This window comes from Pelodiscus sinensis, chromosome 19 (genome assembly GCF_049634645.1).
Source record: "Pelodiscus sinensis isolate JC-2024 chromosome 19, ASM4963464v1, whole genome shotgun sequence".
In the NCBI taxonomy this organism is placed as follows: Eukaryota; Metazoa; Chordata; order Testudines; family Trionychidae; genus Pelodiscus; species Pelodiscus sinensis.
In genome coordinates, this window is record NC_134729.1 from 9,679,040 (window position 1) to 9,821,840 (window position 142,801).

Here is a 142,801-nt window from a genome sequence, read left to right on the forward strand (position 1 = left end):
TCCTGCTGGGCAGTGCTACAGGTACCAGCCAGTAGGGGTCACCCCAGCCCACACAGCCACTAGTGGATGCCCAGAGGGTATGGCCCGCCCACTACATCACAGGGGGTTTAAGTGTTCGGTATTTTTGGTTAAATCATCTGGCAACCCTAGTTCTCCCTCCTACCATTCCTTAGAGTCAGGAACTCTCATTTCAGGATCACTCTCACCCAAGCTGCTTTCCACTTTCAAATTCTCAACCAGTTCCTGCCTATTTGTCAAAATCAGATTGAGAGCAGCCTCTCCTCAACCTTTTAGAAATACAAATTTGTCTCCAATACATTCCAAGAACCTGTTGGGCATTCTGTGCCCTGCTGTGCTACTTTCCCAGCAGATGTCTGGCTAGCTGGAGTCCCCCGTCATCCCCAAGTCCTGGGGCTTTGGATGATTTTTGTTACCTATTTAAAAAAAGCTTCATCCACCTCTTCGAGCTGGTCAGATGGTCTGTAATAGACCCCTGCCACGGCATCCCCCTTGTTTTTCACCCCTTTTATCGTTACCCAAAGACTTCCAACAAGGATTGTGTCAATTTATTTAAACAGGGCTTTCCTACTGATTTCGTGACATCAGTACAAACCAGTTTTCCTCCCTCTCCACACGTGTTCCTGTAAGTGGCTGGCTACTGCTCCGTGGAGTGTGGTTGTGGGGAGAGGGTGCTAGGAGCTGGAGGGTGGGGGATGGGTAGAGGTATCTCGCCTATGGCATGGCTTTGGGGCAGGAGGCTATCATTTGGCATTGGCCACAGTCTGAAGACTGGACCCTGGGCTAGTCCATAGGTCTGACCCAGGATGGTCCGTTCTGATGTTCTTACACCAGCTCAGCGCTGCTCCTAGTGACTCGGCTGGGTAGGAGGCTCCCGACTGAGCCTGCTGATGGCAGTGGGCTCACATCGCCCGTCCTGTTCACTGCGGAGTCCAGCTCCAAGCTGCCCACCTTGATTTTAAGATTTCCAGGCACTGGCTCCAGCCGGCTGCCCAGGCCCTATGTCTCCCTGCTCCCCTTTACCTGACAGAACCTTCTCGGCCTTGTCCCGCTATCTCGCTGCCATCGGCGCCAGCGTGTGCGGCTCAGCACCTGGTCCCTGCGTGCCCTAGGGCACTGACTCGCCAGCTCTCTCCAGACCTCTCTGGACAGCATCTCTCCAGGGCACCCTCAACCCCACTGGCCGCACTGGGCATCATTCCCCTCACAGGTATGGGGGCAGTCACATAGAACAGTCTCTGGGAGTGTCAGCCAAAGCACAGGCTCCATTCCAGTTCCGCCAGCCGCAGGAGCCCCAGGCCTCGGCAGAGGTATCAGCTAACGTCAGGTAAGCACGTTCCTGAGTGGAGAGGATGGGGTAAAATCCACAGTGCCCTCACCCCTTCCCCTGGGCGTGAGGCCTCTGAGAGCCAGGTGACAACCAAAAGGCCATTCTGCTGGGTGCTGCCTGGGCTCCCAGAGGGAGCTGACGCTCACAGCAGTGCAGAGACATTTGAAAGGAGCCTGTGAAGCAAGGAGGGCAGCCGGCCAGGCAGAAAGCGCAGGCGGCCTCAAGCAAGGGCCCGAGGGGAGCCATTTTCCACATGGTGCCCTGGAAGGGCCGACAGAAAAGATTCCTGCCCCTCTCTGGGCCTTGGACCATTCTGTCCTTCCAGTCAGGCAACCAGCTCCTCAGGGCACGGGCTGTTTCTCACCAGGGTGTTCTCTAGACTAGCTGCTGGTGGCCGGCGGACACGGGGCAGACAGCAACGTGCCCAACCAGCATGAGGGTTTGGACACATGCTAGGCGGCATGGTACCGCTGACCTCCCGCCAGGCCTCTCATTGCCCGAGCACCCAGGCACTCATGGGTTTGTGTCCTACAACGCAAGGGGGGCCCATCCTCGTGCCACAGAAGGGGGCCTGCATGAGGGAGCTGCAGTAACTGGCCAAAGGGCACAGGGCAAGCTTGAGGTGGGGCCCTCCTCCAGGCCGGCAAAATTTCCAGGCCATCCTTCCTACCTGGCCTTGCCCTGGGCAAGGCATGGGGGTCTGTGCAGAAGGAACCCCAACTGGGACCGAGGCCTCTGGGCACTGCCAGAGCCGTTGTGGGAGCAGAGCATTCCTGGGCACCCCACTGGGTCAGGGCCACACAACTGGACCCAGTCAGGGGCCAGTAGCCGCTGGGGCTGCCCCGCTGCAGCGATGTCAGGGAGCAGGCTCCAGGGGCTGCAGCAGCTCTTCCAAGTAGTGGCGGAAGGAGTCTGTGCATTTCTGGGGAAGAGCCTGATCACTCTGGTTTCACAACCGCTTTTGCAGCAACAACCGCAGATGCTTCCTGCAGGGCTAAGCAGAGATGATGCTTTCCCATGGTGGCTGACTCACCCGGTGCTCTTACTGATGCCAGTGGCAGCTATTTCCATGCAGACAGTGGATGAGGCCAGCAATGGTCCACCCTGGCGATGGTGGTGAGATGGTGGTCCCTAGCTATCTTGTTAGGGTCAGTGTCCCCATTGAGCCAGAGACTTGTAAAATGTGAATTGCAGATCAGGCTTGAATGGGGTTAGTGGTTTTCCAAACTCCTCCCACAAAACAAGCACCTCCCACATGAGACCCTGTGATGAATGTGTTACCCGCACAAATTTCTCTATCCCTTCCACAGTTTAGGGACACACACCTTTTCCCAGTTGCTAGGGCTCAAGGTGCAACCCTGTTAATTTGCACACCCACCCATACCCAATTCCTAGGACTCAGGGTGGAAGTCCCTATGGGTACGTCTACACTACAACGTTAATTCGAACTAAGCTAATTCGAACTAACGGATCCAGACTAAAAACCTAGTTCGAATTAGCATTTTGCTAATTCGAACTAGCTTGTCCACATTAAGTGGACCCTGAACCGGGCTTAAGGCTGGCCGGAAGTAGTGCCGGCAGGGCATCAGAGGAGGACTTAGAGCGTGGAGATGTTGTCTCAGGCTAGCCAAGGGCTGTGCTTAAAGGGTCCCAACCCCCACCCCGGACAGACAGTTCTCAGGGGTGCCCCGCTTGCAAAGCAGTCCTGGCTTGGAGTGCCCGGAGTACCCACACTGGGCACATCACACCACTCGGCCATCATCCCGGCTGCACTTGCCGCAGGCTGCCATCTGGGGAGAGGGGGCAATTGGGGGGCTGCAGGAGAGCTTCCACCCCCAGAAGCCCACAGAGCCAGCCCAGTCCTCCCCATCAGGGGCTCGTGACCCATTCCTCCCTCACCTCCTTCCACTTACCCTTCCCTAGCCCCCCTTCTTATTGATGTACAAAATAAAGATAACGTGTCTTCCAAAATGGAATCTATCTTTATTGAACAAAACTGGGGGAGACTGGGAAAAGGAGGTGGGAGAGGGCAAGGGAGAGGCTGGGAGAGGGGAGGGCAACTAAAATGATCAGGGGTTGGGAACAGGTCCCATATGAAGAGAGGCTAAAGCGACTGGGACTTTTCAGCTTAGAAAAGAGGAGACGGAGGGGGGACAGGATAGCGGTCTCTAAAAGCAGGAGTTGGGTGGAGAGGGTGCATACAGAAAAGTTCTTCATTAGTTCCCATAAAGAAGGACTAGAGGACACCAAAGGAAAGGAATGGGTAGCAGGCTTCAAAGTAGTAACAGAAAGTTGTTCTTCACAAAGCAAAGAGTCAACCTGTGGAACTCCTTGCTGCAGGAGGCTGTGAAGGCTAGAACTAGAACAGAGTTTAAAGGGAAGTGAGATAAAGTCATGGAGGTTGGGTCCATGGAGTACTATTAGCCAGGGGGTAGGAGTGGTGTCCCTGGCCAAGGTTTGTGGAAGGCTGGAGAGGGATGGCACGAGACAAATGGCTTGGTCACTGTTTTCGGTCCATCCCCTCCAGGGTCCCTAGGGTTGGCTGCTGTCGGCAGACAGGCTACTGGGCTAGATGGACCTTTGGTCTGACCCAGGACAGCCATTGTAAGCTCAGGGCTCAGGGTCGGGGGTCTCAGTGGACCCCCTTGATTCTCTTGCACACCTGCTCCTGGGTGGCCAGGCTGGCAGCTCTCCTGCCTTAAATGGCCACTTTCCTGTGCCTAGTGCGGAGATCGTGGACAAGGTCCACGATGTCTGCACTAGCCCAGGCCGCTGTTGCGGTCCCGGGCAAGCTCCCGGGAGCCGCCAGCCTGGTCCCGGGAAGAGGGGGAGGTCTGGGGGGCATCGGGTGGGTGGCTCGATCCGTGCCAGGTGCAGGGTCTGCTGGCTGGGTGCTGGCAGGCTTGCACCTGGCACGGGCACCGTAGCCAGCCCGTGCCCCTTTAAGGGGTCCGGGGCCGGGAGGGGGGCAGACGAGTTTCCCTGGTGTTGGCCAGAGTGGCCACCAGGGAAACGTGGGGAGAGCTAGCCTCCCACTAGTTCGAATTAAGGGGCTACACACCCCTTAATTCGAACTATCTAGTTCAAACTAGGCTTAATGCTCGTAAAATGAGGTTTTCCTAGTTAGAACTAAGCGCGCCGCTAGTTCTAATGTTCGAACTAGCGGAGCGCTAGTGTAGTACCTATCAAAGTTAATTCGAACTAACGTCCGTTAGTTCGAATTAACTTTGTAGTGTAGACATACCCTATGGGTTTGCAGGATCTTTAGCCACTGAAATGGCTAAGGATCAGACAGTAATATTTTGATCCTCTATGTAGTGACAATTCCCAAGCAAGCAGAATACACATGCTAAGCACACAGTGTCATGCTCACCAAACCTGATACAGGCAGGCAGACTTCCCCTGTTGGCCAGGCAAGGTCAGTCTCTCTGGATCTTAGCTGCTGCATGTCACGGTCATGCAGGAGAATCCGGGCAGCTCTGGTCCTAGGCTGTGTCCTGGAGATGAGTAGTTCTTCCAGGTCTTCCCCCTTCTTCTTGATGTTCCTGCCTGTTCTTGTTTCCCTGTTACTCTTCTAGACTTTTGCTTCTTTCCTTCTGCTTCTATTGCTTTTGGGCCCCAGTTTATATAGTGAAACCTGAGTCCTGCTTAGCTATACCTTAACCAATTATTTTAGTATAATTTTACTAACCAATGATAACATACTGTAACAGAATTACCTAACCAATCATACCCCATCACCTTAGTTGACTTATACCTAGCAAAATTAATTATACAGTACTGCAGACAGAAACAGTTAAAAATCAGACAGAGATCACACAGACAAACAATAGGAAAGTGTGAAGTCAATGAGGATTCCACAACCTCAATAGAATGAGGATTCCACAACCTCAATTATTGATGAGCAGTTTCTTGCCAGACAGAATGGTGTTACTTACGTTTTCTTTACCCATCTTGAGATCTGTTGCTTTATCTGGTGACAGTGTGGGGCCGGTAGGACAAAATCCCCTTCTCACAGCCTGGTGTGACACTATTTTAATGCAATTTAGATGGCATGTGATTATGTGACTCTAGGCCTTATAGCTAAGGCTGGCTGCAGGAGAAGGCTCTGGTTTAGGCCTTCCAACATGGTTACAGAAGAATCACATTGTTACAGTCCATTTCTTCCTCTTGCTCCTCCGCTACTCATTGCACCTCTCTGTCCCCTTCCTTTGCCGTGCCTCTGTGCACCAGGCCCCCTTTTCCCCAGCTTGCCCTGTAAAACTGGGGGCCTGTTGTTGGCAAAAGTTACTGCCTGTACATGCTCCATTCTCCTGTCCTTATTTCCTTTTCCTGCCTGTCCCTGTGTGTCTCCAAAAACTATTGCTGCTTGAAAAATATCCTGCTTTAACTCTGGGTGTCTCTTACCTGGATCTATGGGTCCTAAAATCACTTACATTTTTTAATTCAAACCATCCAGCAATGCAGTCGTAAAAGCCAATGTAACAAAATCAGGGGCAGTTCCTGGTACCACTGGCACAACCCCAGAGGCCATGGCCAATATATTCTTCTTAATCACCTATAGTTCTGGGGAGTCACCACAGCCTTGTTCTGTCAAATGGAACAATTTCCGCAGTTGTCTGGCTGACATCATCACCGTCATGACTTCCTTCACCCAATCCCAGCCAGTAAAGCAACACCATGTCCACCTAGCCGCCCCTCAGCACTGCCCAGGCAGAAGCACTAGTACAGGCCGGGGCCAGAACTTCACAGTCTGCCGGCCTACACCCAGTCTGGGACAACACCTTCACCATCCAATCCATGTGTCCTTCTCTAGGGGTCCTAATAACTGAACAGATGCCCAGACCCGGTCTGGGGTAAAATCAGAAACCTCCGACATGGTTGGCCTGGTTTGCCTTTGTGCATCATCTGGGTCAGGTTCTGTTCGTGTTACCACCCTTGTGATCACAGGATTGAGCTCTTGTGTCTTTAATTTCCAATCCTGCAATTCCCTTTGTGCAGGGGCATAGGGCCCCTCAGGAAGAGCATCCGGGGGGTCTGGGCATCCGGGATCCATCCAACTAGTCCTATTCCAAGTGTCCTCCCAGGTGTCTTGTGTCCCCAGTGCCCAGACTCACCTCTCCCCTTACTGCTGCTACTATAATGGGAGAGGTTTTACACTTTTCTGGACATCCCAGCCATTCGTTAACGGCCGTGTCTACAGGTGGAGGCAGCATGTGGAGCTAGGAGCTCAGCCTCCCAGTTAAACACTGCCCTGCCCCCCGGCCCTCAGTCCTGAGCCTCCCCACAACTCTTACTTCTTACTTCTGGAGAGCAGGGGGGTCTGAGACTGCCCTGGCAGCAGCCAGCACAGCAGGCCCAGGAGCTTCTCATGCTGTTCAGGAAGCTCCTGGGCCAGCTACGTGGGCCTCTGCAGAAGTCCTGGAGGTTACGGCAAGTCACAGACCCACGACCTCTGTGACATGCACGGAGCCTGACGTGTAGTTCTGTTTATAGCTGTCTTCTAGCCCGGGCCCTCACAACTTCCTGACAAGTTGCACCGGCTGACTGTGAAGAAATACTTCCGTTGGCTTGCTTTGAACACGCTAACCTAGTTGTTTCATGTGGTTCACCCTTGTTAGGGCCCTCCCTACCAATCCGCAAACCACACAGCTGCCTCAGGCATGCAATAGCCCAGGGGTGCCCCGTGCCAGGGCTGTAGCGAGGGCCAATGTATATCCTGTCTTATTCCCTGTCCCTTTCCTCAGCTCTTTGGCTGGCTCAGAACTGCCCCCAGTGCTTCAAGCTCCCTTCCATGAGTGGTAACAGCCAATTCAGTCCCCATCGTTTTATAAACCATCATGATTTTGCCTCCCAATGGGCGTGACACTAATTTATCAGTAGTACATTTCAGCTGCCATTTTGTTGCCTATTATAGGCCAAGTCCCTTCAGGGCCTCTCCTATCCCACACAGGCCCAAGCAGCAATGCTCCCCCTTTGCAGGGGGTTGGGGAAAAGCTGAAGCACAAAGGAGGTGACCTGGCCATCTTCATGCAGTAGCAGCTGTGGGACCAGAACTGACATGACCTGAGTCCCAGAGCAGGGGTTTTAACCAGCAGGCCAGCACCATGCTGCTAAAGGCCCTGGCTCCAGAGGTTGGCAGGGGAGGGTGTCATGTTAGCAGGGGTAGAGTCGGCCTCCTGATGGGCTACAGCAGCGCAAGCTTCCCCTTGCCACGGTGTCTGCAACCAGACGTGTCTTGGAGCGATGCCCCTGGGCCAGTGGTCCCCAACGTTTTGGGGTTGCCGGGCGCCTGGGGGCGGGGCCACTCACGTGCTGCGCATACGGGGGCGGGGCCGCTCACGGGCCACGGGCCTGGGGGTGGGGCCAAGCATGCGCCGCACGCCCGGGGCCGGCACCGGCATGCGCCGCGACCCCGGGGCAGGGGCCGCCCATGCACTCGGGGCTGGCACCTGCCGCACACCCAGGGTCGGGGCCAGCCCAGATTGCTCTGTGGGCACACATAAATGGCCCGGCGGGTGCCATGGTGCCCGCGGGCACCGTGTTGGGGACCACTGCCCTGGGCTGAGAGGGCGCACACTCAGTCCCCATTCAGTCTTCAGCTTTCCTGCTGTGACAGCCACCCAGTGTCCGAGGCACAGGGCACCCAGCAGCCCTCAAAGGGCAGGCCAGCACAAGGCCTACACCCCATTCATGTCCCAATCTAGCTCCAGGCACCCCTAATGCCCCCATCAGAGCACTGGGAGCCCCAGTGAGTCTGAGAGTATCTGGCTGCAGTGGAGACAAAAATGTCTCAGCGGACGCAGCAGAGCCTCCATGTGTAGCAGGCAGAGCCCCAGCTGGAGTGTGTGTGAACCCCCCCCCCCCCCGGTGTGTGTATGCACCCCCCGAGTGTGTACGTGCATCCCACTTGAGTGTGTACGAGCACCCTGCCTGAATGTGATCCCTCCAGTGTCCTTTGGCAAGCGTGCAGCAAGCAAGTCCCACTGACACACACTGCTCGCCAATAATCACAGAATGCGGATTCCACAACCTCAACTCTCGATAAGCAGTGTCTTGCCAGGCAGCATGGTGTTACTTACGTTTTCTTTACCCATCTTGAGATCTGTGTCTTTATCTGGTGACAGTGGGGGCCATTAGGACAAAGTGGCCTTCTCACAGCCTGGTGTGACACTAATTTAATGCAGTTTGGATGGAATGTGAGTATGCGACTCTAGGTCTAATAGCTTATGGCTGCTGCTCTGCAGTCTGGCTGCAGGAGAGGTCTTTGGTTCAGGCCCACCAATATGGCTACAGAGCTTCCAACATGGTTACAGAAACACCATATTGTTACAGATCCTTTCCTGCTTCCTTTCTTCACACAGGCTGGATTGAGCCCAGGAGGATGCAGGACTCAGTCCCACTCCCTGAAGCACCAGTTCCGCCCACGCCAAGTCTGTCTCACTAGGGGAACCCATTCGGACAGGGAGGCACAAGCCAGAAGCATGACCTCATCAGAACAACAGCTCATTGATCCTAACGGGCAGAGGACACTGCAGGCTCAGGGCTTCTGCGTGCTCCTCGGTGGCCTCCGTCTGAGCTGTGCCTCGGATCCCAGCTCGGGTAAGTCCAAAAAGCAACATCACTTGACTCCATTAGCCGGACGCGGCCTGCACGGCAGAGCTTCCCCCGGCATTAGAGCCTGCCAAGACTCTCCAAGTCCTCGGGGGAGTCCTGCAGATTTCACAGGTTGCTCTTGGAAATCGCTCAGATCTTATCACGCTCCAGCGGGGCTCCCACAGGCCCCTGGGTGCTGTAGTCATGGGACCTCTGGGTGCCCGAGCACAGGTCAGGTGCTGGGCTGGGCTGGAATGCGCACGTCAGACTTGTGTCCCAGTTGCCAGCCAAGCTCTCTGGCATCCGCGAGCCGTGAGTGCAGCGCCGTGAGTACTGAACGGTCCTAGCGCAGCGGAGTTACGCCCGGCTGCAGAGCCCCACTCAGGGTTGTGGATTGCAGCTGGAGGGCGCGGTGGGTCACAGAAGTGCGGGAAGTGAAAGGGTCACTCTCTCCGCATAGCCATGCAGGGCTCCTGCTGTGGCTAGAACCCGCGGGGTGCACGGTGTATTGTCTAGCACAGTGGTCCCCAACCATTTGGGGCTGCCAGGCGCCTGGGGGCGGGGCCGCTCATGCACCGCGCACCAGGGGCCGGCACCAGCATGTGCCGTGACCCCAGGCAGGGGCTGCCCATGCGCCCAGGGCCAGCACCGGCATGTGCCGCGATCGCGGAACAGGGGCCGCCCATGTGCCACGCGCCGAGGGCCAGCACAGCACATGTGCCATGCACCCGGGGCAGGGCCGGCCCAAATTGTTTGGTGGGCGCACATAAATGGCCCGGCAGGCACCATAGTGCCCACGGGCACCGCGTTGGAGACCACTGGTCTAGCACAATCTGTCCTTGGGCTACGGTGGAACCATGCCCGGGGCAATTGTGGCTACACCTGGGCCTGGCCCCTCTGCCTGGGCGCTCACTCTTAGATACCCCCTCTGTGTGGGGGTGGGGGGAGCCTCAACCAGCCAAGACACTGACCTTAGGTCCCCCTTTTGCACTGGGTCCACCCAGCTCACAGCTGGGGCCATTATGCACCACTGTACTGGCTCTAGGGGCGACTCTGCACCCTGCCTTGGTAGACCAGGGACACTAACACTGCCCCTCCCTTGGGCAGCGTCCGGAGATCTGCAGATGGAGAGCCAGGTAGGGTAGTTCCGCCTCAGGCCTCAGAACCACCCTGCGCATTACGAAAGTCCCCTCAGTCACGTTTTACAAGTGGGGAAGTGTCAGCCTGACCAACGGGGGGGGGGGGGGGAGGGGGGCTAGCAATTGCCCGGAGCTGCACTTCCTTTACCATAACGGATGCTGTGGTCAGTTGGGCTGTTTGCACAGAACTAGGACAGCAGCCAGGCTGGATGTGAAGACTTCAGTCACGGGCACGTTTCCCTCTTGGTCTTCATTTTGATGTGCTGCAGACCAAGCTCTTCGGGGCGCTCACTGTCAAGCATTTTTTTTTTCGAGTTCTTGAATTATTCTTGTAGCTTTTTTTCTGCACCTTTTCCAGTGGTTCAACATCCTTCACCAAATGCCGACCCCAGAACTGGCACCTGTACTCCAGCCGGTGTCTCTCCAATGCCACGTGGGAAGGAAAAAACACTTCCCTGCCCCTACTCGCTGTTGGGCTCGCTGCTCGGCCCTCCCCTGTTGGCTGGGAGTGAGCTCCTGTGGTGCTTACTCCTTGCAAGGTGAGGTGCAGGGGCTTCCCCCAAGGGCTCAGTCACCAGTTGCCCATGGAGGGGAGGGGAGGGGAGGGAAGGGCTGCACCATGTGGTGTTTGGGAGGTGGAGTTGGATGGGAACCTACACTGGGTGGAGTGAAAATGCCAAAGTCCATGCAGATTCCTCCCCCATCACAGGGACAGGGAGACCACTACAAGGCTGAACGTGGCAGGGAAGAGGCTGGAGAGAGATTCTGGAAACTGAATCAAATCCTGCTCTCAGTTTCCAGTGTAAACCCAGGACAATTTCTGACCCCACCAGCGACTAGAGAGGCTCCATATTGAACACTGAGCAGAATCTGGCCCCTGTGATCCCATTGGTCCATCTCAGCCCTGGTGTGCCATTGTCACCATGCATGGGGAGGGCCCAATGCTGCCAGGGCCCTTACAGAAGAGGCGATCACTGCCAGCAGCCCCAGTTCCTCGGAGTTCGGCTCGGCCCCCTGCGACCAGTCTCTGCCTTAGCTGTTCCCACAGATCTATGTGACGTTCTTTGCCCTCACCCTGTGGATCCACAGGGCCAGTCCCTCCTCCCACAGCGCGGCTGTATCCATCCTCAGAGACCACAGTGAGACGGCATCAGAGCGGCTGTGGAGGGTCAGATGCCTTGCTGTGGAGGGTGCTTGGCCCAGAGGGGAGTGCGGGACTGCAGGAGAGGGGCAGCAGATCAAAGCAGGATTCTTTCCTGGGACTGAAACCTTGTCGGTCCAGATGACTGTGCCCAGTGATCAGTCAGCACTTCAAGGACTCTCCTTTGGCTCTTCCGTTTATGGAGTAAGAGGACACAGGAGCTTCATTTGCTGCCACCGCTGTGTACATGACACTCTAGGTGCTATTGTCATTTTGCTGGTTTTCTTTCCAGGGATGAAGAACATGGAGGCAAAGGGAAGATTCTTGTGTCTGACAAACCTCCCGGCTCCAGTCCGGCCCAGACATGAAGCCTTTGCATGGCAGTCAAAGTTGCTGCTTTCTTGCAAACAGCTGATAGCTGCTACATGTTGGCCTATCTGTGAATGGAGGGAGGCGGAAGCAGGGGAAGAGAGAGCGCTTTGTCTTTCCAAAGCATGAGGAGAACCCCACCACCAGCTGGCCCAGTCCCTGTTCCCTGGAGCAGTAGCGGCCGGTAGAGGTGAAGCACATTCACCAAGAGCAGCAGCTAAAATGTCAGACCTCGTTAGTCATGTAAAAGGGGCAGGAGGACACTTTCACGCTGGGTAAAGCAGGACGCACAGCGCCCGAGCTTGGAGGGAATCCATGAACCCAGTAAGTTTGAAGCTGGGGAGGGGCTCTGATGAGGAGACAGAACCTGGATCTACCAAGCGGGTGAGGCATGGAGTCAGGAGCTCTCCTGCAACTGGGGAACCGCTTGTCCATCACATGCATTGATTGTGCAAACTCTTCACACCCAGAAAACATGCAGCCTCTGTGTATATTTCAATGTCATGCACAGCATACCCCTTCCACCCCTGCATATCTACCACCCTGTCCATTGTCTTACACAGATGATCATCCTGCCTCTCAAGCAGGGAGCTGAGTCCTACATTAAACACCAGCTCATTGGGCAGCGACATCTCAACCAACAAGGGCCAATGTCCAGGGGTAAGTTAAATCTGTTAGTAGAAATATGTGAACTGAATGAGGCCCCAAGTCTGTCTCCTTTTTGGAAGTTCACAGCCACTTTTTCTGCAGCTCTTCTAAAGTGAGCAAGATGGCAGCTCTCATGATAGCTCTCCACATTCCTTATCTAAGGCAAAACAATGCTGGTTTTCACCAGCTGAATAGCTGCAGTGTAAAGTGCAGCAGAGAAAATGAGTGGTTGGTGAAAGTCCAACTCTTAACCAAAGAAAAAAAAGAGGCAGTCGAACTAAATTCAGTTCCTGATTCTGCTACAGGCTTCCTATGTGATTTTAGCCATGCCATCTGATCCCGTTCTCCCTCTGTATATTAATCCTTCTGTCCTCCCACCTTGTGTCCATCTGCTCTACTAAGCTTGTAAGCTCTTTGGGTCAGGGTCTGCCTCTTATTCTGTGTATGTACAGCACCAAGTCCAGTGGGACTGTATGTGCCAGGAATCAGAGAATGTAACTAAATACCAACAAACAGAAGTGGCCTCACACAGTCACTGCACTCAGTTTGGAGAAGTTTCTCATGGAAAATGACATCACTGAATTTCATAGTGTTGTGGGAAACACACGGTTTGAGAACAAAGGTTCTTTTTAAAAAAATGGAGCATTGAATGGCCAATGTCAGTGCTGGCGCAGTGACAAGTCTACTATGGGCCAGGACCTCAGGTGGTTTAGACAAGCACGTTTCCAAGGATCTTTATGGGCCTTAGCAAGCAGACCATAGCCATGAAGCATTGTGCTTCTACCATGCCCTTAGCTTCACTTCCTCCCCACCAGTCACCACCCCGTGCCAGGTGTTGGGAGCAGGGCTAATGTAGAGATTTTATGCCAGTTCTACAGCAGCCAAGAAGGACCCCCCCCCTCCACCCATGGGAGGGCTAATCACAAGGCCATTTCTGCCCACTTTGAAGCCCCTTTGCACTGCCAGATTGGCATAAGGAGACATGAGGACTAGGTTTCTAGGACAGACAGAACATGATAGCAAAACTCAGACCAAAGAAGCAACCCAGGTCCATAAGCAGGTTATTTTATTGTTTACACATCACGGTGCAACAGCAGAATGAGCTCACACACATAGCGTACAAGGGCTCTGCAAGTCGCCTCCCACACCATGGGGTGCTTCTGCTACGAAACAACTACTGGATCTGCAAGCTGGCCCTTTAAATCTGGGAGAGACACCCAGCTACAGTAGCCTCTGAATTCAATAGGGATTGTGGATTTGAGAGAAGATTTGGTCCAATTCTGCTTGCCCCTCCAGGTTTTGTTGGTAGCTGTAATGAAGAATGGCAGCTGAAGCACCAACCCTACAGGCACAGCAAAGCCAGCTGCCTGATGAGCATGGTTTGTTGGAGATGTGATGGTTTCATGAAGGTAAGGTGGAGACGGGGTCTTCCCAACTCACCTGCCAGCAAAACAAGTACACAGTAAGTAGCTTACTTCGAGGGAAGGGGACAGCATAGATGCACACTCAGGGTTAGAATTTGCTAATTTATACCCTGCTGTCAGGGCTGACCACCAGTTACCCATGCACCTTATCACAGACAGCCTGGCTAGAGTCAGCGGTGATGAGCTGGCCCAAAGCCTCCTTAGTTGCGTAAACAAGTTGTGAGATAATTAGGCCCAAGGACATGATGTATGAGAATTAGATAGCGGTGGTGTTTCCTGTCAGAATCTGCTTGGGGAGGTTTATGCCCCTAAAACAGGAATAATTATAAGATGACCGAAAGGCACTGATTGGGCAAACAGTCTCACCTGTGGATCTAGGCTGTGTGAGTGCCCAAGGACTCCCCATGCTGGAGCAGCCCCCGCTACTAGCCCTCGAGAGCACGGATGGAGGGTCCGGGACTGTCTGTAGCAGAAGGGGCGTAAGCATTGGATTCTTGCTTGCCTGCTAGCTTGCTTGCTTAATTGCTTGCTTCTCCACAGTGAAAAGCACATATTTAGTAATGCGTGAAGGCTGTGAGGTGTAATATGCCCTGGCAATAAAACCTCTTATATTTATGCACCCTGTGTGGCTTTATTGAGTGTATCTGAGCCTTCTGTTAGAGCGACACCTGCCTATCTAGTGAGTTAAGCGCAGTTTGCTGTTTTTGTTTATTTACTAAAGTAATCTGCTTTGATCTGTTTGCTATCACTTAAAATCTACATTTGTAGTTAATTAACCTGTTTCGGCTTGTCTCTAAAGCCAGTGTGGAACTCTGGCTTGGGGCAGAAGGCTTTGCACGTCCCTGTGCACACTGAGTGAGAAGGAGGTCGTTACGAGCTTACGCAGGAGAGTTCTCTGTGCAGCTCAAGATGATACAATTTTGGGTTTACACTCCGGAGGGGTTGTGCACTTGCTCAACTCTCCCATGCAGAGCTGATCTCAGCATCGGTGTGAAGATAAAAGCAGCTGGGTGTGTTTCAACCTGTGCGTGTGGCTTTCCCAACCAGCACAGAGTAAGGGGAACCCCGGGTGGGATAGACAGGCTTAGTGGTATCCCAGTTCCAAGTGGCACCGGAGTGGGAGGATGGGGAGGGAAACCCATCACACTGGGATTCCCCCTTGATCTCAGATGGATTAAAAGAGGGATGGGGAATTTAGAGCCCACCGGCTGGATTTGGCCCAGGGCGAGGCGGCACTAGTGCTCTAGCCCCCTGCAAGTCTCCCTGCCTTGGCACCTCCCTGGAGCATTGGCTTGCCCTGCTGTGGGGGGAAGGGAAGCCCAGAGCCTCACTGCGGACCAGATTGTGGGATGCCGGGGGCCAAATCTGGCCCCACAGGTTTGGAACATGAGGGAGCCCTGGTGCCCAGAGTGTGTCTTTTGTTTTGTTTCTCAGGGGCCAGGCCAGTGAGGGGTTGTTTTGTTTTGCTTTGCTTTACTTTGAGAGGAGCTGCGTCTTATGGGTGTGTAGCTCCAGAAGGTTTTTTCTTTGGGTCAGTGGGCCCAGACCAAAAAGAGGACCCACAGCCCCAGATTAAAACGAACATGTCACCCGGGATGAGGCACCCCCAGAGCTACAACAGACCCAGACAGGTGCACCTTTGGATTCGGGTATTGGAACAGAACAGCAGCTCTCTTACCATCTTGGGGCTGGAAGAGACAGCGGGTGTGGAGAGACTAAAAGTCTGAGTTGTGGGGCTGGGTTTTCTTGTGCTTGAAATCCATCTCCTGTACTCCTCTCTCACCTGCAGAATAAGGGACATGGCCATCATGTAACTTACTGCCTCACGCCAGGCCACTGCTAAGCCCATGAAGTCACTAGGTGGCTGATGACACGTCGTGGGGTATTACCTGGCGGTTGAGGAGACAGTGCACTAGGAAGATGAAGACTCCCTGCAGGCTGTTGACGATGGTGAATAAATACGCCATGACCATTTTTGCTGAGCCGATTTGCAAGAGACCAAGACTCCAGGTGCAGCCCAGAATGAATACCTGGGCGACAGCTTTAAAAGTCAGTACTCTGGAGAAAAGCAGACAGAGAGATCCCATTATAACAGCCCGACGGTGAGCGACTGAGTCCGGGGGCTCTGAGCAGTGTGGGGTGAAACTGCTGGCACCTGCTTTACTGTGCCATAGGGTTACTGTCAAGATGAACACAATGGCAACTTATTCTTATGAATCCTAAATACAGTGTTATGGCCAAGCATCTCCCCACCCCCAGCTTCTCTCGGAGAGGAGGCTCTTCCACAGCAAATGGTTCAACCTCTTATTACTGCTTTGTTTTTAAACCCTTCACGTCAGGCGCTGCCAACGTGACAATCAAGTGGGATCAGGAGATTGGGCTCTTGGGAACCCATTTGTGTTGTTCCACAAATAGAGAAGTTGTTACAGAGCTGCAGGAAACCAGACTTGTCTGCTTCGATTGATGGCGCTTTACCCCTCCACAGCCCAGGGAAACTGAGGTGAATTTCCTCCATAAGTAGCACATGGCGTCCTTAGAGCCATGGATGCCAGGTCTGAATATCAGCACAGACTTGCATTTCTCCTTATACAGCACTAGGCACATGCACAAAGTGATTCTAGACACCATGGCTGCGTCTACACTGGTATGATTTTGCACAAATACTTTTAACGGAAGAGTTTTTCCATTAAAAGTATTTGTGAAAGAGAGCATCTATACTGGCATGTGCCTTTGTGCAACAGATTTGCTTTTGCGCAAAAGCATCCGTGCCAGTGTAGATGCTCTCTTGTGCAAGAAAGCTCCGATGGCCATTTTAGCCATCGGGCTTTCTTGCGCAAGAAATTGATGTTACCTGTCTACACTGGCCTCTTGCACAAGAACACTTGTGCAAGAGGACTTATCCCTGAGCGGGAGCATCAGTGTATTTGCGCAAGAAGCACAGATTTTGTACATTACAACATCAGTGTTCTTGCGCAAATACTTGCGGCCAATGTAGACAGGCGGCAAGATTTTGCGCAAAAGCGCCCGCTTTTGTGCAAAATCTTGCCAATGTAGACACAGCCCATGGCTTTTTGAAGCACCAACATTCTGGTCTGGCCCCAAAATCCTTTCCTCCTCTCATGTCTCCTTCCAGGACTCCCAGCTGGAGGCCCGGATCTTGTTCCTCTCTAACAAACAGATTCCATAATGAACTGCTTTGAAGACAGTTTGCATGCCCACAATCTGAACATGCCACGGGACTGACTGCAAGAGCTTCCCAGATCTAGCAGGCTCTTCCGTACCCTGGCTTCAGTGGGCTTTGGAACAGACTGCAACTCTCATCTCAATCCAGCCAGGGACCAACATGCTGCACATGGCAGAAAGATGTGTCCCATATGATCCTTTACTGGTGCAGACATCTCCTCTCCCCAAACTTGACTCTACCTTTGCCACCCTGGCTGTGCTGTGTCTATTTAAGGGCCGATACTGCATCCATGCAAATTGTCCTTAGTTTGGCAGATGGTCCCACCGACAACATCAGGACTCAGGAGTAAGGGACTGCTGGCATGAGTTAGGGCTTAGTGGTGAGACTGTTACCGTCTCATAGGCAGAAGGTCACCAAGATAACCTGGAAACCCTACAGGGGCAAGTCATCCGATGGTATGGTAGCAGCAGTATGTGGGGAATCCCACAGAAATTCCCATATGGCTTACTAGGCCCTTCTAGCAGATTAGTGCTCCTACCTGGTGTCTTTGAGAGTGGACACGTCTTCATTAAGGGAGGAGAGTTTGTCTCTCAGGATCCAGAGAATTACAATAAAAAAAGTTAAATTTATCTGTGGAGAAACATGAAATATCCCTTGTAAAACATGCTAGCCAAGGCCAGTCTCTCTGGCTGAGACACAGAACAATCCTATGGGATCAGACTGGTGCCGACCAGTGACTGCTCATCAAAGTGGGTTAGGTACCATTCCCTGTCAGATCCCATGCCATGCAGGGAACTGTTGGTACAGGCAGAGCTGCAGTGCCTCCCATGTGATCATACAGCCAGAGGGCCACATCCCGTTCCTATCTGAATCTGGAGTGACTCTATTGACTCCCCTGACGTCTACAGTTATTCCAGATTCAGAGCCCTGTGCTCACAGCTCCTAGATCTTGTCTGTAGAGTATTCCCTTCCATTCTGAGGCTGAAATTAATTCTTAGCCTGCTGCCTGAGATGGGGAGGAATCTCCAAGGACATTTGCTGCCTTTCAGTCATGCACCATGTGCACTCTTCCATCCTCAAACTCCCCATGTTGCAGCCACCTCCCCTTATCCCATCACTTGGGTTAGTTACCAGGCAGGCTGGACGAGGCAAGGGACAAAACTGTTCTCATTCCAGCGGAGGTGGCAGCATTGCAGGAGTACTGCCATAGTTATCATTAATCCTATTGCAGGAGCACCTAGGGACTGCAGTGGGTTCTGTACTCATGCCTAGAAATCTAGTATTCTAGAACAGGAAGGGACCATGAGAGGTCATCTAGATCAGTCTCCTGCACTCATGATAGGATCAGCCGCCATATAGATCATCCCTGACAGGTGTTTGTCTAACCTGCTCTTAAAAATCTCCAATGCTGGAGATTCCTCAACATCCCTAGGCAATTTATTCCAGTGTTTAACCACCCTGACAGTTAGGAACTTTTTCCTAATGTCCAACCTAAACCTCCCTTGCTGCAATTTAAGCCCATTGCTTCTTGTCCTATTATCAGAGGCCAAGGAGAACAATTTTTCTTCCTCCTCCTTGTAATACCCTTTGGCTGTGTCTACATTGGCACCCTTTTCCAGAAAAGGGATGCTAATGAGACACTTCGGAATTGCAAATGCCGTGGGGGATTTAAATATCCCCCGCAGCATTTGCATGAACATGGCTGCCGCTTTTTTCTGGCTTGGGGTTTTGCCGGAGAAAAGCGCCAGTCTAGATGGGATCTTGCGGAAAATAAGCCCTTTTCCGGAAGATCCCTTATTCCTACTTTCAAGGTAGGTAAATAACTGCCTGGTAAATAACTTTCAAGTAGGAATAAGGGATCTTCCGGAAAAGGGCTTATTTCCTGCAAGATCCCGTCTAGACTGGCGCTTTTCTCCGGCAAAACCCCGAGCCGGAAAAAAGCAGCAGCCATGTTCATGCAAATGCCGCAGGGGATATTTAAATCCCCCGCGGCATTTGCAATTCTGAAGTGTCTCATTAGCATCCCTTTTACAGAAAAGGGTGCCAATGTAGACACAGCCTTTAGGTATTGAAAGCTGCTATCATGTCCCCTCTCAGGCTATGTCTAAACTACAGTGATCTATCAGAAAAAGGTACGCAAATTGCAGAGTGCTCCGCAATTTGCATATTTTTTTCCGATAGTTTTTTCAGAAGAGACTTTTCTGAAATTTGGCCCGTCTACACTGGGACAAATTTCGGAAAAACCTCCTCTTTTGGAAGAGCCCTTCTTCCTCATTAAAGGAGGAAGACAGGGCTTCTGAAAGAGCATGTCTGCTCTGCTGCAAAAAAAAAAAAAAAAAGCAGAAGAGCAGACGCGGTCTCTGGACGTGGCCGAGTTTTTCCAGGATACCTCTGGTATCCCAGAAAAACCCCATAGTGTAGACATAGCCCCAGTCTTCTCTTTTCCAAACTAAAGAAACCCATTTCTTTCAATCTTCCCCCATGGGTCATGTTTGCTAGATCTTTAATAATTTTCTGCTCTTCTCCGGACCTTCTCCAATTTCTACTCATCTTTCCTGAAATGCAGTGCCCAGAACAGGACACGGTACTCCAGTTGAGGCCTAATCAGCTCAGAGTAGAGCAGAAGAATTACTTCTGGTGTCTTGCTCACAACATTCCTGCTAATGCATCCCAGAGTGATGTCTGCTTTTTTTGCAATGGTGCCACACTGTTGACTCAGGGTATGTCTACACTGCAAAGTTAATTTGAAATAACACCCATTATTTCGAATTAACTTTAATAGCGTCCATACATGCAAACCGCTAGTTCAAAATTAATTTGAAATAGCAGAGCGCTTAATTCAAATTTGGTAAACCTCATTCTACGAGGAGTAATGCCAAATTTGAAATAGCTATTTCGAATTAAGTGCTGTATAGATACTTAATTCGAAATAGGGGGCCTCCAGCCTTTTCCAGGGAGCCCTGGTGGCCACTCTGGGCACAACCAGGAAAACTTATTCTCCTCTCCCCAAGCTCTGGAGCCATTAAAGGGGTAGACCCTGGCCACAGTGCCTGTGCCAGCTCCAAGACTACCAGCCCAGAGCCAGCAGTGGCCACCGGGACCCCTGACCCAGTGGCCCCAAAACATGAGCCAGCAAGCCACTGGCAGCCAGCCCTCCACTGCTCCCCAGGAGCAGTCTGCCAGCTCCCAGGAGCCTGACAAGGGCTGGGGAAGGCAGGTACCTTCCTGGTCCAGGGTGGAGATCATGGACCTTATTCAGGTTTGGGGGGGATGCCCCCCAACATCCATGATCTCTGCACTAGACGGAAGAACGTGGCTGTCTATGGCAGGATAGCTGCCAGCCTGGCCACCAAAGGCCACATGCAAACCCAGGAGCAAGTTTTCCATGAAAATCAAGTAGGTCCGGCGAGACACCCAACCCTGGGCCCTGAGCTTCCCCTCCCCCTTCTTCCCCTTGCTTCCCCCTTCCAGCTCCCTCCTCCCAGGTTTTCCCCTCCCCTCTCCCACCCTCTCTTTTCCCCCTCCCACTTCCTTTCCCAAGTCTCCCCAGAGGTTCATCCCCCGCATCCAGTTTTGTTCAATAAACCCAGTTTCTATTTTTGAATATACGTGTCTTTTGTTTGACATCAGGAAGGGGGGCTAGGGAGGGGTAAGTGGAAGGACGTGCGGGAGGAATGGGGCACAAGCCCCTGGTGGGGAGGACCAGGGTGGCTCTGAGGGCTCCTCGGGGTGGACACTCTCCCACAGGGCCTCCTGGATCCTGACAGCCTCCCGATAAATACCCCGGATGGCAGCCTGCAGCAAGTGCAGCCAGGCTGATGGCAACGACCCCACGAGACACACCGGCGTGCCCAGGGGCAGCTCTGGCTCCATGTGGCTGAGTGCTGTGGTGTCCCGAGTGTGGGCACTCAGGGCACTCCAAGACAGGACTGCTTTTCTGTCTCTCATGGAAGTAGAGAAGCAAGCGGGGAACCCTGAGAACTGTCTGTCCGGGGTGGGGGTAGGGTCCCTTTAAGCATTGAGCTCAGTTAGCCTCAGGCAGCAGCCCTACACACTAAGTCCTAACCTGATGCCCTGCTGGCACTGGTTCTGGCCAGCCTTAACTTCGGTTCAGGGTCCACTCAGTGTGGACACGCTATTTCAAAATAGTAAAATGCTATTTCGAAATAGATTTTGTGTGTAGATGCGTTAATTCAAATTAGCTTAATTCGAATTAAGATCATTCGAAATAGCGCTGTAGTGTAGACATACCCTTATATTTAGCTTGTGGGGCAGCCCCTAGAATCATAGAATCATAGAATCATAGGACTGGAAGGGACCTCGAGAGGTCATCGAGTCCAGCCCCCCGCCCTCAAGGCAGGACCAAGCTCCGTCTATACCATCCCTGACAGATGTCTATCTAACCTGTTCTTAAATATCTCCAGAGAGGGAGATTCCACCACCTCCCTTGGCAATTTATTCCCTGTTAAGGAGCATTTGTTTGCAAAATAACTAGGCAAGACTATAGGAGCTGGCTTCCCCTGGGTCGCTCAGTCCCCTGCTCTGCCCCCAGCCATGTTCCACTGCACCTCTTTCTCCAAGTCCCCACCCCATCCACTTCTGCCCACTCCCCCCAGTGGCTCCTGCATGCCTTGGAACAGATGATCATGGCAGGCAGGAGATGCTGGAATGAAGGGAAGGAGCTGATTGGAGCTGAGCACACACTAATTATTTTCCATGCCTATGGGACACTGGATGGGAGAAGAAACAGAGGTACAGAGTGGGGAAGCTACTTCCCAAGTTAACATAGCAGGCCAGTGGCAGAGTAAGGAATAGCACCCAGATCTCCTAACTCACAACCTAGTTCCCTACCCATTAGTCCTCACTGCCTCCATATAAAGTAGATTACTGAATTAGGAGAAAATCCTGCACTGACCAAAGAGGGACGCATGAGATGGGAGCTAACAGAACTTTTTCATCTTAAATTCAGTGGGAGACATTTTTCTCTTGGTTCCACTGGAGTCCTCAGAATTCAAGGGGTGAGAAGAATTCAGCTCTGTGGTTCAGTGAGGTACCCACCAGAATTATGGCACACACTGGTCCCAGGAAGCTCCAGTGAAAGCCTTTCTTCAGGTTGAGCCAGCAGCTAGAGGGAGAAGAGATGTAGAGGGACAGTGACATTAGCAAGAATTCTCACTAATTTTGGCTGCCAGGATAGAGAAGCAGATTCACAAGGGAATTGCTCAAAAGCTCTGGAGTGTTCCAGAACCAGATTCTGATTAGAAAGGGAATATATGGAAAGCAGTGTGGTTACTCCTGATTTACACCAGTGTAAAAACTCTAGCACTCAGATACTACAGCACCTGGCATGGACTAAGCATCTATATGGAGAAAGAGAGTAAAGACCGGAGTCTGGACAGCTATGTCCCATGTTGCTCTGAGATGATGCATCCCATTGTACGGAAGTTCAGGATCGTGGCTAATGGGGGCACTGAGGGGGTTGGCAGATTTGAGGGGGATCCTCAGGACTTTGTACAAAGCATTGAGGTCATTTTCCTATACCACAAAAAACAGCCAGGGATCTGGAGTCAAGCTGGTTTATGCCTTCACCCTCATCATCACAGTGACTCTGAGGACTGGGAGGCGAATTACCAGTGTGTACTTTAACTGCACTTCTTGGAAACTCAGTGATACTGATGATGGGGGAAAGGTCCCAGCTTTGGCAGTTAAAATTGCAGGTGGGGTTACTAGTGAATCAGCCAAACTCAAACTTGGTGTTACCCAGTATGGGGGGGTGGGGGTCACATCCTGATTCCTCTTTGGGGTAGACCCAGCACTTACTGTTTAGTACTTCCATAGCCATCAGAATTCACTGCAGCAGAAATAGCCACGATAAGGGCTGGGAATCCATAGCCGAACGGGTACATGTATCTCTTCTTGAACCGGCTGGCGCTGGTGTAATTCACCACTTTCAGGTTCCTGACAGTGAGGAAGAGGTGCAGCCCCTCCAGGAACATCCAGGTGAAGCAGGCCAGGAAGAGGTAGTGTAGGAGGCCAGCAGTGACCGCACAAGCCACCTGGGGGAAGGAAATACTGTATTTGGAGGGATGGGGAGCTTTTGTGAGGCTCACTTAGGGCTTTTGGTTAACACATCCCTCTGGTTACAGAGGTCTCCCAGAGACAATATGTTCTTCAGTCTACAGGGGACTTGTTGAAAGGTAGGTTGGCTGTCCCTTTCAATCGTAAGAGTCCAGACCCATCCTGATCTCCACCCAGAAAAGATGGATTCTGGGAGTGGTCATTCCCAAATGAACCACGGACATTGTTGGATACTGTCAGGAATTTTAGGAAAGGGAGCAGGAAGTTAAAAAAAGTTCCCAATGCTCATAATAGGGAGAGACCTGAAGGGTGTAGCTTCTCTTCTCTATACCTCTATTCAGGGTACAGGTGTCTTGCATCTGCCCATCCATGTGGGGACAGAGCACCCAGGCAGGGGACTGACTCTGGCAATAGGGGTTCTTTTGTCTGAATGCTGAAGGATTGAGCCCACCAGGAAAAGGGAAAAACTGGTTTCACCCACAGAAATTTCTTTTGCAGGGAAGTAAATAATTATTTCGGAGTGACTAGACAGCATGGAAAATATGGTTATTTACCATCGTGTAACTATGTTCTTTGAGATGTGTTGCTCATGCCCATTCCATGTAGGTGTGTGCACGCTGCATGCATGGATTGCCGGAAGGTTTTTCCCTCAACGGTACCCATTGGGCTGGCGGAGAAGCCCCCAGGAGTGGTGCCTGCATATACACACATATATACCTCTGCCCGCCTGCCACCCCCTCAGTTCCTTCTTGCCATAAATCTCTGATGAAGGGGAGGTGGGTGGGATTTGGAATGGACGTGAGCAACACATCTCGAAGAACAACAGTTACGAGAGAAGGTAAGTAACCGTTTCTTCTTCAAGTAATTGCTCATGTCCATTCCATGAAGGTGATTCCAAAGCTGAACGTTTGGAGGTGCGGTCGGAGCCTGCCTAGAGATCAGTTGCAATACGGTTCTTCCAAAAGTTGCATCATCTCTGGCCTGCTGTGCTATGGCGTAGTGGTTAGCACAAGCATGAACTGAAGACCAGGTGGCTGCCCTGCAAATATCCAGGATGGCGGCTGTAATGGCTACCAAAAGGAGACCTTCCATGAGAGGTGTAATAATGAGCCCATTGCCAGTGGCTCAAAGGTGGGAACTGTGAGCTTCGCAAGGAGCAGGCTGAGGTCCCAGGGCAGAAGAGGTTGGTGCACATGCAGGTATAGTCTGTCCATCCCCTTCAGAAAACAGTGAACCAGGGGATTTGCAAAAACCGACTCCCTGGAAATTGGAGTGGAATGTGGAGATGGCTGCTAGGTGCACCCTGACTGATGATGAAGACAGCCCCTGAGTCCTATGGTCTAAAAGATAGTCAAGGACATAAGGAATAGGGGGGACGCCCCACTGGCCCACCCACATGGAGCATCATTCCCATTTAGTCATGTATGCAGCTCTGGTAGAGGGTTTTCTACTTCCCAATGGAACCCTCTGAACCTGCTCCGAGTGCTGCCATTCTAAACCTGTCAACCAGGGGGCTTCCAGGCCAGGCATCTACGAAGCACGCCACGGTCTTGCGTTGTCAGGTCTGGGTACAAGGGCAGAGCTATTTGTCGATCTACTGACAGACTGAGGAGGGACGCAAACCAACCTTGCCAGGGCCAAGCCGGCGCTTCTAGAATCAAGGAGGACCTGAACGCCCTCGCTCTCAGGATCACCCTCTGGATCAGGGGAAGGGAGGGAAAGTACACAGGAGGACAGAGGGCCAGGGAATGAGGAGAGGGTGCCCCAGAGGCCCCAAGATGTGGTTCATGAAGGAGCAAAACTGGGGACACTTCCTGTTGCTGCGGGTTGCGAAAAGGCCTACGTGAGGAAAGCCTCACCTGTGGAAAATGCTTAAGGCCACATCCACTCTGTGAGACCACTCAAGCTCCATGTCCGATCTGCTGAGCTGGTCTGCGAGGGAACCCTGAGACCCCAGAAGGTAAGACACCATGAGGGGAATGGCGTGCACTATGCAGAAGTCCCCTCGGAGGAGGCCTTCCTGGCACAGGGGAAAGGAACGAGCTCCACCCTGTCTGTTGATATAAAATATGGCTGCAGTGTTGTTGGACAGGACCAGAACTCGCTTGTTTCACCACTGGGGCAGGAACATCCAACAAACCAGACAAATCACCTCAGCTCCCTGACATTTATGTGCAGGAAAAGTTCCAAGGGGGGCCACGTACCTTGCACCCTCAGGTCCCTGATGTGGGTTCCCCATCTTATGTTGGAGGCATCCGTCACGGATCGGACCAACAGCAGGGGCCTGGTGAATGGGACTCTGGCGCAGACCGCCTCCTCCTGGAGCTGCCAGTTGACAGAGCTCACTCATGACATCCACAGGGACAGTCACCACTATGTCCATGGGCTGGCAGGCTGGTTTGTGCACTCAGTCCAGTCACAGCTGCAGAGGGAGAAGTCTGAGTCTGGCAGGCTGCACTAAGTATATGCACACTGCCATGAAGCCTAGAAGCCTCATGAAGTTTCTGGTGGTGGTAACTGGTGACAGGCGAAGACGTAGAGTGGTTTCTCATATGGAGTCAGTGGAATCAAGGTGAAGGTTTGCTACAAAGACATGGTGATCTTGCCATCAGCTTACTGAGGGGCAGTGCTACCCCGAATAGGGCCTCAACATTAAGGATGTCCACTGTAGGGTCAGATTACTTGGAGACCTGTTCTGCCTTAACCCCCAGACTCTGGCCCAAGTGCTTCAAGAGCTTCTGGTGGGTCCAGAAGTCCATGGAGGGCATGGATGGTGTCGTCCCAGCCAATGCCTCCCCAGGGGATGAGGAGGAGGATTCTTGAAGCGTCTACTCCTCCAGCTCCTGGCACTCCAAGTCCTGAGAGGCCAATGTCCTGACTCTTCTGAGGGGTTGGGTCCATTACACCATGTCTCCAGTCCGAAGATAGGTTGCAAATGGGGGTCCTGAGGACCTGAATAGGCAGAGATCAGACAAGAGGGTCCCTGGACCTGGTGATCCACCCAGGGGGGCCAGAAAGGCCTCTGGACTGGGGGCTATCACTGGGGAGGCCAGGATGGCTGGAAAGGCTGGGCTGAAGTGCTCTGGTGCCAGGAGCAGTGCCAGGAGAAGGAGCGGTGCCAGGAGTGACCCTGCAGATGGCTGACTCGGCGTCCGAGTTAGAGGAGTACTCTGAGATGGACCACGGTGGTGTGGAGGTGGTCAGAGCTGGAAAGGGGTACCAGAGAGCCTGCCTGTCCGTAGCCTTGAGCTTGCCTTGGGCCAGGGAGGAGGCCTAATGTGCCCTGGAGTGACCTTTGATGACTGCACGGTGGAAGTAATTGGTATGGCATTCAGCAGCAGCAGTCACTGCCATGAAACGTGGCAACAGAAATGGTGCTGGTGCCACTGCTGGAGGAGTCGGTGCCAAAGTCCCCTCAGGGCCCGACTGGCTTCTGTCCACCAGGGCCTTGGTACAGGGAGGCACACAAGGGTCCTGATGGTGCCCCAGGCTTGAAGAAGAGGCTGGGAAGGAAGTCAGTTCAAAGAGCTCCCCAGCCACCTTGAATGTATCCGAGGTCAAAGGCCAGCTCATCCTCTGGGCTTGGGTCCCACGTGGGGCTCAACTGGTGCCGGGAGGGCACAGGAGCTGAGGATCTGGGGACACACTCTAGGTGCATGCTGCAATGGAGACCTACCCCTGCAGGACCTCCATTTCTTCTGTGGCACTGGGGATTATGAACGGTGCCGAGCAGCAGAGCATCGTGGCACTGGAGAGGCCCTGGACAGCCCTGGGATCTCCCGTATCGCTGCTGGCACACTCTGAGTAGCCGGTGCCGAGTCACAGCCGGTGCCGGGTGAAGCGCTGACTCCATCGGGAGAATCTTATGTCGCTAGTCCCTCTCCTTCTGGGCACAGGGTTTGAAACTGCAACAGATCTTGCAGTTGACTGACAGGGACCCTTCTCCCAGGCACTTGAGACACACGTCATGCAGGTCACCCCAGGGCCTGGGCTTAAGGCACTTAGAGCAAAGCTTAAAACCTTGGTGCCTGGGCACGCGAGGGACAGGGGAATGTGAAAGCGAACCCCTAACTATCTGCACTACTAGTGACTAACCAACAACTGAAACTGAAACTACAGCTACAACTATTTAAACTACGAAGACCACTAAGGTGCACTTGCAGAGCAAGCAAAGCACGTCCAACAACCGTCATGGGCAGTAAGAAGGAACTGAGAGGGTGGCGGGCCGACAGGGGTATATATGCTTGCATATTCTGGCGCCACTCCAGGGGGCTCCCCTGCGAGCCCAACAGGTACTGCTGAGGAAAATCTTTTGCTAATCCGTGTATGCGGTGTGTGCACACCTACGTGGAATGGACAATCACTCAAAGAAGAATAAATGTTACCCTCCGGCTGAGGGTAGAGAAAGGTGCTCAGACGAGGGGAACTTTAGCAATGATGGCAGAGGATCCGTACACAGCTTGATTCCACGCTAAGAACAAAAGTGGATAACGCACCTGATTACTGGTGTGGGTTACAAAGGTGAGGAAGAGGAGGTCGGCCAGGAAGAGGCAAAGGCAGAGCTGCAGGTGGATGGAGGTGCTGACATTGCGGATGGAACGACACAGGACGAAGGTGAGGATGGTGAGGAGGAGACACAGCAGGGAGAGGGTCAGGCCCACGTAGGTGATGATGGTCAGTGGGAGACTGTCCTGTAACACAGCAAAAGAGAATCACCTGTGACCCCTTAAGGCTAAATGGAATGTGGGTTACAGTTATAATATGGATACCAATATTACAAAATTGCAATGAATTTTACGAGATATGCCATGGAACATATTAGTGGAAAAGATACGATTTGCTGAGTGTGATAATCTTGTCTATATCTATAACTCACAATACAAAGATGATATATAAACGTGATATTTCTACATCTCACACCTGTGCTGTGTTTCTGGCTGATAGATTGGTAACAGCACTATCCCATCTGCTTGATGGCCCATCAAGGGCAATCTACTATCCAATGAATTCATTGGGAGAAGCCAGGGGCTGTGCCTATGAGTCAGCAGGACATGTAGGGTCATGCCTATCAGTAGGAGATTCCAAATGCTTTTCCATGCCCATGAGCTTGTGTTTGGTACAGAGAAAGTACATACAAGCCACATGGCAAATGGTATTAAAAGGCAGTGGCATCACTCCCATTTTGTCTTCAGTCCTACTTCCCACCGCTAGAGTAACTTCTCTACAAACTGAAACTTTGAACAAAGGTCTGATAGACCCATCTAAGATTTTGGGCGTGTTGCAGAGGGATTTTACAAGCCAAGAAACTCACCGATGCCACTATCAGGGTTGGGAATCAGCTGATAATGGTCTCTGAAGGCAGATGGACGAATCTGATGGCTTTGACTATTTAGCAACTCTCTTTTCTTCTCGAATAAACCCTTTAGTTTTAGATACTCAAGGAAAGATCCAAACTAATATTGACCTGACAATATGGCTGTTCTTTTGGGGCCAGAAGAACATTCTGTTAAATGAGTAGAGTTTTAAGTAACTTCTCACTTTGCTCAACCCATCTGCTGATTAGGAGCCAGAGACAGGAATGCAATAGAGGGAGCTATGGGATTTCTTTTACCAGCTTCTTATAACCAGTGGAGGGATGAGAATCATAGAAGCCCAGGGCGATCATCGAGTCCAATCCCCTGCCCAAAGCAGGACCAACCCTAACTAAATTAGGAGCACAATTTGTGACTGTTGGTGCCCGGGGTGGGCAAAAGGGCCTCCACGAACTGAATCTGGCCCACCAAGCGGGTGGATCCAGCCTGCGGAGGCCCTGCTGCTCCCCCGCCCCCAGGGCAATTAACTCCTGGGGGTGGGGGAGCGCCCAAAGCCTCCCACCCCGCCAGGAGCACATGGCACTTTGAAGTGCCGTGCGCTGCTTGCAGGGCGAGAGGGGAGCGGGGGGAGAATGGAGGAGGCTTCGTGTGCTCCCCTGTCCCTAGGCCAATCAGGGCCTGGGGGCGGGGGAGCTGCGTAAAGCTTCCTTCGCCCTGCCCCGGCCCTGCAAGGAGCCCAGGGCACTTCAAAGTGCCACATGCTCCTCACAAGGTGGGAGGAGGCTTCCCGCGCTCCCCGTCCCTAGGCCCTGATTGGCTTGGGGGTGAGGGACCATGCCAAGCCTCTTCCAGGGCATGGGAGCCTAGTGGGAAGGGGGAGGGGCTAAAGGGGCTCCCCCACCCCCAAACCAATCATGGTCTGGGGTAGCCCCGCCCCTTCCTGTTTAGGCCCCACCCCTTCCAGGGTGGCCCGTGGCTACTTCAAACATTTTTTAAATGGCCTCCAGACAAAAATTATTGCCCACCCCAGGATTACACTGTTAACCCTCAGTTTGGGGAGAATCTACTTTCCTTTTTGCAACCTGACCTGACTTTGGCATTTTCAGTGTGGGCTACTTTATTCACCTCAGGTTACAACCCCAGCCCACCATTTGACCCTGTCCCATGGTGGCCACAAGGGATGCCCTGAGGTTCCTGTTCAGCATTCATTCAGGCAAAATTCCCATTGACTTTGCCTGAGTAAGGAGCTCAAAGTGCCGCCCCTTGAGCTGAGTCTGAAAGTGACATACCTCCACTCCCATGGGACCGATTAGGAGGGCAAAGCTGGAGAGATGGTTACAGCTGCAGACGGTGTGAGTATTGTTCATGTGCACAACGGTGCAGTCATTATGAGCCCAGATGTCTTTCCCAGTGATGGCTTTCAAGTGAACACAGTGAACTTTTTCTTCCTCTTTCTTCACCTGGAGACAAAAATACCATCCTCATCCTCACTGGATCACTGGGAGAATATGGTTTCTTTTGTGATACATCTCTAATAGACTGTAAGACGCCTAAATTCACCAAGGGCTTCTTGGCTCTCATTGTGCTGCCCGTAACAGCAATTTTACACTACCCATTGGCAGTGGAAATACAAGCGAGGGTTGGAAGAGACCACAGGAATCGAGTCCAGCCCCCTGCCCAAAGCAAAACCAACCCCAATTAAATCATCCTAGCCAGGGCTTTGTCAAGCCGGAATTTAAAAGCCTCTAGGGACGGAGATTCTACCCCCTCCCTAGGGAACCCATCCCAGTGCTTCCCCACCCTCCTAGGGAAATAGTTTTTCCCAATATCCAACCTAGATCTCCCCCACAGCAACTTGAGACCATTGCTCCTTGTTCTGTCATCTGTCACCACTGAGAACAGCCTCTCTCCGTCCTCTTTGGAACCCTCCCTTGAGGTAATTGAAGGCTGCTATCAAATCCCCCCTCACTCTTCTCTTTTGTAAACGAAATAAGCCCAAATCCCTCAGTCTCTCCTCATATGTCATGTGCTCCAATACATGCACGCCCTTTCTATAACGAGGGGGCCAGAAGTGGACACAATAGTCCAGGGCTACGTCTACACTGGCACCCTTTTCCGGAAATGCTTAAAACAGAACAGTTTTCCGTTATAAGTATTTCCGGAAAAAGAGCGTCTACATTGGCAGGATGCTTTTCTGGAAAAGCTTCTTTTCCGGAAAAGTGTCCGTGGCCAATGTAGACGCGCTTTTCCGGAAAAGAGCCCCGACAGTCATTTTCGCGATCGGGGCTTTTTTCCGGAAAAGACTACTGGGCTGTCTACACTGGCCCTTTTCCGGAACAGTTTTCCAGAAAAAGGACTTTTGCCCGAGCGGGAGCAGCATAGTTTTTCCGGAAAAACACTGACAATTTTACAGTAGATCGTCAGTGCTTTTCCGCAAATTCAAGGGGCCAGTGTAGACAGCTCGCAGCTTATTCCGGAAAAGCAGCTGCTTTTCCGGAATAAGTGGCCCAGTGTAGACACAGCCCAGATGTGCCCTCACCAGAGCCGAATAAAGGAGAATAATCTCCTCTCTGGATCTGCTGGCAATGCTTTTACTAACGTGCTCTAATATTCCATTAGCCTTCTTGGCTACAAGGGCACACTGTTGACTCATAGCCAGCTTCTCAGCTACTGTAATGCCCAGGTCCTTTTCTGCAGGGTGCGCTACTGTAGGTGTCTAGGCACCCCTGCGCTTATAATCAAAACTTTTTAGCAGCAGTATTTCCCCTAGGTACCGGCGTGTACTCACGGCACCGGTCACAACGCAGCAAACATGCCGACACACGCACCCCATCAACCGTCCCCTCAGTTCCTTCTCTACCACGGAGGCATGTTAAAGCTCTGAAGGAGAGGGGAGGAGAGCGGGTTGTGGAGCACCCACAGGGACACCCATCTTGAAGAACACCATATATTGCACAAGATGAGTAACCTCTCTTTTCTTCCTCAAGGAGTGTCCCAGGGGGCACTCCATTGTAGGTTACTGTGGAGCAGTACCCTGAGCTTTTGAAAGAAGGGATTCCGGGCCTCATCAGCGGTCAGCCATTCCAAATGTGGTATGTTGTAATGCTAAGTATCTATCCAATAATGTTTTGTACAAGTATCCGTGGAAGCCCATCTTGCTGCCCTGCAAATATCCCTGATAGGCACGTTGTGTAGGAAGGCCGTAGATGTGGCCATCGCTCTAGTGGAATGTGCCCGAAGGTGGCACTTTATTAATGTCATAGCACTCTCAGATGCAGTTTGTCATCCATTTGGACAGTCTTTCTTTGGAAACCGCATGACCCTTCGCACAGTCTGCTACTGAAATGAACAGTCTGTGACATTGCCTACATTGTTTGGTTCTGTCTAGGTAAAAGGCAATGGAACACCTAGGCTGTGTCTACACTGGCATGAATTTCCGGAACTGCTTAAAATGGAATACTATTCCGTTTTCAGTTTTTCTGGAAAAGGAGCGTCTACATTAGCAGGCTGCTTTTCCAGAAAAGCCCTTTTTCCAGAAAAGCGTCTGTGGCCAATGTAGACACGCTTTTCCGGAAAAGAGCCCCGATCGCCATTTTCGCCCAGAAAAAGACTACTGGGCTGTGTACACTGGCCCTTTTCCGGAACAGTGTTCCAGAATAAGGACTTATGCCCGAGCGGGAGCAGAATAGTTTTTCCGGAATAGCGGCTGATTTTGTACAGTGTTCCCACCCTGAGTGCTCCAGTCGAATGCCCTATCGCCTCAGCCACTCCAGGCCCCACCCCACCTCCTTACCTTTAGGGTGCCCCTTATCCTCCCCCCCACTCCAGTGGAGCATCCGTCATTATGTGAATAGACAGGGCTGGCTGATGGGAAGGAACCCCCACGCAGAGATTGATGACATGTGGCCACCATGTGAGGGATTACCTGACCTTGTTTGTAGGGCTGAGCGTCCTGTGTAACGGATGCCTGAAAGGGCGGAAGCACGTGTGTAGCCACACTTGTGTAACCTCGCGTGAGGGTCTACGTATGTCATTGCTGACAGGTGGCCAAGTACCGGTAACTGCCGGCGTTGCTTGGCTGATACTGTGGGGCTGTTTGTGATTGTTTCTGCTAGTGAAGCTAGGGCATGGAATCTTGGCAGAGGCCACTGCGCCTGTGCGTTTATACAGCCCAGAGTGGCGCCTGAGATGGTGGGAGATTTGACTTTTGCGTATTTATTTGGAGCCCCAGCTTTGCAAAGAGTCTGATTGTGCCTTCGATGAATTGCTTGGCCTGTTGCTCTGTTGGAGCCACTATCAGGCAATCGTCCAAGTAAGGGAAGATCACTATGCCTGGTTTTCTTAGATGGGCCACTGCTACTGCCAGGACCTTGGAAAAGACTCTGGGTGCTGCTGACAGGCCATATGGTAAGACTTGGTACTGATAATGCTGATCTTTTCGGATGAACCTGAGGAACTTTCTGTGAGATGGTCGTATTGCTATGTGAAAGTACGAGTCCTACCAGTCAAGGATGACATCCAGTTTCCTTTTCCCAACACAGGAATGATCTTTGCCAGCATTTCCATGGTGAATTGTTGTTTTTTTAGGTATTTGTTCAATCTGCGAAGGTCCAGTATGGGTCTGCATCTTCCAGACTTTTTTGACGTGAGGAAGTATCTGGAATAGAACCCCTTTCCCCTGTGTTGTGCTGGGATGATCTCTATTGCCTTAATCCGTAGCGGTTTATTTATCTCCTATGGTAACAGGGACTCACGAGAGGGGTCCCTGAAGAGGGATGGAGAAGGGGGTTGGGTTGGGGTAAATGTGAGGAATGGTACTGCTAGGCCTTTTACTAAGCCAACTTGTCAGTTGTTATAATAGAGAATTTACTATAGAGAATTTCTGGGTGTCTGGCTGGTGAGTCTTGCCCACATGCTCAGGGTTTAGCTGATCGCTATATTTGGGATCGGGAAGGAATTTTCCTCCAGGGTAGATTGGCAGAGACCCTGGAGGTTTTTCGCCTTCCTCTGTAGCATGGGGCGCAGATCACAGCTGGAGGACTCTCTGCATCTTGGGACCTTCAAAATATTTGAAGGCTTCAATATCAGAGATATAGGTGAGAGGATTATTCTAAGAGGGGTGGGTGAGATTCTGTGGCCTGCACTGTGCAGGGGGTCAGACTAGATGATCATAATGGTCCCTTCTGATCTTAAAGTCTATGAATCTATGAGTCTATGAATAATGGACTGTACTTGGTAGAATGGTTGCAGACTGAATTTGTATTGGTTGGCTGGTGGAAACAACGCTGAAACTTCGACCAATGGTTCGAAACGTTTGTCTGCCATTGGAGGATTGATGCATTTACTGCTGGTCTTGAGGCTGCCTGAATTTTTGCTGCCCCTGACAACATCTTAAATCACAGCCCCTCTGAGGTGGGTAGGGTGAGGATGTCACTCTGCCATGGGGTGTGTACATGCAATTGATTTTCTTCTTTGGTTGAGGGATGTACATCCCCAGTGTTTTTAAAGTGGCCCTTGAGTCTTTAAGGGAATTCAGGGATGTGTCTGTGGTGGAGGAAAGTAACTTCTGACCCTCCAAGGGAAGGTCCTCGACTTTGTTCTGTATCTCACTAGGGAACCCAGAGAGGTGCAGCCAGGAGACGGGACACATCACTACAGATGTGGCGAGAGATCTGGAAGCCGTGTCGGCTGTATTGAGGGATGCCTGCAGCAGCGTCCTCACTATAAGGATACCGTCCCCTCCTCTGCTTGATTTAAATGCGGCCTTGTCTTTGTCTTGTAATTGTTCAATAAAAGGTATCATTTTTCCAAATGGTTATAAGTGTATTTGGCCAATAATACTAAATAGATTGCAATCCTGATGAGGGCGATGCAGATGAGTAATATTTTCTCCCTAGGAGATCAAGTCTTTTCCAGTTTTTGTCGTATGGGGTAGATTTAAACTAGCTCTGTTTAATCCTGTTGTTGGCAGTATCAACAACCAGCAAATTCTGGGTGGGGTATGTAAACAGGAACTCAGCCCCGTTAGCTGGGACACAATATTTCTTATCTGCCCTTCTCGAGGTGGGTGAGATGGAAGCTGGAGTTTGCCACAAAATCTTTGCCAGGTCGAGCACGGCCTCGTTGACAAGCAAGGCTTGTCATATATCGGTCAGTTTGTGTTGAATGTCAGGAATCTCGACCAGAGATATGTCGAGGGAGTCAGTCACCTTATGCAAGTCCTGAAAAGATTTAAAATCATCACCCCTAGTAGGAGGTGGAGGCATTATGGATTAGTCTGGGGACAATGAAGAAATATAGGTTGTAGGTAGAGTATTCTCTTCTTCGGTTTTATCCATGTCTTCAATGTCATCCTGCGTCACTTCTGATGCTGCGGGTGCAGGCATGTTGGGTGCCCCGTGTGATGTAGTGGGGCATCTTGCTGGTCGCTAGGCTTGGGCTGTCCCCTACGGGCCCTGTCTGTGAGCACAGCCCAGCAGGGGGGCCAGACACTGCCCTGACCGGTTCTGACTGGGGGGAGGGAAGGAGGTTGGATCAAAGGAAGTACGTGGGCGGAGGAAGAGTTAGTCTGGGGCTGGTAACATGATGGAGACAGCCTAGGGAGGGGGCTTGGAGACTAGGGGCTCAGGCACCCCGCCTTAAGGAGTCTGGGGCATCCTAGCCCCCTCCTATTGCCACATCATGTCTATGCTGTGCTGTATTCTGGAAAATCAATAAACCCCTCTCTATTTTGCTGGCTGGTGGAGACTGTTCTGGCTGCTACGGGGGTACAGGATCGGGGGGAACCCCAATTGCACCGTCACACCCCGATAGTGGTCTCACTATCACTGGTGGTGGCCCCTGGGCCTTCATGGTGCTCCAGGGATCCCATCCCTGCCAGGGTTATGGAAGTGGGATGGGAGGGAGCCATGGGAAAGGCTGCTACATCTGGGTCTGTACCAGCTGTTGCTGCTGCTGCAACTGCGAGGTTGGCTTTGGAGATGAGTGACGTGGTGCTAAAGGAATCTCCTGGTCGTCCTCACTGTCACTGGAAAAGTGGGTTATAGAGCTTGCAAGTGTCACCAATCTACTTGGACCCACTGACGATGGGATAGCATTGGTGCCGAAGAGCAGCATGTCCGGTACCGACATGACTGCTAACTCCTGCTGCATGGTGAGCGGTCTAGGAGGAAGGAAGGTCAGTACCGTTGGTGTATATGGGGGAAGTGTGTGTGTGGGGGGGGGGGGGGGCTGTGATCCCTGCAGCCCTGCTTTGGCGCATACTTTGGGCGTTGTTGGTACTGGGGAACCTTCTATGTGTACAGTCTGTACCGATCTGGTGATTGTCTGTATGGCTGGTTCCGGTTGCCCTTTCACCAGAATCTGTGATGGTGTTTTGGGTACTGGAGCCTTCGGTACCAACGGCACAGAGGTGGTCTTCTTTGTCTTGGGCACCGAGACCACAAGGCGTGAGTCTTTGGAAAAGGACAGGGGACTGGACTTGATGATCTCTTGAGGTCCCTTCCAGTTCTAGTGTTCTGTGATTCTATGACACTGCCCCTTAGGGTTTGCTGTAACGGACTTCCCTGGTATCTGCACTTCCCCCAAAGTCCTTGCCCCAGGCGTAGGGGGCTTGTGCTGAGATGTTTTCTTTGGTGGTCTCTCACCCAACAGTACGGAGTGCTTCCTTTTTGTCGTCTTCTTTGCCGGCTTGCCTCTTGGTGCAGGTCCCTGGTCTGAGAGTACTGTCAGAGAGGTGGTGATATGGTCAATGCTGGTTCCAAGTCATGTCTTTCCACCTTCTCCGTAGTGAGGAGTTTCAGCTGGAGTTCCCTTGCTTTTAACAACCTAGCCAACAGCTTTTTGTAGTGTAGCAATTTTTTGGAGAGTGGTCCTGGCCCAGGCACCTAATGCACTGAGCATGCCCATCTGAAATGGGTAGACATTCTGTATGTCAGGCACCTTTTAAATCTTGGCGAGCCTGGAATGCCTCTCCTAACACTATAGTAACTACAGAGAAAAACCATTTTTTTTAAAACTAACACTAACAGGGTGGAAAGAACTGTGACTAACCTACCTACAACTCTAAACTCTAATTATTGAGAAAAACTACTAAAAACGACTCTAACTGAATTCTAGAATTGAGCACTGCTGTGTTCCGACCAAGGGGGGAGCAGCTGAGAAGGAACTGAGGGCATAGTTGATTGCGTGTGCACGTCAGCACTTTCGCTGCATTGTGAGCCTCCTTTTTGGGGGCATAAGGATCTTGCGGAAAAAGGGTTTTTTGTGCAAAAAGAAAACACCCACACTGCTTGTTTTTGTGCAAAAACCCCTAGCGCAAAAGGATCAGCAGAAAATATGCAAATGAGATGATGAGTCATGCAAATGAGTCCCTCATTAGCATATTTTTTGCAGAGAAAACTTGTAGTGTAGATGTAGCCTGTATGTCCAGCTTTTCTAAATAGTTCTTAGCCTGTTCTTTCTCTACTGAGGGCTTCCCACCTCCTCCCCATACTGTGCTGCCCAGTGCAGTAGTCTGGGAGCTGATCTTGTCTGTGAAGACAGAGTCAAAAAAAATCAAGTAATTCAGCTTTTCCCACATCATCTGAAGAAGCTGCCTCTGTTTCTCAGCTATATTACAAGTCCAAAAAGACAGAAGAACTCAAATGCCCTGCAGAAGCCTCACCTTGAAAGTGGCCATCTGGAGCCGTAGGCAAGGAGCAGAGTAAAAGGATCTGCACTCACCTGTCTATGGCGCAGGGTGATGTTTACAGGTTTGGAGAAGTTCATGTGTCTCCCAGCTCTGATAGCCCCACTCACCACCCTGGAGTTCAGTTTCTTATGATCCATTAGATCTCCCTCTTCAAAAATTCCCTTGTTAATGATGACGTCCAGGGTGGAGTAAGAAATAAAAGCAATAGCCGTAGAGTCTGAAAACATGAAATTATGCCTCGTCATACAGAGACAGGGACACTGAGACAAAAAAAGAGCAAATCAGGTGAAGGGAACTTTGCATGCTCCTCCCGCCCCCAGGCCAATCAGGGCTTGGGGGCAGGGGAGTGTGTGATGTCTCCTCCTGCCCTGCGAGGAGAGGAGTGCATAGCACTTTGAAGCGCAGCATGCTCCTCACAGGGCGGAAGGAAGATTTGTGTGCTCCCCTGCCCCCAGACCCAATTGGCTTGAGAGTGGGGAGCACCAGGGCTTCTGCGGGCTGGATCAACCCACTTGGTGGGCCGGATCCAGCCTGCGGAGGCCTTTTTGCCCACCCTGACTTAATGGCTCTTTCACAGGTTCAATGTTATGCTAATAGAGCTAGCAAGCTGAAAGATTTTTCACTCTGAAGTTAACATCCACTCCAGAAGAAGTGAGCTGTGCCTATGAACGTTCACGATCCCACCTACACGCTTTGTTAGTCTTTAAGGTGCTGCTAGACTATTTGTTGTTTTTTAAGTGTTTCCAGTTACGGACTAACTCTGCTCCCCCACTGAAGCTGTCAGAACAGGCACAGGATGTGGGGAGAGGTTGAGCACTAAGACCCAGGGGAGGCATTGCCTCCCCTGACCTCTTAAACCACGTGCTCTTGTTTTTGAGTCAAGTGCCATTGACCCACAGAAAAATCAGTCAGGGGCCACACAAAAATTAGAGGCAAAAAAGCCCAAAATAACAACAACAAAAAGAAAACCCAACCCCTTCCTGAGCCCCATGACTGACACCTCACTGCCTTCACGCTCCAGCTTCATGGGGGAAGGGAGGACAGAGGGTTAGGGCGTCCAACGGGACAAGTGGATTGTGTGGGCCTTCCTAAGCTCCAGGGGGGAGCCAAAAATGAGGGGTCAAGTGTATGGGAGGGGGTTGCCAGGGAACAGGATAGGGATGGGGTTGCAGGGTCTGGTGGGTGCAGGAGGGGGTGATGGTGCAAGGTGTGGGTGGGAGAAAGGCTGCAGGAGCAGGGCGGGAGTCTGGCCAGGAGATTGGGTGCAGGAGCAGGCTGAAGGTGGGGGTCTGGGTGGGAGGAAGGTTGCAGGAATGGGCTGGGGGTAGGGTGTCTGGTGGGAGGAGTAGGCTGGAAGTGGGGGGTTTGGCCAGGAAGTTGCGTGAAGGGTAAGAGGTAAGAGGTCTGGACAGTAGGTGGGGTGTAGGAGTGGACTGGGGGTGGAGGGTCTGGGCAGGATGATGAGAGCAGGAGCAGGGTGGGGTCTTGGTGGAGAGGCTGTGTGAGGGCAATAGGGATGTGGGGTCTGAGCACAAGTTGGTTGGGGAGTGTTTATCTGGCTCTGTGCACCCCTCCACACCCAGGCACTGCCCCTTGCTGCTCCTATTGGCCATGATTCTGGCCAATGGGAGCAGTGGGGAAAGCCTCCAGGCAAGTGGTTTCTGCAAGGGGGGGGGGGCGGGAATGGAAGCATGCAAAGCTGCTTCCTCCCATCGCGAGCCAGACCGGCCCATGAAACTCAGGGCTTTCCGTCCCCCCAACAGTGGGAGGCTGGCACTGATACTCTAACCATGGTGGGGGACATAGAGCAGGCTCCCGCTGCAGGTGGGATGGGCGGGGCTGAGCCCTGAGCCTACCTACAAGACGGTCATGGACCGCACTTTGAGAACCACTGCGGTAAGGTATCCCAGAGGTTGTTTTGTGCTGGCTTATTAAGTCTCAGTATTGAAATAACTGTCAGTTTGGGGGGCTGCCTGCCCCATCCTTTACAGATTAGCCCTAATGCATAACCTCAGTTGGCTCCCTGGGGATTCCTGTGTCAGTGACCCTGTCAAAGCTTATTTTGCCTCCTTGTTTCCCCTCCCCCATAGCTTGGTTTTCATGCTGTGAGACAACCAGGAATGAAGGGTTTTGCAAAGCTCAGTAGCCTGAGAAACACTGGCTCAGCCATGAAGACCCATTCTAGTGTGAGGATAAGAAGGCAAGGCATGCCTGCCTGGGGCTAGAGGAAGGGGAGAACTAGGACTGGGGTCTGGGGTCTCGTTAAAGGGGTGAGTGCCTGGGAAGCCCCAGGATGGTACCTTCTGTGACCGTATTGCAGTCAATGTCCATTGCGTCTTCCTGAGCTCTCAGTCTGAAGCCCTTGTCACAGGAATCCGCATTCGTGTCAATGAGGAGTGTCGAGATAGCTGGGGAGGAAAATGGCAAAGCCTCTTGCTGCAAGGGCGAGGAAGGCTTGGAGCTGCGTCCTCTGAGTCTCATCGCGGCCTCTCTCTTTCTCACCTCCATTTCTGTTTCACTCCGCCCCTCTGGCTGACCTATGATCCATCACCCCATGGCCCCAGGAAGAAGACACTCTGCCAAGAGGCAGAAAGCAACTTCTTGCTGCCTCACTTCTGCGCTGTAGTAGGGGAAGCAGCAAGAAGGGGTATTGCTGGGGTAGAAAGTCAAGTAGACGACTACCTGATGAGCATAGGCTTATCCGGTAGTCAAGGGACTACTTGACGACTGACTCCCCCTCTGCTGCCTCTGTATCAGAGGCAGCAAGGGGAATATGGGAAGCAGGAGCCGAGGCTCGGGGGAGCTTGCTTAAAAGCGAGTTCCCCTCAGCACTGTCTCCGTGGTGCAGGGGCAGAGCAGGGAAGGCAGAGCTCAGCAGTCCCGCAGTTGGTGTGAGCCGGGACTGCTCAGTTCCAGCTCACGCCACCCCCGGGAGCTAACCTCTGACCAGCAGACCAGGGAGACGGGAAGCAAAGCCTCTGAGGATGCCGGGAGCGGGACAGCCGCGGCGCGTCTGGGCTGTCCGCTGCCCGCGTGCTCCGCGGCTTTGCTCCACGTCTCCCCAGACCAGAGGCTTTGCTCCCCCTCTCCCTGGTCTGCTTTACATCCCTAGAAAGGAAGAAACAATGGCAAGAGGAGGTTGGCATTGCCTTTCAAACCCTCTCCGGAAGCGGACATTGGTCAGGCCCCGGAGCTGGGTTATAAACCCTGAGAGAGGGGCAGTGAGCCAGAAGTGGTGTTTTGTGGGGGTCTTCCACCCTTCTCACCCATAGACTCAGTTGTCACATTCTGTCGCTTCATCTTCGGAGACTTCAAAGCAGCATCCAGTACGGCCAGTTCCACACTCTGCAGCAGGAGCATCACGGCAGATCCCACATTCTTGCTCTCACCAGCACTGAGGGCGGAGCTATTCAGGAGGGAACCAAAGGGGATAGCAACTTCCTGGGATTGGGAAAGGAAATACCCTGAGGAGGGAGGATTTCAGGTGTTTATGAGCCACATTCTTCAGCCTCCCAGGGGTACTATGACCCTTCTTAGGGACATGAGGCTTCATAGGGTAGCTCCCCCACTCCAAGACACTGCAGCATTCTCAGAGCCCTTTAGAGAGGGAGTTGACCGAGGCTTGCTCAGGACTCTACAGTAACCTAAAGCCAAGGCAGGGCTAATAGCCTCTGTCATTCACTTCTGGGTTCCTTCAGTATAGGGGCCAGAGAACATTGCAATAAATCAGCAGGTAACTACGTTCTCTCTGTGTTGCCCCTGGAAGCAACTAGGATCTTGCTAGGATCAGTGGTGTGAGAACCCAGATCTCATGCCACTTAAACATGAGATCTAGGACATGCACACACGCATGCATGCACGCATACACTCCTTTTCTGAAGAGAGGCTAAAATTTCCCTCACAGTGAGACTTCTCTACCAGCTAAACCGCTCAGGGCCTTTGGCCGTAGACCACCCACATGGGGCAGAACTCTGACCTCCAGCGATACTGTTGTGTTCTGTGCACAGATGGTCTCCAAATTCACTAAGGTTGAATTCACGAAGGAGCAAAATTCATTGTTGCTGTCCTGCAGAACAATCAAAGGAAATGGATTATTTCTGTGAGCATGGAAAGGCCACCCCAAAATCAGGTTAATGGTTCCACAGAGTGATCTGGTGATGACTTGTGGCTGACTGGCTGGTTGTCCCACCTGATTGCTGTTTAAAGCCCACAGAGACACTGATATTTGACATGGTATTAAAGTTTTCATGCATGGTTGACACTAGACCAGGCTGGTCAGCTTAAGGTACGCCATCCAGCTATACAAAATGTGTAGCTGGATTCAGCTTACCTTAAACCGATCCTCCATGGTGTCTACACTGTGGAAGGCTGACAGGAGCACACCCCCTATGGGCTTCCCTTACTCCTCACAGATCGAGGAGCACCAGATGCCAGTGGGACTGCCCTCAGCATTCGATTTGGGGGTCTACACACGACTTGTGAAATCACACGCTAGAAGATCAACCTCCAGAGCGCTGATCTTCTCTGCAGCGTAGATATGCCCAGAGGGTTTTGTAAGAATTATTATCCTCCTTCTACAAATGGGGAACTGGTATACAGAGAGACTGATCAAATTGCCCAAAACTACACAATAAGTCAGGGAGCAGAGATGGGAACAAATCTCTGACTTTCTGTATCTCTAGCTAGTGCAGTGGTCCCCAACCTTTTTGTGTGGCGGGCACTGCACCGGTGGGTGACGTCATCCCGCTGCATCGCCCTGCCAGCCGGCCCCGTGCCAACTGCAACTGCATCAGCGCCAGACCCCCCCCCCCACCACGGCCATTTTGCCGCTCCGGACCCGCTGCCCTGCTCCCGTGGCTTCCCCGCCACATTCCCCAGCAGGTTCTCCCGCCGCCGGCACTTCCCCTCGCCCCGTCACTGCACAAGTTCGGCCCCACAGCACATGCGGACCGTCCTCCCCCGGGCATCCTGCGTCGCGACCCCGACCCCGACTAGGCGCGAGCACATAAATGCCTCAGCAGGTGCCATGGTGCCCACGGGCACCGTGTTGGGAACCACTGAGCTAGTGTCTTAACTGCAGAATGCTGATCTACAGTAGGGTGTCACACACCTAAGTCCATTAGAGTAGAGTTATCAAAAGCATGCCATATCTTATTGATTCTGCTGCAACTGAAGTCCTAGATGAGCCAAGAATCCTCAAGTTCAACGTTTTCTGTGTACTCTTTGTGAAAACCCTCAAAGCCCAAAAAAGCCCTGTCAGGCATACCTTCAGGAAGACATTTTTGCACTTGTCCAACTGCTCTTTTATCTGTGAAGTCTCAATCTGGCATTTCGAGGTTAAAATATCTAGCAACAGAAAGAGAGGCACAGACATTTACATCAGGGCTAAGGTTTTAAAAAATGTAGTGTGGTTTGAAACATCTTAAAATGATCCTAACTTTCAAGAGCCTTAAGCACTCACCCTCTGTAAATCAGGCCTTTAAGGTCTTGGGTTAAGAAACCAAAATCACAAGGCAATTTTGAACATCTTGGCCTAAGTGACAGCTGCATACACTGGGGCTACATATACACTGGCATGATCTTGCACAAAAACTCTTTAGCGCAAGAGTTATTACATTAAAGTAGTTGTGCAAGAGAGTGTCTACACTGGCATGTGCTTTTGCGCAAGAGCATCCATGCCAGTGTAAACGCTTTCTTGCGCAAGAAAGCTCTGATGGCCATTTTAACCATAGGGCTTTCTTGCGCAAGAAATTAATGTTGCCTGTCTACACTGGCCTCTTGCACAAGAACAGTTGCGCAAAAGGGCTTATTCCTGAGCAGGAGCATCATAGTTCTTGCGCAAGAAGCCCTGATTTCATACAGTATAACGTCAGTTTACTTGCGCAAGAACACATGGCCAGTGTAGACAGGCAGCAAGTTTTTGCACAAGATCAGCCGCTTTGGTGCAAGATCGCGCCAGTGTAGACACAGCCAGGGATTCTAAGACAGAAATGGGAATGGAAGGGTGATCACTTGCATTTTAACGACAAGGGCCATCCTTTCTTCCTATCAGCAGAAAAAGGTGGATCTACTGAAACCCAGCAAATGTACCTTGACCACTTAAACCCTATCTGACAACTTTCAACTGAATCTGTAATCAGTTAGCAATACATTTGTCCCTAAAGACCTGCCAGTGTATCTCATTGATCAGGGTGTGTTGTGTCCTCGATGGGATGGCTGACCAAGGGTCTGGTTCTGCTACAGCTCCTAGCCAGGGGAATTAGTCCCTTAGCTCAAACTGTGGTTTGATCCTTGGAGATTACCAATATGGGTGTTGTTACAGCTACCCTGGAGAAGTTTACACCTTCCTAAGAACTGTTCTAACCCTGCTTTGTTCTTCTAAAGGTCTGAATCTCAGGATATGTCCACATTAGAAATGCTAAAGTGGTGCAGCCGCAGTTCTGTCACTGTAATATAGACATTGACTACAGTGACGGAAGGGTTCTTCCATTGCTCTAGTAAATCCACCTCAGAGAGGTGGTAGCTAGGGGCCTGGGGAGTGTGTGTGAGAGAGAGAAAGAGAGAGAGAGAGAGAGAGAGAGAGAGAGAGAGAGTGTTGGGGGGCGGACTAGGACAAGAGAAGAATTCTTCTGTTGACCTAGTGCTGTCTACGCTTGGGCTTAGGCTGGCTTATGGACATGGTTGAACAAAGTTAAGATGTTGGACAGGCCTCAGTTACACTAAAGGCATTATGTTGTGTTAGCCTGAAAAAGGCAGTTAAAGTGGGTGTAAATAGCTCCCTAATGCTATATCTACACTGCAACACTATTTTGAAACACTCGGAGTATCTCGAAATAGCTATCCCGCGTCTTTACAGCAAGCCTGTTATTTCGGACTCACTATTCTGACATCCCTGTAAACTCCATTCTATGAGGAGTAAGGGACATTTTGGAATAGTGCTTTATTTTGAAATGAAATGGCAAAAATAGCATCAAAATAAGATATGCAATTTGCAGTAAGATATGCGAGATCACGTAAGATATGCAAACCTATTTCAAGTTATGGAGCTGTGTAGATGCACCCTAAGACCATTCCCTGTGGAGGAGCCTTCCACAGCTTGCGTGGAACTGATATAAGGGTATTTACGTGACCATGGCTTCATATGCAGGGCAGATCAAGGAAGGGATCACAATACACCATGCTACAGCTACTTTCTGTGTATACAGAGGGCATCACAACCAAGTGTAAGAGGAAACATACAATAGTATTTAAACCAATTCAGAACAACTGGTAATAATCTGCCACACTGCATGAGCTGGCTGAAACCTGTTCAATGCAGCTAGCAACACAGGCACAATCTTAGGCCTGAACTATTCTTAAAACTTAGGTAGATCTAGCCATATTGATCAGCAGTGTGATTTCTTCTGTCAGGCTAGATACTGCTTCTCAGAGGGGTGGATTAGCTGTAGTGAGAGAAAAACACATCCATCACTGTAGCAAGCGTCTACACTACAGTGCTACAGAGGCACAGCTGCAGTGCCATGGCTGTGCTGCTGTAGCATCTTTAGTATAGACACAGTCTAAGTAATGGTGGCTAGCGGTGGCCTCGCATGGCATGTTGGGCCAAATAACTCAGGTGAGCCCCATCAAAATCAGCAGACTTTATACCAGGTCCTTGGTTACCTCCTTGGTTGTGATAGTGTTTTGTTGTAGTTTGTTTGTTTGTTTTTGCAGTATAGACACAAACTATGATCAAAATCCCAAACTACTCACTGTTCATGCAGGAGCCTGGAATCCCGTAGCTGACTGTGCCGGTAGTGCCTACGCTCAGGAGCACAAATGGAGAGCTAGGATGTTCCACAGCATGAGATGTGATGTCAGAGCTAAGATTATGCAGGCCCCAAGAGTACTTAGTGCCAGGGACTGGGTCCCATTCCCTCAGACGCTGATTGTCTAGGATGATGGCATCAGTCTCTGAGGCACTGGCCACCATCAAGGCATAGTTCTCGAAGCCCTCCCAGTTACTGATAGAATACATCAGGCAGTGACGGGCAACATCTGGAACATTCATCAGGAAGGCATGGGAGGAGTTAGGGATAGCTGCACCCACACTGTACAACACCACCTGGACGCTCACATTAGCAGAGATGTAGACTGGGCTAGAAGAATTGACAGGAAGCTGGAGTACACTGCCCTCTGTCAGAGTAATATTCTTTTGCTGTTCCCTTTGCTGATACAACACAATTGTGTTCTGGGAAGCAGTGACAGAAACAGTGTTCTCTACAACCTGCCAGGGTAAGGGAGGGATGATGTATGTTGTACCCCAGCTGCACTTTGGTAGGAGCTGCTCAAAGACATTGTTGCATTTGGTGTTATTACACAAACACACCTGACCGACCAATACAGCTACTGGATTATCTGAGACAATCTTGGTGCCAGACAGATCTTCTATGCCTTGTAACTGGAAGCCCTGGAAAGGATCAAGCCGAATGTCCAGCCTGTTGCCAGTGGAGTAGTTACCTGTTAGGTAATATAGCTTGCCTTTTACATGGACTGCCACAAGGTTGTCCATTTGGTATGTCATAACTGAGATTACTGGGTAACTAGCTAAAGATTTTGTTGGGGGAGTCACTATGTAGTATTCCTTTCCCAAACTGGAGACAGGATACACCACAGTGGTCTCAGGGCTCCCATGTTTGTTGCTGACAGACACAACTGAGATAGTTTTGTTAGACTTGACTAGGACTATATGGGAGAATTTGGTAGAGCCCTTCATTCCCCACAACTTCGGTAGCTTGACCGGCATCATCTCTCCCCGATTTACCATAATCTTCTTCTCAAATGTGTGATTGGAGACGGAGACAGAAACTAATGTAAAGGCAAAGTAACCAGTAATTTGCACTTCAAAGTGACCCGAGTTCTCACAGTCCATCATGTAGGAGGTAATGAATTCTATTCCCAGAGTATCAGTCTGACATTTGCCTGCAAAGAAAAATAGCAATAAAAAGTTGGAGTTAGAAAAAGATATTGTCAAAAGATGGACAGAGTGAAAGGGACCAGATCAACTTTGTTCAGGTCAAAAATTAAGTCTGAGGAAAAAAGAAAAGGAGTTTGAAAATCTTAATTCAGCTAGACATTTTCCCCATTATATTCTTGATCTAAAATGAAAATAATTGTTACTAATTATAGTAAAGATTATTTTAATAATGAATGTGCACAACTATGACAGCTTAGAACCCAACAAAGACCCTGGAACCACACACAACTATGGGGAATGTTTCCATCTAGATCAGAGCCCCAGGAAAGCCCCTGATCTTGACAACTGTTTAGAATCAGAATCCAAACATTGATAGAAACACAGAAAAAAAATCAGATCTAGATCTACAGGTAATAATTTGTAATCAGCTCTAAGAATAATTGTTTTCCCTTACCTAGCACTTCCTGGGAAACATTTTACAGACATTAAATTATTCTCAGTCCCACCAGGGGATGGAGCAATATTACCATCCCCCTTAACATTGAGGGGGAACTAAGGGACAGAGAGGGTTAAGAGTTTGCGCAAAGTAACTCCACAAATCAGCAGTGGAATTAAGAATAGAACTCAGGTCTCCTGCCCCTCAGTATCTTGTGCTCTAACACAGTTGTTATTTTATATTGTATCTGTATGTACACAATAAGAGAACTGTGGGAAGATGGGAAAAAAGGAAAGGAAAGGAAAGGAAAGGAAAGGAAAGGAAAGGAAAGGAAAGGAAAGGAAAGGAGGGGACGAAGAGCATGAGCGAAAGTGGGCACCAAGCCGGGGAGAGGCTGGGCTGAAAGCAGTGGGGTGCCAACTCCAGCTTGGAGGGATTCTCCCACCTTGTCCTCTTACCCCACCCCAGCCCCCAGGTTCCCCCAGCCACCTTTCCAGGACATCCGTGAGCCAGCCCCCTGAGCTCAGTGCAGCCGGTCAGCGGCAGGTCCCTTTGTGTGTGCGCTAGCAGGGCTGGGAACAGCTGGAGGCCAGGGGGAGGATCCTGCTGAATGCAGAGGGAGGAGGGAGCACCAAGCCGCACCAGTGCGGGCAAGAGAATGGGCTCTCAGGGCGGCTGATTCTTTGGTCTCACGTCCCGCATGAGAAGCAGGGTGGGAGACTGGCCTGGGAGCATCTGGGAGCTTCTCCTCTGACGCAGCTTCCCTCCATGTGGAAAAAACATCATTTATGTTTACATTGCAATCGTATTCTTTTGGAAAAAAATCAGTAAAACAGAGGGGGTTTTCCAACATTGGTAAGCCTCTTTTCATGAGGAAGAAGCCTTTTTCTGAAAGAGCTCTTTTGGAAAACAGCGTGTTTACTTTTTCGAAAGAAGAGGAAAGAGGAAAAAGCACAGGTGTCCTGGTGGCCACTACGCCCATAGTAATCACAGCTTAAATGCGAGATAGCATCTATTCAGTGTGGATGCTATCTTTCAAAAAAGCAGATCTCTTTTTCGATGCGCTTTGGCAATGTGAACACTCTCTTTCGGAAGAATTTTTTTCTGGAAGATCCCTCCCGGAAAAGCTTCTTGCAAAAGAAGCCTGAGTCTAGACAAAGTCCACAGTGAAAACTCACTCCTCTCCCACTGTTGGAAATAGAACCAAAATCTGTTGTGTAGATAAGCAGGGCTTGACAAATCGCTATATCTCCTTGCCAGTGGTGAGTAGATTTCAGCCAGTCGCCCCGTTCACTGGCACTGCGTGCATGCACAGTGCTGGTCTGGTGCATGCGCAGTGCAGGGCTGGCAAGTAGTTCATCAAGCCCTGTAGATAAGGGTTTGCACATTGGGCTTATTGAGATAATAAAACCCTTTTGTAATGTTACAATATTCAACACAGCAGTGATTTGAGGTTTTTTGTCAAGTTATCACTGGTACCTACTCTTGTTGCAACCACCACTGTTGAAGAGCGAGAGAAAGACAGGGAATACTTTTTATTAAACACACACAAGACATAGATCAATAAAATTACAATTTAAAAATTAAATAAAACATTCATTTTATAACCAGAAGTCCTGTAGCACCTTAGAGAGTCACCAATATAAATATATATGTGTATATATATATATAGTCTCATGAGCTTTCATGAGTCTCTAAGGTGCTACAGGACTACTCATTTTTAAAGTTACAGACTAACACAGCTCCTCCTCTGAGACTTTTATTGAATAAGTTTCCTTTATTTCCCTTTTAGTTATGTATCCCAGGGGCATGAGACCACTGAGAGGGAGAGCGCAGTCTGCTCTACACCCTCAGCTAACAGGCAGTTGGCTTTTAGCACATGTGGTAGAAACATCCCAGGTTCAATATCCCCTCTCTCACAACCCTGGTCCATCGACCTGGGTCCATGGGCAATACACTTAGCTAGAGCCAGATCTTCAGCTAGAGTAAGTCAGCGTAGTGCCACTGACTAGACTGGACCTTTGCTGATTTATAACAGATAAGGATTCTTGTACATTTCCCCCAGCTGACATCCCACTTGGCTCTTTATAGAGAGATCCAGAAATAGTGTCTCGTTGCTCCCAATATCCATCTTATCCTCATTCCTCACTCACTCTTTCTCTGCCCTAAACAGAAAGGAAATTAAGGCCAAATGTAATATAGCTTCTCGAATTTCCACTAGCTGAGAATGTGACTGCCTAATTTCGGGCCCTTTAATATGATCAGTGAGGGAAGAGTCTGTGAAATGCTGGGTCTCCTTCTTCTGACACTCATACCATGTGAGTGTCACTGATTTCAGTGCATTTCTGCTGATTAACACTAATATAGGTGAGAAGAGAATCAGGCCCATCATTCTTGGCCGCAGCGGGACCTGGCAGCAGTTCTGGATTTAGGGCATGTGATGCAGGCAACCACACAGGGTACCAGGCTTGGGGGAGGGACTGAGCTAGTGGTGCTGTTTTTGTTGTTAGCAACAAAAGGGAAAATGAAATGTCAGCAGTAAAATATTTCAGGTATTCTGTATGTGGATTCATTTTGCACTAACCTCCTACAATGTACAGTAAAATTCCAATAGTCCAGCACCCAATAGTACAGCACTCCTGATAGTCTGGCATCATAATGGTCAGTGAGTGAGCTTCCGCAAAATACGAGTCACAAGACAGCAGCTGAACCGAGCGAAACCGGAAGGGATTGGGTCAGCCTGCCACTGGCATAGTGAGACACTGGACAGTGCTGTTTTGACTTTTGAATATTTTTGGCCATCAGTGTGTATAGTAATAATAGAGTCAAAGGTGAATGAAGGTGCTAGTAGTAGTGGTAAGAAAAGTGTAAAAAGGAAGCATGTAACACTGACATTGAACCAGAAATTAGAGATTATAAAGATGCTAGAAAGAGTCATAAATCGGAACACTATCAGGAGTGAATTTAACATTGGATCTTTGACAATCTATGACATAAAGAAACAGAAAGATCAGTTGTGAGTATTTGTTGCTGAAAGTGAAGTGCCTACTAAACGTACCAAGGTACGGCAAACTCTGAAAAGACCTAAGATGGCGCAGTTGGATGTAGCTTTGTTTAAGTGGTTTAGTGCAAAGCCCATTACTGGGCCAGTGTGCATAGAAAAAGCAAAACAGTTTCACAGTGAAATGAACATTAGTGAATCACGTGTGTTTTCAGAAGGTTGGTTGCGTAATTTTAAGTATCGGCATGGGATCCATAGGTTAGATATCAGTGGTGAGCAGTTCTGGTCTGCACAAATGCATCCAGAACGCATAAACTTAAGCTTTTTGTTGTAGGGAAGTACAAAAAGCCTAGGGCATTTAATACTCTTACGAGTTTGCCAGTGATTTACCGGGCACAGGGAATGCTTGGACGGCAGAAATCTTTAAGGACTGTTTTTTTAATTATTTTGTGCCCGCAGTTAAGGAGAATTTTAGAAAGGGAGAGTCTACCGGAGGATAGTAAAGCTGTTCTTTTGCTCGATAAGTGTCGAGCGCATCTGCCCACTTTGGAGCTTGTTAGTGGAAATATTTTTGCTATATATTTGCCAGCGAATATGATGTATTTGATCCAACCTATGGATCAAGGCGTGATACAGAACTTTAAGTGTTTCTATCGGGGGTCTTTTCTCCAAACGCTGGTAAACTCAGACTGCAGTGTTTCTGAATTTCAATCCGATTTCAACCTTAAGGATGCTGTGTATGCGGCTGCATTGACTTGGAATGATGTAAAGAAGGCTAGTATACAAAAATGTTGGGGGAAACTTTGGCCTAGCATCATGTTTTGTGATGATTCTTCCAATGAAGAGGAATTTTGTGGCTTAATGTTAGGCCTAAGCGCATTAGTGACATACAAGAAATAATTGAAAATGTCCATGAGAAGAATGCTGTGCTCACAGAAAATGAGATTGAACAATGGATTGAAATGGACAAAGACAAACCAGTTGTAGAAAATTTGAGTGATGCTGCTATCATTGAAAGTGTTATGAATCCACAAAAACCTCAGGAAGAAGAAGAGGAAGGGATGGAGCGAGCAAAATGGCGAGAGGCAACTGATTTTATTTCCAAATTCGTTGAATTTGCAGAAAGTTGCAGCCAATATAATGCAGCTGAAGTGATGAATCTTCATATTATTCTGAATAACTTTTATACCAGGAAGTCACAGTCCTCTAAGCAAGCCGATCTCAGGGATATGTTTGCAAGGGCACAGAAGACAATTCAGCCTTTGTCTTCACCACCACCACAAGAGCCTATTGTTGTCGACACCCTCTTGGAAGCAGAGGAGGATAGTGATAACCCGGATGATACCACGAATGATGAAGCACGGGTTTCATCAGATGATGAGTAGTTGTGCAGCATGGCAAATAAACAAAATTATAGTTTTAAGTGTCAGTGTTTTGTTTAAATTCATGGTTTTTTTAATGTTTAAGTGACTAAAGTTAAGTTTACAGACTGTATTAGTGTTGAAGTGTATATATGTATATAGTGTATATATGTACGTAGTACCTCCTGATAGTCCGGCATATTTGATAATCCGGCACCACCTAGGTCCCAAAGGTGCCGGATTATTGGAAGTCTACTGTACTGAAACTTTGCAGAATCTCATGGAACCGTCTTTGATTTTCTGAGAACTACATCTTATTTCAGCTTCCTAGTAGATTAATTGGTTAATAGATTAATTAATCCAGTTAATTGGTTATCCAGGACCTGAGGGCAGCCCCCCACACAAGGTTGGGAGCTGCAGCAGCCCTTCTCCCCTCCCCCTCCTCACTGTGGCCTAGTTGGAGTGTTCCTCCCCTGTTTGGGCTGGAGCAGTCCCTGTCTGTGGCAGGGAGGCCGCTCTAGCCTGCTACCCCGTTAATCCATTAACCAGTATTTACTATGTTTAACCAATTAGCCATTTAAATGGGATTTTACATCCCTACTTCCTAGAATGCTGCCAGCCATGCCCTGGTGAGCATATAAGCATCACCAGGTAGTCATATATGACAGGTATAAATCATACCTTCACATAATGCATAAAAGTCATGAATGTGCTATAAATGCAATAAAAAATAATGTTTAACAAATGGAGGGGAGTGTCATTTGGTCTAGGGCTGCCCTGGCTGCTGGTCCTCAATCCCTCTCAGGATTTAGCTCCGTTCGCAGGATTTCCCAGTGTTGCTAGTTTCTACATGAAACTGATCGTGATCTCAATTTTCATTTGCAGCTCTGAAAGAGGAGGCTGCCAAAAGGACAGACCCAGAGTTACTGCTGCTTCATTCTCCCTCACTCCTTTTTGACAGACCTCCAGAGACTGCAGTCCAGTCTATGAAGGCTCCTGCTACCGCTTTCTGGGCCCACCCCAGCTTTTCAGTATGGCCTAGTGGGACAATCTCTCAGTGGGACATGGCACCGGAATAAGGATTTTGCCAACCATGGGACAGTATATGAGCTGACTAAACTAGAATACCCTGCGGCAGTGGTCACCAACAAGGGGGGCACAGGGGTAGGAGTCTCAGGTACCCCAACCCCTATGGTCGCAGGGGTGAATTGGCCCCACTGTGAGCAGTGTGGGGCCCGGGCAGAAAGGGAGTCTGCCTCAGGGTATGTCTACACTACCCCGCTAGTTCGAACTAGCGGGGTAATGTATGCATACCGCACTTGCTAATGAAGCCCGGGATTTGAATTTCCCGGGCTTCATTAGCATAAGCGGGGAGCCGCCATTTTTAAATCCCCGCTGCTTCGAACCCCGTGTAGCGCGGCTACACGGGGCTCGAACTAGGTAGTTCGGACTAGGGTCCTATTCCGAACTACCGGTACTCCTCGTGCTTCTAGTGATCCAGATTCAATTACCCCCTTATTAAAGTCCATATAATGCTCCGGAGAGCTGCCAAGCCAATACCAGGTGTGACGTAGTGGGGGTATCTGGCTGCTTTCTATGCTGGCTCTGTGGTAACCCCCACTGGCTGCTGTCGGTACCACGGCCCAGCAAGACAGGGGATGAGTCATTATGCAAAGAGGGTCTCTCAACCTGTCTGACCAGCTACCCCCCAGGGAGAGAAACAAAGGAAGGGGGAATGCTGCCCCTGGCTGGGGGGCAGGGCTGGAAGAGAGTTAGTTTCTGTCTGGGAGCATGGAGAAAGCAGCCTAAGCAACAGGCTGGGGGTTTAGAAGCCGAGACCTCCCCCCCATATCAAGGGGGGCTGAGGCATCCTAGGCCGGCCCTGTAACCAGATAACATCTGTGCTGTGCTGTATCCTGGAGAAGCAATAAACTCCCTCTCTTCTACTGGCTGGTGGAGTCTGTTCGTGCCATTCTGGGGGTGCAGGAGGCGGGGGAACCCCAACGCGTCGTCACACCAGGGCACAGCAGAAATTCACTATGTGGGACTCATTATGGGCACAAAAAATTTACACAAAGCATTATGAGAGAACTTACCAATTCTGTTTGTCATCTGGGCAGTTGCTGGTGATAGAAACCAGAACAGTCCAACGAGGAAAAACACTTGAGAGAAGATGAACAAAACTTGTTTAAAATCCAGAATATGGCAAAAAAACAATACAGGGAGATATTACTAAATAAAGGGATCTAAGCACCTTTGTATGAGTCTGACCCTAATCTCAATTATACTGGTGTAAATTTGGAATGACTCCATGGCTTTACTTGTAATGGAGTTACTCGGCATTTACCCTGGGGCAATCAGGATTAGGTGAGGGATTGGACCTCACTAATGTGGGGAGAATGGAAGCCAGGCACTGGACTTTTCCATTCTAGTCTCAGCCACTGACACTCTGTAGGAGGCAGCTGGGGTCTGAATGGCTTCTCAATGCCCTGGTGCAGGGTGGCGTGGATTCACAGGGTGTGTGGTCTGTGCTGCAGCCTGTAACCAGTCCCTTTGCAGTGATCCCTAGTATACTGGGCCCCACCTGTGGCCTCCAAAATTAGGCCTTTGGGTGCCAGCAGTCGCTGTCATTTTCCATGGCTCTCTTTAGTAAGTGGGAAGCTTGTTCTTTACTCCTTCAGGGCCCAATGCTCTCAGCGATTATTTGCCATAACTCCAGGCAGCCTTTTCCAAACAAGGTACCAATGTATTTAGTCGCCTGGCCTACAGATTCTGGCAGTCCTTACGTTAGCATAAAGGGGCAGAAATACTCCATGCTGACCAACCAGGGCTCCCATGACATAGGCTGCCACAGGAATCAACCATCTCAGTTTTCTCTCCCTGTCTCTGTTCTTGTCTAGGACTCAGGTCAACAGACTTGTGCTACTATGCTAGAAAATGTAGCTGCATTCACATTGCTTTTGTCCTGGTAACGCACAAGCCCCAGTCTGTCAACATGAGCTCGGAGAGTCCGGACCACGGGCTGTATAGCTAGCTGTGCCCTGATCAGCCATGGAATCTCCTAAGAGACTGGGGACAGAACCTTTTTGATAAGATGCCAGCTGGCTATTCCCAGCTGTTCAGCAGATAACAGTTTGCTTGGCACATTCTGTCATACAACATCATTGCTCTATCATCAATAATTGGTTCTACTTACTTGGAGGAAAGGAAAAGCCTCGGCGTCCCATGCTGGCTCAGAAGACAAGTTCCTGGATTCTGACCCTTGCAGCTTCCTTGTTAATCAGAAACAAGACCAAAAGCAAAACTGACATACTCTTGGTCACATCTTCCTTTTTAGTGCCATCTCTCTGGTGTCCAGAAAGAGTCTTTGGGCCAAATTCCCCTCACTACAGGCAGTAACTGAGGAATGGGAGCCCTCACAGAGCAAGACGGACTCATACAAGTAGGCAGCTATTTATACTCTCAGATAAGAGTTGTATACAATTGGTGCTGAAATAAGATGAGCAAATAAACATTACAAAACTAAGACTAGATGGTTACTTGGCTGGAACCCAGGGACACTTCCTCCCCAGCTCTTTCAAATCCCCCCACTCCAACCATTTTTTACCCACAAATGACCCACAGTGAAATGTTGCTCTGTAGTAACTTTCACATGAGACAATAAGAATCTATGAATGCTGCACACTAGAGGAGTGTATCCTTTAGCTAAAGTAGCACAAGGCTCATGCTTTTAGGGCAGAAGGTTCAATCCCTCCTGTTCACCCCTGGGGGTGAATTCACTCCACATTGCAACCCAACAGCTATCTCTCTCTTTCTCACACACACACGCTTTAGCAAAATGGAAAGAGCTTCCTAGAAAAGGATGTGCTACAGAAAAGGATGTGGGCAGTATAGTGGTTCACAAACAGAAGTCTTAATCAACAATGCCAGGGGCAGCCCGAGGAGGGCTGCAGCAGCTGGCACCCCAGGCAGAACACGCGCTCGGTGCCCCCGCCGGCACGACCCTCAATGGTGTGACATCATCATTGGGCACCCCATTGAAGGCGGTGCCCTAGGCGACGGCCGAGTCGACCTATACTCACCGGCCCCCACCCCTGAACAATGCACCACTGTAGCAAATCTAATTTGGGGCTATATTAGCAGCAGTATGGTAAGCAAGACATGAGAAGTCATTATTCCACTCAGCACTGGTAAGATCTCAGCTGGAGTAATGTATCCAATTCTGGGCACCACATTTCAGGAAAGATGTGGACAAATGGGAGAAAGTCCAGAAGAGAACAACAGAAATAATTAAATTCTAGAAAACATGATCTGTAAGAAAAGATTGAAAAAATTGGGGCTGTTTAGTCTGTAGTAAAGGAGAGAGGGAGAACATGATTACAGTATTCAAGTACATACTGTCTTCCAGTTTGTTATAAAGAGGGAGTGATAAAAACGTTCTTCTTAACCACTAAGGACAGGAGAAGAAACAATGGGGTTAAACTGCAGCAAGGGAGATTTAGGTTAGACATTGCAAAACCTTCCTAACTGTAGGGTTAGTTAAGCACTGGAACAAATACCTAAGCAGCTGTGGAATCTCTATCATTGGATATTTTGTCAGAAGAGGTTAGGCAAACACCTGCCAAGGTCAGTATAGATAATACTTTAGTCCTACCTTACTACAAGGGATTGGACTAGAAGACCAGAAGACCTCTCAAGGTCCCTTTGGGTCCTACATTTCTATGATTCCTCACTTCTGACTGCAGAGACTTCTAGGCTGTGAAGACAGTTAAAACCCATTAACTCTCCTAAGGCTGATCAGGGAGTATCTTTCAGTCAGAGCTGCCAAGTGGCATAAAAGGGGGTCCACATGGTGCCAGGGGGAGAATGCTGTAGGGCAGGGCTACTCAACACATGGCCCACAGCCTGTTTGTTTGCAGCCTGCAGTGCAGTTTGGGTTTATGGAGGACTCAGTATGCTGTCCGCGGGGGAGATCCTTTGAACATGGCATCCACTGGGAACACACTCCACAATGGCAAGGTGCCTCCCAGACAGGGTGGACACTGAAAGATGCAAGCGGATGGGCTGGCTGGAATAGATGGGTACAGGGTGTCGGTGTTTCTAGCCCTCAGGGAAGAGGTGCCGGGAGCGCTGGGGTATTGTGGGAAGTGCTTTGTATTCATGTCTGACAGTGTGAAAGAAGCTATTTGCATATATATTTGCATGTATTTGCAACCTCACTTAATTTGCAGCCGTTGGCATGTGCTGTGAGTATTACTGTGGCCCCCGGGGCTTCCAGAGTTGAGTAGCCCTGCTGTAGGATGTTCTGAGTCGCTCTGTCAGAGCCCCACATGACAAGGATTGTCCTACATGTCCAGGAGTAAAAAACAAAATGTCAAGTTCCTACCAGTTCAGGACTTACATGTGTCACTGAAGCAGGACACCTCTTGTGGCTACTGCTGTTGCTATACAGCCAACACATTATGTCTTGATCACAGCTATGCCCAGATGTGCAGTCTCAAAAGGCGATTTTAGGTTCAATTTCTCAAAACAGATGGGACTGTGAAAGCCAGTGAGAAAGCAAGAAGTTGGTGTCAAGATAAAGCAGAAGATACAGGGTACTGTCTTTTCCTCTCTGCAGTTTCAGCTGATGCAATCTTATGACACAACAGGACCCACTGTCAGCTTAGTTTCCCAGAATCATAGAATTATAGAATCCTCGGGCTGCAAGAGTCCGCAGGAGGTCATCAAGTCCAGCCCCCTGCTCAAAGCACAACCAATCCCAACTAAATCAATCCAGCCAGGGCTTTTCTAGGGATGGAGATTCCACCACCTCCCTAGGGAACCAATTCCAGTACTTCACCACCCTTCTAGGGAAATAATTTTTCCTAATATCCAACCTAGACCTCCCCCACTGTAACTTGAGACCATTGCTCCTCGTTCTGCCATCCGTCACGTCTGAGAACAGCCTCTCTCCATCCTCTTTGGAACCTCCCTTCAGGAAGTTGAAGGCTGCTATCAGATCCCCACTCACTCTTCTCTTCTGCAGACTAAAGAAGCCCAAATCCCTCAGCCTCTTCTCATAGGTCACGTTCTCCAGCCCCCTAATCATTTTGCTCGCCCTCCGCTGGACCCTCTCCAATGCGTCCACATCCTTTCTGTAGTGGGGGGGCCCAGAACTCCAGATATGGCCTCACCAGAGACTAATAAAGAGGAATAATCACTTATCTAGATCTGCTGGCAATGCTCCTCCTAATGCACCCTAATATGCCATTAGCCTTTGTGGCTACAAGGGCACACTGTTGACTCATATTCAGCTTCTCGTCCACTGGACTCCCCAGGTCCTTTTCTGCCAAACTGCTACTTAGCCAGTCGGTCCCCAGCCTGTAACAATGCTTGGGATTCTTCTGTCCCAAGTGCAGGACTCTGCACTTGTCCTTGTTGAACCTCATCAGATTTCTTTTGGCCCAATCCTCTAATCTGTCCAGGTCACTCTGGACCCTATCACTGCCCTTCAGTGTATCTACCTCTTCCCCCATCTTAGTATCAAATGCAAATTTGCTGAGAGTGCAATCCATCCTCTCATCCAGATCATTAATAAGGATGTTGAACAAAACTGGCCCTAGAACCAATCCTTGGGGCACTCCGCTAGAAACCAACTGCCAACCTGACATCGAGCTGTTAATCACTACCCATTGTGCCTGACAGTCTAGCCAGTTTTCATCCATCTTACAGTCCATTTATCCAATCCATACTCCCTTAACTTGCTGGCAAGAACATTGTGGGAGACCGTATCAAAAGCTTTGCTAAAGTAAAGGTATATCACACCTACCGACTTTCCCATATCCACAGAACCAGTTACCTCATCATAGAAGCTAATCAGTTTGGTTAGGCATGACTTGCTCTTGATGAATCCATGATGACTATTCCTGATCACTTTCCCCTCTTCCAAGTGCTTCAAAATGGACTCCTTGCACAAGAAGCCCTGTCTTCCGACGCTGTACTGTAAATCTTCTTGCACAAGAGCGGGCGGGCAGTGTGGACCCGCTGCGAAAGAACGTCTGTTCTTGCGCAAGAACCCACCAGTGTAGACATAGCCATAGTGCGGACGCTCTGTAAGTTTTTGTGCAAAAACAGCTGTTTTAGCGCAAAAACTCTGCAGTGTAGATGTAGCCTCAGTTATTCCAGTAGAAGCTGGAATCTCTTGGTCTGCCTAGGTGGTGGCTAAGAGCTGAAATCACTAAGGGTATGTCTACACTACCCCGCTAGTTCGAACTAGCGGGGTAATGTATGCATACCGAACGTGCAAATGAAGCCCGGGATTTGAATTTCCCGGGCTTTATTTGCATAAGCCGGTCGGCGCCATTTTTAAATGCCGGCTTGTTCAAACCCCGTGCCGCGCGGCTACACGCGGCACGGGGTTCGAACAAGCCGGCATTTAAAAATGGCGCCGGCCAGCTTATGCAAATAAAGCCCGGGAAATTCAAATCCTGGGCTTCATTTGCACGTTCGGTATGCATACATTACCCCGCTAGTTCGAACTAGCGGGGTAGTGTAGACATACCCTAAGAGCTGAAGTCACTAGTTTGGCCTGGAGCCAGACTCATCGTGACTAGTGGGCAGCCGGTAGGCACATCGGCCAACAGGGTGGCTCGCAAGAGCAGGTAGCCAGCAGGGTGACAGGCAGGTGGCCAGTAGGAGAAGTGGCAGGTGGACAGCAGGGCGGCTGGCAGGAGCAGGTGGCCAGCAGGGCAGCTGGCGGGAGCAGCTGGCAGTTGACTAGTAGGAGAAGCGGCAGGCGGCCAGCAGGGTGGCTAGAAGAAGCAGGTGGCCAGCAGGGCAGTTGGTCGGAGCAGCCGGCGGTCGGCTGGTAGGAGCAGCAGCAGGCAGACAGCAAGGCAGCTGGCAGGAGGAAGCGGGCCACAGGAACAGCACAAAGGTGGCATTGCCTCAGGCCCAATTAGTGGAGTCATCAGGGTGATGAGTCTGGGTCTGCACTGACTGGACAGAGCTGTAAGTGGGGCTTTTGAAGTGGGATACAGAGAAAGTTTGGGTATGTGAATGGGACCCTTACATTGTTGGACTAGTGATAGAAAGTGCTACATAGTCCTATATATTGTTGGACTAGTGAGCCTGAGAGGAATGGCTCAATCCATTTGAGCTGGGATGATTACTTGTGGGGGGTTATGAACTTTGGTTGTGGTATTTTCCCAAGCTAATGCCATGTGGCTTCTCTCCCTCTTTCATTAAAAGTTTCTTTTCTACGCTCAGACTCCGTGCTTGTGAGTGGGGAAGCATTGCCTCTCAGAGGTGCCCAGGGGTGTGTGAATTTCCCAGGCTGCTGGGTGGAGGCTCGAGCTGGTTCTGTGTGAGATGGATGAAAAGGAACCCCTAGATATTGAACCTGGCCCTGGCTGCTGCCGGTGCTACCTGGCAGAAGGGTTACATTCTGAAAGAGGCTTTTCCAACATGGGGCCAAACCCTCTTTCAAAACATCCCTTCTTCCTCATAGAACAAGGTTTACAGGGATGCCGAAAAAACATGCCTGCTTTTCCGAATTTTTTTTGGAAAAGCAGACGCATTCCTTGGATGCAACAGAGCTTTTCCGGGATACCCGGTATCCCAGAAAAGCTCTACAGTGTGGACAACTTGCTCTTTCTGTACTTCTCTTCTGTATCTGAACTATCCAATTTAGTGACTATACGGCTATAGTTATTTGGGCTAGCTTTGATCTTTTGAGTCCTGACTGCAGAGAAACATTTCTTGAATGTCACAGGGCCCATATTCACAACAGCTGCAGAAACCATTGGTGAATTTCTAGCCATAGACAGTGCCTGAGCACCAGGAATATTCCTGGCCCAAGGCCCAGCTCCACCAAACTTCAAGGCTGGCTGCTTAGTCTGCGTGGCTGCCAGCACTTGCATGCCTGAGGTCCTTGGGTGGGGCTGAGAGGCATCTTCCTGTGCTGCTCCCGCTGTGGAGTCCTGGGAGTGGAATGGAATGAGGTTTAACTGTTAATTCGAACTAAGGGGTTTATCTCAGAATCGTGCTTCTGTGCCGCGTGCAGACGCAGGCAGTTACTTCGGGCTAGTCAGTTTCCAAAATGGTGACCGGCTGGGAGTATGCTAATCAAGCGCAGGATATTTAAATCTCACGCTTCATTAGCAATTTCGATCGCCCTCATTAGCCTCCTTAGTTCGAAATAGGGGGCTAGTGTAGACGTACCCTAACAGAATATTGGGAATCCTTAGGAAAGGAATATATAATAAGAGAAAACACCATATTGCCTCTACATAAAGTCATTGTATGGCCACGTCTTGAATACTGTATGCAGATCTGGTCAACCCATCTAAAAAAAGAAATATGGTATTTGGAAAAGATACAGAAAGGGCAACAGAGCTTATTAGGGATGAGGAACAACTTCCATATGAGGAGAAATTAACAAGACTGGGACTTTTCAGCTTGGAAAAGAAATAACTAAAGGAGGGGGCGATATGTTAGATGTCCAGAAAATCATGAATAGTGTGGAAAAATCGAATAAGGAAATGTTATTTATTCCTTCACTAAGAAGCTGATCCAGTTAAAATTAAATGCATCAGATTTCAAACAAATTATTTCTTTACTCTCAAGTTGTGGATCTTTGCCAGGAGATGGTGGAAAGGCCCAAACTATAAAAGGGCTCCAGCGAGGGATATTAAATTCAGATTAACTAATCAAATAGTTGATAAGATTTCCATTGACTATTTGATTAGTTGATAAGGGCACCTCTGCCTCTGAAGTGTAGCAAAAGCTCTGCCGGGCTCTTGCTACAATTCAAAAGCAGAAGCCCAGCAGGGAGAGTGGGACCAGGGGGAACTGGCCCCATGCTCCCTGCAGCACCTGAGCCTTGGAAATGTACAAGAGCCCCAGAGGGAAGGCCCCAGAGGGAAGCCCCCCAGGGAGCGCGGGGTCCCCTGCTGGCCCCGCACTCCCTGCAGGGCTTTTGCTACAGTTCAAAGGCAGAGCGGCCCTTATTGACTAATCGAATTGTCAATGGAAATTCTATCGACTGTTGGATTCGTTAATCTAAATTTAGAGTCCTGCCTGGGCTCGTGTGTATTTCAAAAGCAGAATCGTAGCAGAACCAGTGCGAGCGGAGACTGCTTCAGTCCTCGCTCATGCCACTTCTTGCTGTGCCTCTACCTCCCCTGCCACCTGCGGAGATGGTGCTGGGGGGAACCAGCTTTTAAGCCGGCTCTGGCTCCTGCTCCCCCTGCTCCCCAACTTGCTGCCTTTCTTTAATAGAGGCAGCAAGAGGGAGAAGCGACTAGTCGCATCACTAGTTGACTAACCGACAAGCTTATGCTTATCGGCTAGTTGGATAATTGACTAGTCATTTACATCCGTAGCTCCAACAAGAATGAAATACGTTGAAGGAAGACAGGTCCATCAATGGCAAGGATGGTGTCCCTAGACTCTGTTTGCCAGAAGCTGGAAATGGGTGACAGGGGATGGATCATGACAATTGCCTCATCTGTTTATTCCTTCTGAAGCAACTGGTATTAGCCACTTTTGGAAAACAGGATACAGGGCGAGAAGGACCATTGGTCTGAACCAGTATGGCTATTGTGATGTTCCTATATAGAGCTGAAATGTATGTGCCCCCTTCCTGCAACCCCACTCCCCTTCCAGAGCCGAGATAGAACTCAGGAGTCCTGATAGGGTTTGCCTCTCTCCACAGAGTTAGTCACAAAGTAAGAACACACATTAAAATTGTAAGACTAACCAGTGTCCCTTAAATGACTTGTCACGAGATGTCAGCGTATGTTAAGTGTTAGGGCTGAGGGGGTCTAATCTCTCTCTATAAAAAAGTTTTTCATGTCAGGTGACAGAATGACATCATCATGCTCTCAGGACATCATCGCACGCTCATGCTCACTGCCGGCGGGAGGTGGGGGTGGGGGTGGCGAGCGTAGCCCGCTAGTATTTATTTCATTTTCTTGCTTTTATACAGGAATCGGATACAGTGCTCCTGTCAGCTAACTGCTAAGCTGTCTGTCAAAAAAGTCGAGTTTTCCAATCCTGGGGTAAAGATGATGTGTTGGGGGGGGAGTGGATGGGGTTCGTTCCTGCCCCCCATTTGGTGCTTGGCTTGTACTGAGCATGCTCAGTAACACTGCTGAAGCCTCTGTCCTAGTCCCCTTCCCGTCCCCCCATCACAGCATGCACAGGTCACCCTACCCCTACCAAAATCAGAAATGGGGCCCCTGCCTATGCTGGAGCTGGGACTGGCTCTTCTGGCTTTCAGCCTCTTCAGCGGGGGGAGAGCTGCCACTGGCTCCTGGCTCCCAACACCCACCGATCAGCCCCTAAGCTCCCTGCAGATAGATGGTGCTCTGCAGGAGCAGCCCTTGCCTGCAGGGCACCCAAGCTCCCCGTGGACAGAAGCCAGAGGCATAGTGAGGGTGTTATGCACCCGGGGGCAAAAGCAAAATTTGCGCCCTCCCCACCCCCCTGCCACCATGTGACAGGGCCCCAAACCTGGTGCACAGCTGAGCTTGACAGAGGTGCAGGAGCTTGTGCAGCGTCTTCCCCCACCCCCTCCAGTTTGGGTTGGGCACTGTCCTACTGTTGAAGAGGGAGGAAGGTCGGGCTGGGGGTGCAGAGGCAGGGAGGAGGCTTCAGCAGGTGGTGGATGGAGGAGGAGCAGGCAAGCAGAGGTATGATGGGGGAGCAGAAGGGCAATTCTCCCCCCCCCCACACACACACCTCCTTGAACGTAAGAGATTAACTTATCTGTTAAAAGAACACTCCGAAAAAACTTTTAAATAAAACTGACACACAATATGAGAATCACCCTCGGTTTCTTGAAGTACTAAGTAGCCTAAGGCTGAGGATACACTGCAAGCGAGGCTTTCAGTCTGCCACGAGGACGTTTTCCTTCAGGCTGCTGTGAGATTCTATCCGTAAGTAAAGGAGAGACGTCTCTCTGAGCTGCTCTTCCAAATTTCACACAAGCCATTCAACTGAAGCCGTAGATGTCAAGATTCAAGGCCAGCCTTGCCTTTGGCAGACTGCCCCACCAGGTGTTCACAATCACAACGTCCGAACATGTATAAGACTTTTAGCTGAGAAAGCCATGTTTAAACCCAAGTCTCTGCTAGGACAGGGAGCTGTGGGTGGCCTATAGAAAACACCGGCATTTTCTTTGGAAAATCCACAACAAAACATGGGGGGATCGATCACCCCGGTAATGCCAACTCCTCCAGAATTGAGGCTCTGATTATCCAGCACCAGCTGAGGCAGAGCGGGCACTGCATGCACGTCTGATATATTTTTACCAAAACTGCTACCTGCCCAACTTGTCATAGGAGAAAGGAAACAGGGAGGCCAAAAGGAATGGTTTAGAGCACCGTTTCTCAACTTTTTTTTTTATAAAGTACCCCTTTTAAAAAAATTATAAGTACGCCCTGTATCTACAGTTTTCAGACACACAACATTTTTTCTACAATTGCAACATATCTGTTTAAACAACTTCATCATATCCCCATGAATCCTTACAAGGTACATTGCCCATAGAGGTCAATGGGGCTGGGCTATTTTATATGTAAAGGTACTGAGAAATGTATATGTCAATACCAAGGTGACAATGTGCATATTATGTAAATAATACCGAATAATAATTGCCAAATGAGACCACTTCCCAACCTGCTTACAAAGGGCCTAATACAATTTAAATTTTAATCTAGGATTGAGCCCAAAACAATCTGTTGATATGACCCAAAAAATCCAGATATCATTTAGTCACCCTTCAAACATATAAGGGAGAAATCAGTAAAAGCCTCACTGCCTGGTAGAGGTGATCTTTGAAGAAAATTGGAGAGATTTTTTAATTTACTTTTTCTGACAGCAGCACTTTCTCTCACTGAACGTGGGGTCTTCAGCACAGGTTTCACTTTATGTGTCAGAATAACACAGAAATGAGTTGTCACAGCTAACTCCATTCAGGTCAAAGCAACGTGCACCCCGAAGACAGAAGAACAAATCCCTTGAAGCTGGAAGTCAAAACATCTCACCTCTTCACAGAGCTCACCCAAGGACACAAGTCATGACAACGCTCTCTGGAGAGAGACAAAACGTCCTGCCTCTTGGTGGACATAACAAATGTTTTCATTTGGCATCTTACCATGGTGTTTAAATCGACTGCTAGGATGAGGAAGACTCACAAAGAGTCTGCCCATCATCCACACTGGAGCAACATGGTGATTTACCACCGTGGTAACCGACCTGATCTCTCTGTGGGCTCTTGTGGAGCAGCAGGGAGCCTGCAGCAGTCTCTTGTGGGGGAGAGGCCAGAGGTGCCTCTATTCCAGTGGTTCTCAAGCTTTTTGGCCCATGGACCACATGACTCAATGTAGAATAGTGATAGAAATGTAGCCATGTTAGTCTGGTGTAGCTGAAACAAAAAACAGGACTATGGAGCACTTTAAAGACTAACAAGATGGTTTATTAGGTGATGAGCTTTTGTGGGCCAGACCCACTTCCTCAGATCAAATAGTGGAAGAAAAATGTCACAACCACATATACCAAAGGATGCAATTTAAAAAAATGAACACATATGAAAAGGACAAATCAAATTTCAGAACAGAAAGGGGATGGGGGGGGGAGGTAAATGTCTGAGAGCTAATGATATTAGAGGTGATAATTGGGGAAGCTATCTTTGCAATGGGTAAGATAATTAAAGTCTTTATTCAAACTTAGGCGTAAAGTGTCGAATTTAAGCATGAATGACAGTTCAGAGGATTCTCTTTCAAGTGAAGTCTTAAAAGGCCTTTGAAGCAGGATGCAGGTAATCAAGTCATTGAGACAATGTCCTTTCTGGTTGAAATGGCAAGAAACTGTTTTTTCTTTGTGATCCTGTCTAATATCTGTTTTGTGGGCATTGATCCTTTGGCGAAGTGTCTGAGACGTTTGTCCAATGTACATAGCAGACGGACACTTTCAGCACATGATAGCATAAATTATATTTCTGGATGCGCAGGAATATGTGTTCTTGATCTTAAGAAATTAAGGAACCACCTGATAAGTATTTTATACAAGAAACAGAAAAACATCAAGAATGACATTTCTAACTTAGAGAGTCTCATCTCAAGACAAACATCCACACCGACTAACACCTTGCAAGATTTTTGTTCCACCAGACAAGAAATCTACTATACACACTTCTATTCCCTACAACAAAGAAAAGACAATAAACTTTCTAAACTGCTCCACACCACAGGCTACAACAGCAACTACCTCAACCCACCAGATAATATTGTTAACCTCTCCAGCTACAAACTCAATCCAGCAGAAGAGTCTGTCTTATCCCGGGGTCTCTCTTTCTGCCCCACGTCCCCCACAAACTGGATACAATTTTGTGGTGACCTTGAGGCTTTTTTTCACTGCCTCCGCCTCCGAGAATATTTCCAAACCACCAATGAACATCAATCTGACCTACTAGATCCCCCCTTTCAACACCAAAGGAAAAATAATTCTATATGAACTCCCCCTGACGGTCGGAATTACAATCTGGATTTCTATATACAAAGCTTCCGCAACAACACACCGACTGACATTATTCGCAAACGACAACAAGTTTCATGACTCAATGTAAACCTTTCCGCAGACGGCCAGTTGCTAATGGAAACCCACCTTTAATTACACAATTATGCCCAAGCCATTTTGCTAGTGCTGCAGCTAGGGAGAATGGTTTAACATTTAAGCTGTTTAATAATTGAAATTAACTTTCTCATGTTAGTTTATCAAACTTCATTTTAAATAAAGTAAAATATTAATTTATGTCCAATACAAAAAGTTTCAATGTTTTCTTTACTTTTGACAGGGGTAGGTAACCTTTTTTGGATCAGGGGGCCACTGATCCACAGAAAAATCAGATGGGAACCACACAAGTGAGAAACAAAAATGCTCCTCCCAAAACCCCAACCCTCACTTAGGTGGGCCCCACTGAGACACCTCACTCCTCTGGCATTCCAGCCCCAAGGGACGAGGGGAAGGGATAGGGAGGACTGAGGTTCGGGGCTTTCCATAGGCTAGATTTGCTTTTCTGATTAATTTTATGGACCTCTTAGGTTCTAAAGTGGGGACAAAAATAAGGGGTGCAGTGTGTGTGAGAGGGCTGCCAATGAGCGGGATAGGTAGGGTGCAGAATCTGGGAGGGAGATGGGGGGCAGAAGGGGGCAAGGTCTGGGTGATAGGTAGGGTGCAGAAGCAGACTGGATGTAGGGTGTCTGGCCACGGGGAGGGATCAGGAGCAGATTGGGGGTAGGGTATCTGACTAGGAGGGAGGGTGCAAGGAGGGGACTTGGGTAGGAGTTGGACCTCCCTGGTCTGGCACCCTCTAGACCTGACTGGTCCCAGATGAGGGATTTTTTGGACCAGCGAGGTCATTTCAGGGCTCCTGGTTCCCCCCCTCCCCACTAAGTATCTTTGCATCTCCCTCCCCTGCAACCCAACTGAGCTGCCCACCCTCGCTGGTTCCCTGCACCTCCCCCAAAACCATCACCCACAATCTAAGGGAGTGCTGCACCAGTTCCTTGCAGCCCCTTACAGCCTAGCTGAGCTGCTCTTCTGTTCCCTATGCCTTCCCCCATCCACCTCGGCCCAGTTGAGCCCCACACTGGTTCCCTGCACGCCTCCCCCACAGCACAGCTGAGCCCCGTTTCCCTGCATCTCCCCCCAAGCTCTGCAAAACTGCTGAGCCCAGCTCTGATTTCCTGCCCCTCCCTCCCCTTGAGTCTAGCCCCGGTTCCCGGCACCTCCCTCCTCCTGCAGCCAAACTGAGCTCTGAGCTCTGCCCCTCCCCACCCTCCAGAGGCAGGCCCAGCTCAGCTCAGTCCAGCACCCCGCACCTCCCCACTCAGCCCAGCACCACCCACCTCCTCACTCTGCAACCCAGCTGAGCTCCGTGTCCCTGCACCTCCCCCCAAACTGCACAGACATGCTGAGCCCAGTGCTGATTCCCTGCCCCTCCCTCCTCTTGAGTCCAGCACTGGGTTCCCAACCCCTCTCTCCTTCTGCAGTCCAGGTGAGCCCAGCACCCCGCACCTTCCCCCACCCCCGCAGCCCAGCCTGGCGCCCCCCTAGCGTGGCGCCCGGGGGCAACTGTCCCCCCCACCCCAACGCTACATCTCTGAGGGTATGTCTACACTACCCCGCTAGTTCGAACTAGCGGGGTAGTGTAGACATACCCTGACAGAGGCTGCTCTGGATGCTAGAATAGCTCCTGCTTGCAGGGTGCCCAGGCCTGCTTTGGACAAAGGCTGTTCTGGATGAAAGCAGTCCCCCAGAGGCGTGGCAAAGGGGGGGCAGGGCGGGCAGTTGCCCCTGGGTGCCATGCTAGGGGGGCACCGAGTTGGGGTGGGAGTGAAACCGGCTGCCAGCTCTCTACACGCTGCAAGCAGAGGCAGCAGGGCCGGGCAGCAGCAGTGGCCACTTTAAAGGTTAGATTTCCATCAGGTTCCTCCAGTGCCTGGCTCTGAGCAGGTCAGGGGGGAAAAATTTTATGGGGGGTGCTCCCAGCACTGGGGGGGGGGGGGGCTTGTTCAGGAGGAGGGGTGAGTGTATTGGGATGGAGGGCCCTGGGGGGGACCTGGCTCAGGGGGAGGGGTGAGTGCATTGGGATGGGGGGGCTGGATCTGGGGGAGAGGTGGGTGCATTGGGGTTAGTTATAATTTTTTTAAAATAAAAGATACTTTATAAAAAAAGGAAAAACTTTAAAAAATAATAGTCTGGTTACATTTTAAAGACTAACAAACATAGATCAGGCATGTCAAACTTGAAGCCCACTGAGGGCCACACAAATGAAAACTGATAGCTTTCAGGGATGCCAAAGAAAATGTACTTCTATTGGAAAGTTGTAATTATTTATTATTATAGATTATGTTTTTGGTATATTTTATATTTTTCAGGTCTTGTTTTAATATAATACAATAATGTGATGTGTAAGATTGTTATTTACTCAAAAAATAATTAATTTAAATATAAATTGAAGGTACTTTTACATTTCTTATATGATACATAACTATTTTTGTTGAAATAAAAACAAGTATAGACCATGGTCAATCAACTAGAACAGGCTTCTATGAAAATTTCAGATACTTTGTAAGTTTGAAATTTTGCATAAATATATAATTATTCACGCAATTGCAAAAAATTGACATAGATTTGATATAAAATTAATATACGTTTTGTGATTTTATTTGGAAATAAATAAATTAAAACCAAACCATTAACAAAATATCCCCCTGGATACCCCCAGAGCCAGGCACTCCCATATCCCCATTCTAACCCAATTCCCCTCTGCTCCCCCAGAGCACCCGCCCCACTCTAACCCAATGCCTCCTCCCTCCCCCAGACCCTAACCCTAACCCATCCCCCATACCTAATGCCTAGGTCCCGGAGCCAGTGTCACCACTGCTGCACATTTCTTCCTGAGGAGCTGGGGAGGCGTGAGCACAGCAGCCAGCTGTGAGAAGGAACTTGATGCCTGTGCAGAGCAGCCCAGCCAGCTGTGATCTGCACTTGGCCACGTGCTCTGAGCAGCCAGTGGGCCACACTTTATTCTTTTATCAAATGTAGTGGCAGGCCACAAAAAATTTCGATTGGGCCACATGCAGCCCGCCCGAAGCCTGTTTGACATGCCTGATGTAGATGGTATCATGAGCTTTTGTGGGCACAACCCACTTCCACCCACTAAAGCTCATGATACCATCTACATAAGGGGTGGGCAATAATTTTTGCCCAGGGGCTATTTCAAAATGTTTTGAAGTAGCCCTGGCTCGCCGCAGAAGGGGTGGGGCCTAAACAGGAAGGGTCAGGACTACCCCAGACCATGATTGGTCTGGGTTGGGGAAGCCCCTTTGTCCCCTCTTTCCCACTAGGCCCCCATGTCTCTGGTAGGGCAGGAGGAGGCTTCGGATGCTCCGCCAACTCCATGCCAATTAGGGCTTGAGGGCAGGGGAGCATGGGAAGGCTCCTCCTGCCTTGCAAGGAGTATATGGCACTTGGAAGTGTCGCGTGCTGCTCGCAGCGTGGGGCACAGCATAGAAAGCTTCACGTGCTCCCCGCCCCCAAGCCCGAATTGGCCTGGGGGCGGGGGAGAAGCAGGGCCACCATGGACCTGATCCAACCCACAAAGGCCCTTTTGCCTCCCCCATCTACATGTTTTGTTAGTCTTTAAAGTACTACTCGACTGTTTTGTTGTTTTTTAAGTTTTTCCTGTTACAGACTAACTCGGCTCCCTCTCTGAAGCTTATAAAAAAGGTTCTATACTATTCCATTCCTTTTTGCCTCCCTGTTTCCTTTCTCCTTTGGTGAGTTGGGCAGGCAGGAGTTTTGGTAAAAATGTATCAGACGTGCACACAGTGCCCGCCCTGCCTCAGCTGGTGCTGGATAATCAGAGCATCAATTCCAAATTTGGCATTACTGAAGTGATAGATCACCCCACGTTTTGTTGCAGATTTTTCATCTTCCAGGCATAGCAGAGACTTGGGATTAACGTGGCTTTCTCAACTAAAAGTCTTATACGTGTTTGGATATTGCGATTGCCTCTCCAGATATTCACAGTCTGCTCAAGGCAAAGTTGGCCTTGAATCTTGACATCTACGGCTTCAGTTGATTTGGAAGAGCAGCTCAGAGAGACGTCTCTCCTTTACTTACGGATAGAATCTCACAGCAGCCTGAAGGAAAAAGTCCTCATGTCCTCGTGCAATGAAGAGTAACAGTTAATTCGAGGGAAGGCTTTGGATTGGACTACTGCGTCTACACACAGCAAGTTAAATCGGGTGACCGGCATTTTAAAATGGCGACCAGCCACTAATATGCTAATCAAGCCTGGGATATTTAAATCCCGTGTTTCATTAGCAACTTCGGTATGCTTCATTTGCCTCCCTAGTCCGAACTAGGGGGCAAGTGTAAACATACCCTTACTTTCAGAACTCTCATGTAGGGTGTGTCTAGACTACAGAGTTTTGTCGACAAAAGTGGACTTTTGTCGACAAAACTATACCTGCGTCTACACTACCGCTGAGTTCTGTCGACATAACGTCGACAGAACTCAGCAGTTTTGTCGACGCTGGTAAACCTCATTTTACGAGGCATAACGCCTTCTGTCGACAGAGTTCTGTCGACAGAAGGTGTTATTGCATATAAACTGTCCTTGCGTCTACACTGCCATGTCGACAAAGCAGCTTGCTTTGTCGACAGAACTGAATGTAGTGTAGACGCTCTTTGTCGACAGAAGCTTTGTCGACAGTATCTGTCGACAAAACTTCTGTCGACAAAACTCTGTAGTCTAGACGTACCCGTAGTTTTTCGCTGTGTGATAATGTGAAAAACAATTAGTTTAACTAGGTAAGTAAATGGGCAGTTAGGAAGCATTACAGACTGCTTACAATAAATGTATTAGGTATCTTGTTAGTCTTTAAAGTACTACATAACTTTTTTCTTTTTGTTTTACCAAGATCAGACTAACTACCTCTCTATTACAATAAATTTGATATGCTCAAAATCTTTTTTACATTTTATTCATTAAAGCAATGTGTTACTCATTTGCTATAACAGTGGCTTTAAAGGCTTGAATGAAATATAGTGATGAAATTCATATTTAGGTTGTATAACATTAATTTCTCTCATGTTTTATAAAACTTACATATTTCAGAATTTGACACTTTTTTATGTAAAAGACATGAACCTAATGAGAATGGGATATGAACAAATTAAAGAGAAAAAAATATTTAACAGAATGTAAACCACAAAACTTTATCATTTATATGTCTGTAGTTAGTAAAATAAGTAATTAATTAAACAATACATATCCTAAGAGGTGGATTATTTACAATGGTGTAGTGAGGGGGCGGGAAGGGAAGTGGCCCCTGGGTGCCACACTAGTGAGGTGCCAGTATAGACCCCTACACTGCCCCTGTCATCTCTCTGCTCACCTGCTCCTCCTCTGCCCACCGCCACCAGCTGGAGCTATCTCCTCCCCGCCTCTCTGCCCCCAGCCCGACCCGCTCCACCTCTGCCAGAGGGATAGTGCATGCGGGACCCAGTCCCAAACTGGAGGGGGTCAGGTAAGACACGGTACAAACTCCCCCCACTCCTCCCAGGATCGGGCTCAGCTGTGTGCCAGGTTTGAGGCCCCACCATTTGGCGGTGGGAGGTGCCAATTTTGCCTTCACCCCCGGGCGCATAACACCCTCTGCTGCCCCCAAGCTGCTCCAGCCCCCACCAGTTACGGATTAACCATTATCCATTTAGGGTGATGCTTAGCTGTTAACTGGTTAATCTTTCACAGCCCCACTGAGGCAGGGGTTGGAGGACGGGTTGGGGGATGGGCTCTAGTCTGAGGATGCAGGCTTTAAGGTGAGGCCAGAAATGAAGGGCTTGTGATATGGGAGGGGGCTGTGGAGTGGGGCAGAGGGTTCTGTCTGGGAGGGGATGAGGGCTCCAGGTGGAGTGGGGCCAGGGATGAGAGGCTTAGAGCTCTGGGCTGCAGCAGAGACATTTGGGCTGTGTCTAGACTGGCAAGTTTTTCTGCAAAATCAGCTGCTTTTGTGGAAAAACTTGCCAGCTGTCTACACTGGCCGCTTGAATTTCCACAAGAACACTGACTTCCTACTGTAAGAAATCAGTGCTTCTTGCGGAAATACTATGCTGCTCCCATTCGGGCAAAAGCCCTCTTGCGCAAATCATTTGCACAAGAGGGCCAGTATAGACAGCACAGTACTGTTTTGGGCAAAAAAGCCCCAATGGCTAAAATGGCGATCGGGGCTTTTTTGCGCAAAACTGCGTCTAGATTGGCACGGACGCTTTTCCGCAAAAAGTGCTTTTGCAGAAAAGCGTCCATGCCAATCTAGGCGCTCTTTTCCGCAAATGCTTTTAATGGAAAACTTTTCCGTTAAAAGCATTTGCGGAAAATCATGCCAGTCTAGACGTAGCCTTGGAGTATGGAGATGGGTGCAGGCTGCAGAAAGGAGTTTGGATGAAGGAGGGGCTCAGAACTGGAGCAGGGCTGCAGGACGGGCTCAGAGGTGCAGGTTCTGTAGGCAGTACGTACCATGGATGGATCCAAGGAAGTGGTGATGTGTCCCTCCGGCTCGTAGTTACCAGGGGGCTCTGCGCACTGCACTTTGAGCCAGTGCTGCTCAGAGCAGGGGCAGTACACAGCGCCCCTCTGACCACCCTGTGCTTAAGAGCCAAGGGACATGCCAGCCACTTCTCGGGAGCTTCATGGGAGCCTACCTTAGCCATAAATCTGACTTGTAATGGCTTGGTTAGAAGGACCAGGATCCCTTTTCAGCCAGATGTTTTGGTCAAGGTCATTCCTCTTCCCTACATACATTTTAAATACTCTCAAATCCTTACATAAGCTGGTGTCTCCTTGTAAAATGTCCTCCTTCTTTATCCTTCAATAACTCTGCAACAGGCAAGGTTCAAGACAAAGACAGTCCCAGACCAGGTGGGATTTACCAGTTTCCCTTGAAAATCAGAATCCAATCCCTGCTTTTTAGGTATTAATGGAAGTTTCCTAAGCTGAGCAGCTTCATGATTTATTGAAAATGCTGAACTGATTATGTCTGGATAATCACTAGGATGAGTCACAAGAGCCTGCAAACGTTCAGGACTTGCTAAGTCGTCTGGCTCAGAGTAGCTGAGATCAAAGCTCTGAATTCCACCAGTGAAACTAACTATCTTCTCTTTTCTTTTGTTTCCTTGACAGTGAAGAGGACTGAAATAAACTTCTTAGCTTTGCAAGAACTTTTCAGCAACACACAAGCAGTTTAAAATGGTCTTGGGTCTTAACCATAGCATGGGGCATTTGTAAATAGGAACAGGGAAGTACATCCTATGAGTCACTCACACAACTTCTTGTGGCACAGTGCCCTCTAGGATCAGTTTTTGGCAGAGCAGCACAAGCTGCCCGAACACTGAGAATAAGAATTTGTTGCTGTTTTTTTCTAATTAATAATTAAATAGCAATTTGTAATCGTAACCAGGCATGCTGGAGCAAATATTATTATGTAGAAACCATGCATGGAGACGGCCTGAGACACAAGGCCAAACCAAACACATGCTGTGTGCTAGTTAGTTGCTCATTGTGATAGCACAGTAACTCATCTTGCTTCAGTAATATACAAGTTATTAGCGAATGTTTGAAACAAATTAAAAAGCAAAGACTAATTTAACAATTTAAGAACATTAAATCCAGGGCTCAAGAGTGGGTTGCAGAAAAAACAAGTAACAAACAAGGTTAACAAGCTATAGATGTAACCTGCCTTGTCCCGGATGCTGGAGATGGGAATTTAACAAGTAACACAATATTAATTTTTGGGGTTGCCACCCATAAGTTAAGATAGAATCTTTTTCTCATAACACAGATCATAAATCCATGGGTGGAGAGGGCCCTAGGGTGTGGTACTGTCCTACGTCATCTTCCTTCTGGTCCAATACCTAAAACAGCAACAGCAATAACCAAACCAAACAAAAATTAGCAAGTCTGCCAATTAAGCATAGTCCATCAGTTAAAGGAAGCCAATGTTTCCCCTGACCCAATCCCTTGTTGGTCCATGTCACCCTTCTGCATCACTGTCTCACATTGTCCATCTGAGGAGTGTTTAACTCAGTCAATAAATATCCTCCATCAATTAAGCATAGTCCATCAGTTAAAGGAAGGCAGTGCTTCCCCATGACTATAGTACATGTCTTTCCATCCAACTTACAGCGCCTATGGGATAAGGAAGAAGTTGTAAACAAACTGTATCTATCTCTGGTTAATACACAGCCACTCCTTCCAACAAACTAATGACTACAAACTACACCTGATTCTGATCACAGAATCAGAGATTGGGGTTGGAAGACATCTCAGACAGGGGCGCCATTTCAGATGACGGTTGGGTGGCAGGACAACTTTACCCATGATACTAGGAGCTGTTTAGACATTTGAAAACACTAGTTTTCTGGCAGATAATTTAGCAGTTAGATGACAGGAGTCCTGTATCTCATTCCCAGGGCTTCCCTTACCAATACACAAAATATGCAGCTACATGGGATACCCTAAAATTTGGGGCATCAAATTACCCCAAATGTCATGGTGCACTATGGAGCTAGGTGTTGTGTATGGGCTTTGGTGGCCCTGCACTCCATCCCCCAGCTGTCCCCTCTCCCTCATGGACTCTGTGCTAGCTCCTGCAACCAGCCCCATACACCCTGGCTGCCCCTCCCTTGCAGGTTATGCCCAGTTCCCATTCATCAGGTGGCAGGGAGTGATGTGAGCTCAGTCTTGAGGACTTAGGGGGCTGGAGCACATGACCTATGAGGAGAGGCTGAGGGATTTGGGCTTATTTAGTCTGCAGAAGAGATGAATGGGCGGGGGGGAGGGGGGGGATTTCATAGCAGCCATCAACTCCTTGAAGGGAGGTTCCAAAGAGGATGGAGAGAGGCTGTTGCCATTCTCAGTGGTGGCAGAACAAGGAGCAATGGTCTCAGGTTACAGCGGGGGAGGTCTAGGTTGGATATTAGAAGAAACTATTTCCTTAGGAGGGTGGGGAAGAACTGGGATGGGTTCCCTAGGGAGGTGGTGGAATCTCATCCCTAGACATTTTTAAGTCTCGGCTTGACAAAGCCCTGGCTGGGTTGACTTAGGTCTCCTGAGGTCTCTTCTAGCCCTGAGATTCTATGATTCTATGACTTAGGAAGAGACACAGGTGGCCGAGCAGCTGGCGGTTAGAGTGAAGTGGCGGTTTCCTGTTAAACACACTGTTTCTCTCGGGCTGGCTGCACGGCTGTCGTCCGCTCCTTTGGCCTCCACACGCACTACCCGCCACCACTCCCACCTCCCACCTGCTGCTCTGAGGCTGCAGTAGAACCTCCCTTCCTGCTCTGAGGTTGCCAACTCTCCCGACTGGATGGGTCACAAGCCATTTGCGTCAATGGTGTCTGGTCCATCCAGTCTGAGATAATGACAACCCTACGCCTGCAAACTCCACTCCTGAACATCTGCCTCTGTGGGCCCCTCCCCGCAGAGAGGCCCTTCCAACACAGGGAACCAGCACTGATGGGGATTACTGCTAGTTCCTATATAAAGTCACTTAAGGGAGGCTGTTGGGTTTAACATTTTAAAATATATTCTTACTTTGTTACTAACTGCGGAGAGAGAGAGAGACCCTGTGTGAACTCTGGGTTCTAGCTCAGCTCTGGGAAAGGAGCGAAGTCTGTGGGTTAAAGCAGGGGTAGGGATGTTAAAATGCATTTATTTTTGTAAATGTGTAACGGCTGAAATTTACAGCAGTTACACATTTACCCACAGGGGGCCAGTGCTGTGGCAGGCAACAGTGTGGGACAGAGGGACAGGCAGCTCCACAGGAGCCAGCATGTGCAGGGAGCTCCTGCCTTTCCCCACCTGCCCCACGTTGCTGCCTCTGTATCCCATGCGCACCAGCTCCTGCCTGATACAGAGGCTACACGGGGGAGGGTTAATCAGTGAGCCCAGGCTTATTGGTTAACCGTGTACACAAGTAGACGTTCACATCCCTAAACAGAAGCAGATACCTCTGAATTCTATGTGAGAACATCCAAATAGCCAAACATGCCAGCCACCTCCAGGAGCATAATTACCAAAGGTCCCATCTAGCCCAGTATCCTGTCTTCTGACAGTAGCAAATGCCAGGTGCTTTGGAGGGAATGAACACAACAGGCAACCATTGAGTGGTTCATCCCATCAATCATTCCCAGCTTCTGTCAAATAGAGGTGAGGGGCATGCAGAACATGGTGTTGGATCATAAGAACATAAGAACGGCTATACTAGGTCAAACCAACAGGCCATCCAACCCAGTATGCTGTCTGTTGAGAGTGGCCAATACCAAATGCCCCAGAGGGAGGGAACACAATAGGTAATCCTTATGTGATCCCTCCCCTGTCACCCACCTCCAGAGAATCAGAGGCTAGGGACACCTTTCCTACCCATCCTGGCTAATAGTCCTTGATGGAACTAACCTCCATGAATCTATCTAGCTCTTTTTTGAACCCTTTTAAAGTCCTAGCCTTCACCACATCCTCCGGCAAGGAGTTCCAGAGGTTGACTATGTGTTGAGTGAAGAAAAACTTCCTTTTGTTAGTTTTAAACTTGCTGCCTATTAATTTCATTTGGTGAGCCCTAGTTCTTATATTGTGGGAATAAGAAAATAACTTTTCCTTGTTCACTTTTTCCATACCACTCATGATTTTACAGACGTCTATCATATCCCCGCTTAGTCTCCTCTTTTCCCTGCCCACACTGGCTACTAGCCATTGAGCGTCGTATTCTCCATGAATTTTTCTAGTTCTTTTTTGAACTCTGTTATATTCTTTGACTTCACAACATCTTCTGGCAAAGATTTCCACAGGCTGACTGTGAAGAAATGCTTTCTTTTGTTTGTTTTAAATTTGTGGTGTTCTTGTGTTATTTGAAGAAGTAAATACTTCCTTATTCAATTTTTCCACATTATTCGTGATGTTATAGATGTCTCTCAGATCTCTCCCTTAATCATCCCTTTTCCAAACTGAAAAGCTTCAGGATTTTTAATCTCTCTTCATATGGAACACTGAACACATACTCCTAATAATTTCTTTTGCCCTTCTCTGTACCTTTTCCAAATTCAATATATCTTTTTTGAGATGGGGTGATCAAATCTACACACAGCATTTGATCCATTGTCACATTACTGACATTGTCATGTTCCTGAATTTTAAGGAGAGCAGCCAGATCACTGCTGCACCCATGGGGGGGGGGGGGGTTGCCCCAAAAGTCAGTTCAAAGGGGGCTATGTGAGGTATCACATGAAAGCTTCTGTTCTGCTGATTCTGTATATGCTCTTCATGTAATTGTATAATATCTGTATGTGGACTTATAAACATGTACTCTGTAGGGATGCTGGAAAATTCTCTATCTGTGGCTGAGCATTGGGCAAGGAATGCTCAACCAATGGCTATGCTAATTAGCAAGGCTCCAGGTACAATAGATCTCTAAGTGCAAGAGACACACCTGAAGGAATGCTTGGATATCTGCAGGCCAGCCAGAATAATGGTTGCTGACTTGGGACACAAGGATAGGTTGTTGGACCATGTGACCTTCTATGGCCAAGAGGCTGTCAGGAGAGGTATATAAGTACCATGTGGCACCCTCCATCTTGGTCTTCAGCTCAGCTCTTGATCCCAGAGGCAGCCTTGCAGGGAACCACGAGCCAGAAAGAACTGTGGACCCATCCTGACATAGGATATACACCAAAGACTTTTAAGCCAGCAGTTATAACATCTCTGCTACGAGCCTATATCGAGAACTGGGTGATTTGATGCATGTCATGTATTATCCTTTAACAACCTTACTCTCGTGCTTGTCTTTCTTTTAGTAATAAACTTTTAGATTTTAGATTCTAAAGGATTGGCTCAGCATGATCTTGTGGGTAAGATCCAGAGTGTAAACTGACCTGGGAACTGTGGTTGGTTTCTTGGGACTGGAAGAACCTGTTTGGGGTAGGTGAGATTGGGTTCTATAAACCTTCACCTGTGTGTTAGGCCCGGGGCTGATTGGGTCACAGGGAGAGCTGGGGTCTCAGAGGGGTTTTGCTCGTGAGGCTTCTGGCTGGCCAGATTGGCAGCTGAAGTGCTCTGTGTGACTGGTTTGTGGCCTATTTGGGAAGGGCCTCCAGTCAGGCTTCATAAGGAGCCCCTAGTTTGAGCAATTCGCCCAGAGCGGATGCCCTCAGCTGTGCCCAGACGCGGCCCAGCCACTGTGTACCGGTGTTATTCTGCACATGGATTAAAAAAATTGCACATGTATTGAAAATATTGGAGGGAACATTGGACACCACTGTTTATTTATCTCCATTCTCACCATTTATGCCCTTTGTTTCATAGAATCATAGAATTATAGAATTATAGGACTGGAAGGGACCTCGAGAGGTCATCGAGTCCAGTCCCCCGCCCTCAAGGCAGGATCAAGCTCCGTCTACACCATCCCTGACAGATGTCTATCTAACCTGTTCTTAAATATCTCCTGAGAGGGAGATTCCACCACATCCCTTGGCAATTTATTCCAATATTTGACCACCCTGATAGTTAGGAATTTTTTCCTAATGTCCAATCTAAACCTCCCTCGCTGCACTTTAAGCCCATTACTCCTTGTCCTGTCCTCAGAAACCAAGAGGAACAAATTTTCTCCTTCCTCCTTGTGACACCCTTTTAGATATTTGAAAACCGCTATCATGTCCCCCCTTAATCTTCTTTTTTCCAAATTAAACAAGCCCAGTTCATGAAGCCTGGCTTCATAGGTCATGTTCTCTAGACCTTTAATCATTCTTGTCGCTCTTCTCTGTACCCTTTCCAATTTCTCCACATCTTTCTTGAAATGTGGCGCCCAGAACTGGACACAGTACTCCAGTTGAGGCCTAACTAGTGCAGAGTAGAGTGGCAGAATGACTTCACGAGTTTTGCTTACAACACACCTGTTGATACAACCTAGAATCATATTTGCTTTTTTTGCAACAGCATCATACTGTTGACTCATATTCAACTTGTGGTCCACTATGACCCCTAGATCCCTTTCCGCCATGCTCCTTCCTAGACAGCCGCTTCCCATCTTGTATGTATGGAACTGATTGTTCCTTCCTAAGTGGAGCACTTTGCATTTCTCTTTATTAAACTTCATCCTGTTTACCTCTGACCATTTCTCTAACTTGCTAAGGTCATTTTGAATTATGTCCCTATCCTCCAAAGAAGTTGCAACCCCACCCAGTTTGGTATCATCTGCAAACTTAATAAGCGTACTCTCTATCCCAATATCTACATCATTGATGAAGATATTGAACAGTACGGGTCCCAAAACCCAAGACCCTTACGGAACTCCACTTGTTATCCCTTTCCAGCAGGATTTAGCACCGTTAACAACAACTCTCTGACTACGGTTATCCAGCCAATTATGCACCCACCTTATCGTGGCCCTATCTAAGTTATATTTGCCTAGTTTATCAATAAGAATATCGTGCGAGACCACATCAAATGCCTTACTAAAGTCTAGGTATATGACATCCACCGCTTCTCCCTTATCCACAAGGCTTGTTATCCTATCAAAGAAAGCTATCAGATTAGTTTGGCATGACTTGTTCTTCACAAACCCATGCTGTCTATTCCCTATCACTTTATTACCTTCCAAGTGTTTGCATATGATTTCCTTAATTACCTGCTCCATTATCTTCCCTGGGACAGACGTTAAACTGACCGGTCTGTAGTTTCCTGGGTTGTTCTTATTCCCCTTTTTATAGATGGGCACAATATTTGCCCTTTTCCAGTCTTCTGGAATCTCCCCTGTCTTCCATGATTTTTCAAAGATCATAGCTAAAGGCTCAGATACCTCCTCCCTCTATCAGCTCCTTGAGTATCCTGGGATGCATTTCATCAGGACCTGGTGACTTGCTGACATCTAACTTTCCTAAGTGATTTTTAACTTGTTCTTTGTGTATCCTATCTTCTAAACTTACCCTCTCTCTGCTTGTATTCACTACGTTAGGCACACCTCCAGACTTCTTGGTGAAGACCGAAACAAAGAAGTCATTGAGCATCTCCGCCATTTCCAAGTTTCCTCTTACTGCTTCTCCCTCCTCACTAAGCAGTGGGCCTCATCTGTCCTTGGTCTTCCTCTTGCTTTTAATGTATTTATAAAAGGTCTTCTTGTTTCCCTTTATGCCTGTAGCTTGTTTGATCTCATTTTGTGTCTTTGCCTTTCTAATCTTGCCCCTGCATTCCCGTGTTGCTTCCCTATATTCATCCTTTGTTATTTGTCCTAGTTTCCATTTTTTATAGGACTCCTTTTTTATTTTGAGATCATGCAAGATCTCCTTGTTAAGCCAAGCTGGTCTTTTGCCATATTTTCTATCTTTCCTACACAGCAGAATTGTTTGCTTTTGGGCCCTTAACAACGTCCCTTTGAAATACTTCCAACTCTCCTCAGTTGTTTTTCCCTTCAGTCTTGCTTCCCATAGGACCTTACCTACAAGTTCTCTGAGCTCATCAAAATCTGTCTTCCTGAAATCCATTACCTCAATCGTGCTGGTCTCCCTTCTACCTTTCCTTAAGATCATGAACTCTCTTATTTCATGATCACTGTCCCCCATACTGTCTTCAACTTTCAAGTTCTCAACTAGTTTCTCCCTATTTGTTAAAACCAAATCCAGAACAGCTTCTCCTCTGGTAGCTTTTTCAACCTTCTGAAACAGAAAGTTGTCTCCAATGCAGTCCAGAAACTTATTGGATAGCCTGTGCCCCGCTGTGTTAGTTTCCCAACATATGTCTGGATAGTTGAAGTCCCCCATCACCACCAAATCTTGGGCTCTGGATAGTTTTGTTAATTGTTTAAAAAAGGCCTCATCCACCTCTTCCACCTGGCTAGGTGGCCTGTAGTAGACTCCTAGCATGACATCACCCTCATTTTTTACCCCTTTTAGCTTAACCCAGAGACTCTCTACACAGCTATCTCCTACGTTCATCTCCACTTCAGTCCAAGTGTGTACATTTTTAATATACAAAGCAACCCCTCCTCCCTTTTTTCCCTGTCTGTCCTTCCTGAGCAAGCCGTACCATTCCATACCAACATTCCAATCATGCGTCCCATCCCACCAGGTTTCTGTAATACCAATGATATCATAGTTGTATTTATTTGTTAGCAATTTCCTATCTTTTGACTTGAGTACCTGACAATATTTTCAGGATCATTTAATGATCCTTAGTTTACTTTAATAGCAAATCTTTTACTATTTTAATCATCCTACTTCTGTTTATAAACAAACTCCCCACCTCTCCCCTCCACCCCCTGCCCTGTATATGCTGCTCCCAGCTGCTGAATTCATCACACATCAAACTCAGGTTATGTTGCAGTTAACAGCTATATCTGGAGTTAGAGTGAGTAGACACTGGTACTAAATTCTGGGAGGGCTACAGCCTCAATTTCTTCTACTCGATTTTTCAGTTGAGTTTGTGTTTATTTGAGATGATCAGAATCTGATCCCCACAAGAATACTTATTAGTAAGACCAAAGATTCTTCTGCAAATGGAGTTGCTTTGAATTTATCCTGGTTTAAGTGACTGACAGATTTGGAGCAGCCTGGAAATTCCTTAAAGACAGTGGGCCAAATCTTCAGCAGGTATAAACTGTCATTTACTCCAATGGTGTATGCCTATTTACACCAGCTGAGGATCTGGCTAGCCAAATCGCATACTGTTCTTAGTTAAAACTGGAATACTTTCATTGGATCAGATTGTGTTCTCAGTTACATTTGCATAAATCTGCAATCACTACATTAGACTGGATTATGCTCTCATTTCACAAAATCCTAGAATCCTAGGGCTGCAAGAGACCTCAGGAGGTCATCGAGTCCAGCCCCCTGCCCAAAGCAGCACCAACCCTAATTAAATCATCCCAGCCAGGGCTTTGTCAAGCTGGGACTTAAAAACCTCCCTTGATAACCCATCCCAGTGCTTCACCACCCTCCTAGAGAAATAGTTTTTTCTAATATCCAACCTAGACCTCTCCCACTGCAACTTGAGACCATTTCTCCCCATTCTGCCATCTATCACTAATGAGAACAGCCTCTCTCCATCATCTTTGAAATCTCTCTTCAGGTAGTTAAAGGCTATTATCAAATCCCCCCTCACTCTTCTCTTCTGCAAACTAAATAAGCCCAAATCCCTCAGCCTCTCCTCCATAGGTCATGTGCCCCAGCCCCCTAATCATTTTGGTTGCCCTCCACTGGACCCTCTCCAGTGCTTTACATCCTTTCTATAGTGGGAGAGGGAGCATAAATACTGCCAAATTAAGTGTAAAAATGTAATAAGAAAAGCCAAAAAGGAGTTTGAAGAACAGCTAGCCAAAAACTCAAATTATAATTGAGTTTTATTATTAATCAGGTAATAATAAAATGTTTTTTAAATACATCAGAAGCAGGAAGCCTGCTAAACAACCAGTGGGGCCCCTGGATGATCGAGATATAAAAGGAGCACTTAAAGATGATAAAGTCATTGCGGAGAAACTAAATGAATTCTTTACTTTAGTCTTCATGGCTGAGGGTGTTAGGGAGATTCCCAAACCTGACCCATCCTTTGTAGGTGACATATCTGAGGACTTGTCACAGACTGAAGTGTCAATAGAGTAGGTTTTGGAATTAATTGATAAACTTAACAGTAACAAGTCACTGGGACCGGATGGCATTCACCCAAGAGTACTGAAAGAACTCAAATGTGAAATTGCAGAACTATTAACTATGATTTGTAACCTATCCTTTAAATCAGCTTCTGTACCCAATGACTGGAAGATAGCTAATGTAACGCCAATATTTAAAAAGGGCTCTAGAGGCGATCCTGGTAACTACAGACGGGTAAGTCTAACATCAGTACCGGGCAAATTAGTTGAAACAATAGTAAAGAATAAAATTGTCAGACATGTAGAAGAACATAATTTGTTGGGCAAAAGTCAACATGGTTTCTGTAAAGGGAAATCATGTCTTATTAATCTATTAGAGTTCTTTGAAGAGGTCAACAAACATGTGGACAAGGGGGATCCAGTAGATATAGTGTACTTAGATTTCCAGAAAGCCTTTGAAAAGGTCCCTCATCAAAGGCTCTTACGTAAATTAAATTGTCATGGGATAAGAGGGAAGATCCTTTCATAGACTGAGAACTGGTTAAAAGACAGGAAACAAAGGGTAGGAATAAATGGTAAATTTTCAGAATGGAGAGGGGTAACTAGTGGTGTTCCCCAAGGGTCAGATCTAGGACCAATCCTATTCAACTTATTCATAAATGATCTGGAGAAAGGGGTAAATATTGAGGTGGCAAAGTTTGCAGATGATACTAAACTGGTAGTTAAGACCAAAGCAGATTGTGAAGAACTTCAGAAAGATCATAACAAAACTAAGTGATTGGGCAACAAAATGGCAAATGAAATGTAATGTGGATAAATGTAAAGTAATGCACATTGGAAAAAATAATCCCAACTATACATATAATATGATGGGGGCTAATTTAGCTACAACTAATCAGGAAAAGCGACGAGGAGTCCTGTGGCACCTTATAGACTAACTGAAGTGTAGGAGCATAAGCTTTCGTGGGCAAAGACCCACTTCGTCAGATGCATCTGACGAAGTGGGTCTTTGCCCACGAAAGCTTATGCTCCTACACTTCAGTTAGTCTATAAGGTGCCACAGGACTCCTCGTCGCTTTTGCAGATTCAGACTAACACGGCTACCCCTCTGATAACTAATCAGGAAAGAGACCTTGGAGTCATCGTGGATAGTTCTCTGAAGATGTCTACGCAGTGTGCAGCGGCAGTCAAAAAAGCAAACAGGATGTTAGGAATCATTAAAAAAGGGATAGAGAATAAGACAGAGAATGTCTTATTGTCTTTATATAAATCCACGGTATGCCCACATCTTGAATACTGTGTATGGATGTGATCTCCTCATCTCAAAAAAGATATACTGACATTATTAAAGGTTCAGAGAAGGGCAACTAAAATGATTAGGGGTTTGGAATGAGTCCCATATGAGGAGAGATTAAAGACACTAGGGCTACATCTACATTGGTAGCTTCTTGTGGAAGAACAGCTGTTCTTCCACAAAAAATTGCTGGCTGTCTACACTGCATGAGCGTTCGTCCAGAAGTAAATTTACAGTATAGCGTTGTAAAACAGGGCTTCTTCCGGAAGAGTTATTCCTCTCCCCATGAGGAATAAGCCCTCTTGTGCAAGAGCTCTTCCAGAAGAGGGCAGTGTAGACAGGCAACGTGAATTTCTTGCTCAAGAAGTCCCTATGGTTAAAAGGACCATCAGAGCTTTCTTGCGGAAGAGAGTGTCTACACTGCCATAGATACTCTTGTGCAAAAGCACCTCTCTTGTGCAAAAGCACATGGCAGTGTAGATGCTCTCTTGTAGAAGAGTTTTTGCACAAAAACTCTTCCACAAAAGAGTTCTTGCAGAAGAAGCTGCCAGTGTAGACGTAGCCTAAGACTTCTCAGTTTGGAAAAGAGGAGACTAAGAGGGGGTATGATAGAGGTCTATAAAATCATGAGTAGCGTGGAGAAAGTGAATAAGGAAATTATATTTACTTATTCCCAAAATATAAGAACTGGGGGTTACCAAATGAAACTAATGGGCAGCACATTTAAAACAAATAAAAGGAAGTTCTTCTTCATACTGCACATAGTCAATCTGTGGAACTCCTTGCCTGAGGAGGTTGTGAAGGCTAGGACTATAACAAGGTTAAAAAGAGAACTAGATAAATTCATGGAACTTAAATCTATTAATGGCTTTTAGCCAGCATGGGTAAGGAATGGTGTCCCTAGCCTCTGTTTGTCAGAGGGTGGAAATAGATGGCAGGAGAGAGAGTGCTTGATCAATACCTGTTCAGTTTACTCCTTCTGGGACACCTGGCATTGGCCTCTGTCGGCAGACAGGATACTGGGCTGGGCAGACCTTTGGTCTGACCCAATACGGTCATTCTTATGTTCTTCTGTGGCCTCACTAGTGCCAAATAAAGGGGAATAATCACTTCTATTGATCTGCTGGAAAAGCTTCCACCCTAATATGCCATTAGCCTTCTTGGCTACAAGGACACACTGATTACTCATATCCAACTTCTCATCAACTGTAACCCCCAGGTCCTTTTCTATAGAACTGCTGCTTAGCCAGTCAGTCCCCAGCCTGTGACAGTTCTTGGGATTCTTCCATCCCAAGTGCAGGACTCTGTACTTGTCCTTGTTGAATCCCATCAGATTTCTTTTGGCCCAATCCTCCAATTTGTCTAGGTCACTCTGGACCCTATCCCTGCCCTCCAGCGTATCTACCTCTCCCCCTTTAGTGTTATCTGCAAACTTGCTGCGGGTTCAATCCATCCCCTCATCCAGGTCATTAATAAAGATGTTGAACAAAACTGGCTCTAGAACTAATCCTTGGGGCAACCCACTTGAAAATGAACACCATCCAGACATCGAGCCATTGATCACTACCCATTGAGCCTGACAATCTAGCCTGCTTTGTATCCACCTTATAGTCCATTTATCCAAGCTATACTTCCTTAACTTGCTGGCAAGAATTATATGAGACACCGTATCAAAAGCATTGCTAAAGTCAAGATATATCACATCCACTGACTTCCCCACATCCACAGAAACAATTACCTCATCATAGAAGGCAATCAAGTTGTCCAGGCATGATTTTCTCTCGGTGAATCCATGTTGACTATTCCTGATCATTTTCCTCTCTTTCAAGTGCTTCAAAATGGATTTCTTGAGCATCCCCCCCATGATTTTTCCAGGGACAAAGGTGAGGCTGACCAGTCTGTAGTTCTTCTTCCCTTTTTTAAAGATGGGCACTACATTTGTCTTTTTCCAATCGTCCGGGACTTCTCCCGATCTCCATGAATTTTCAAAGATAATGGCCAGAGGATCTGAAATGACATCTGCCAACTCATTCAGCACCCTTGGATGCATTAAATTAAGCTCTGTGGATTTGTGTATGTCTAATTTTTTTCTAAATAGTTCTTAACCTGTTCTTTCTCCACCGAAGGCTGACCACATCCTTCCCATACTGCATTGGCTAGTGCAGTAGTCTGGGAGATGACCTTGTCTGTAAAGAGAGAGGCAAAAAAGCATTTTCCCACATCATCTGTCACAATGTTTCCTCCCCAATCCAGTAAGGTTCTCACGCCCTCCCTGATCACCCTCTTATCATATATATAGTAGCCCAATGTCTGTGACTCTGTAATGCTGAAACGCTGGCTGTTCCCTCTGGGCGGCACTGTTGCCTCCTGCTGTAGCGCTTTGCTGACTTCTGCACCGCTCAGCCAGGCCACCGTGTGGAAGCAAGCAGCGCAAGCGGCCATTTGGGGTCCGCGCTCCCCATGCAGCACCCCTGTGCTGCATGGGGAGCATGGGGCCCAAACAGCCCGCTTGCAACTCTAGCTCCCACGCAGCGGCCTGGCTGAGTGGCGCAGAAGTCACCCGAATGCCATGGCAGGAGGCAAAGGGGAGCGGGGTGGTGATGTGCGGCGTGACAGCAGCTCCAGGCCCTGTCCCCTGGCTGTGAACAGACCCTGGACAGGGGGAAGGGCAGGGGTACGAGGAGGAGGGGGAAGTGGAGGACAACTGGGAGGCTGCAGGATCAGTGCTGGGGTGAAGGGAAACAGTTCAGGGGGGCAGCTGGAGCTCATAGGCAACCACTCAGCCAGGCTGAGGAGGAGGAGGAGTAGAGAAGAGAAAAAAGTAAGAGGTAGGAGGGGGAGAAGAGAAAGAGAGACGGAGAGAAAGGCAGGAAATGGAGCAGAGCTGAGGGGGGGGAGGCAGTAGGAAGAGGGGAGAGAGAGAGAGACAGAGCGAGACACCAGAGGCTCAGGAGAGAAGACTGAAATAGAAAGGGAATAGGACGTGGAGGAGAGACCTGAAAATCCCGTTTTATGACGGGCTAATTGGCTATTTGCTAATATACGTGTAGAAACCTTTCTTGCTACCCTTCACATCCCTTGCTAGCTGCAATTCCAATTGCACTTTCACCTTCTTGATCACTCCCCTGCATTCTCGAACAATATATTTTTACTCTTCCCTAGTCATCTGTCCCAGTTTCCAATTCAGGTAAACTTCCTTTTTGTGTTTAAGCTCGCCAAGAATTTCACTGCTAAGCCAAGCTAATTGCCTACCATATTTGCTTTTCTTATGTTGCATTAGGATGGTTTGTTCTTGTTCCTTCAATAAGGCTTCTTTAAAATACCGCCAGTTATGCTGAATTCCTTTTCCCTTTGGCTGCATCTAGACTGGCATGATTTCGCGCAAATACTTTTAACGGAAAGTTTTTCCATTAAAAGTATTTGCGCGAGAGAGCGTCTAGACTGGCATGTGCCTTTGCGCAAAAGATTTGCTTTTGCACAAAAGCATCCGTGCCAGTGTAGCCATCGGGCTTTCTTGCACAAGAAATTAATGTTCCTGTCTACACTGGCCTTCTTGCACAAGTATTCTTGCGCAAGAAGGCTTATGCCTGAGCGGGAGCATCAAAGTATTTGCACAAGAAGCACTAATTTTGTACATTACAAAGTCAGTGTTATTGCACAAATTCTCGCAGCCAGTGTAGACAGGTGGCAAGTTTTTGCGCGCAAAATCTTGCCAGTCTAGACGCACCCTTTATGTTAGCATCCCAGGGGATCCTGCCTATCAGTCCCCTGAGAGAATCAAAATCTGCTTTTCTGAAGTCCAGGGTCTGTATTTTGCTGCTCTCCTTTTTTCCTTTCATAAGGACCGTGAAACTGACCATCTCATGAGTCATAATCACTGCTTACCAGGTTGCCACCCACATCTACTTCCCCTGCTATTCCTCCCTGTTTGTGAGACTGTCAGTACTAGTACCAGGAAGTTAGCCTCAACATTCTCCAAAAACTTCCTGGATTGTCTGTGTACTTCTGTATTTATCTCTCAACAAACGTCAGGGTGACTGAAGTCCCTCATGAAAACCAGGACCTGTGATCTAGAAGCTTCTCTTAGTTGTCTGAAGAAATCCTCATCTACCTCATCCTCCTGATTTGGTGGATGATTGGTGGTCTATAGCAGGCCCCAACCACAACAAAACCTCTATTGCTCCTGACTCTAAGCTTAATCTAAAGATTCTCAACAGGCTTTTCTCATTTACATCATGGATTTCGGGGAAATTATTGTAGCTGTGCAAGCCAGCGCTGGCTCTCCATCCACATGGGGGGCACAGGCATCTGGCTGCGGAGGGGGGGGAGGAGCCCTGAGCCTTGTGGGCCCAATCAAGGCAAGATGTGGGCCAAATATTGCCCACAGGTTCTGTGTGCTACAGGGAAGCATTCCTAGAAGGCATCGTCCCCCGTTGCTCCCATTGGTTGGAAATCATGGCCAATAGGTGAAGCGAGGGGCGGTTCCTACAGGAAGTACTTCCCTGCAGCACGCAGAGACAGGCAAAGATACCTGTGCACTCCCCTAGGAGCTGAACCAGTTAGGTGACATAATCCCCAACCCCAACCTTCACCCCTTTCCTACCCAGAGCCCACACCTCCAATCCACTTCTGCACCCCTGCAGAGGCACTGAACCCCTCTCCCACCCTCCTTCCTGCCTTCCAGACACCACATCCCCATCCTTATCCCGCTCCTGCACCCTCCATCCCATCCAGATCTCACCCCCCATCCTGAGCCTTCTCCTGCCCTGCATCCTGCCCTGCCTCCCCAACCCCACTCCCTATCCCCTGCCCACTCCTGCTATAGACAAAGGACAATAAACTTAAAAAAATTATTCCAATGACCTAATTCTGGTCTCACATCAGTGTGAACAATGAGTAATTGCATGTCTGCTAATGGACTCCTATGGTAGTAAGAAAAATCAGAAGTAAGACTGATGATTTTGCTAGTCTGAAGCTTTTTATATTTGTATACCAGGAGTTTCTCCCTTCCTGCTGTTGTAAATATGATTTGGGAAATACTTGGAAAAGGTGCTTTTAAATATTTATGAATTTATGCTAGATACTTCCAGGAAATGGCTTCACGCCTGCAACACAATGTCCAGAAAGGGCACTGCACCATCTACTGGCTAAAGCCAGTTTCTTAGAAGGAAACTATTCAAACAAGTTAGGGGGCAACGATTCTTCTGTTTAAATGTCTCTATTCACATTGTTTTTCTGGAGCAATTCTAAAAAGCCAAGGTGTATAAGGAGACAGTCTTTAAATAAAGCATTTGGGACTAATATATTCCCTATGTAATTCCACTGGTGTGAATTTGGCTCTTTGGATTTATAAAAAGATAGGTTTTCTGACATTGATTTCAGTGATACTGGTGTAAATCTGGAGCATCATCACCAGTTTAGTTATCACAGGCGTCAATGAGATCAGAATCTCATCCAGAACTATAGGGCTATGTCTACACTTCCAAAGAGTATAGCTTATTGCGCAAGTATGGCCACACTTCCCGCCCGCTCTTGCACATGGAAATTTACAGTACGGCATGGTAAGAGAGGGCTTCTTGCGCAAGAGCTACACTCTTTGGGTATGTCTACACTACAAAGTTAATTCGAACTAACAGACGTTAGTTCGAATTAACTTTGATAGGCGCTACACATACAAACCGCTAGTTCAAACTACCTAGTTCGTGCCCCGTGTAGCCGCGCTGCACGGGGTTCAAACCAGCGGGGTTTTAAAAATGGCGGCTCCCCGCTTATGCAAATGAAGCCCGGGAAATTCAAATCCTGGGCTTCATTTGCAAGTGCGGTATGCCTACATTACCCTCCTAGTTCGAACTAGGAGGGCAGTGTAGACATACCCAAACAGAGTTTAAAGAGAAGTTAGATAATTTCCTGGAGGTTAGGTCCATAAAAGGCTATTAGCCGGGGGATAGAATTGGTGTCCCTGGCCTCTGTTTGTCAGAGGCTGGAGAGGGATGGCAGGAGACAAATCGCTTGATCATTGTCTTCGGTCTACCCTCTCTGGGGCACCTGGTGCTGGCCACTGTCGGCAGACAGGATACTGGGCTAGATGGACCTTTGGTCTGACCCAGTACGGCTGTTCTTATGTTCTTATGTTCTTATTGTGACTCAAGCCTGACCTGGAGGATCCAACTTCTGGGAATATGACAGCAATTCAATTTCTGTGGCCTATTCAGTTCTAGGTCTCTCTGCAAGGTCGACACCAGTAGGGCCAATTAGTGACAAGTGTAAGGATGGCGGTGGATACATGTCCTGGAGGACCTAGAGGGAACTGGATTGAGACTCTAGCTCATTTCCAATTACAGTCAAGCAGCTTTTAGATATGGACAACTTTATTGCAGCAATCTAGGCTGAATGTTACTAAGATATTTGTATTATCATTCTGATGAGAACAATATACAAGTCTATATAAATCAAACAGAATATGGAATTTTTCAGTTCTATAACAATCCCTTACAACAACCATCATTTTATCATGATAGATTATTATATACTAGCAGAAGTACCCGGCGTCACCCGGGAAAATATAGTAAAATGTGTAATGAATGAAGTACAGCAATGACATTAACATAGCGTATTTTATTGGAAATACTTTTCTCTTATATATTACTTTAAGAAATTAACATAGCTAGTGATGTGCTTACGAAACGACAAATCCCATAGGGTCTCTCTTCTCAATCCCCACAAATCAGGAAGGCCCATCTTCCCTTAAAGACTCTATGCAAACCAATACCTGAAGCCTCCTTGCCAGAAGCCCTGAGAAATGGAGGGGCTGTCTCTTGGGCACTCCCTGAGTGCCTTCAGTGCAACCTGAATGGACTTCCTAGCAGCAGCTGGACCAGTTGCATTGATCAGACAATGCAAAACACCTTCCGACCAGGTGCAATTAGTGATATCTAGATGACCAGAGAATGCAGCACCTGAATGTACCTGTTCTAATGAGAATAGGCTGTTCTGAATGTACCGTGTCCTCCTCAGGCTCCACCATGCTCGAAACCTTGTCCTCCTACCCTCCTCCTCTTTCTACTGTGAGCTGAATACTGCAAAGTGCATAATGCCCGTGGCACTTGCTGCTAACGCACACAGCCTTGCCAGGAGAACGCACGCAGCCCAAAGAAGGGCGAGTGATGGGATGGCTCATTTGGCTGTGGGGGGAGGGAAGCAACTTTAATTTCCAGAAGGGGTTCAGTCAGAGCCCGGCTGTGTGAAGATGTTGAGAGGCTGTGATAGCTGGAGGCTTCTCCCAGCCACAATTAGCAAGGCTAGACGTCAGCCAGCATCAGCCACATTTGGGTCTGTACTGGAGACCTGCTGGTGCCCTAGTATAGGGGAAGTTGCTGATTCTCTGCCCCACTGCAGCCTCTCCCCCATGGGCTTTTCCCTTGATGGTGCTGCAGGTGCCAACATGCTTTATCCTCTAGGATCTCGTAGTAGCAGTTTATGTGACACGTTTAACAGAAGAGTCCGGCAAATGCCTATGATCAGGCGCTACTAAAAGCTAATTATCAATGGGATTCTGGGGGAACCAATTTCAAGATATAACCAGTCCAGTGATATAAATTAGGAAATCAGGAGTATCCATGCAAAACTTTGTGTTTCTAGCTGTTACCGTTTCAGAGATCTTTCGGAATTATCAGTGGGCCCAATTGGGGCTCTGGGGGAACCAGGGGAACCGATTTCAAGATATAACAATCCAGATATTTACATTAGGAAATCAGTAGTATCCGTTCAAAATTTGGTGTTTCTAGCTCTTACTGTTTCGGAGATCTTTTGGGACAAACAAACACACACACACACACACACACACACACACACACACACACACACACAGAAATATTTATAAGATAATGTACCAACGACCAAAATATCTGAGCACATCATGCTGGTTTTAAGGAGCTTCCCAATGTACATCATATATGCTTCTCTGCTAAAGAGGAGGTTGAGGTTGTCAGGGCTGACCCCCACTCTGGCACTCCAAATGCAGAAGGTGGGGGGGGCTCACAAAGTCTTTAAAAGGGAACACCATCTACCGGAAGGCATGGGATGTGTAGTCCTAGGGATGGGGGTTGCACGACCACCACCCCCAAAAGAAGACGCATTGTGGTGGTCGGGGTCTCCTTCCTAAGAGGAACTGAGTCATCCATCTGCCGTCCAGACCTGCAATCTCGAGACGTGTGCTGCTTACCTGGAGCTCGCATTCAGGATGTGACTGGGAGTCTTCCGAAAGTGATTAAATCTTCGGATCGTCAACCCTTCCTGCTTCTCCATGTAGGAACTAACGATATGGCCAAGAATGACCTTGAGCAGGTCACAGCAGATTATGCAGTGCTGGGAAGAAGGATCAAGGAATTTGAAGCTCAAGTGGTGTTCTCGTCCATCCTTCCAGTTGAAGGAAAAGGTCTAGGTAGGGATCGTTGAATTGAGGAAGTAAATGCGTGGTTACACAGGTGGTGTCGGAGAGAAGGCTTTCGTTTCTTCAACCATGGGACTCTGTTCCGGGCACAAGGATTGTTAGAAAGAGATGGGATCCACCTAACCAAGAGAGGAAAGAGTATCTTTGTGGGCTGGCTTGCAAACTAGTGAGTGTCATTGCAGAACCTTTGGCCATTATCTTTGAAAACTCATGGCGATCGGCAGAGATTCCAGATGATTGAAAAAAGGCAAATGTAGTGCCCATCTTTAAAAAAGGGAAGAAGGACGATCCAGGGAACTATAGGCCTGTCAGCCTTACATCAGTACCCGGAAAAATCATGGAGAGGATCCTCAAGGAATCCATTTTGAAGCACTTGGAAGAGGGGAAAGTGATCAGGAATAGCCAACATGATTCACAAAGGGCAAGTCGTGCCTGACCAATATGATTTGCTTCTATGATGAGGTAACTGGCTCTGTAGACATGGGAAAGTCAGTGGATGTGATTTACCTAGACTTTAGCAAAGTTTTTTATACAGTGACCCACAATATTCTTGCCAGCAAGTTAAGGGAATATGGATTGGATAAATGGACTGTAAAATGGATAGAAAGCTGGCTAGACTGTTGGGCCTCACGGGTAGTGATCAACGGCTCAATGTCAGGTTAGTGGTCAGTTTTTAGTGGAGTGCCCCAAAGTTCTGTTCTTGGACTGGTTTTGTTCAACCTCTTTATTAATGACTTGGATGAGGGGATGGATTGCACCCTCAGTAAGTTCACAGATGACACTAAGCGCGGGGAGAGGTAGATACACTGGAGGGCATGGATAAGGTCCAGACTGACCTGGACAGATGAGAGGATTGGACCAAAAGAAATCTGATGAGGTTCAACAAGGACAAGTGTAGAGTCCTGCCCTTGGGATGGAAGAATCTCAAGCATAGTTACAGGCTGGGGACCAAATGGCTACGTAGGAGTTCTGCAGAAAAGGACCTGGGATTACAGTGGATGAGAAGCTGGATATGAGTCAACAATGTGCCCTTGTAGCCAAGAAGGCTAATGGCATATTGGAGTGCAGTAGGAGGAGCATTGCCAGCAGATCCAGATAAGTGATTATTCCCCTTTATTCGGCTCCGGTGAGGCCACATCTAAAATATTGTGTCCAGCTCTGGGTCCTCCACTACAGAAAGGATGTGGAGGCATTGGAGAGGGTCCAGCGGAGGGCGACCAAAATGATTAGGGGGCTGGAGCGTATGACCTATGAAGAGAGATTGAAGGATTTGGATTTGTTTAGTCTGCAGAAGAGAAGAGCAATGGGGGATTTGATAGCAGGCTTCAACTTCCTGAAGGGAGGTTCCAAAGAGGATAGAGAGATGCTGTTCATAGTAATGATGGATGGCAGAACAAGGAGAAATGATCTCAAGTTACAGTGGGAGAGGTCTAGGTTGGATATTAGGAAAAACTATTTCCCTAGGAGGCTGGGGAATCACTGGGCTAGGTTCCCTAGGGAGGTGGTGGAAAACCATCCCTGGAGGTGTTTAAATCTCGGCTTGACAAAGCCCTGGCTGGGTTGATTTAGTTGGGATCAACTTGGGCAGGGGGCTGGACTTGATGACCTCCTGAGGTCTCTTCCAGCTCTAGGATTCTATGACACTACAGGCACTGGTTACACAAACTTCCCTCAGAATCACAAATGCACAGATTTTGGGGAGAGGTCGCTGCCACCATCAAGTAATTTTTTTATCCCTAAAACTAGGGGCAAACATTTGCATTCTCCCTCAGGGTACCCGAAGATCTTCTGCTACAAGAGAGCCCACCTCCCCCCAGCTGAGCTCGGGGGCAGGGTTTGCAGAAGTAGGGATGCAGGATCTGGGTGGGAGGTGGACTGCAGTATGGGGTGAGGAGGGCAGGGTCTATAAGGGTGTGTCTACACTACAGCATTATTTTGAAATTAAATATTTTGAAATAACGCGTCTACACACAGAATGCATTCCAAAATAGGGTTTTGCTATTTTGAAATAGCGCGTCCACACTGATTGGATGCTGAATCGTATTTAAGGCCGACCGGAACCAGTTCTGTCAGGGCATCAGGTCAGTAGTTACCTTGTGTGGCTGCTGCTTGAGGCTATCTGAGGCTTGTGCTTAAAGGGACCCCCCTAGACAGCCACTTCTCAGGTTTCCCTGCTTGCTTGCCTATCTCGCTGAGGGACAGCAAAGCATTTTTTCTCTACGTGCTCTGGTTGCCCTCACTCAGAACACGACAGCACTCTCCAACATGGAGCCAGAGCTGCCCCTGGGCACTCTGCGCCTCTTGGATATGTTGCTGCAAGTCTGGCAGCACTTTCTGCATGTTGCCTCACAGGATCTGCAGCAACCCAACCCCCAGGCCTTCTTCCAGACCCTCCTAGAGTATGTGGCAGAGCAGCTGCAGGACCTGGACGCCAGCGTGCCCCACCGCATCTGGGGTCTGGACACCAGTACCGACTGATGGGACCACATAGTTCTGGAACGCTGGGGAGACCAACAATGGATCAAGAACTTCAGGATGAAGGAGGACACCTTCCTGGAGCTCTGTGAGTGGCTTGCCCCAGCTCTGAGGCAATGGGACATGCATATGAGGCCTGCCATTCCCCTCCACATGCGTGTTGTCATCGCCCTCTGGAAGCTCTCTATGCCAAATAGCTACCGATCCGTGGGGAACCAATTCGGCATGGGGAGATCCACCATTGGTGCCGTGCTCATGCAGATATGGCAATCTCCGGCGACTGTGCCAGGAGGGAGGGTGGAAGGAGGGAATGGGCTGCCCTAAGGAAAGGACTGTGTGTGGAGGTGGCGCAAGTCCCCTCCCTGGGAGGGTTTGTTCTGTCCCGCCCGCACTAAGCACTGCCTGCAGTGGCCAGGATTGCAGGGGGGGGTTGCTCCTGGGGAGTGGGGGAGTGGGGGAGCGGGGCAGTGGCAGGGAGGGGGCACTCTCAGGCGCCCTGGCTCCCCAGTGACTTGGTTTTGTGTGTCCCTGTGCAGATGGTCAGGGTCGTCAACAGAGTCCTGCTCCGCAGAGTCATCTGCCTCACCAATGTCGATGTGGTCATCGAGGAGTTTGGCTCCCTGGGCTTCCCCAATTGCAGGGGGGGGGCATCGATGGGACACACATCGAAATCTGTGCCCCAGACCACCAGGCCTCCATGTTTATAAACCAGAAGAACTACTTCTCGGCCGTGACTGACCACCAGGGCCACTTTCTGGACATTAATGTTGGCTAATTGGGCAAAGCACACGATGCACATGTGTACCGCAACTCCTCCAGAGGCTGCACTCTGGGACCTTCTTTCCCAACCGCCACTTCAGGGTCGGGAATGTGGACATGCCATCCTGGTAGGGGATGCGGCCTATACCCTACAGGCCTGGCTCAGGAAGTCCTACATGGAACACCTCAACCTTTACTGACAGGCCTTCAATGCCAGGCTCAGCAGGGCCCACATCATGGTCGAGGGTGCCTTCAGGCGGCTGAAGGCACGGTTTAGGTGCCTCCTCACCTGCCTGGACCTCATGCAGCAGAATATTCTGCATGTGGTGGCAACATGCTATGTGCTGCACTTGTGTGAACGGAAGCGGGAGGCCTTCCCGCCAGGCTGGGTGGCAGAGGCAGAGCGCTTGGCCAGCCTGTACACACAGCACCACATGGCTGCCATCCGGGAGGCCCATCAGGGGGCTGTCCACATCTAAAAGGTCCTCAGGGAGAGCTTCTACTAGGAGAAGCAGTAACAGTCCTCCCTGGTCCACCCCACTGGAGGTTTGTGCCTCATTACACCCTCATGTCCCTCCACTTACCCCCCCTAACCTCACTTCCTGATGGAAAATAAAGACATGTTTTGATTAAACCAAACTCTGTTTATTCAACAAAACTGGGGGAAGGGAAAGGAAACTCAGGTGAGACTGAGGAAAGAAGGCAGGAGAGGGGAGGAGAGAGGAAGAGAGAGGGGAAGGGGAAACCTGGGAGGAGGGAGCTGGAAGGGGGAGGAAGGAGGAGGAGAGGTTCAGGGTCGGAGTGGCGCCAGGCCCACTGGCTCCCAGTACTGCGGATGCGGGGGCCTCAGCGTCCCCAGGGGTGTGTGAAGGGAGAAGGGGAGGGGGAGAAGGGTGTGAGGAGGAGCGATCGCTGGGGAGGCAGCAGAGGCTGGAGTGAGAGGAGGACACATGCTCTGCACCAGGGTCTGCAGACGGGCACAGATGGCATGGCCCTGGGCAAGCTACTCCCGCCAACTCTCCCGCTGGAACTGCAGGTCTTCCTCCAGCCAGTGGTCAAGGGTGAAGTGCAGGGCTCGCAGTGCTCACAGGTGCTGCCGCTGATACTCCTCCAGACGATGTGCATGCCTGCGGAGCCTTCGGGTACGGGACGATGTCCCAGGTGTGTAGTGTGCCCTCCACTTGCAGCTGGTGCAGCTATGGAGAACCAAGAGAAGTGGTCAGTTATCCCTGGGGACATAGTGCATGAAGCACAGCCCCACTCTGCAAGGTGAGGATGAGTTCTCCGCACCATCAGAGCCGATGTGCTTGAACACAGGCCATGTTCAGGATGTCCAGGAGGCCTTGCTATCCCAGGAGTGGGAGCGGGAGCTATTATGGAGACCCAAACGTAGAAGGTGCAAGTGTGCTTGCTCACCCTGGGTGAAGAGCCTAGTTATCACACTGTGGAGACTGCTCTTTCTGATCTGCAATGAGCAAGTAAAATACAGTCTGTTTCTTCACATTTCAAAAATCTGTCTAAATGGAGATTAGAGGAACTAACAAGAGGTCATGTCCAGGAAATACATGGTAGGGCTGTCCCTAGGGGTGCACAGGGCCTGGAGCAACCCACGCTTCATGGCCCAGGCACGGGGCCCATGACAACCCTCCCTGCTGCAGGCCTCGCCTCCATCCCACCTTTTGTCCACAACAGCCATCGTGGACCTGATTTTGATCTTGCACCAGGTGTACACTCATGTAAATCTGTAAGACCAGATCCTGGGGTGCTCTGGGGTTGGAGCTCCCACCAGTAGCCCTCCTCTCAGCACCTCCTTCTATCTTCAATGCCTCCTGTCCACTGGTAAACCTGCCACCTCTTTCCTCCCTTCTGTTGCAATCAGCTTTTTTGCAGGAAGGAGTATAGATGTCACAAGCTTGAGGGAGGAACAGAACTGGGTAGGAAGACGCGAGGTGGGGTGGAGCAGGGGTGGGAAGAGGTGAGGGGATGTGACCTTGAGGGAAGAGTTGGGACAGGGGCAGGGTCTGGTGCAGAGCTAGAAGTTGAGTACCCTCTGGCACCTATGAGTTACTCTGGATTTACATTGGTATAATTGAGAGTAGTATCTTACACATTAGACCCCATTCTAGTTTCACTTCAGGATAATTAGGAGTAACTATACTGAAGTCAATGGAGTTATACTTGTGTAAAACAAGCATAAGAGAATTGGGGCCTGTGAGTTTAATTTTAGATGAAATTCTGGCATCTAATCATAAGGCTGTGTCTAGACTGGCCAGTTTTTCCGGAAAAACTTGCCAGCTGTCTACACTGGCCGCTTGAATTTCCGCAAAAGCACGGACTTCCTACTGTAAGAAATCAGTGCTTCTTGCGGAAATACTATTCTGCTCCCGTTCAGGCAAAAGTCCCTTTTGCGCAAAACTTTTGCACAAAAGGGCCAGTGTAGACAGCTCAGATTTGTTTTCCGTAAAAAAGCCCCGATCGTAAAAATGGAGATCGGGGTTTTTTTGCGCAAAAGCACGTCTAGATTGGCATGGACGCTTTTCCGCAAAAGGTGCTTTTGCAGAAAAGCGTCCGTGCCAATCTAGATGCTCTGTTCCGAAAATGCTTTTAACGGAAAACTTTTCCGTTAAAAGCATTTCCAGAAAATCATGCCAATCTAGACACAGCCCAGATGTTCTGAGTGTAGTAATCATATTACCCCATTTCTATGCAACTCTGCATACAGAAAAAACAAAACTATAATAATCCTCCTTGGCTACGTCTAGACTGGCATGATTTTCTGCAAATGCTTTTAACGGAAAAGTTTTTCCGTTAAAAGCATTTGCGGAAAAGAGCATCTAGATTGGCACGGACACTTTTCCGCAAAAGCACTTTTTGCGGAAAAGCGTCCGTGCCAATCTACACGATCCATGGTCCATACCATTTTCGCGATCGGGGCTTTTTTGAGCAAAATAATACCGCGTTGTCTACACTGGCCCTCTTGCACAAAAGCCTTTGTGCAAGAGGGCTTTTTCCCGAGTGGGAGCAGCATAGTATTTCCGCAAGAACACTGACAATGTTACATGTCAGTGTTCTTGTGGAAATTCAAGCGGCCAGTGTAGACAGCTGGCAAGTTTTTCCGCAAAAGCAACTGATTTTGTGGAAAAACTGTCCAGTCTAGACGCAGCCCTTGTTTGTAGCCCATAGTAGAGTAAAATACATCATGCTTCTCATAGTTGACCTCTCCACAAATGCAGCCTTGTGAAGGTGAAAAAAGATTAATTTTGATGGGGATAAAATGCCAGTCCCTCCATATTACATACACAAATGCTGCACACAGGGAACAGAAAGCTAATTTAAACAACCTCTAAACACTCCTTTGCTTCCTTCTGGTGCTGGCTGAATCTAGAGCAGGAACATGATATGTGCTGACTCTTTATGTTTGTATCATCCAGCCCACTCTTATGTTTTGTTTCTAAAAGGTCACTGTCACATTATGGCAAGGCCTTAGTGAACTGATCCACAGATCCTTTTGCTTGCACCACAAAAACTGTCAATCACAATATGGATACGCCATAACCCCAGACCAGATAGTTCCTGAATTTGAGAGTTGTAATCTGGATAGTAATGTCTGAAGTATATTTCCAGCATCGACAGAGCAGAATTAAGGTTTTGTGGTTGCCCTGTGCATTTCTTGGTTTTCTGAAATTTTGTTTGTTTGTTGCCATAGGTCAGAGTACAGAACCCACAAAACCATAGAATCATAGGACTGGAAGGGACCTTGAGAGGTCATCGAGTCCAGCCCCCCGCCCTCAAGGCAGGACCAAGCTCTGTCTACACCATCCCTGACAGAGGTCTATGTAACCTGTTCTTAAATATCTCCAGAGAGGGAGATTCCACCACCTCCCTTGGCAATTTATTCCAATATTTGACCACCCTGACAGTTAGGAATTTTTTCCTAATGTCCAATCTAAACCTCCCCTGCTGCACTTTAAGCCCATTACTCCTTGTCCTGTCCTCAGTAAACAAGAGGAACAAATTTTCTCCTTCCTCCTTGTGACACCCTTTTAGATATTTGAAAACCACTATCATGTCCCCCCTTAATCTTCTTTTTTCCAAACTAAACAAGCCCAGTTCATGAAGCCTGGCTTCATAGGTCATGTTCTCTAAACCTTTAATCATTCTTGTCGCTCTTCTCTGTACCCTTTTCAATTTCTCCACATCTTTCTTGAAATGTGGCGCCCAGAACTGGACACAGTACTCCAGTTGAGGCCTAACTAGTGCACAGTAGAGCAGCAGAATGACTTCACGAGTTTTGCTTACAACACACCTGTTGATACAACCTAGAATTATATTTGCTTTTTTTGCAACAGCATCACACTGTTGACTCATGTTCAACTTGTGGTCCACTATGACCCCTAGATCCCTTTCCGCCATGCTCCTTCCTAGACAGTCGCTTCCCATCTTGTACGTATGGAACTGATTGTTCCTTCCTAAGTGGAGCACTTTGCATTTCTCTTTATTAAACCTCATCCTGTTTACCTCTGACCATTTCTCTAACTTGCTAAGGTCATTTTGAATTATGTCCCTATCCTCCAAAGAAGTTGCAACCCCACCCAGTTTGGTATCATATGCAAACTTAATAAGCGTACTCTCTATCCCAATATCTACATCATTGATGAAGATATTGAACAGTACGGGTTCCAAAACAGACCCTTGCGGAAATCCACTTGTTATCCCTTTCCAGCAGGATTTAGCACCGTTAACAACAACTCTCTGACTACGGTTATCCAGCCAATTATGCACCCACCTTATCGTGGCCCTATCTAAGTTATATTTGCCTAGTTTATCAATAAGAATATCATGCGAGACCACATCAAATGCCTTACTAAAGTCTAGTTATATGACATCCACCACTTCTCCCTTATCCACAAGGCTCGTTATCCTATCAAAGAAAGCTATCAGATTAGTTTGGCATGACTTGTTCTTCACAAACCCATGCTGGCTATTCCCTATCACTTTATTACTTTCCAAGTGTTTGCATACGATTTCCTTAATTACCTGCTCCATTATCTTCCCTGGGACAGACGTTAAACTGACCGGTCTATAATTTCCTGGGTTGTTCTTATTCCCCTTTTTATAGATGGGCACAATATTTGCCCTTTTCCAGTCACAACTACTTTCGGTGCACCTCTCTTGCTGATTGTGGCTCTCCTGTGGCCTGCCTCTGGTTCCTCCCTCCCTTAATGCAGTAATATTAAGATCACTTGAAGAGTCCCAACAAGGAGAAGCCAAAAGGTCTTCTTTACAGCATTATAGCTCCCTTTAATAAAGCCTTCTGAAATAAGCACTTGTAGACGGGTATATGGGCTCTTTCCCCAAAGTCCACGTGAAACTTCAAAGTCCATACCAAAAGTCTCTTGGTTCCAACAGCAGCTCTTCCTGCTTCCTATTCCATTGCTTCATGGCTGGTAACAAACTGGAATGAGGCAGCACAGACATGACCATTCTGGTGGAGCCTGCAAGTAGAGGTTAAAGATGAATAAGCCTGTATAAAGATGCCTGCAAGTTTGGATACCCTCCTGGATCCTGCCATCCATGAAGACCATAGGTTATTGGAATGAAAGGAGGGAAAAACTGGGGACTTGCAGAATAGAAAAGAACATAGTGCTTGCATTGTCATTCCTTTCAATCTCTGCTTCTACTGTGATGAGTGAGGTTACGCCATCTCTATCTGCCCACTACGAATTTAAAAGCGTCAGAGAATACAGCTCTCCCAGACGTCAGTTCTGAGTGAAACACATCAAGAATCCAGCCCAACGGCACCCCATTTGCAGGTGCCAGTCCAGTTGCATATGTCTGGAGCACCCCTGCACAATCCTGGCCTTCTGCCCCTCATCAACTCAAGTCCAACTAATAAGAGAGAAAAGAAGCCCAGACCCTGCAAATTCCCTTACAACAGAAGGTTACTCCTGGCCTTACAGAGGCTATTGGTAGTTCCTTTATCTTCTAATCCAGCAATGGAGGAAACCACTGAGGCTGTGATTCAGGGGTACCAAGAAATATTACAATTTAGTAACATTCTTCACGCTTTGTCCTGATCCTTAGTATTTCTTTGCTGATCCTCCACAAGTTGGTCATTTGGTGGCAAGCACAGGAAATCTATTTTCCAACAGTTTTGTTGGCAGCATTGCTGGAAATCAGTAGATCCTGTCCCAGTATCTAAACCGGGGTTGGGGAACTTACAGCCTGGGGACTGGATCTGGTCCCTGGCTTGCCTGGATCCAGCTCTTGAACTTCAGGGTTCCTCCCCCCCAGCATCGGGAACTGGCGCTGGTGCTGCAGCTCTGCACCTCCCCCCACTTCGGGGATGGAGAGCCAGCTCCTCATTGTGGGGAGGGGAGGGGATCACTGGGCCTTACAGTCCAGAGTCAGGCAAGCTGGGGCTGTATCCAATACAAAGGCTCTGCCTGGCAGACGGAGGAAGTGGCTCTGCATGCTTCCACTCCCCTCCTCCAGCTGGGAAAACAGAAGAGCAGCAAAGCACTGCCCAGACACTTTCCCCCCACCATTCTGATTGGCCGTAACCATAGTTAATAGGAGCAGCAAGGGTTGGTACCTGGGAACAGGAGGGGACACGGAGCCATGTGCATCCTCAGGGAACCCATGTGCATCCTGAGGTAAGTGCTCCCTCATCACTCAGATCCCAGTCCTGCACTCCTCCTCCTGCCCATGTTTCCCACTCCCAACCCACTCCTGCACCCTCCCTCCCACTCCCAGACACCACACCCAAAGCCCACTTACCAGCAACCCCATCCCACACACTGAACCCCTCATTTCGGGCTCCACCCCAGAGCCTGGGAGGGCCAACAAAATCTACTAGTTTGGACCCTCCTAGGTTCTAGTGTGCAAGAGGAACGTCCCCAATTGATTTTTCTGTGACTTGGTGGTCCCCAATCCAAAAAAGGTTCCTCACTCCTGATCTAAACCATGAGAGATTCAAGTGACCAGCCAGGCAGAATCTTCCATTGCAGGTACGTCTAAGCGCCCCTTGAAATACCAAGACTATGTTGATCTTTTTGAAATGTAGAATGCAGAGCTCCTACCTGTGCCCTGGGACTATGATCACCCAACAGAGCTGCAGCCAGGAGCCAAAATATAATTGGATGAATTTATGCCATGCTGGACCCTGATATGACAGGGTTCTAAGAATGCACCCAAGAAAATCTGGATTGAGGGTTTATCTGCAAGTTGACTTTGCTGGCTGGCGCATTCATCGTGTCTGTCAAAGAGAAAAACAGCAGGCTGTGATTCTGTATGAACTATTGCTTATTTATCACCTAATGATTAGGAACTCTTACCTGCTACCTTTGATTCTGAAGCTGCTAGAGTATGTGGGGACTACCCATCTTTTGGTCCTATGAATAGTTTACCACCTCATGTGAATCGAGAGGGGGAGGAGGAGAAGATTGCATTCTGGACCTGGTATAGCCACTATGAAATCTGGTAATGCCTTTCAGGTTGACCAATACTTCAGTCACCTTCCAACATTTTATAATTATGTGTTCTGAGACATAGTGGATCAGTACATAGTAGTCTACCTCAGGGATATATTGATCTTGTCTGACTATTCTGAACATCATACTGCTCACAACTGAATCGTGCTAGAACACTTGTGACAGCATTGCCTTTATGCGAAGCTTGAGAATTGTGTCTTCAATCCAGCCTCTATGGAGTTCTTGGGCTTCATTTTATCTCCAGAAGGGATTCAGATTGACTCGTGTATTCCAAGATGTCCAAAACTTGCTGACTCTCCATATGGTATGTGACCTGCAATGCTTCCTGGGCCTGCCAATCTCTATCAACAATTTATTAACCATAAACTGAGCCCCTCACTGCTCTCCTCCAGAAAAAATACCATTTCTATTTGTCTTCTTTCACATATTTTGAAACCCTACTCAGAAAAGCCTTACCTCACAAGACCAGCCACTGTCTCCACTGGCACAGGTACAGGGCCATATGTGGTTCATGAGATCCTGGACTCCAAATACAAACACAGAGGCTATGTCTACACTCGCGGCTTCTTACGCGAGTAATATGCAAATGAGGCTAAGCGTGGAATATCGCTGAGCCTCATTTGCATACCTAATGAGCCACCATTTTTTTCAGAAGAGACTCTTGCGCAAGGAGCGTCTATACTACCCCTTCTTGCGCAAGAAAAACCCTCTTGCGCAATGCCGTTCTTCCTCTCAAGTAATAGGTGTAACGGCATTGCGCAAGAGGGTTTTTCTTGCGCAAGAAGGGGCAGTGTAGACGCTCCTTCTTGCGCAAGAGCCTCTTCTGAAAAAAATGGTGGCTCATTAGATATGCAAATGAGGTTCAGCGATATTCCACGCTTAGCCTCATTTGCATATTACTCGCGCAAGAAGCCGCGAGTGTAGACATAGCCAGAAGGTTCTGCTATCTTGATGACTGAAAGGGAAATGGGGAACATACCTGTGAGCCTTCAGAAAATGCACATGCTGAATCACCCTGAAAAGCCTGGTCCCACAGCACCCACGAAGTGCCCCTTGGGTGATGTCAGGAACTGAAGGTCTTGAACTGAGGGGTCCCTTCATTCTTAGGTGCTTGTAAACTCCACCATGTGATCCAGGGTGTCCCTAACAGTTGTGAGGGCAGATTTTGAACCCTGACAGAGGACTCCAGGCCTAGAACCTGCTTGGCAGACTAGTGGGGATCCTGATTGGTCCACAGCTTCTAAATAAACCCAGCACAGGACCAGAAAGCTGTCTATGCAACTGGAATTCATCCTGCTCTATGTGCTTTCTGCTCCTGTGCTGGGTTTATTTAGAGGCTGTGGACCAATCAGGATCCCCAGCTTGTGGTTCTGTCCTGTAATTTGTCTCCTGCCACTGACCTCCTGGTACCCCAACCTAATCTGGTTACTGATTTGTAATTCAGCTTTCAAGTTTGTTTGCTGTGTCTGATCTCTCGGTATCTTGACCTGACTGACTCTTGACTCCCATCCTGTGACTGTGGACCTTGGCTCTGACCACTTGGTCTGGCTGCCCCATGACTTGTCTGATAGCTTGTTGCCTCTCAACACTCTCAAAGATGTTGTGGTTATCTGCTTTGAATGCCTACCAGCTGCCCTGTAAGAATCATCTTCAAGTTGGACCCAATGAAAACAGGGTGGAAAAGGCTCCCCAAAGACCTAAAACATAATGAATGGCCAGCATCAACAGAAACCTGTCCCTCATAGGCATCCTACCCCATAATGTGCCACTTTTGGCTAAGTACCTAGAGAGGAGCAGAAATCTTGGTGTGCTGTGTGTGAGATGTTGCTTTAATTAAATATATTTTGGCTTTATTCCATTTCAGTTTTGACTTGTGAACCCTGATGTTACTGGAATGAGATGCATTGTGCAGCAATCTTAACTGTACCATAGGGAAACTTTTTCTTAATTAATACCTCCTTATGTTTTTATCCTAGCTACTGAATCTAGTGATGCATCTGAACCAAAACTCAAGGTCAGAATCAAAATTCCAGTTCCAATGAATAGCTCCACTTCAGAGTTTACGTCTTCATCTCTTACTACAATTATCAGATTTCCCAATCTATGTTTTAAAAGCCCTTTTTACTTTAGTGCACACACACTTGACTAAAGAATAATTAATTCATGTCTCTTTACCACAGCTATGGAAGTTATAAAATAGGTATAATTAAAGACTGCATGGTGCTCAAACACTATTGTAATAATGGCTCTCTGAAAATCTAGATTAGTACGGTAGGTGTTCTTAACCTTTGAGATAGCTTGTCACTCTCTTTCCCATATTGCTGAAAGGTGGAGGATCCCACCAAAACTGGGAAAGAGTTCTTGATGGCGTGTTTCTTCATTTGGATTAAATCATGCTGGCATGGAAAAGGCTGAAAAACACAGTACTAGAGTAAATCTTTGGTTGTGTTGTCATGGATCCACAGGATCTGCACTATGTCCCAACTTTTGAACAGACTCTTGGAGGAGCACCTGAAGGATCCAACTCTTCCTTATGGGTAGGGCAGGCAATATCTCCGCCAATGAGACTGAGGCTGTGGACTCCAGTGAGTCCAAATGAGATTCCTTTGCTGTGACTTTTTGCCCTCTACTGGAGTTAATGCACCTCAGCAAGAATTTGCAATGACAGTAGGCAGACTTTTCAAAACAAAGTAATGTTTATCTGTCATCATGGAAAAATCCATAGACACAGTTCATACTGGCAAAACCAGCACCCTCTTGATCCATGCTACTGAGAGTCATTTTGGTTTTCTCTCTCTCTCTGTCCTATTCTCTCTCAGACCCAGTTGAGAGTTGCTGTATAGAAATACCACTTTTTATTCTAGCCTCCTGTCATATTTTGGTCCACTGTCCTTCTCCTGCAGACTCATGATGAGTTCACGCAAGAGTTTTATGTGGCTAGGTATCAGTTGTTCAGCTCTTAGGATACCCTCTATTTTTGTGCATCCACCATCGAGAGGGGCTAGTTTCAAACAGTCCTTGGACAACCCATTTGCACCAACCTCGACAGTGACAGAAATACCCCATTTCTCCTTTGCCCTAGAAGTGGCTTTTAACCCTTTATATACTCCATGCACAGCAATGCAAGGCATACAAGGAAATGAAGGCACACACCGTAGGAATAATAAAAAATAACACCAAAAATTCCATTGTTCATCATGCATGAAATCAGGGTGCCCATTTCACTTATTCTCCCTGTGGTTTAATCACCCATTTGTCACACTGTGACACGTATTGCAACACTTTTGAGAGCAACAAAGCACCAGGGGCATCCCAAAATTTTGGACGAGCATCTGAACCACCTGCAGGAACGAGAGACTTGTTCAGAGAGACGGAGGAAGGCAGTGACAACGCCAGGAAATAAATCGCTGTAGACACTATTTCCTCTCATTTTGCAAGGTCACCTGGCTCTCAGCCATGCTGCCCCGCTCTGTGTCCGCGACCGCAGACTCAGGAGTCCTGTCAATGCGCCCAGTGCAGCAGACGCTCAGGGTGCTCTGCACTGCACAGTTCCTGGGTATCCCGCTGAGACACACGGAGCAGAAGGGGACCAGGGACTCGGACCCTGCAGGCCACAGAAGTTAACGCTTCACCATTGCCCCATCTTGCGCTAAGGCTGTGTGGGGGGAGAAAGGGCTGAGGAAATGCTCAGGGCCCTGACTCTCCTGATGCAATCCCCTCTGGGCTCTTTGGGGATCCCCACCATGCTCCCTGGGAGCCCCCTGCCATCTGCTTGGGGGCCCTCCCCCAATGCTCCCAAGGAACCTCCTGCCAAGGCCCACCTCTCAGTACCCCTCCCTCAAAGCTCCCTACTAGCCCCTCGTTCAAGATTTCTCCTCAGCTTCTTCCCCCCTTGCCGCACTAGCCTCTGCCTGCTGACAGGTAACTGCCTGGGAGGCGACGAAAAACGGCAGCAACGCGCCTTCATCTACTCGACGCCCCATAGGTTGAGAGCCTTGTCCGTCTCCCGCTCTCTACCAATTAGAGCTCTTTCACTGCTCAGAGGGCGGCACAGACCTGGGCAGCTTAGTCTTCAATAGCCGTTGGTTTGCCGAGCTGCCACTCCTAAACCTCCCTGTAGCTGATTAGTTTATTTACCTGTCAATCAAAGGTAGTCTACTAATCTATTGGCCCTTGGAGCAAGAGGTAGGGATTATTGTCTTCCATCACAGAGCATGCCACTCCAAAACATTTCTGCATTTGATAGGTGATCAGACCAGTCTATCAATTCCGATCGCGTTTCCTATTGGTCACTGTAACAAGGGGAGTCGCGCCCTCTGTATCTTGCCACTCAACGTCTGTTTAAACATAGTAGGTGAGAAGTCTTGTCCATTAGCCACAATGAGTGCTTATTGGTTAATGCTTAATGGGCGTGGCTTATATCCCCGCCCCTCCACTCCCTCCTCCCCCTCTCGGATCCGCATCTCACTCTCTCTTCGGTTGCTGGTGGGTGTGGATACAGTTGGGTTGCCAACTTTGAGCTCCGATTGGAGGATGAGGCTCGGTAGGCGGGTTCTGAATGTCCCTTCCCGGGGCGGGATTGGCCAGCGGTCGAGGAGGCGGGGAGGAGGGCAGGGCCTCCTGTCAGTCAGTCAGTCCGTCTGGTCTGGGCAGCCGGCGGTTCCATGGCAGCTGCGGTGCCCAGCGCCCCCGCCCCTCTGCATGTGGTGATTGGGGGAGAGAAGGCCGGGCCCGCGGGGTTCGGGCCCCCGCCCCCCTGAGGAGGAGGCTGGGGAGCCGCCATGGCAGCGCCGCACAGGTAGGAGGGGCAGCCGGGGGCCTCCCCCCTAGCCAGGGGCTGGCTGGTGCCCAGCGCCCTTCCCCCACCCAGATCCCGGGGGGAGAGGCTGGTGCCCAGTGCCCTTCCCCCACCCAGATCCCGGGGCTGCCTGCTGGGGTCCAGCCCCTCCCCCTCCGAATCCCCGTTAGGAAGATGGAGGGAAGGGGCTCTGCTCCCAGACTCCCTTCCGCCCCTGGCCTGGGTGGTCCCCTCTCAGGTAGCGGGGCCTCGCTCATCCTCTGCTGGGATAAGCATGAGTCACCCTGGTGACCCCCCCCTTCAAGCAGGAGGGGTTGATTTGGGTTCCTTCTATCCTAGCTAGATGGGGGTACCCTCTCCCCATAACATGCCTTTCTTTCTAGGGAGTGCCTGGTCACTTGCCTGGAGATGTGGATACTCCCTGTTCCCCTAATGCTCTGCTTTTCCCCCAGCCACCAGGAGGATTTCACACATGCCCTGTTCCCTCAGAGTCTGTCCAAAGCCCCTCATATACAGGCATAGGGAAGGAAGAGTGCTGGCTCCCCTCTCTTTCCAGGGAAAAGATGGTAGAAGCTTGGCACATCTGCCTTCAGCACATATTGGCACATCACCAGCTCCTGGTCACTGAAGCTGTGCCTTTGTGGCATGGGTTTTTTATTTGTCTCTCTGATCCCATCCCAGCAGCTACCATCTCCTTCTGGGTTTAAAAAAACATAAAATCTAGGCCAGTGTGACTTGGTCTATTCTAGAAGGAGCCTTCCCCTTGTCTTCTTTTCTGAAATGGTTTCTGCTGCTGAAACTGAGAGATTTGTTCCCCAAATTCTAACTCTTGGGTGGGCCTTGCTCCTTTTTTGTGCTGCTGTTAGGCCAGTATCCAAATCCCTTAGTGGAAGGCTTTACCAAACCCAGCACAGACATGAGGAGTTGTCTCCAGGTCTAACTGGTTATTACTAGGCAGGTACTATGACAGCACCCACTGAATTGTGTTATAGCTGATGGTTTGTTATTGTTCCCATTGTGTCCATTTTTCGTGGAGTTTAGTAACCAAGGTAGAAACCTAGGACACAGCTTGTCCTTCTTGATACAACTTTTAAAAACTGCCTTTGAATGGAGGATCTCCAGAATGCTGTTAAATGCACCAATCGATCTTTCAGTTTAATTTTTGCCTATTTAGCATGCCCCAAATGGCTAATTTATGAAGAGGAGAATCTCTGCTGTGACTGATTTGCTTGTAGAGTATTTCTGAAAGGAAGTGCCTCAAAATGGCCCAGATGTTTGTTAGCTGCTTAGTAGGTTGAGGTTGCTTGCAAGGAATGAAAATTATGTTGATTTTTGGTGTCCATAGGACTTGCTGTAGTCAGTCCTGGATCAATGCAAAGAAATCACTGCTAATCTGAGATCTTCCACAACAGCAGATGAGGTACCAATGGAAAACTCCTCAGGGATATGAAACATTTATTCTTAGGCCTAGTTGCAATTTATTGATGCCTTTTTAAAAATCATTTTGGTCACCATCCTGTGTTGTCATTCTCCGCTTGACTTCAGATGGGATTTTAGTGCTGTCTTAGGAACAACTAGGATGCATCTGAACTTGGAAAACTGGTCTGTATTTTTCAACAGTGAAGCACGCATTAGGGTATATAGGTCTTTAAACAGTTTTACCACCCTCTCATCAGGGCTCACTTTGAGTTTTGACTATGCCATCAGTGCTGAACCCTAGAACAGACAACACTCCAGCTGCCAGCATTGCTTTGATAACTGTTGATTAGGCATGCAAGAACACCATGCATAAAATGGTGTTGGTGGCTGATATGCTTTTTACACTAAGCACTCATCTACAGAAACACAATTACTTTGTGGTAAGATGGGGTATGAACTTACCCCTGCACTATTCGCCCGCAGTCTGTTAATATACACTCTGCTGAATATGCCTGTTTCTAGTTGGTTAAAGTGCTTGGAGCTAGTCCCATTATTAGCTTGCCATTTCAGCTTGCTGCAAACTCATTGTTCTTGTAGACCAGGCCTAAGGCACCTTTTCTTTAGTGCAGATACCTCCAGCAAGGTTAGCTGATATAGTAAAGCTGCCAGAGGCTAGTCTCTACACTAATGCATATATAGTTGCAAAAAATGAGTACTGACTTCTGTAAAATAGATGGGGCCTTAACAGTTAGAAACTGATGCCATTTATCATTTGAAAATAAGTTGGTGTCTCAGCCTTTGAGTAGTATAACAGAGAACTGCTAACATTGGAGATATCACCTGCTGAAATTGTGTCAAAATTGAAGTGGACAGAAAAGGTAATTTGAATTAAGGGTGTTAAATATCGACTAATTTACTAATCAAATAGTCAATGCATTTTGCATTGACTATTCAATTAGTTGATACGGCGCCTCTGCCTTTGAAGTGTAGCAACAGCCCTAGGGTCCCACAGACTAGGATTCAATTGTCTAAAACCCTTAAGTGCCTATGAATGTTTCAGACTACAAAATTATTTTGGTGTAGGTGGGGAAATAGCCAGGGTTCACCAATACTTCTGTGTCTGCCCAAAAGAGGAGCCATAAGTTGGGATGAAACCCAGTTTCTTTGTTGTGTAACCAACTTAAAACAGTCCTAGAGCTTTGAACTTGACCTGGTTAATAGTCATGAATTTCAACATCTGTCCTCCTCTGCTGTCCACATTAGAGTGTAAGAAGATCCTTTGAAAAATAGGGTCCTTAGTGGCTGCTTGTGGCTATTACAAGCTGTGATGTGCATGTTTGTGTTCATCACGAAAGATCCAGAATAAGTAGCCAGTCTAATTTCAGACCTAACATTCTTGACACTGGCCCTTTAAAGTAGTATTTACTTTGATATTTAGTAATAAAGTAATAAAGTTGTGGGTTGCCTGTGACATTGGTCTCAATGACACTTTATAGGTGTGCTTAGGAGTAATAGATTCTTTGGTAAATATTGGCATCCAAAGGCTGAAAACTAAGGATTCTTTGTCCCCTTGAGTTTTTCTGAAGCATACCAACAACATCGCATTAATCTAAAGTTATAACATGTATATTTAAACATGTTCTTTCTAAACTGATGTATATCCGGAGTCCTGATTAATTGACTCTAGCAATACTTTTATGACTTGTCATGCCAGGAAAGTTATTGAAATTGGATTGACTATACTTGTGAGATGCTTAGCACCATGAGATCTTTGCATATATACAAAGGCTGATGATGTGTTGGAAAATAAATCCTGCAGAATGAAAGATTTTGGAATCAGTGTGTGTTAGGTGCTAGACAGTTGGTTACTTAGGTGTTTGTCTTATAGGACAGTATTTATAGAACAAATTCAATTTAGCTATGCATAGTGTTGTTTGCACCCATGCATCTTGCTGCTGGACTGAAGAGAAAACCTTTGGGCTTCAGAGTTCATGATCTATTGTTCACTCAGCCCTTCCTCTAAGACCTCCTACACCTTGGAGAGTTTGGGGGTATTGATAATAATTTGATTAACAGGGATTATGCCATCAGAGTAGCTGCCCCTAACTATACTATTCTATGGCGCCTATACTGTGGTATTTTAGCACCTTGAACGGCTAGTGTGGTGTGGTAAGGCTTCAAATGATAATATTGAAGAGCATCTTGTGATTTTTCTCCCGCCCCCCATCTTCCTCCCCAATACTGGTTGGCATGTTGTCACTCAGAACTCCCATTGAAATAAAGAAGATTCTTGCACCATAGAGTTCACTGAGTTTTTGCCTGGAAAGTCTAACATAGTCATGGTGCTAACATTTTAGTTTGTTATTACTAGAGCTGCTTCTGTATCTGAGATCAGCATTGTTGTATGAGCAATTCAACACTAGCTATGGTCTCAGTTAAACTAATAAAAGCAAGAAAATTCAGACCTAGAACTATCGTCTTATACCACTGCAGAAATATAGATTTTAAGGTGGCGTTTAAGATTGCCCATTGTAAAGTGCATCATAACAATAGCTAAACAGAGCAGAGCGACTTAATGAGTGACAAACAATGAGTTGTTTATCTCCTTGATCAGAAACCAGATTCACTCCCCCAGATGCAAATGTCATGAGTTCTCAACCAACCTGGTTGAATCCCATGGCACTTTTTAGGTCTCTCATCATCACCCCCCACATTGTAACCGCTGGTTGGAGTTGAATGTACTGTAGCTTCCTTGGCTAGCTCAATACCAGTGAACATTAGTTTCTCTGTAACTGTTTTTTTTTTTTGCAAAGCAATGCTGGTAGGACGTTGAAGGAGAGTTTATGCTCTCCAGCTCCTGTAAACATAACAGGCCCTGCTTTCCCCCATGGGGTGGGGGAAGCAATAATGGGATCTGAGTGTCCTGCTGGAAACTGGAGTGACCTGTCTGTAGAAGTTAGCCCCTGAATTTTTTAAGTGAACTTACTACCATGGAAAGTACTGGATTGAAAATGTCTTGGAGACTAAAGTCTGTCTATCCCCAGGACAATAAAAAGGCAGTCTTTCCTACATGCTGTCTGTACCAATGTACCACACCTCTACCTTGAAGATAGTGCTGGGTGTTCAGTTTGTGTCTCTGCTCAGCCCTAGCCTCTTTAATACTGCCTACAAATCAGTTACATAACATCAGATGTAATAGTGACTTGATACAACAGTAGTTTGCTGAGAACTCTCCCTAGCACATTTCATATAATCTTCTAAATAGCCTTCAGATGACTGTGACTTCTGGTTACTATAGTCAGAAATTGATTTGAATCAGTGACCTAGAGGAGCCTACATCTTGGATGAGAGAGAGCAACTAAATTAAGACCCTAAACTTCAGAGCCAGGACGAACAAAGAATGTTTTGTTTTGTTTTGTTTTGTTTTGTTTTGTTTTAATCTTTGAGCACTTGTGCCAATGTTAGATGTGTGGTTGAACAGTCATATTAAAATGAAGGGTTTATTATATTGATTTCCTTCTTATCCTTCTCTGTGCTTGAAAATGTGATAACTCATTAAATCCTGGAATTCAGAGTGATAGCGTGTAATTGTTTAATGAACTTATAAACAAAAAAGCTCCCATTTCAAAATAAAAACAAAATTCCAGATCATATAGATGTTTACAGTGATTACATTTATCTAAGCAACTTACATACAAGTTCAGTTGTAAGATGTTAATTAAATTTCCGTGACAAATATGCTGTTTTTCCTTTTATACCAAGAACATTATAGAGTTAATGCAGAGTCCTAAAGATAATCTAGTCGCTAAGTTTCTCTTAAGCCTTCACTTTTGATGCTGTTAGTTCTAGCACAGTTAAGCAGGCAAAGTCTTTCCTATGCTTAAAAACTGGAATATTTTGTTACTGCCATATCAGCTGAATTGGTATGTTGCACATAGAAACCAACAATTGTAAGAATGTTTTAGGTGTACAACTTTCAGGGAGGAATAACTAGAAAGAGTGCACAGATGTGAGCATTTACAATTATCGCAACTGTTGCAGAGGACTATTCATGCCATTCAAAAACAATAAGAACTCAAGTAAAAGGTAACAAACTTTGGCATATGCACAATTTTCTCCGCCATTTTGTGTCAACCATTTAGTTAACTTTTCCACTTGGAAAAAAATGTAATAGAAAATTGGACATCATGTTTCACTAGCTCAGTAATTCACAATTACAGCTTCTGCTGCAACTCAAAGTGCAGCAGCATCAGTGCTACCCAAAGCCAGTTTATACTGAAATTAAGTTCTTTACACCAAGTAAATGGTAGCCCAGAATCACTGGCAAGTGTACTCATGAACTAACATTTCTAGGATTTGGGAAGCGACAAGTCCTGCTCCAATCTGCTCTGTAGTGGTAGAAACAAACCAGTAGCTGTTCAGCTTGGAATATGCCAAAAAATTCTAGTTTTGATGTCTTTGTCTGTCCCGTGGTAGAAAACTTGAGGGGAAACTTCTTTTGTGCAAAAGATTTAAAAAGTCTATAGGATACTATATCTTGGAAACCCTGTGCTACTCCTCTGGACTCATATTTTTAACAGATGTCATTAGTCTGCTGTAGAACTCAAGTATGTTACAGGAAGGCTGGGGGGCGGGTAAAATAAAACAAGGCTATGCCTTGTATTAATAACTATAATGCTGTTTTTGCTCCAAGTTACCTTTTTAAGGAAAACTGCTAAATGTTTATCCCTTCCAATAAATGTTAATGCTTTTAAATTAGATTGCTTCATTCTGAAACAAACCATGATTTGAAGTTTGGAACATTCCTAAAGGTTTCTACAAAAGTTTCTGCTGGTGATAGTAATAAGAATAAGGAGGATGTGTGTTTTAAATTTAGGTGGTTTCATTATGGGAAGCCTCAGATAAAATTACAGTCCCAGTATAGGTGATACTTTCTTCTGAAAACATGTGTTTTTGTTCTAGGGATGTAAAATATCGATTAATATAATAGTCAAGTAACCTCATGAATTCTTATCGGTCACTCCACTATTCCAGAGGCAGCAACATGGACCAGCTCCCGCCTGGCACCCCACAAGAGAAGCCAGTTTAAAAAACAATTTCTGTCACAGATCCGCTGCCTTACACCCCACACTGCTGACTCCGAGTCCACTGCTGACCCCAGGCTTCATGTTGCGCTGCCAGTTTGAAATGCCATGCAGAGTCTGAGGTCAGCTTCAGTGTTTCAAAGTGGCAGCAAGGGGGGGAATCAACTAGTCGACTGACTATCCGATAAGCATTTGCTTATCAGATAGTTGACTAGTCCTTAACATCCTTTTCTCCAGTGGGACTGAGCTCCCAGACTTGGGCTGTGTCCAGACTCAGGGGTTTTTTCGAAAAAAGTAGCCTTTTTTCGAAAAAACCTCACCTGCGTCTAGACTGCAGCCGCGTTCTTTCGAAATTAAATCGAAAGAACGCGGCTTTTCTTTCGATGGCGGTAAACCTCAATTTACGAGGAAGAACGCCTTCTTTCGAAAGTTCCTCTTTCGAAAGAAGGCGTTCTTGAATGTAAATAGGGCTTCTTCGAAAGAGAGCATCCAGACTCACTGGATGCTTTCTTTCGAAAAAGCAAGCCGCTTTTTCGAAAGTTCAGCGTGCAGTCTAGACGCTCTCTTTCGAAAGAGGCTCTTTCAAAAGTATCTTTCGAAAGAGCCTCTTTCGAAAGAGGCTTGCAGTCTAGACATAGCTTTGGTGTGAGCTGGAACTGAGCTGGGCTGCCTACACGCCTGGCTCCTAATACACTTTAAATACAAAGCCCCACAGATAGGTAGGTCCTGGACCCAGCGCAAGCCAGGACTGAGCTGGCCTGCTGGTGGCCATTCTGCTAAAAAATTTACTGGTGGGGGAAGGGGAATACATGTAGTCTATAGCATTAACTGAAAAGCTTTTGCTTATCGGTTAATCAGTTAAAATAGGGATGTAACAGTGCAGTTGATTTTCTCCTATAGATATAAAAATAAGAATCTGTGAAACTTTATATTCAACAGCACCACAGATAGTAATCAAGTGATCTTTTAACTGTAAATCTTATTGAAGACTTTGCAGAGAGCTCTGGTATTTCTACTTAAATTGAGTATAGAACTTAATGATTCACAGAAAATCTTAACAGTGTAATGGAGCAAAAGTGGTGTCAGTTGTACAGCACCAGTGAAGCAGGTCATGGAATTGGAAGCAGAATTGCTCAATGTTAGGCAAGGTCTTGGGTAGTTTTTGTCCCCCCACCCCACCCCTTTATTTAAAAAAAAAAAAAAAAAAAAAAAAAGCTGTTCTTACTGACCAGTCCCTTATTATGCAACCACTTCTGGTAACAGTTTAATTCCCATCTTGCCTCTAGGGCCAAGGAACTATGCCCTTTAGACTTGAAATGTTTTGGCTAAACTTTGCTGTATTTCAAAACTATTACCCTAATAACATGGCAACACTATATTCCAAACTGAAATAACTTTATTATCAGGCCTTGTTTTACTATCCGCTCTTTCTGCCTTGCTGTTCCAGATTTTTAGTATGCCCATTTTCCAGCTGACAGAGTGTTGGGGACTGTATGAAATGCTGCTCCCTGACTAGGATAGTCAGTTTTCTGACAACTTAAAACAATAGCTCCTTTTTTAATTAAACCTAAGGAAATGTCTTTCTGAATAAGTGGTCATCTGGTTTGCACTGAGACTGAATTCAGCCTGATGCAAATAATAAGAAATACTAATTATGAAAATACCTTGTCTTCCAAAACCTGGTTTCCCAGCGAGTTTTGGTTGTTTCTCCTCTCATCTCAGAGCTGTTTATAACATTTGTTACTGTTTTATCTACTGGTAGTTGCTGCAGGTTGCCCATATTAGCAATAGGCACCATCTTGTGCCAGGAATCAAATTAGGGCCATGTGAGCTCAGCACTAGGGATGTAATAGTGTAGTGGATTAACTGATAAGCAAAAGCATATAGGCTAATGCTATAGACTACATTCATTCCCCTCCTCTTACCAGTAAATTTTTTTAGCAGGCTGGCTAGCAGCCTGGTTCAGTCCTGGCTTGCAACCCGTCCAGGACCTACCCCTGCTGTGGCTCTGCATTTAAAGTGCATTAAGAGGTAGGTGGACAGGCAGCCCAGCCCAACTCAGCTCCAGCTCACGCTGTGTCTGGGAGCTCAAACCCCTCTAGATGGACTGCTGCCACCCCGCACTGCTGCCTCTGTGTAGGAGGCAGCAGCGCGTGGAAATAGGCAGCCAGTCCACGAGAGGAGCTGGTTTTTTAAACTGGCTCTCCCCCCCCCCCCCGCCCCCCACAGACCTGCTCCATCTGGCACCCCATGTTGCTGCTTCTGATACAGAGGCAATAGTGTGGACTGGCCAGTGGCTCCTCGGGAGTGGGGCCAGATTGCACTAGCTGCTGGCCCCATCCCCAGGTACTATAGAATAGTCGACTAACCGATAAGAATTCATGAGACTACTCAACTATTCAATTAACCGATATTTAACATCCCTACTCAGTGCCATTCACGAGGTAGCATTGTAGCTTTTGAAATGTAATTGATTTGTTTTTCGTGTTGCCTTTGTCAAGTGTTCCTGCTTTCTTATGACCTTATGCTATCCTGTCTGGCTGGAGGCAAAGTCTTTTCAACCACACCTCTTGAGCAATGTAGGTATCTGTTTATACCAATCCTCCTTAAAGGGGGGTTGTTTGTAACAAATAGGGATGTTGGATATCGGGTAATAGAATAGTCAAGTAACTGCATAAATTCTTATTGGTTAATTGACTATTCTGTAGTCCTTGGGGGTAGAGCTGGCATGCCCTGTGGGAGCTGATTTACAAGGGGAGCCAAGCTCCCCACACAGAATGGCTTCCTGCCGCCCTGCGCTGCTGCCTCTGGCAGCAGCCCCTGTCCATGGGGGGGCCAAGCTCTCCACAGACAGAGGCTGCTCCTCCTCTCATGGAACAGACTCTGTCTGTGGCAAGCCTGGGCCCATAGCAGACGGAGGCTGCTCTGGCAGTAGCCCTGGACAGAGGCTGCTTTGCGGTAGGCTCCCCTTCCTCTCCCCCCACCATGCCTCTGTGGGACCACAGAGTCGGTGCTGGGAGGAACTGGCTGGTACAGAGGCAGCAAAGTGTGGGGCAGAAATGTGTGTAGTCGAGAAGATTAATTGATAAGCCTAAGCTTATCGGTTAATCATACAGTCAACTACACATCAACATCCCTGGCAACAAAACATGCTTTATTAATGTTATAAACAATTAGCTAATGAGTTCTGACTGATTTATAACCAGTTACATGCTATGCTAGAAGCTGTCAACTAATCATACGCCTTGTGTAATGCCCATTTTTGTAGCAGTGAATTATGTGGCGATTGTGATTATTCAGAGTTCATATGGAAACATGAGGTGCTTGTATTCAGTTGATTACAAATATGAGTGGGTACAATTATGAAGAGGTTTTTGGTGTCATGTATAATTTCTATTATTATTAGGAGCTGTTAAACTAGATTTGCTTCTTAAGCTCCTCCCCGGAAGAAGACTAAGAAATGTACAATGGCCCAGGCATTTTCGCATAGTGATAGGGAAGAGATGATGAAACACGTCACACTCAGCTAGCATGTTTTCAGTGAAACCTTTGTAGATATAAGAATGAATGAGAAACAGGATTGTGGCACTGATTGCTCCAGTGCAACTTGTCAGTGCCTCTTCCTAGGATCCAAACCTGTAGACACAACAGGCAACTGGCAGCTAGCAGAGATGCTCAGAAGAGCTGGGAGTAAAACAAGGCTAAATTAATCCAAGAAGCAAAAGGGATCATTTATTAATAGGCACTAGAAAATGTTCCCCTTTAAAAGCGCCTGGGTCTATTTAAATGGGCAGAGCTGCTGCATTGTTCGCTGTGGTAGGATTAGCTTTGCTGCATTTTTCAGACATAGTGCTTCCAGTCTCTGGATAATAATTGTAATTTTACAGTAATGACATGCTGGTGTCAGCAAATAAATGAGGCTGAGATTTATAAGACCATGTCAACTCTTCCTATATTGAGGGAAATGGGGGGGGGAGAGGGGGTTAGAAATTGAAGCACATGTTGTATGTTTGTGGCTGACAAATCACTGTAAAATTAGTAGGAGAAAACAATCATATATCACACTGATTAATAAGCTCTATTATCATAACTAGGACAAGGCATGATGCATTTCTAGAGGGATACACCTTGCTGGACAGAGGTTGATACAAACAATGGAGGCACCAGTTAGATTCAGAATCAGTGCCTCACTGAGAGAAACTGTTCCACCACTTCCAGCTACTGCAGGTGGTGTGGGAGATTTCCTTCTAAGGCAGTGTTTCTCAACCAGTGGCACGTGTAACCTTAGAGGTCCACAAGAGAATTTCAATACAAGTGAAATTTGGCAAAAAATGTCCGGGTGGTGAGAGTGGGCACTTCAAAGATAGGGTTACCATACATCCAGTGCCTGACTCTGGAGAAGGGGAAGGGCATTGGGTTAGAGCAGGGGGGCTGGGGGTGCCTGGCTCTGGGGTTACTTAATCATTTTTTTGAAAAAGGGGTGCTTCGTAAAAAAAAAAATTGAGAAACACTACTCTAAGGTGATTCCTCCCCTCCCCCCAGATGCTTTTTGTTTGGTTTTTTTTGTTCTGCTTTATTTTTCATAGTCCTTGGCTGATATATAAGACCACGTTTTGGATTCCCTTGCTTTCTCCTCTCTCTGCAGATACAAAGCTATAGGAAGATGAATAGATGAATTCTTTCCCCTTCCACCCACACTCCAAAGCCTCCTAAATATTGAGTGTGTGTGGGGAGGGGCTGCTAGTCTATCCTTCACAGCACCTCTACAAATCATACTAGAGTGTGTGTGCTTGTTTTTTTAATGAGTATTTGTGATAATCAGAAATTGATGCTTATGTCTCATCTGCCCAACAAGGTCTGCCACAGATTTAGATATAGTTCAGTGCTACCGACTTGATGCTTCAATATACCAGCCTTCTTGGTCTTACTTCCATGCTTTATCCTCAATATGCTGAAAATGTGCTGAGTACTTTGTTGCCTTCTATAAGCTTTATTACGAACCCACTGTACTTACCAAAACTTCTCCGTATTGTGATGTCTTTCTTTCCTGTGGTATCAGTATACTCTGTTGGGCTCAGTATGCCAAACTCTGCATTCTACCTGCACAGGAGGTAACCAACTTGTATGTTAGTACAGGGCAGAATGAGATCCTTCAGCATGTCGTATGCAGTTCTGTCAGATCTTCATGTGTGGCTTTCAGTGCTTGTTTCAGCATGCACCTCTTGCCATAAAGCGAATACAGCTGCAGGCTGCTCAAAGTTTAGACACAGGCGTATTCTGTTTCTAAAAAGGTGTAGCAAGTGGCAAGGAATGGTAATGTCAAAGCTACCAAAGACTTGACTGTTAAAGTGGCCAGAGAGGTGCAGCACCCTAAGAGCATTTGCCAATCAAAGCCTTGTTCTCCGATCCCCTTACCCCCAGAGAGCCAGCCCAGTGGTGGTTAGTATACTTGTTCTCATTCTCTCTGCAGACCACTTTGAAAGAGAGATTCACTCATGGACACGCCTGCCTTCCAGACATCCCAACCCCACACTTTGGCAGCTGGCTTTAAAAATATCACTATATTTGTTTGCCATGAAGAAAGGCTCAAAGACAACTTAGTTGAATACGTGTGGAGTGTACTCTCAGATTTCATGTGAGGGAGACCTCTTTCCATCACTGTCACTTCATTTGTTCCCGTGTGATATGCTCTTAATGGTTAACTCACAAGATATAAGTGCAAACTTGTTAGAATAAAAGCAGGAGCTCAAAGGGTTTAGAAAATATATCTCAGCAATGGATCCAGGTTGATGGGATAGTTGTGACCTTTATTTCTAACCCTGGCAAGTGCAGAAGATCACATTTAAGGAAGGAAAATCAAATTTAAGAAAGCATGTGTGCATAAAGAAATATCCATCTGCATGCTACGAATGCTTGTGACGCACAAAGTAGACTCTGTGGACTGCTCTGTCTCAATCACTGTGTCTTGCCCTCCCCTGGGAGGAATTCCTCTGTTAAAATATTGTATTAATACATAAACTAAACCACATTTTAGTAACCCGAAGGCTGACACCAACCAATAAAAATAATTGATAGCTAAAGCTGCTGTTATGTCTGTCATCATCCAACACAGCATCTCTGAGAAACTTGACCGGGGTTTTTTAAATTATGCATTTACACAATCCATAGATGGAAAAAATTCAGTGGATAAAAACTAGCTCCATGGGACTTCCCTCTGCAAACACTGTCCTACTTCACAGGATAAATATGCTAACTACTGAGGGACATTTTGTAGTAATGGAAGCTATTCAAGTACCTAAAATAAACATTATGGTCTGCAGCTATACATGAATTTGGGCTGCAATCCTATCAGATCTCGCAAGTAGCAAGAGTCAGGCCTGGTTAGTGTGTGAGTGTAAGCCATTTGTGGGAAAACCCAGGTTGCTTTAGGTCCACCAGTAAAGGTGCTGTTCCCTCTTAAGCCATGTCCTACCACATCTTTACCATGTTGCTAAGACATTGAATATGGACAAAGTTGCACCAGTTTAACTATAGATATAATTTTAAAATAGATTTAGTTAAATTAGTTCCATCAAGAACAGATTTTTTTTTCAGGATTTATGAGAGGGATAATCTAGAATAAAATAAGGTGTGAATGTAAAGAAGTTAATCAGGAATAGCTAACTTGCATGTGTGACTACTCTTATTCTGGAGTAAGACTACCTGATTCCAAATTAGCTTAATCCAATTCAGATAAACAAATTTGTAATCAGGAATTCCTATTCCAGAATAAGAATGCCCACATGTGGAATTAATCAGTAATAGAGATTTCAGGAATAACATCTTGTGTGGACAAAATCTAAATCTGGTTTATTGACTTGTTTTAATTTAATTAATTGTCCAAGTAAGATTAATAAACTTTAAATTGTCTTGAATTGTGCCAAAATTGTTTTTTGTATCAGTTTTGTTAAATTGGTTTGTTTGTTTTTAAAAATTAAACCTGTACAAAGAGGAAGTTTGTTGCTGGAGATGTTGTCCTTTCAGCTTACCCAAAAAGCTCCCTTATGGTGAAAGACTTCAGCAGTGGGTGCAAAGTCTGGAGCCTTGGGCCTGGGAGACACCATGACAAAAGGCACTGGATGAGGCCGGCGTGGATATGAATTAGGGATGTTAGCGAATAATCGACTAGCCAGATAACTGCAATTTAACATCCTTAATATGAATCAACACAAAGGATAGTTGAGCAGTTCCTGATGGAAATAAAGGGACATGAGGATAGACCTGGAGTTCTGAGGTAAAGGTAATGTACTTTCCAGTCAATAGAATATTGGTTTAGAATAAGTCTTCAGCAGCCACTGGCTCCCCTACATGATACTGACGCTGACACAGTCTGGGTAAGAAAAGGTCTGAAACAAAGGAGCTATATATGTTTGTGCTGTGCATGCATATTAATGCTGCTTGTTCACTTCCAGATGAAACTTGGACTTTCCTGAAGGGTGTTCCTGTGTATTTTGCGAATGAACATCCCTGTTACCCTCAGCCTTCCTGAGATGGCAAGTCCGGCAGTCAGCCCAGACTCTTCTTCCCACGAGGCTCTTTCTTCTGTCAACTCTGCACCAGCCTGCTCCCCCAACTCCGATTCAGAGAACCTAAGCCCAGATGAGCTGGAACTGTTGGCAAAGCTGGAGGAGCAGAACAGGTGAGGAAAGCTTAACACTCTAGTGTGTTCTTGTTGCTGAGGAGGCTAAGGCCAATGGGAGCTAACTTACAATCCAAGGAGTCTGTGTGTGCCATAGTGTACAATGTGTCATCCCCTGTATCTCAACGGTAGTGTGAAACCACCAAAGAAAAGTACTGCTGAAGTGCTCCAGCAATGTGTGTCAGCCCCGACCTGGAGGGATTGCCTTTTCAGGTGAAGAGAGCTTGACCTGTAAGACCCATATAAACCTTAATCTCACTCCTGACTATCAGCAAGACATCAGTTGTAATGGACACAGTCTTGTGCTATTGTCAAGTATATGCAAGATTCCCTTCCACCCACCAACAGATCACTTTTCACTTCCGAAATCCCCCTGCAGCCAGAATATAAATGGTAGTAACCAAGAGTTTTTACTAAACTGGGTCACTTCTGCTTCAGTGATCTGGAGCTTGAAAGGCACCATATGTCTTGGCCAGTCACTTGAGTTACTCTGTCCAGCTGATCTTGTTCTGTCTGATGTTTCATCTATTTTGAGATGACTACCACTTGCTCTATAGTAGGTATAGTTCCTGTTGGGTAGCTGTTTACAGAAAACTTCTACCTAACACAGTGTGTAGAGTCCACAGTAACATACCAATTGTCTGGTCTACAAGACTGGGCCTTGGTCATCTGAAAAGATAAAGGCAATGACAATCTATTTCTTGATTAAATTAATATCTTCTTCATCTGCAGCTTTTGTAGGAATGATTCCCCGTTGGCTTTTTGTTATTTTTAGAGTACAAGTGAACATGTTGTCTTTAACATCTGACCCAAACACATGAAGCCTGGAGGCTGGGAGTGTAAAGAGCCTTGCACAGCTAAAGTTTGCAAAACACATGGATAAAGGAAGGCACCAGTTTCCCTACAAGACATGGGTGTTTCCACAGCTTGTTCTGTTTTTAGAGTGGAGATTCTGGTGTTTACCCTCCTGACAATTTAGCTCATGGAAGGCTGGAAATTCTTTTGTCAACTACTCCCAAACATCCTGGGGCCTCGTTTCTGAACTGAATGCTGTCTTACCATGATCCATTGGTGGGTTGTGACCCACCATACAAGAAACGGAGTTTGAGGATCCATTGAAGAGGACTTATTTCCTTAAAGTGTCTGCAGAGGATCATTTGCAATAGCATCATGTGCTGCGTCTTATCCTGTGAAAAGATGGTCCAAATAATTCTTGCTTAAAAAAAAAAAAACCCTCATTGTGAGCTTAAGTGCAGTTTCCAAATTTTAAAACCTTTTATTGCCACAGATAAACTTGCCAAGTAGTTTGTTATCCTCTGCTCTGACTTGGCAAAAAGAATTTTCTGCAACAGGAGAGTCTGACCAGGTGCCCAGCAAATGTGAATCCCAGTATGTGCACTCAGTATGGACACAGTACATTGGCTCATTGGCCACATGGCCAGCCTGAGTTCCATTCTCACGCTTCTTCTCATTCTCCAGGTGAGATGATTCCTCTAGCGAGGTCTCTTCTGGACAGGTAAACCCATTCTGAGGGCACCAGAATTGCTTTGAGGAAATTCTATGGCCTGAGTTTTACAGGAAGTTGGAGATGATCATAATGGTCCCTTTTGGCTTTGGAAATTTGTCTGACTTTGCATAGTTTTGACCATATAAATGCCATTTTCCATCCTTTTACAATGAATGGGAGTGGATGCTAATCACCTCCCTATGGGAGGGGAGGGACTCTGTCAAACAATTCTATTTCTGATTCTCCATCTCTAAAGAATCCAAGCTCCCTAAACAGAAGCTTCTCATAGCTCTCTTTCCTGTGGAAGGATGCTGCTGGAATTGATTTCTAGTAGCAGGGTGATGTCTGCGGGATGCAGTTTGTAGTAAGGTGGGGGAGCAATTACACAGTGTGAGGAAGAGGATGGAAGGTACTGACCTTGTTAGGTACCGATTATCGTAAGCATCCGGTGAAAGGCCAGCGGAGGAAGGCAATCCCCGCCCCTTCCGCCCGAGGCTTCTGGGCCACGTGGAGAGCCACGGCTGCCATACTGCGGGCCCGGCCCGGCTCTCCGTGGCGGCCAGGGGAAGCCAGCTCTGTCCCTCCCTGGCAGCTGCGTCTCATTGTTCCCAGGCAACTGTGCTGCTGAGCTGGGCTGCCTTCCCCAACAGGTGGCCAGACAGAGCCAGGCTGCTGTGTCAAAGCCCTAGCCTTCCCCGCTGATGGCCCCAGCCTTAGGTGGTTGGTCATGTAGGCAATTTTGGGAAGGCTCTGCTTTCCCTTGCCTACATTACTGACCCCCCCATGCCAATTATCCTGTTTCCTCAGACTTTCCTTTTCCTGTTCCTTGGCAGTCAGTCAGTCCAGAATTTGATTACATTGAATCAAGAAAGGGCCAAATTTTGCCAGCTGAACTTGAAAGCAGAAAAGTGCAGCTGTTGGTAGGGTAAATTGATATTCAGAAAGGCACTAGATTCAATACCATTTCCCATGTTTTAGGATGGCCCCTGAAACAGCACTGAAACTGCCTCTGCTCTGCTTATCTCTGTGTCCCACTCAGCCCACTCAGCCCCATATTGTATCACCTTCTTTTCATCAGGAAGATGACTTTTCTTAAAGTGATGTTGAGAATTTCTGGAAAGGGGAGACTCCTTTTCAGTTCATTGCTGAGTTTAATACTCTGTTAAAAGTAACTATTAGTCTCAGATCAGGAAGTCACTCTGCAGGGCTCTAGCTAGCTGTTCTCCTGATAACAAAAGCCACTTTCATTGCCCATTTCCGCCCCAATAGGCATCTAACTGTATAATTCAGTTGTAGATTTCCTTCCCGCTCTGAAGGGGTGCACCTGGGTCTCCCTGGGCACATCCGATTTCTAAGTTGCTGAATGTTTAAGAGGAAACAAGTGCAGCTGGAAGCTCTCTTGTCTGAGAAGAGCAAAATGTAGAATTCTGTTAAGGGTCCGGCAGCTTTGAACCAAGATATATTTAGATAAAATAGAAAGCAGAGGTCCTAAAGCTTGTGGTGGCTGAAAATCAGTGGTACTCCTAGCAAGAGCGGGGGTGATACCTCTGTTCTGGTCATGTTACAAATTGAGTTACTGCATCTTGTGTGTCTAAAACTTCCTGTGCAGTTTAATTTGTAGCTCCTCTTTGGGCTTGTCTAAACAGGCAGGTTACTGTGCTGTAACTTTCTCACTCAGGGGTGTGAAAAACACAAACGCACACTCCCAAATACAGCAAGTTACAGAGCTGTAAAGTACCAATGTAGGTGATGCTACAGTGCTGAGAGCCACACCCTGCACAGTTAGCTGCTACTCTTGTGGGGATGGCTTACCAAGAATGCTGGGAGAGCTGTCTCCCAGTGTTCTTGCCATGATCACACTGCAGTGGCCCGCACTTTACATTTTGTTAGTGCGGACAAAACCTGTTTCCTGTCCTAAACTGTGGCACAGTGGTATTGTGTGCTGTGTCCCATTCCAGAGGTGGTAGCATTCACTGAAAGATGTACAGCTTTCTTGTTGCTTTGCCTTTTAATTTCAGAAGGGTGGATGAGGTTAGAAAACCAACTTCTGTTGGTGAGAGAGACATGCTTTCCAGCTTACACGGAGCTCTTCTCAAGGTCTGAGAAATGTACTCACAGCTAAATGCAAGGTGGAACAGATTGTCTAGCATAAGCAGTTAGCACATTTCAAGAGACCATTCAAAGTGAAGTGGCCTGTAAACATCTCTGGAGGGTAGGAGGGGTTGGTGGGTTATAAATGGTTGTAATAAATCATAATTCAGTGTCCTTTCAATCTGTGATCTTTAGTGTCTAGGAAAGTTATGATTTTGTTTAAATTTCCCAGACCTGAAGAAGAGCTCTGTGTAAGCTTAAAAGCTTTTGTCTCTCGCCAATACAGGTATTCCAATAAAAGACATCTCACCCACTGTATCTCTCTGAAATCCTGAGACCAATGTCGCTGCAATGATACTACATACAGTTTCTTTATAAAGCACTTTGGAATCGTGAATACATGGCTAGAATTTTAACTGATTTAAATTGCCCTATTTTGGTTTACTTCAGTAGAGCCATGCTGATTTACACACACAGCCTGCAATTACTTTAATGGTCACATTTAGGTGGCATCATGAGGGAATTGTAATTTAGTACTGCAGTAGCCCCAACTAGGGCTGTGGTCCAATTGTTAGAGCCCTGCAAATCTGCGGATATCCACAAGTATCCACATCCGTGGATATAATTGTGATAGACGTGGCTCATTTCTGTGGATACAGATGTGAATACAAATTTTAAATCCATGCAGGGCTCTACCAATTGTGCTAAGTGACACAGACAGAGTGAAAAGGACTGTGAATCTTGTTCTAATTTGATTCTTGCTAATACCTCCTATGCAAGGTCTCGATACTTCTTCAGTTATCATAATACCTTGTAGTCAGGTTGTCACTTTCTGAATCATTCACTTTTTAGCCTGATACCTTCTAGTTTGGTCTTGCCTAAAGGCAATTGTTTTTTTACCTTTTTAAATTTTATCAGAATTCCTCCAGGCCGGGGCATGAGTTCCACAAACGGACGAGAAATAAAGTCCCGGAAGAGCTTGGAATGTGCACTGATCACCTCCAGGCTTTTGTTTTCCTAGGCAATGAAATGCAAAGGCCCCTGGCATTAGGGTAGTGAGATCAAGTACCCAGGAATAAGTGAACGTATCTGTATTGTACATAGGCTGCTCTCAGTTATTCTTTAGTTTGTGTTCTAACAAGAAACATGTTAACGTATTACAATTTACATTTAACGTGTCTATTCTGAATACTCCTCTTACTTTGGCTAGTGGGGAGCGCTGTGAAACCGGATTATGAAAGTGATTTGCCAAACATGGAGTTCGGGTTGCCTTTTAATTTTGAGTCTGTTTAAAGGCTTGTATCTTCGTTGAAACAGAAGCCAAGGGTTAGAAAAGAGCTTACATTGGAAATGGCTAGATCCTAATATCCTTTCATAGGAGCACAGAAGGTTTGTCCTGGTATAAATTCCCTCTCAAAAAGCCATATGGCGAATCTAGTTAAACTTGGTTCTTATGAGAGCCCCTGACAAAGAATGTCCACGTTCCATCATGGAATCTTTGAGTCTGAATCACTTCCTGAAACACACAGACTTGAACTCTTGCTATTAAAAGTAATGTAGCAACACATTAAACTCTCCCTTCTGTTGCTGCCTTCAGTGCAAAGGTTGGTAGCTTCAATAGCCCATCTTTCTGCAGAGGAGCTTTCTCTTTGTATGAGGAGCGTTGACTCTCACATGTGATGTAGAGAACCGAGGGTGCAGGCTTGCACTGATGGTCTTGCTATATGGCTTGGATGGTTGCTTGGTTGTTGCCTTTGTGGCTTTGCTTTGTGGAATCTGGGAAGAGGTGGCAGTAGCTCTGGTCTCACAATGCTGCTGGCATCTCATTCAGGCTGCTGGAAGCAGATTCCAAGTCCATGCGCTCCATGAATGGCTCCCGCAGGAACAGTGGCTCCTCCTTAGTCTCCAGCTCCTCAGCCTCCTCCAACTTGAGCCACCTTGAGGAAGATACCTGGATCCTGTGGGGGAGGATCGTCAATGAATGGGACGAATGGCGGAAAAAGAAAGAGAAACTGCTGAAGGTGAGGAAGGGGGGCAGGTTAGTGAGAAATTGGGACATGGTTAGCACAGATTCCACCTCTTCCCTCCTCTCCCACATCCTCATTCCCAGCAATACCTGGGATCTTTTTCAGGCTCAAAGGCAGTTTGATTTGTAACCCTGTCCTAGGACTTGCCAAAGACATTCTTCCACTACTCACTCCCACATCTATCCATCTCGGCCACAAGGGGGAGGGGATGGGCCCTCTTCAGGGCCCTTTGCAGCATCCCTACCCCTTGCCCGCCAGCACATCTGCATAAGCTCGCGCAGAGTATTGAATCTCACTCACCCATTGTGGCACAGAGAGGCTGTATAAAACTCCAGGATTGTGGAACATTCTCCCCTGCTGACTCATGACCACTTTGCATTGCTTCTCACCAGGAGCTCATACGGAAAGGAATCCCGCACCACTTCCGAGCCATAGTATGGCAGCTTCTGTGCAGTGCCACAGACATGCCTGTCAAGAACCAGTATTCAGAGCTGCTGAAGATGTCTTCCCCCTGCGAGAAGCTGATCCGGAGGGACATAGCCCGCACATACCCTGAGCATGAGTTCTTCAAGGGCCAGGATAGCCTAGGCCAAGAGGTCCTTTTCAATGTCATGAAGGTAACAAGGAGCCACCTGTAATGGTCACAGTGGAGGGCAGCATCTAGCATATGGGCAGATGGTGTAGAGAGCCGCTGTAGCACATGATGCAGCACTGCACTCTCAAAGTGGGGTTACAGTTAGAAAAGTGACTTGATGGAAGCTACACGAGTTCCATTTCAGTATCTTGAATGCCAGGGCTGTGACATTGAGCTGGGAAGTAGAGTGAAACCACAAACCCTGTAAGAAGCAAGTCTTAGTGGGAAGTAGGCTGAAGAGTTTGTGCCTGCCTCAGGTTAAGGCGTGGTCCATCTGATTTCACTCATTCTTAGAACAGGAGGGAGCTATTAATAATCTTTAGCAAAGCACGCTGGGAGTCAAAGGCAGCTGGGCACTAAATACTGCAGGTACTTCCTAGTCAGTTGGAGGGAGAGTCAGCTCTAGAGAAAATGCTGCTTGCTAAGGCAATGGTATACAAATAGCACCAGGCAGGGGATGCTGTGTGAAGGATGTGGGAAGATTAAATCTGTGGGTATGTACAGAACAAGGGTTTGGAGAAGTTCTCTTGCATGACGAAGCCTGTATTGACTGTGTATCAATAATGTTGTGGTATTTGGGGGTGCCAATACTTCAAGGGGACTGGGCTACAGAATGTTTTCCAAAGAGTATTCTCCATCTGTCTTCCTCATCACTTTCAGCATCCTCACCCATCAGCGAGAAACTGGTGACTTCAGCCAGGGAAGTTTTTTCCTCCCACCCCGCTACCCTCCCTACTGATGATGTATGACCCTGTGAGGAAGTCTAGTGTCCAGCTGGCTCTGCTGTAACTTTGTAACTTGTCAGTTTCATCTGACTTAGGGAGATGGTGTAAGAAGAGACCATGTATATCCAGTTCTTCTAGCTGTGAAGGCATATTAAATGAAAACACCCTGTCGACCTCAAGTCGCTGTGGCATATTTTTCCCTTAGGATTGACTGTTTTGCCTGGTAAAGACTCTGTATGAAAGAAACATTCAGATAAGGAAAATAGACCTAGAAAGTGGTGGCTAGGGAAGCACCTGAAACATTTCTCAGGCAATTAAAGGCAATTCCCTTTAATATGTTTCTCCTTGCAGTCTTGGGCCTTTGTCTCAGGCTGGGTGTCAGTTCTTATCTCTTGTTGCATAATACAGTGGCTACAGAAATGTTAATAAACGCAATGCTTGAAATAAGGCAGTTGTGATCTGTGATGCAAATTCTGTTTCTTATTGGACCCTGTTTGATATAGATAGTTAATACAGCTTTGGGGTATTTAAAGCATGATGTTTGCTGGCTGCACGCTCTGAGCTCAAGAGAACACTTGTAGGCATAATTTCATCTGGGATACTTTTCTCTTCATGTGTGTGGGCTACAGAGGAATATTAACACATTTCTGGGTCCTAAAAAGAGTTCTTGCCTCTGGCCTCCCGCCCGTGGCCATTGGTTTTGTTGCCTTACTCCTCGCCTTTTTGCTCTCTTCTAACTAATTATCATTTGTGTGTCTGTAGCTCCCCTGCAGGGCTCTAGAGACCGTAACTCTGCCTGCATCACACTCAAGTGCTCTTCTTTCAGGCTTATTCCCTAGTGGACCGAGAGGTTGGATATTGTCAGGGCAGCGCGTTCATCGTGGGATTGCTGCTAATGCAGGTTGGTGCCAATGGAGATCATGCTGAGTGAGATTATGCAGCATCTGACCCATCAAAACTGCTAGCCCAGAGCTTTTTCCAGTGCAATTAATGGCTGTGGAAATGCCACAGGATCTTTAACTTCCCCCAAAGACTTGGCAGAAGGGACTTGGTTTAATGGCTCACCTGAAGGTCCCCTGCCACTTACTGCACTGTCAGTACAAATGCAAACCCTGGGATGAGAGTTAGTGACCTTCTGGACTGTGAATGCAGCCAACTTGAGCTGTGCCGAGTCATTTCTACTTCTCTGCCATTTCTGAAAAGTGTCTTCTCTAGTGCCAGAGAGCCTCTTTTTTAGGGAACAGGAATTTTCTTTTGACACACAAACCTGAGAGTAAAAGATGGCACTCTTCCTGCATCTGTTTAACAAGGCAAAGCCTGTTTCAAAGCCAAAATCTACCACCTCACCCTGTGAAGCACACTCCAGGGAAGGTTTTAAACACTAAAAGCTAGGTACTTGTCTTGTTATGAAGCAGTGCTAGAAATGCCTCTCAAACACTTCACAGGTGAATCAACATGCTCTGGTTGGGAATTTAGATGCTTCCTCCCATAATAAGCAAGCCTCAGATGTTGTGAATTTTCCTTTGTTTCCTCCTTACCTGTTTTGACCCTTATCTCACACCAATGAACCCTAAAATCAGGAATGAAAGAAGCGTCATTGGGCCTCCCCTTCACCTTTGTAGACCCTCTATGGATCAGGCTAATCTGTTTGTAACGTGGCGTATATAGATGGTATGCTATGTACAAATGACATATAAAGTCAATGTAAACCTACTGGGGAAGAGTGTCCAGCATGGCAGAGTCCTACTCATCCATTTGCATGCTTAAATTCTCCACTGGGAATGCATTTCATGTAAGCAGTGGCTGGCCCCATGGAAGCAGCAGGAAAAATGCTTGATCACTGGCCAGAAGTGTCAGGAATCCAATCCGAATGGAAAGCATTGTTCTGCTCCATCTCTTGTAACTAGTGTTTAGTGTTTGTCTCAGCTACTTTAGAGCATAGTTCTGAGTCAGTTTCATGCTGGGCTCCATTGAGAGACTAATGTGGGATATGTCTCGGTTTGAACCTGCAGATGCCCGAGGAAGAGGCTTTCTGTGTGTTTGTGCGGCTGATGCAGGAGTACCGATTACGAGAGCTATTCAAACCCAGTATGGCCGAGCTAGGCCTCTGCATCTACCAGTTTGAATATATGCTGCAGGTAAGTACAATGAGGAACCCAGGATTACAGTAGCTCAGACAATGAGGCCATATGAGGGTATTAGCAGGTTAACTGGGGAACTGGCCAGTGGTTTCTTTGTGCACACGATGGTCTGTGACTCTAGGCTAGAGAAGCCTGGATTCTTTCCAGATTCCCCACAGAATGTCGGAGAAGAGTAGAACCTAAATGAGCTAGTTGCCTTTGGGAGCGACTAATGGAATTGGTTCTTGCAGTGGAGTCCTTGTCTCTGGTAGTTCAGTGCTCCCTCTGGCTAAGAGATTCCCATACCTCAGAAGGGATGGTGTGCAACCTAGAGGCTGTAATGATCAGCAATAGTCACATGTCTGCTCTTTCTCTCTCCTATGCAGGAGCAGCTGCCTGAGCTGAACATCCACTTTCGTTCCCAGAGTTTTCTCACTTCCATGTACTCATCATCCTGGTTTCTCACCCTCTTCCTCACGACCTTCCCTCTGTCGGTGGCTACCCGAGTGTTTGACATCTTCATGTATGAGGTGAAGCATTTTGTGCCGGGAGGACTGGGGGCATGAGCATGAGCTTACAGGGATTTCTGATATGAAGGGGGAGCAGCTGCTTTTCTGAAGGCAGGATCAAACACAACAATGCCAATGTCTGGGAAAAATTAATTGTGAACAAGCTAAGTCGTTTAAAACCAGCCACAGCTGCATTTTCTGCCTGAATAGAAGAAGCTTGTTAAATCTTGTCAGGCTTACTTGTAAGATCAGAAAGGCGTTTCCCCTCTACACAGTGCTTCAAGTGTTTCGAACTGTATGTCCTCATTCTCTCTCTTTCAGTGACACTGAGCACCCCACACTCCCATTGACTCTCTTGTTCTGGGGTGACTAGATGAGACTCTGCAAAGCTGTAGTGATTAGCCCTAATAGACTAGCAAGCTTAGTGGCAGAAGCCCTGCTCTGCACTTCACCCCTCCCCACAGAGTCTGGCCCTATTGTGGCAGTGCCCTTGGGCCATATGTGTGTGGCTAGCTGTAGTGTGTGTAAATTGGAGCACTTCCTATGGGAGCTGTGGCCAAACTGCAGCCCAAGGAGTTCTGGGGATATGAGTCAGCCTTTGTGAGCCAAGGGGCATGGCTGACCAGACCTGCACTCAGGATGAGGCGTTTGTATAGGCCAGGGGTGGGCAAAAGGGCCTCTGAGGGTCAATTAGGGTCTGGGGGCGGGGGAGCACCCTAAGCCATCTCCGCTCTGTCCCTGCCCTGCCATGTGCTCCTCGCAGGGTGGGAGGAGGCTTCCCATGCTTCCCCACCTCCAGGCTCTAATTGGCATGGGGGTGGGGTAGCATGCCAAGCCTCTTCCAGGACATGGGTGCCTAGTGGGAAGGGGGGGGGCAAAGAAGCTCCCCCACCCTCAGACTAATTATTGCCCACCCCTGGTATAGGCTCATCTCCCACTAGTTAGTTGTTGACCTTTCCTGCCAGGCTCAGATTGCCTTTAGGGACCATGGCCCGAGTTTGGGTTCCCCACCCGGGATGTGAAATGCAAGCTTTAACCTGTAGTTGATCCGAGGAAATTGACAGTTTTACCCAGTGAGGTTTTTGGGTGGCTTCACTGGGAAAAGGTGAACAACTTTTCCTTTCTTAGACCCATTAGAAATTCCGGGTCTAATTCTCAGTTATGTTGAAGGCCCCTTTCTGGGGCTCTGGCAGTGAAGTTCCTGTGCTGTTCTTGCTCTGGTAAAGGGAGCTTGGTGTGGGCATAAATTACATTTACTTTAAGGCTCTTTTCCTTGCAGGAGTGATGTCTGGGCTTAGGTGTGAAGGGGAATCAAGCTCTGGGTGTGTTTCCCTGCCCCTGAGATGCGAGAAGAACAGAGCTTAGGCACCTGATTTTCATTGCACTCTCAAATGCCACGTGAGCCTTGTGTCCGGGCCTGAACCTTCTCTGTGCTTTGCCATAGGGGCTGGAGATCATCTTCCGTGTGGGGATGGCCCTCCTGCAGTTCAACCAGGCGGAGCTGATGCAGCTGGATATGGAGGGGATGTCGCAGGTCAGAAAAGCTCTGCATTGCACTCAGACTGCCCTCTTGGCCAGCCATGCAGTTGTCTTAGAAAAAGCTCCATAATCCTGTTGAACTGGCCATGCTCAGTGTGTAAATGGAAGCTGCCCAATCTAACACTCAAGACTGGCCCACTTCTTCGTGGCTGGCCCAAGCTTGTGGTGGGGCACTGCTCTGTGTATCACTGGTATGCGGCACCCTGACATGCTTCTGAAACTCAGTGGGCCACAAGTCACCATCTAGCCCAGACCCTGAATCCAAATCTCTGTGAAATGTGAGTTCAGGCAGTTTCCATTTTCCTCAGGCACAGTTTCAAAGGGGAGATGTGAAAGACTCCCCAATAGATATTCTCTCTCCAGCCAGTGAAGTACTGTTGCCTGCAATGCTACAGCTTACCCCAGCAGGATCATGTACATGGTTAATCTTACAGCCCCGTCCGTACCTGTGGCTCTTGTTCTGCTTAGATGACAGATGATGCAGTTCCAGCATCTTGGCTGCGTAGGACCCACTGCTGAGACCATGCAGTTGGTGGGAAGGGGGAAGAGAACAATGGCATGGCAAGAAAATGCATTACTGTGTGAAATACAATTGGGCTTTGTGAATCTGGCCCATCAGCAGTTACAGTTCTCACTCACTGTGCTGTCGCTGTCATGCACTAGACAGAAAGTGAAGAAGTCCTTGCAGGCTTGCTGAGGTTGCAGAGTGATTTTCCTTTCAGTTCCCCTACAGATGCTGGGCACTGTGAGACATAGCTTTCAGCTTTCCCGTTGAATTTGAGATGTCCTGAGGCCAGACACATGAACGCCCTTTGTGTTTGGAGCTGACAGCATTGGATAAGCTCCTGTGTCTGCTTTGTGCAGAGCACAGATCTTTCCTGTCCATGCCTCAGTTTCCCCTCACTCGCCCTTTTGGTGTTAAGATTTGAGGCTAAGAGCTATAAAAGTGGTGCATTGTTCCTGCTGCCCTGTCAGCAGGAGCCTGTCCTTGATCCCGGGCCACAAATGGAAGTAGTAAAGAGGGGTGTAATCCCCTCCAGTATTCCTAGAAATAGCTTCCTGTTTTTATTTCCTCCTCTCCTCCCCCACTGACTCCAGCTATCCAGCTTCTTCACATGCAGCTCTGCTCCCCACACTTCTCTCTGGCTGCTGGAGCTTTGGAAACTTCCCAGATACTGAACCTACCCAAGTGCTGCCCAGGAAGTCCCACATTCCTCAGATGCACTTGAAACGCCCAGGTCTGACACACCAATGAACTAGCAGGAAGTAAGAGGCTTCCAGTGATTGCTCAAGGGCGTCAGAAACCACTAGAGGCCAGATAGCAAGGAAGGCAAGTTGCTGAGCTGTCTGCTGTGACATGAGTATTGAATGCAGAGGATGGGAGGAGGTTTGGGAGAGGAGGTAGGGCTTATTAGAGTGCTTAATAGGGGCTCAGTGAAATGCCCTCTGTTCCTTCCCACAGTATTTCCAGAAGGTGATTCCTCATCAGTTCGAGAGCTGCCCTGACAAGCTGATCCTGAAGGCATATCAGGTCAAATACAATCCCAAGAAAATGAAGAGGTAAGTTCACTCCCCACCCTGTGAAATGCCCCAGACAGGCGACTGGCAGAGAAACCCTTCCTGAGCCATGCTGCCTTGAGGATCCTGGGCGAGAGTTAAGCAGGAGGACAGGGAATGGAATGGAATGGAATGGAATGGGAGCACGCATTCCTCTCTTGAAGGGCAGAAGCCTGCATTTCAGATCTCTTAAGCAGGGATTGTGTATGAAGAAGGGTCCAGGAGATAAAGATCAGGCAAAACTGGCCTATTTCAACTTTCCTTGTTGCTCAGTTAAGGGATTCCCTGCCCTTCCAGTAGCCTACCTAGTGTCCTTTAAACAGACTGGATCGTCCCAGTACTGTATAGTGAGCAAAACTGTCCCTTCCCCCAAAAGATGGGCCAGAAAGGAGAATCCCTTGAGAGCACAAAGTACTGAGACACAGATTATGCAATAGCAGAACCATGAAACCTAGCTAAATGGTTCAATCAGGGACAGGAAAGGATTGCTTGGAGAGGTGGGTTTAAGGCTGCAGTGCTCCAATGTGCCATCCTAGCTGCATATGGCCACTTGAGGCTTTTCTTGCAGCCACAGCCTCCTGGGAGGTCGCTTGTTTTTCTGTTCTGTTTAGGGCGAGTAAAGAAGAAACAACTGTACATCATTTTTATTACTGAGTCAGAAAACAAATCTTGTGTAAACAAATTGCAGAGACTTGGGCGTGTATATATGCAGATTTATTTGTGTTTTTCCTAAAGTTAATGAAGGGTTTTAGGGAAAATGATCCGAGCAACCACCTATTAAGAATTGGTGGCTGCACTCTGAGACCACCAAAACCGCACTGTTAACCCCTGGCTTAAGGAATGCCATTGGGGATGCTCATAGGCAAAAATGCGCTCGGTTCCTCTTGTGCTGCTGCTCACTTCTCCCTACGAATCCTGAGTCTTAGCTGTGGCCGCCCACTGTGCTATTCATCAGCTGAGCCAGATGCCACATTCTGTGGGATTGTGGCTCCAATTGAGGAACAAGCAATAGGAGCTGAGGGCCAGAGTGCATCAGTGATGGGTCTTTCAGTTGTTTGAGTTTGTAAGTGATGCACATGGGGGGCTGAGGCAGCGTGTGAGTTAAAATCGGTGTAAGCGAAGCTCCCAATCCAGAATCATTAATTTCCCCATCAAGCTTTAGTATGTGTGGCCTCTTTCTGCTTGGGCCTCAGCACAGCGTGCAAGGTACTCAGCCTAGATTGTTTGCTCCTGGTCCCTGCAGGGGTGAACCTGAGCGCTGGGGTGGGGGTGGGTGATAAAGCAGGTTTGATCCAGTCTGGCTTGCATGTCTATCTCAGGCTGGAGAAGGAGTACGCTGCAATCAAAAACAAAGAGATGGAGGAGCAGATTGAGATCAAAGTAAGTCCGTCCTTTGCTCCGTGCCCTCCTTGCTGTATCCCAGCAGCACCTAGAGGGAAAGGTTATGGGAGCCGCCTGAGTTTAACTCTGAGAGCTCATCAGATCACTGCCTCTAATGCTGCTTATTGGTACTCCAACACCTTATTCAAAGCTAGGCCTGTTGGGTCAGAGGTTATAGATGCTCCCTTCTCCAATGTGGCCTTTCGCATGTGTGACACTAACTGCACTTGGCTACAGAAATTTCCCCAGCAACTTGAAGCAGATGCCCCCTTCATTTCTTGTGCAGTGGTACTGCATGCTGTTAAATAGCTGCCATGTTCCACCCCAGAGACAGCTGCACTTCAGAGGTGAGCAAAGTGATCCCTATATGTACCATCTGGGTTCCCAGGGAATGAAAGGCACTATGTAAATGTAAGAGATTACTGCTTCATTCTTGGGCTGAACTTGGAGCCTAACCCAAAGCAATGGCAAAGGGGATTTCTGCAACCCAGAATGTGGTCCCTCACTTGCTGTGATTTCAGTTATTTCCCAGTAGAGGGCAGACCCAGCCTATTTAAGGCCAGGTTTGCATACAGGAAGCTCCTGCTGATGTCTCACTTCTTCCTCTGCAGAGGCTCCGGACTGAGAACCGCCTCCTAAAGCAGAGGATCGAGACCCTGGAGAAGGTGAGGGGCGTGCCGGGCCGTGTGCGAATCCACCTCCTCCACTTCCAGACTAGCTTGGCTTCCAAAAATGAGGCATTGCACAGTCGCCTGGCCCAACTCACTATAAACGTGCCCAGGAAAGGCAACTGTTAGCTCAGGCCATGTAGCCTGCATCATACGCTCACAGCACTGCCTGGCATGTTGGTCTAATGCACTGTCAACAATAGTGATGGCTCTTCAAAGAAGGCTTTGGAGCCCAGTCAAGGAGCAAGGATTAGACTACTTTCAGGGTGACTATTAAAGTGATGCTTGTGTGTTTAAATGTCTTGTGATCTGGATAAGATACTAAAACACTAAATCTTACTTGCCAGGTCAGTGAAGTGATGCTTAGATTGTTTGGTTGTTTTGTTTTTTGAAAAAACTTCAATTGCAGAATAAAAAATATATGGAGTCCCAGTCCTGAAGCTATGCTGAGGTCACTTGTAAAAGAGTATCTCTGGAACTGAGCACAGTGCCTGATTTTCCCCCCCTCCCCTCCATGTGGCACTGATCACACCCATGTGTGGCTTTTAAAACTTACTTATCCAGGCCTGCAAGTGATTTGATTGCCCTGCCACTGGGTTTTGTACCTCTGCCTCTAATTCTGTCACTTTGCCTCATGCTGTACAATACTTCACACTATTTTGTTCTTGTGTTTAAAAAAAAAAAAAAAAAAAAAAAAGACCTTACAAAATGGATTTCAATAAAGCTAAAAAGGGAAACCTCTGGAACCAGAGAGAATCCCTGATTTACCCGGGGCTCCCTGGCTGCATGCATGACTGAGGTTTCATCTACTAACTGGTGTATATCACTGTCCTGCACGCTGGCACTGTGGACCTGGTCTTCCTAGGTCCTGAGCCCCTGCAGCTCCCATCCACCTCAGCAAGAAAAAGCCTCTGTAAAATCAGGCTCTCGATGCTAGGTCCTCTCTCTGACAGGACTGTATAGTATCTTTCCAGGTGGCATGTCCTTTGTCAAGGACTATGGCTGCCATGGATTTTTCCATTGCTCATTACTGCAATGTTGTAGGATGTCACTGAGAACATCTTCGAGGACTGCAGGCAGCATATGGCCCTGAAGCCTATGTCATAGCCGCTCTCTGTCTCTCTGGAACCTCAGGGCTCAGACCCAGCTAATAAGTGGCAGGTTTATTGCTGGCGAACACAACAAGCAGTTAGCCCTTGGTCAAGGGATATACTTGTTGGTCAAATTCCCATGCAGATTTGAGGTGGCTCCTGCCAGGCTGCCCTGTTGCAACAAAAAGTCTGGATTCTCCTGCCCTAATTGCTCTGGCATGGAAGATGTCTCTGCGTGGGTGCGTTTATCTCACTGGGCTCTGCTGGGTTCTTTCCTCCTGCTGCTTTAAGTCTCGCTGTCCTCTGTGCTTCTCCCTGTGATTGGAGCGCTTGTGCAATGACCTTGTTATTGTTGTATCTTTTTTTTTTTTTCTTTCCTTCTCCATCTTTCCTTCCCTGTCTGGATCTCCGCTAGGAGAGTGCTGCCTTGGCAGACAGACTGATCCAGGTACTGTAAATCCTTTATTTTCATCTCTCCTTTCTCGGTTTCACATTTCAATCCAGAAACAAAACCGCATCTACTATGTGTATGGGTCGCATTTGCTCCACTTCTCTTCATACGGGATCATAGCAGCACTCCCACGCCAGATCCAAAGAGCTGCAAGTAAAGCCTTCCATTATCACCAAGTTTGAGTCCCTTGATGGGGGATGGGACTTCTTAGCCACATATGCTAAAGAATTTGGGGCCAGTGCCTCAATTACTGTAAATCAGCAAAGCTTTGTTAAAATAAGGAGGCAGGTCCCCAGTGGTTGTAAATCAGCATAGTGCTGTTGACTCACAGCACTGCGCTTTCAGTTTCCACTGGCTGATGATCTGGCCTTTAGGGTTCAGGCAGACTAAAAGTTGTAGTTGAGACGCAAACTTTTTGAAATGTGTAACTAGGCCTTCCAGGAGGTAGGTACTCCAGCCAGTAAGCTGGATTCACTGCTTAAATCCAGCCCAGCTTGTTAAGAATTCCAGGCCTGCCTGCTCCATGACTGATGTGGAATAAACCGGTAGTTCTCAATTACGGGGCTATGAACAGGTTTCAGGGGGACACCAACCAGGGGCCAGCGTTAAACTTCCTGGGGCCCAGGTCAGAAAGCTGGAGCCTCACTGCATGGGACTGAAGTGGGAAGCCCTGAGCCCTGCCAACCGGGGCTGAACCCTGGTCATTGTAGTTTTGTAGGGACCTCTGTGGCATGAGGCCCAGACAGTTGCCTTGCTTGCTACTCCCTAACGCCAGCCCTGGTTTTATATGCAGGAAAACTGTTATTGTGGCACAGATGGGCTGCGGAGTTTTATAGAATGATGGGAGTGGCTCAGAAGGCAAAAAGCTAAGAACCCTTGATCTTATTTCCCACATTACTCCAGTACAAGGAGTCTAGTAACTCAAGCTGGATGCTGTGCAGACACATTGGAGTCAGCCCTGCCCCAAAGAGCTTGCAGCTTGGCTAAGCAAGGCAGCAAAGTGTGGGCAAAAAGTATCCTTGTTTTGCAGCTGGGAAACTAGGTGAAGTGATTTGTGCAGCCAGCATGAGGCTGGGGGCATTGACACTCAGGTTTCCTGATCCAAACCCCATTCTTGCTGCTTAACTGACACCATGCTGTAAAGGATTCATATGGGCAGTCTTTGGCTAAGCACGGAGTAGGGAAGAGAAAATAGTTCTTACAGCCCCCAACCTGGCCCCTTCACATCAGACAGGGGCCAAGGTGAGGTGTGAGTGGGGGGCACTACGAGCTATTGGCTGGAGGACTCTAGAAATGCCCGGGTGCTGAAAAGCACATTTAGGGACCCTTTAACTACTAGGGTACAAGGAGGGGAGTGGGAAGCACAGCCCGTGATCTCTTGCAGCAAACCTGACCAAAGTGGGTTCCTACTAGAACTGTGTTTCCTGTAGAACTTACCTCTGTACCTATGCTCCCGACACAGATTCAAGGTACCCTGTAGGGTGGGTGTTTCTGCCTCAGGTTGCCTCTGCATTGATTCGTGGTACACCCACACCTTGAATACTCCATGCAGATGTGGTCACCCTCTCTCAAAAAAACTTTGGGAAAAGGTGAAGAGAAGGGCAACAAAAACAATGGGGTGTATAGAACATCTGTCAGTCAGCCAGGGACTTCCCAGAATGGAAAAGAGACAAGAAACAGTGGATATGAGAGAGGTCTATAAATTCATGACCGCTGTAGAGAAAGCAAAGGAAGTATTATTTACACTTCATATCATGCGAACTAGGGATCACTACATGAAATTAATAGGTAGCAGGCTTAAAACAAACAAAAAAGTATTTCTTCACACAGTGCACAGTCAAGTCTGTGGCTTTTGCCAGAGGATGTTATGAAGGCCAAGTCTAGAAGTGGGTTCAGAAAAGAACAAATTCATGGAGGACTATTAGCCAAGATGAATAGGGACGGTGGCCATAGCCTCTGTTTGCCAGAAGCTGGGAATGGGCAAGAGGGGTGGACCACACTTGTTTGTTCATTCCCTCTGGCGCACCTGGCATTGGCCAATGTCAAAAGACTGGGCTGGATGGACCTTTAGTCTGAGTCGTGTGGCTCTTCCTATGGAAGGTGTGTTGACTCTTCGGTATGCAGTGTACAGCTGCCATCTGAGCAGCCTTTGCATGGCATTATTGCCCCTGTCCCACATGGAGATGCAATGTACCTTGTTTTACTATATCTCCTACGCAGCTCTAGTTAATAGCGGTCACTCAAGCACTGTCATGAAGAGACCTGCAGTGTTGGGCGATGAGGTTGGGGGCTGATTAACTTTGATATCCATCGCCCCTGACTCCAAGAACTAGAAGATAAGGACCCCAGGTGTACCTCACCCCAATCAAAACAAGGACAGAGTTTGAAATGCCCACCTCGCCATGGCTGTGATCCCCACCAGCAGTCACTCACTAGGATGAATACAGCCATTTGTGCAGGTTGAGTATGTCATCTCAGCCCCAGGCATGACAGTTTCCAAGGTACTTTAACTGAAGGGGTGATGTTAAACTAGCACAAGCCCCTGCAGACACTTAAACTAAGTAGATACATGTCAGGTGACACATTTAAGACAATTTCTTCCTGTTTTAAGCTATATTGACAAGTTTGGGTTGAGTTTTATCAGTGTAATGGGTTTGCACTGATGTAACTAAAGTGGTTTTAGTTAAACTGGTACAACCCTGAGGAAAATGTTCACATGTGCGGGCATTTCTCTTCAGGGAGCAGGGACAATGGTTTTGAGTTTGTCGTGCTGTTCTTTTATGTTCACTTTCATGTATAGAAGTTGCAAATGAAGCCAGAAAACAGTCATGGGACGGATAAGGAATAACTGGCCCTGTCTGACTTAAGGAAATTCACCTGCATGACATTACTTTGAAATAACAATGCGAGCGTCTACATGGCAATTCCATTGTAATAATTTCGAAATAACGGATGGCTTATTTTGAAATCTGTAAACCTCATTCCCCAAGGAATAACACTTAGCTATTTCGGAATAGTGGTAGTGTGGATGCTCCACTGCTGCTATTTTGAAATAGCTCCTCCCTGGTGCCTCATGGGGCTGTAAATCGAGGTAGCACATCCACCTTAGAGAAGCCTGCCTCAGACGAATTTTGAGGCTTCCCTGGAGTGTAGATGTGCTATTTCGAAATAAGCATGCTGTGTAGATCTACTCTATGGGTACGTCTAAACTACATGGCTCCATCGACGGAGCCATGTAGATTAGACAGATAGGCAAAGGCAAATGAAGCCGCAATTTAAATGAACGCGGCTTCGTTTAAATTTACATGGCTGCCGCGCTGAGCCGACAAACAGCTGATCAGCTGTTTGTCGGCTCAGCGCATCAGCCATGTAAATTTAAATGAAGCCACGATCATTTAAATCGCGGCTTCATTTGCCTTTGCCTATCTGTCTAATCTACATGGCTCCATCGAAGGCTGTGTCTAGACTACATAGTTCCAATGTGACTAAACTGCTGTAATTAAATCACTGCACACCTCTATTTTGCTGCAGTGCCACTTAATCTGGTACTTAACGCCCATGTTACTCTAATGCCATGTGTTATTACTAGTTGCATTGGTGCAGCTACGTTGATTTATTATTCGTATTATTGTAACACCTTGGCGCCCCAGTAATGGCTCCGACTCTCATTTTGCCAATTGCTGTACAAACACCCAATGGGACAATAGTCCCTGCCTCGGAGCTCCCCATGTAAGACAGTGGCCCCCAAACTTTTGAGGGTTGGGGTCCCTGCCTCCCTGTCCATGTGCCTCTTGAGTCAGGAGCAGGGCTGCAGCTCCAGGAGGGGGGAAAGGGACAGGGGCCTGAGGCTGCGGCTGGGGCCACAGTTGGGGGGTGAATCTGGAGTGAGAACTGCAGCCAGGGGCCCAGGCTGAAAGTGGGGCTGGGGTGGAGCCAGGGCTGGGTAATGCTCCATCTCTGCCTTTTGTGGGGGCTGGCCTAACGTGCCACACACCCCTGAATGTTCCTCTAATCTAAGAAAAGAGACAGCAGCTGACTGCAAGCCAACCAAAGCAGTGCAAAGAAAGGGTGCGACATGTTGGTCAGCCTGATAGGCAGTAGGTTTGTAGAACCCTGGCAGGGAGCTTTGAGGAGCTTTACGGAGAACTTTCCCCAAGCAAGGGGGGGGCACTGTGGGAGAGCACAAAGGGAGGCTGCCGTGTCCCACTGGGTTTTGGTTGCATAGCGACAGCCTCAGACAGGGCCCCATTCTCTTTTAGTCCAGCACCTCTACACTACTGGCTCTGCCTGCTTTGTGCTGCCAGAGCAGTGAACAGCAGAGATGGTCCAATAGCTCTTCTTAGGCAAGAACTCTTCCCTGCGGGGGTAGCACAGCCGTGGGGAGTCTGTCATGAGACCAGTGTGTCATCCTCGGCAGAGGTGGGGCATAGGGTCCTGGACTGTCAGATCATGAAAGTTTGGGTCTCGGCCAGAGGAAGAGAGAAGCCCCAGGGCAGGTAATTCCTCCTCTGCCTCATCCAGGTCATGCTCAGGAGTCTCCTCAATTGGAGATCAAAAAGTTGTCCCCTATGGCTTTCTGCACCTGGAGGCCCAGCTCTCAGGGCCACCCCCGTCAACTTGGCAAGCCCCAGCTCCTCACCCAGAGAAGAGGTTTAATCCTTCCTGCATGTCCCGCTCACAGTATCACAGAGCTGTGAGCAGCGGTTTGAACCAGGCAAAGGGGTGGGGGGCATGAGGGCTGGCATTGTTTGTAGGATTGGTGTGAGAACAGAGCTGTCGTCTCATTAGTACTAATATTTTATATTTACCTTCCAAAGCATTCCTTGCCCCAGCTGCAGACAGTACTTTGCAAATGCAGCCACCTCTGGGGTGAAGTAGCTAGTAGCCACGTAGGGGCGACGAGGGCAGATTTTAACAAAGACTGTCCCCTGAGATGGGACCCCATGTCTGCACCCTGGTGATGCAAGAGAGCCCAGTTGGCCTCAGAGAAACAGGGCTCAAGCAACCCTGTGGAGCTGAGAGTAGAGGCTTCAAGGAAACATACAGAGCTCATTCTCCCTGGGGCGCGCACTGCTGGCTCTCAGCACCGTTAGGGTGACTTTAACATTTAGATGGTCGTAGTACCTGGAACCAATCACATTGCTTTGTTGTGCTAGGCACTGCCCCCACACTCATGCAGAGTAA

General features: G+C 47.9%; 2 protein-coding genes and 1 long non-coding RNA gene across 11 annotated transcripts in view; 1 reads left to right on the forward strand and 2 right to left on the reverse strand.

Annotated features, from left to right (window-relative positions):
• Positions 1-13,292: 13,292 nt before the first annotated feature.
• Positions 13,293-68,190, reverse strand: LOC102443928 (adhesion G protein-coupled receptor E3-like). 4 transcript variants are annotated; one of them, XM_075902183.1, is made up of 17 exons: positions 68,087-68,190; positions 53,882-53,957; positions 52,782-52,847; positions 44,684-45,892; positions 42,198-42,277; positions 40,908-40,997; positions 40,198-40,372; positions 39,232-39,339; positions 37,039-37,148; positions 29,529-29,699; positions 27,424-27,618; positions 22,670-22,905; positions 21,908-21,974; positions 17,388-17,479; positions 15,555-15,723; positions 15,344-15,448; positions 13,293-13,681 (listed from the first exon to the last, which is right to left on the reverse strand). In XM_075902183.1, exons 2-17 carry the CDS (start codon positions 53,910-53,912, stop codon positions 13,643-13,645), a joined length of 2,943 nt encoding a protein of 980 aa, XP_075758298.1. In that variant the 5' UTR covers positions 53,913-53,957; positions 68,087-68,190; the 3' UTR covers positions 13,293-13,642. The 4 variants fall into 4 exon arrangements, with proteins under 4 accessions (XP_075758298.1, XP_075758296.1, XP_075758297.1 ...); XM_075902181.1 differs by having other exon boundaries at positions 36,964-37,148; XM_075902182.1 differs by lacking the exon at positions 68,087-68,190 and adding an exon at positions 55,340-57,915 and having other exon boundaries at positions 36,964-37,148.
• A 27,292-nt stretch (positions 68,191-95,482) lies between these two features.
• LOC112547286 (uncharacterized) lies at positions 95,483-106,372 on the reverse strand. Of its 2 annotated transcripts, none has more exons than XR_012896767.1 (4): positions 106,245-106,372; positions 101,929-102,104; positions 100,233-100,341; positions 95,483-96,042 (listed from the first exon to the last, which is right to left on the reverse strand). It is a non-coding gene; the product is annotated as an uncharacterized LOC112547286 (long non-coding RNA). The 2 variants fall into 2 exon arrangements; XR_003091023.2 differs by lacking the exon at positions 106,245-106,372 and adding an exon at positions 105,783-106,231.
• A 380-nt stretch (positions 106,373-106,752) lies between these two features.
• EVI5L (ecotropic viral integration site 5 like) overlaps positions 106,753-142,801 on the forward strand; it is a 61,021-nt gene continuing 24,972 nt past the window's right edge. For 2 of the 5 annotated variants that reach the window (XR_012896643.1, XM_006132023.4), the window contains exons 1-12: positions 106,945-107,137; positions 121,092-121,318; positions 126,748-126,937; positions 127,336-127,560; positions 129,129-129,203; positions 130,315-130,440; positions 130,809-130,952; positions 132,376-132,465; positions 133,933-134,030; positions 135,347-135,407; positions 136,019-136,072; positions 137,582-137,614. Coding sequence is in view for 4 of the 5 variants with exons in the window: in XM_006132023.4 (XP_006132085.1) it covers positions 121,137-121,318; positions 126,748-126,937; positions 127,336-127,560; positions 129,129-129,203; positions 130,315-130,440; positions 130,809-130,952; positions 132,376-132,465; positions 133,933-134,030; positions 135,347-135,407; positions 136,019-136,072; positions 137,582-137,614 (1,278 nt within the window). In the remaining variant the exon portion in view is untranslated. Of the gene's footprint in view, positions 106,883-106,944; positions 107,138-107,589; positions 107,781-121,091; positions 121,319-126,747; positions 126,938-127,335; positions 127,561-129,128; positions 129,204-130,314; positions 130,441-130,808; positions 130,953-132,375; positions 132,466-133,932; positions 134,031-135,346; positions 135,408-136,018; positions 136,073-137,581; positions 137,615-142,801 lie in introns of those variants that run through there. The other 3 variants (XM_025189156.2, XM_025189155.2, XM_025189157.2) reach the window with 3 other exon arrangements.

Bases quoted from the DNA above. Each gene is read 5' to 3' on its own strand.
- LOC102443928 (XM_075902181.1), bottom strand. From the start codon at position 53,912: ATGGGACGCCGAGGCTTTTCCTTTCCTCCAA. The intron at 40,998-42,197 runs GTATGCCTGACA...ATTGTTCTGCAG, and splicing joins GCAAAAATGTCTTCCTGAAG to GACAGCAACAATGAATTTTG. The intron at 29,700-36,963 runs GTGAGTGCAGAT...TTTTGTCTCCAG, and splicing joins TCACCCTGCGCCATAGACAG to GTGAAGAAAGAGGAAGAAAA.